The sequence below is a fragment of the Athene noctua genome, chromosome 1 (genome assembly GCF_965140245.1).
Source record: "Athene noctua chromosome 1, bAthNoc1.hap1.1, whole genome shotgun sequence".
Taxonomy (NCBI): Eukaryota; Metazoa; Chordata; class Aves; order Strigiformes; family Strigidae; genus Athene; species Athene noctua.
In genome coordinates this window covers 135,096,552-135,239,461 of record NC_134037.1, presented here as the reverse complement: position 1 = coordinate 135,239,461, position 142,910 = coordinate 135,096,552, and the positions used below count along the sequence as shown (strand labels likewise).

Below are 142,910 nucleotides of genomic sequence, written 5' to 3'. Positions count from 1 at the left end.
ACAAAGTTTGTAGGGAATGAAATTAATTTTTATTAGCTCAGCTAAGAGATGAAAAAAAACCCAGACAATCTTGTAGGCATGCAAAGCCTTCAAGATTAAAAAAATAAATCTCTGTATCTGAATACTGAGGATCCAAGGAGGAGAGAATTCTTCCAATAAACATTTTAAGCTCACTAAATTATTCCAGTGGGTTTTTTTTCACTAGCAATTGGCACGCGATGGGCCAAAAAGTTATCAGGGCTCCTTCAGGATGAGCCACACAAACAAGCTCTGTACTTCAGGACACATGAAAACAACTCCATCCCCAACTCTTTAAAAAAGACAAAAACTTATCTGGCACACAACTTGCTCCTATCCACACACCACACAACAGTAAAAACTTTCCCTCTCCAGCTGACAGCAGGCACCTGCCGATCACTCTTAGCTGAGAGAATAATTGATTATACCCAAAGAAAACCTTTGCTTCTGGAGTTTAGTTATTTTGTTTGGTTGCTTGAGGGTTTTTTTCCTAGCCATTCATTAAAAAAAAGAAAAAAGAAAAAAAAAAAAAAAAAAAGGAAATGCAACAAGTGATGACATGAAGGGGAGTATTATGAGTATTATGTAGTGAAGAAGTTAGAAAAGAAGCTAAAGTAGCAGAATGTCACAGCTTCAAGGGAGCAAGCCGGGACTGCCAGCCCTAACATCTACAGCAATTGCAAAGTACATAACATACACAATTTAATGTTTTTCCAAATGAGAGAGCAAAAGGGGTTGCCTCTTGGGGTCAGTAATGGCAGGAAGTTGTAACATTTTTAACAGATTTCTGTAACACTTGTTCCAGAAATAATATGCATTTAGGAGGAAAAGACATGAGGAGTCAACAAGATCACATATTAAGTGCACCCAGAGGAACATGCACCAAAAATTTTTTGGCCTCCCAAATGTAAGATATCCTCTAACCTTGTGCCCCTTGGGACCTATAGGCCTCTGACAGCACAGAGAGGGGAGGAAAATCTCTCATTCAAGATCACCTCTGAGCTGAATTAAACTCTGAGACCCGCTGGAGACAGCCAAAGGAAGTGGCAAAAATTCACCTCCCTCCATGCTCTAGACACCACAAAACATCTTCAGGCTGGCTGGGAAAAGCACCGTCCCAGCTTGGGGCTCAGACAGGTCTTGCAACAGGCTCGTTTAAACTGGTCACCAGTGAATGCCAAATAGGTACAGTGAAATAAGGCAGAGCAGAGTCCCCACCAGCTAATCCAGAGAGAAAGCACTTACCTATCCTTCCCAGAGCAGATGGTGTAGTGAAGTTTATCTGGGATGGAACAACATCAAAACCCCACCCCCAGAGGCAAGCCAAACCTTTTTTTTGCTGCTATTTAAGCAGGCCCACTGACAACAGGGGATGACCTGACCCAACCCAACCTCACAGCTCGCCCTGTTTATATAACAACGACCACCAGCAAGACTGCAGAGAAAGTCTTTGAGGCTCTGTTGCCTGCCTCTATTAACAGAATTTCCCTATTTAGCTCTTACAAGTTTCCTAGCAACACCCTTGCATGCACATTAACACATATATTAGATCTTGCACAAGCACCTGTAGAACAGTCAGGACTGAAAAACTTTGCTTTCATATTGACTCTGAGGGGAAATCAATTTGCTTCAAGAAGCAAAATCCTTCAAGGGAGCAAAGGCTACCAGCATGTTCATGACACGTTCATGAAACCACGGAGCTCTTAGTGCAGGGAGAACGTGCTGCATCTGATTTCATTATTGGCGTTTTCCATGTAAGAAGGCAGTGGGTTATCCTATCCCTGCAGCTTTCAAAGAAGGCAAATGTCATTACAGAGAATAATGCTCTGAATAACACATAAAGAAGTCAGAGTAGCCAGACAGGCAGACACTGGACAAAAGGTCAAAAGGAGCAATAATTAACTTCTACACAACCTGTGTCAAACCCTCTATGTTGCTAATATCTGCCTGTTCAGGCAACTGGATGCTGCCCTTATTTCTCACTGTCCAAGATAGTGGCTTTCTCACCCAAACCAGGTAATGGATGGGTTCACCTTCCCCAGCACCGCCTCAGTGAATCCATCATGGAGGAGGGACTTGTCCCAGTCTGCCAGGTGGGTTCAGAGTTTACGCTTCATGCACCGAGAGTGTCTGCTGCGCAGGGAGATGAGGACTCACCAAGTGCCCAGATCAAAATCTCAGTAACTAGCAGGAATGAGAAACTTCTCTTTGTTAAATCCCATTTGCAGCAGTGACATAGGGATATATAACACCCCGGGGCAGGGGCAGGGCAGAAATCACGCCAATTTCCTCATACCATTGATGTATACCAGCACCTCCCAGGAGTAGCAGATCAGCAGCATTTACCTACCACATTTGCTGTGTGACTAATACAGAGCTGCATAACTGGCTTGGATTGAAATCACTTGGAGGCTCTTAGACAAACAAGGAGCATTTGGGACACCCCTCAAGGTGATCAAGACAGTCTTGAGGGCTTGAAGGTCACACTTCTAGTCCTCCTCATCCTGAGCTCCATTACTCCAGGAGTAATTTGATCTGCAATTTTTCACTTGTTTGGAACGTGGTTGAGAGCCTGCTTTGAAGCCCAAGCTTACCCTGCATCTTGCCCTGCTGAAACTTCATGCAGTAGAGACATGTATGGTGCAAGAAAATTGCCTTAAGCTGAAATGCATGCTTTAGGGAGAGTGCTTTGCTTTTGAGGCAAAGACAGCATTGTCTTGCCTGTTGCCTAAAAACTGGGTCATGAGAAACATCCCGATTTGCTACTGCCTTCCAAATGGGGTTTCCAGCCCTGGGAAAAATTAATGCTGGTGTGTAGAGCTCCTCCAGACTTGGGGGGAAGCTGGTGCCTCACAGGGCCATGCCCAGCAGTAGGGAACTGGAATGAAGCCACCACCGGGGAAGTGTGCATCTCTGATTAATGCTCTCAGGCTGCCTGTTGACAAAAGCAGCAAGAGGATTTGCAATGCCTAAGCTTATCATCATCACGCTTTGAGAAAATCCCTCGTCAAGAAACAGTGTAAATAAGTAAAGTTTTACAAGTTAGCAGACTCTCCTAATTGAGTAACCCTTGTAAATTAATAACATTGAAGCAAATGTGCAAAGACTCTTCTGACTTTCTGGAAGATGTCTAATAAGGTCCAGGTTTACTAAAGAGCCCAGAGGAGTTGATCCCAAAACCTTATCATAATTTGTTGAGACACTAATGATATCTAACTTCTAGTGGTTTATTCGAGAGCATTGGTATAAGGACAGGACAACCACCAGTAGGTCTTCCCTTCCAACCCAGCCAGGTGCTAGTCCTTCCATTCCTACTACCTTGCAGTCCCACAGTGAAGGTTGGGGGACTCTCTCCTTCCTTCAAGGGGCTTCAGTGAAAAACCATCCTTGGAGCACCCTTCAGAGCCAATGTGGAAAGTCTCAGGGGTATCTCTGTATGTCCCTGCCTGAGGGCTCCATGTCTCACAGAGACCACATCCTCCCACCCTGAGCAAACGCGTTTAATAGTTTAGCCCCAATAGGTGAAACATGAAAAAAATGCTTAGTTTCTATTGCCATTTCTGTTGCACTTTTTGCCTTGCCTTCCACTGTTCCAGCCATTAACAGCCTGATCTCCCTGAGGAGAAGCTGTGGTTGGGTGAATAATGCTGAATGAATATACTTTTTTTTAATTTGAAAGAACTTTGTCTTTCTTTGCTCATGGACACTGACAGCAGTTCCTGCTACTGCATTCACTGTTTGAATCTATTAGGCCATCCCCACTGTATTTATTTTTACTTTAACGGCTGTGAATATTCACATGCCTTGAGTCACGTTGCTCAGAGCTTGTCTATCCATAAAATTGTGCTGGTGTTACTCGCATTTAGTTGAAGGCCCACTGCCTTTGCTCACACTCTATACGACTGGAAACAGCTTATGATGATCCAGGTTAAGTCTGTAAGGAAATTATGAATTAATAAGCAGATGTAAGCTACTTTTATACTGACACAAGAGCTTAGGAAGGAGATTGTACTCCTTTAACTACCCCAGGGCAAGGCCATGGGTGAGAACGGCCTCAAGGCAACAGAGAGGTGCCTTCTCTCATGTTCTGCAATGCCAGTGGAAGAGCAGATGTACCTCAACTTGCTCTGGTTGCCCCTTTGAGGATGGAGGGCCTTGCGGTACTGCTGGGAGACCAGTTCACAGGAACCTTCCCAAATCCAAGCCACGCAAAAAACAAACAGATTAGTTGAAGCCATCAAAATGGTTGACGTGAGCTAAGCTTGAGGATTTTGTATAACTCGGATGAGGGAATGAACCGTGCACAGCTTCTCCGCAGATTGTGCAGGACTGGCAACTTCCAACAGGGCAGCAGTGCCAGTGAGCTGGGGCAGCCAGCTTTGCCATCAGTACAGCAACCTCCACTCACCTATGGAGGTGTGGAGTAAAGGTAACTGGCATCACCCCCTCTGACCAAAACCTGTTTGGATGCCAATGCAGTCCACACCACTGTGCCCAACCCAATAGCAGTGAAAGGAAGGGGGAGGTCTTCCATCAGATGCAGCGCTCAGCTCTTGAGTCAAGTAGGCTAGACCAAGGGATGCAAAATATAGGACAATGAACCCACTGCCTGCTTCACCTCAGACAAATCATTGAGCCAGGCTGGCTACTGCTGTGCTCAAGCAGACAGAGGACTTGTAAACATGGACTTGTAGACATGCAGGACACAAGAAAAGGAACACTTCCAACAGTCCATCAGTGGCAGCTCCTCCCCAAAGTCCTGGCCTAGTCTCACTCCTTCCGACCCGAAGCAGTCAGTTTTACTGACGTAGCTGAGAAGCCCTGAGATACCTCTGAGCGCACAGAAAGGCTCCTGAACTCCCAGGATTTCTGCATCTCTCCTGCTCAGATGGAAAATACTCTGATACGCAAGACAGATCCCAGTTTGAGAGCACCAAGGGGGGGCCTGTGTGCATTTGTGTTAAAATGCCTTACACTGGCAGCTCTAGTCTAGCACCTTCTAAGTCATGGGCAGTTTTGGTCAGTGATTGCACCTGATTTGTGCAAAAAATTAGCACAGCAGCTGTGCTGCTTGGTGGTTCTGGTGTGTGCACCTCTCCCAGGCAGAGCAGCAGAAGGCAGCTCCAGCTCAGGCAGTGGCCTGATGTGTACAGAGAGACACAGGCAGAGGTGCATTCCCACCTCACTCAGCATGATCAGCACCACACAAACCCCTTCACACAGTACTGTGAGGCTGCTCCCCACGCTCACAGCTCCTGAAGCAATCCCAGCAAGGAAATGGATGTTAGGATCCAGGGAGCAGTGATGCCTACCAGGTTCAGGTCTCCTTCTATAAATTCTTTGGAAACTCATCACCCAGAGGACAGTCTGACCTGCTGTGACCACAGAGGTGTGTTTTGTGCAGCCTGATGACATTCAACCTAGCAGAGCAGCACCTCTGGTAGAGAGTAGAGTGAAGGGGGAAATGAATGGATGTGGGATCAGGGACTGGTATCTGAGCCATGTTTCTCATAGCCCCCATATACCATTCCCTTTGCCCTCTTACACGTTGGATGTGTGCAATAAGGTTCAGATCAAGCCCCAAGTGAGAGAGAAGGGCTTGTCCCCACAAACGGGGTCTTCTACAGCACAACAGAGCACCTCTCTTTGCCCTGACTACAACAGAGGGAGAATAAAGGATGGTGTGATCTTTTGAGGAACATGGAGTGGGATGGGGATGAGGGAGACAATGCACAAGATGACAGGACTGCTCTCACAGGGGTGAGCTGAGCTTTAGCTGACACGCAGAAACCAGGACACACTGACTGCTGTGGATTAAATGGACTGTCACTGGCCAGCAATAGCCCAACTTTCTTCTGAACACACAGGTACGGTGGGTAAGAGGCCGTGACTGCCTTGCTGCCTCCTATAACCTCCTGGCCTGGGTAACCCTTGCCTAGATCGACCCCTGACCAGCCCCAGGGCCTGGAGCTCACTGGTGCAGTATAAAGGGGCCTGAGAGTGCAGGGCAGCCACCGCCATCACGGCTGCCAAAGCCAGTGCCTCTGCTGCAGACAGGCCCTTGACCCTGTGGAGTGGCGTGGCCCTCACAAAACCATCCTTCTTTTTTCTCCTCTCCATGCTCCTCTCTGAGTCCCTGGTCTCTTCTCTGCTTCTTGGTGCAACACAGTTCATGGTCCCTGCCCTTGAGGAGCCTCAGAGGAGCACTCCTGCACTGAGCCCAGCGCAGACATCAGGAGCAAGACCTCCAATACCTGCAACAGGACGTACAGTCTGTGTGTTCAAAACAGGAGAAATATATTCCTTCCACACTACTAGAAGCCAAACTTACTTCTGAGCTTGGCAAGCCAGAGATACCATGCCATGGCAAGGTCTTGCTCTTAATATTTAAATATGAGAAACATCCCTTTGGCAAGTAAGTGCCTGTCTGTGGTAGAACAAAGAGACTTTTCTGCCAATGCATCAAGCAGAAGCAAACTTTTACTTGTTTGCATCACCAAGGCAAACAGCACAAAATATGCTCCTGAACTTTTGGTAATATTTAAGTGTCAGTCAGTTCTCTGTAAGTGCAATCCTATTCCAGACTTGTGACATCTGCAGATTTACAAGCTAGATGTCCCACAGGAGAGCACAGAAGAGAAAATGTTCGTATAGGGGGAAATATGTGTTTGCAATGCATCTGCATTGTGCAGCTGCACTGTGTATTATTACACTAGCTTCTCATTTTATTAAATCAGATCACTGCAGAAAGGAAAGAGCTCGGATGTGATGGCCTAATGGAACATCAAAATATGAAGGTTGCTTTCTTTAAGAAAAAAAAAAAAAGCATGAAAGCTGATGATAAATGCTATTTATGAAATCATTCAAGTCTATAAAGGTGAAGGAAGCAGTGAGAAACAGCAGCTGAAGATGCTCATAGATGGAATAAAAGAATATAAAGAAGCAACGCAGCAGTGAGGAGTTCAGCTAAGCCCCAGAGCTCTTTGTAGCTTTACGCTTCAGGGAACCAGGACCCTAAGCCCCGCTGAATCCCAGGGCTGTCCTAGCTCTCACGAAAGCCCAGCCATGCCAGTTGCTTCTGGCTAGATATCCTGCTGGGCCTGTTTGGGGAATGGTTCCTCGCTGTCCCCTCAGTGGATCTTGGTGCAGGGGGACTGGGCCAAGAGCAGGTGACACAGGCCAGTCCCTTCTGCTCACAGCGGTCCAGTCCCTCACCACCCCTGCCAGGAAAGCAAATCAAACTTCTCCAGGAAAGTGAGGCACCGCACAATCCTGGCTTCATGCTACCAGTTGGTCTAATTTCTCTTGACATTTCTTCCGTAACAGCAACTGCAACGTGTCAGGATTAATTAAGCCAAACAGTGGGCGAGTCTCAAAGGAGAACACACATCTGCTGTGATGTGCCCCCACCTAAAAGCCAAGGAGCCTTTCCTGGCGTGGAGAGGGGAAAAGGGAGAAGGAAGCAGGAAGGATGAGGCATCTTCCAGCAGAAGATGTAAGCAGCCTTGAACTGGCAGGGGTCAGATGAATACCAGCATGGATGGCTATGGCATTCCAGCCTGAAAGCAAGCGCCTTGCGCCTTGTGATTTAGCCCTTCAGACAGGCTCCAGCAGTTTTTGCAATGCATGCATTAGAGGTCTGGCAGGCAATTAAGGCCACTTCTCCCCCAGTCTGAAGATGGGACAGAGTTTGTTGGAAGATTCCCAGTGAGAGGGTCAGAGATCAATGCATGTCTGTGTTCTGGAGACACGCACACAGTCCAAGCGGTGGCCTAGCGCTGAGAAGCAGAGTTATGCTTCCCAGTCTCAGGCTGAGAAGGGAAGTGCATCCCCAATATAACAGAATATGTTAAGTGCATAGCAGCTGCTTTTTGTGAAACCAGCTCTCCCTTCCTGACGTGGCCAGGAGAGGGGTTTGCACAGGAGTGCGTGCAGTGGTAAAAGAAGCTCATACTGCCTGATAGCTGGAATAGCCAAGTGGTGGCACAGTATCCAGCCATTACCCTTGGGCCCTTTTCCCAGCTAGAAGGTGAGACACGGATCAGCCCCTCAGCTTAGTGGGTCTCAGTGGCACTCAATTTTGTCACTAACACAAGATGACCATTATAAATGTCTGTAATGTTCTCACTTGCCCTTCTTTTTAGTTGCTTCTCTCAATTCCAGCCCTGCTGCCAAACCTTTCGTCCTTTCAGCAGTCAGATGAGGAGCTGTAGGTAGTCTCCTCTGTGCTTCCAGTTCAGCATTAATTCACATAAATTGAGCCCTGTTGCTTTCACCAGGGTGGCAGGTGGCTCAGTAATAAGAGAAATTCCCACAATTGTCATCATGTTTTAAGGAAGGAAAGGTATATTTTAGCAATGAAAAGAAGATGTCTCGTAACTGGCACTACATGTAGGATAGACAAGTCATAACATCCTGTACAGACATAATTACCTAAATACTAGTGTTGGGTGATTATCAAAAATCCTGATACATGAATCAGCCTTCTGCCTGATTGACTCTGAGTGACGTCCTTGTGTGTCAGTATCTGGATAACCACAGAAATGCTGGGCTGAATGTCTTCTAATTTTAGCAAAGATTTACATTTGTCCAAAAGACTTCACCAACAGTATATTTATTAACATGCTCTTAAAATTAATCCTCTCATCAGAGATTACAGAGAGAGATCACTGCATAACCAAGGAGAATGACAAAAGAATTCACTGCAAAACCTGTAACTTATTAGTCAAAACTGTTTATGAATAACTTTTGAGAAAATCCACTGGGAGAAAAACAGGATTGAGACACAATTCATGTGCAGTAGAAAGAGCATTACATAAGCACTGAGCAATTGAGCCCATTTTACTAGGTAGTAATACTAGAACAACAATCTCTAAGCTGTGTTGTACAGATGTTACTACAATACAGGATGTTAAAGGGTTTGACCTTATTTGTCATACTCTGCATTCTTCAAGATACCCAGCCATATTTCTGCTCTCTTTCTATCAAAATAAGTGTAGCTATTTGGCAGAAGGTACACCAGTCAAGCCAGGCTGGGTGTAGAAAAGGATGGAGAACACTTACAGGTCCATGGTTTTTTTCTATACATGATGTTCTTGAAAACCCAGAGCTATGGGTTCTCTCCCTGGCACAATCTTGATGTATATCGGTCTACGTGTTATGCATACAGATATTATAATGGTGCATACAACCAATTCCAGTAAATCTCTTGTGCTCAGACATTTCTAGATATCCCTGGATCACAAAATTCAAGACTGACTCAAAATCCAAGTCCTTCCTTACCCCACCACTGATGAAGAGCTCCATCTCTGTCAGGGCCCGTAATGAAGAGGCACTATGTCTCCAGACACATGGCACACAATTCTCAAGGTCACTGTATGTCCTTAAGCATACTCCATCTGCATCCACACCCCACAGCTTACTGCACTTTAAGCCTGTCCACATGGTTAGTGGTTTTCTAATACCAGCCATAATTTTGCACCCAGTTGGCATGTCGAAGGCTATATTAAGCCCAGACGATTAATGCTGTCTTTGCTGAGAAGCAAGAAAATAGTCTCTGTGCTATTATACTCTGTCAGCTTTCCCAAACACTTCAGGCAACTAATTCTGAGGACTTTTTGACTGAATTGACACAAAATGCATACTTCCCCTCTTGTTGCTTTTTAAATGCTTTAGGTTATTTTTATACTGCAGTCTCAGAGGTCATTGGCAAGAGCATGTTCTGCCTCCCATCAGGCACTCGAGGAAATTTATGAAGACAGTCAGGTCCCATTTGTTCTGGTCATCCTCAGTGGGTTTACATGTCAGCATAACGTGAATAAGAAACAAGTTGTTGTCATCAGAAGCCCCCTGGGTCTGTCCATGGGGAGGGTGTTTTGGAACAGATATGATGGTTACTGCTTTCAGTAGATATAAGAAGAAAATCGGTAGATGTGAAACTGGAGAGGGGCCACCTGGAAAGAATTAAGAAAGGTCTAGGAAATCCATCAGGGCAAAACCAGAAGTCATTTATAAGATAGGCAAAGTGGGTGAAAAGCTTGAGAGAAATACATATATATTCTTCTGGAATTGAACATTTTGTGAACACGCCATTCAGAAGACATTCCTGCTCAGGACTCAGTTTCCAGATACTTTCTATCCTCATGGCATGAAATGAAGTGGAAGGATCGGTCTTAAATACTTAAGATGGTATTCACAGGGAATTGGAGATTATGCTTTGGTAACCACTTTCTACACGAGCTTGTTATTGTTGACTGACAAGGCGCACACTAAGGTGAGGCTTGCAGCTCAGGAGTGAGTTAAACTGTGTGTGCTTACAGCCAGGGTGAGATGTAGGCATCTGGACTGTATGTACCTACATGTGAACCAGGGGTCAAACGCCTGCTTACAGCCAACACAAAACGAGTCAACAAAGAGGCTGCAGAGCCATTCAGCCAAACAACTGTGTCTACTTACCTGCACCACCTGTATTGACTGGATCTCTGCTGACTGCCATGTTGCAGCTTTCCATATTTAAGCAATGGCGTTGGAGCTAAATCCTGCTGTCAGGAAGAACTTTTGGCCTCTGTCAGTGAGTGAATTTCCAAAGTGAAACACACTTCAGTCCCTGCATGTTCAACTGGCCTTGCCTTATCATTGTGTCCTGTTTTGCTTGTAGGTTGCTCTGACTAACATTAGGTATCTGCCTTCAAAGTGTCAATTGCAAACACAACATGTCCTGATATCAAATACATAGGTTGTTCTTTTGCAGACTCAGGGTGCTTTATAACATCATAATCAGCGAGACTTAAATTTCTCTGACTCATGTCATCCAGGTAATGGGGCTTCTGCAATTCTGAACAAAAATCAGTCTGAGGCAATCAATCAGACCATTGATTTGTATGCACAAAATGAGATGTTGCTCAACAGCAACATTTTGACATCCACTAAAGAGGAGATAGGATGGTATGGAAGTGAGAACTGGATGTTTTAACTCCCCACTGTAGATAAATTGTCTCAGCAACAATTCTCCTGTCCACAGAGTTGCCATCTCTTAACCAGTAAGCACTTTCCGTATGGATGTAGCATTTTGCTGGCTGTCTTCCCGTGAGCTTTGTGAATAGGCAGTTCCAGCGGTGCAAGCTCCTCACTTGGAACAGAGAGGGTGTTGATGAAAGCTGCTTTCAAGTCGGTTCAATCCCTCTTGGATCAAATTATGTTTGGGAGACAGAAGACCTTCTGTTGCAGTAGTTAGAACAAAGTTATTTGTTTTACTATGTTTTACAATGTCAGCACAGTCACGTGCAGAACACAGCCAACAAAAGGGCCTGTGCCCCTGCTATTGTGCACCACCATTTCAGCAGGAATCCTAGAATCTGGGTTAGTTCCTCAGCGCCTGACCTTCAAAAAGGCCAACACTTAGGGTGTTTAGATCTGGTATCTCTGCATCTGCTCCTAAGATTTCTTTTCTTACAGAGAGCGCTAGCAGCATACTTTATACAGCATCCAAGTGGCTAAATTTTCCAGTTCTGGGCAATGTAATTTCTTGTAATTTCAGTGTAATTTTAGGGTGCCCATACAGAAAACAAGAAAAGAGCAGTAAAGATATTATTCTCTTGCCATCCAAGATGTTCTAACATCAGAAGTAATCATGTGCTCAGTCTCTCATTCCTGACAAATTCTTAATTGGCAAAGTACAGGGCCCGGTCCTCCACACTTGCTGGATTACATGGCCACCTTCTCAACTCAAGAGCTTACTGGCAGAAGTTCCCGGGAGATCAGGTATTTTATGTCTGAAGACTATTGCCTTTACCATTCTCACAAATAACACAATAGAAGCTTTAATATGATAGACTGCATTTTTTTTTCAGGCAGAAGTTCACACCTAGTTTCATGATTTATACAAATGCAGAGTAGCCCTTTGCCTTGTAAGGCAGATGAACATTATGGAGATCTTTTCTCGCATGTTGTTGGAAAGCTGAGAGGCAGTCTATTACAAAATCGATACTAAGGCTTTGGCAGAGAAGGAGGAAATAATCTGTCCTCCATATCCTGGCTGGATAGGATAATATATTGACAAGGAGGATAGTGACAATGAAACACTCAAATAGTTGCTCAGTTTGGGGGGTGCTAGAGCCTCTGCCACTCAGGTGCTTTGGGAACAGGTTATATAACTGGCAAGAAGGACACTGGCGAAGCTGCTCCTACCTTTTGGATTTGGATTGATTAGGCTAATCTGGACAGGCGGGAGCGATGGGCTGAGCCCAACTGGGGGAGTTTCACTAAGGACAAATGCAGGTGCTGTACTTGGGCCACAACAACCCCCAGCAGCGCTACAGGCTTGGGGAGGAGTGGCTGGAGAGCTGCCAGTCAGAGAGGGACCTGGGGGTATTGATTGACAGCCGGCTGAACAGGAGCCATCAGTGTGCCCAGGTGGCCAAGAAGGCCAATAGCATCCTGGCTTGTGTCAGCAATAGCATGGCCAGCCAGGACAGGGAAGGGATCTGACCCCTGTACTCAGCACTGGTGAGGCCACCTGTTTTGCCAATTATTAGGCCTAGCATAAAGATGAAACAATAACCAAGTTGTATTTGATACAAAAGGATCAGTACATGGGTGAGTGCTGGGGGTACAAACAAGTCAGATTGTACATGATTGACATCAATCCATGGACCCCAACAACAACACTGCACAACCAGCAATGGGTGGAATAAATGGTGAAATGCAGTTTCCTATAGAAGGGACAGGAGACAACTGAGTCAACAAGCCAAACACATAAGACCAAGGAAGCCACATACTGGATCTCTACACAGCCCATGTTTACAAAAACCAGACCTGACTGGAGCCCAGTTCCAAGGAGGCAGGAGGTCCTTCCCCAGCAGGAATCTCTGCAAAGTGCATCCACCTCACAGACAGACACTGCCCCTTCCTGCAAGTGGTCCCAGCTTTTATCCCTAAGTGGGACACCTGACCTTGGGTTACTTAATGTGGGACACCTGGGGCTCATTTACCCAATGGCTCTCCCTGCCAGGCCGGCCGCACCCTGGAGGGAAGCTTAAAGGTAAACTCACCCCCCCTTTGTGAAGGGCTGTGGGAATCACCCATATATAAATCTTAATTTGGGGCTTGGGGTTGAAACCCCAGCATTTCACCACCCCTCAATGAGTGGGTTCAGTTTTGGGCCCCTCACCCCAAAAAAGCCATTGAATGACTTGAGCATGTCCAGAGAAGGGCAACAGAGCTGGTGCAGGGTCTGGAGCACAGGTCTGATGGGGAGCGGCTGAGGGAACTGGGGGGGTTTAGTCTGGAGGAGGCTGAGGGGAGCCCTACTGGCCCTCTACAGCTACCTGAAAGGAGGGTGCAGAGAGATGGGGGTGAGTCTCTTTAACCTAATATTAAGTGACAGGACAAGAGGGAATGGTCTCAAGTTGCACTAGGGAAAGTTTAGACTGGCTCTTAGGAAGCATTTCTTTCCAGAAGGCATTGGAATGGGCTGCCCAGGGAGGTGGTGGAGTCCCCATCCCTGGAGGGGTTTAAGAGTAGGGTTGACTTAGCGCATAAGGATCTGTTGTATTTGGGAACTGTCAGTGCTGGGTTAACAGTTGGACTAGATGATCTTCAAGGTCCTTTCAACCTAGTTGATCTGTGATTCTGTGAACTTCTCAAAGTCTGTTAAGGCTTACAGTTCAGCAAAAAGTACAGGATATGGTCAGGATCAAAGCCCCACAAGCAAGCATTGGTAAGTCAGGCCAGACAGGATCATGGATGCATTAGCATTAGACCCATGGCCCACGCTGCGCTGGCTTCTGCATTCCAAAACATCTGCTGGAGACAGCAGGAGTTTGGATGTGCAGGAAAGCGGAACTGGTCCTTGATATTCAAACAGTGAGAAGGTCCTAGGATTTGGGCTGAAAAGAGTTCTCTGCCTCATGCAAAGACATTGCAAGCCCCTTCACTTGAGTTATTTGATGCAAAATATCTCTGCTCATTGTTGCTGGAGCTGCTAAATTAAGTCTGTTACTTTCTATAAATCTTTCCTGTTGTCAGTGGGTTGCCTCTTACTTATGGCCATTGTCCCTTTTGTTGCTACCAAGGAAAGAAACATAGTAGAGGGGTTTTGTTTAATGAGCCATCACATTTAAACATCATTTGTCTCAGTTGTTTTCCTTTTCTCATCTACCTTTGCTCATTAAACTCCACCCTGCTTGGCTGTTAACAGCACAATCATGGGGAGCAATAGCATCACGAGATTCCTTGTACCAGCATGATGTTGCTAACCCTGCTGCTTTACCCCCATTCACCAGCTCTGATGGGTCTGTGCTTGCCTAGCATTAAAGCTGGGGTCGCAGCAGCTTCAGAGCCAGCTTAGTCCAAAGGCTGAACAGCTGGAACTGTGCTTCCCCATATGGAGCAGGGTTTCAGAAGGATTTTCTTGGTGCTGCCTGTGATGATCACCTTGTCCTTTTGCACGACTGTCGCAGCCAGTTGTCAGCCCCTTGCCTCCACAGAGGGTGTGGGGCAAGGGAAAGAGTTGATGGGCTGTTCTGTACAGATGGCACATCAGCCGCAGCAACACTCAACGGGGACAGGGGACAAAAACAGAAGTGAGGCAGATGAGTGGTGCTTGTGCCCCTCTGCAGAGGTGCAGCAGGAGATCCCCCCAGCATAAGGGTTCTCCTGTGCTCCCTTCCCTGGCCAGGAACTGCAGCAGTCCTAAGCGAGGCAACTGGAGGAAGCACCAGCCTCACTAACAGGGCAAGGCTTTGGGATAAGAGTTGCTGGCTCCAGTCACTCTAAGGCTGAAGATCCTAACCAGAGCTAGAGACATCAGAAGCATCTCCACAGTTCTCACCTTCATGTGCATGCTCAAATCAGAGTCAAAAAAATGCCCTTACATTCCTAAAACTCTTGCTGTGTCAGTTTTGGGGAGGAAGGGTACTCCCATTGACTCTTACCATTTTTAGCATGAAGGGCTATAATGAAAACTCAGAGTCAGTGTCTGTTATCTACCTCCATGGCTTTGGTGGTGCATCTCTTCTCAGCTGTCCAGGACATTCAGATCCTGGTGGATCCGAATCAGGACCAAATCAGGTGGGATCTCATCAAGAGAATAAATTGAAGACCCTCAGTACAACAAAACAGGGAAGACTGGCCCCAAGGAGGGCATTTATGAGAACATATTGTAGCCTCAAATCCCTGCACGAGCTGGTCACATTTGAGGCTTCTTCTCAGACCATTAGGAATACTCAGCAGACACCCTGAGTGGGGAGGTTAACATCAACCTCAGATAAAGTCCATCTGCCTTTTCTCCAGTCATTCAACCCTTTTGTAAGCTGAAGGCAGCCAGGACAGAAGATGCACATTTTTGGCATATGCATATACCCACTCTTTGATAATCCACTGTACAGCTACTCTGCCTTGGCCCTTGGGTAACCCTGAGCATCTTTTCTTGGGCTTAATTGGCCATCATAACCATAAGGCTCACAAGAAAAGTATTCCTCTGGTGGAGTGAGGACCCAAGAAATAGCACTTTTCTAACATGTGGCAGGTGTGCTGCTTTGTCACCACCCAAACCACCGCCCCACATGTGTGCACACACACACACAGTGCTGAGCCCATCTTTCACAAGGTAGACAGGCTGTGGCTACTTTCTGCTGATACTCAGCCTCAGAAAGTCAGAGCTGAACATCTACTTCTCCAAGGCTTAACCCCGTGAGCTCCATGAGTGGGGCTCAACCTCTTCCATACTGCAACCCTACTCCTGTCTTATAGAGGGTCAGAGGACTTGCAGCTCCCCAACACTCACTGGAGGTTCCTGATTTTCCTCTCCCCTTTTTCCACCCACCTAGGCTGCAAACACTCTTCTAGACTTGTTAATTATTCTGTGTACCTTTCCTTCGCAGGGAAAGAAGGCATTTTCATAACATCATGTCCAACACTGGCAGAGCAGAGCTGATTCCTCTTTTATGAAGGATTTGATCCAGAGCCAGAGAAGTCTCTCTTTCGCCTGATTCTTATTTTCCAGATTCAATTTATTCTTTTAAAGCTACACTCTTTATTCAGCAATATCTTCTAGATTTTGTCAGTGTGGGGAGATTTTATCAGCCTAAACTGGATTATGAGATTGAAAACTTTACTTTCACTTTACCGGTGAATATATGGATAGAAATTCCTTCCCTCCCTTGTTTTAGTTATGTTTTGGAAGAAGCTTAAATTAATCCAAAAAATCATTTATTCTAAAAGAATGTCTGCAGGGGACATAAACCAATAGTACCTTAATGATGCCTGTATGCTCATTTTGATTGCTTTAATGTTTCTAACTACAGTGGTAACACTTCTCCCATTTGACAAGTCAGGAAGACAGTTTGGCTCAACCAAGGAAGCTGGAGCATGGGTTATGGGAGATGTACATCACCTTCCAAAATGGCTTGCTCCTGCCAGCTTGGAAAAGAAAGGATGCTCTCATTGGCATTCTGTTATTTCAGCCTGTTCTTCCTTTGGGGCACTGATGGGGTAGCATTTTCAATGACTTTGCAGTGGCAATGAAAATGCTGCTACTGCCAGTTTTGGCAAGGAAACTTTGCGGGCATATGCATAATCACAGAACATAAAGTTGAAAGAAACCACAAAGAATGATCTCTGCTTTCCTTTTGGGAGAAGACAAGATCACTTCAGTGTGTTCATCCAAACTTCTCTTCAGGCAGAAGGCATTTATTCCTGTGCTTTATTACTGTACCACTAGTAAAGGCTTCTTAATGTCTAACCAGATCTTCCTTCTGTTTAAGCCAATTACATGTTGTCCTATGCTCCAGGAGACACAGCACTGATTATTTCTTCAAAGTGTGTCAAGGCCAATACAAATTTAACAGTAAACACTGGACTGTGAGTGAGGTATCTAAAGACTGACACTTATGTACAACTGGATGGAATCCACAGCCTGGACAATTTTTAAGGGGTCTCCATAGACAACATAAAGTGCTAAAATCTTCACTGTGGAAAATTTTAATCCAATTTGCTTAGATGGAAGAGAAAGATGTGAGCTTTTTCCTAATGCCTGCAAAAATGTGTTTCTCTTACATCCAGAAGAATGTTAATTCAGATCCCCGAATAACATAGTCTGAACTATAATTTAACTGGTAAGCAATAGATATTTATATCTTAGTAAATTTAATCCTAAGTATCAGACTCCATTTGAATGCTAGAAAGCTTTGAATTCAGTGCTACTTATTATCCACTAGAGATATCCTGAGTAGCAAAATGACCTCTGCTGGTGTTCTTTTCCAGCACATCCTATGAAATGGTACCTCCAGTCTCCAAGGAACAGGTCAGTGGGAAGAGGTTACACCCAGAGCTAACAGCACACCAAGCTAAAATCTACTCCTAATTCAAGAGCTGGGCTGGGGCTAACAAACTAGAGCGTAGTACTCCATGCCATTCATGGTGAAGCAGATGAGATCTTCCAGTGACTCGCTTCCAAAAGTCACTTCTGAAAAGCCAGCATCTCCTCCAACTGACAGTCCTATTTCTCCCTCTATCCCTCTGTGCCACAGATGCTCCTGTGTATTAAATCTGTGTATTTCATCTGTCCCCATACACATTCCTCTCCATTACATTAATTCTGCAGTGAGGACTGTAGAATTGTTCATGCCTTTCAGGAACATGTATTTGGTGAAGAGTAGAGTATGGCTGTACTTCCCTCCTATAACCCCCCCAGCCTCCACCAAACAGTGAGAAACAGCTTGAACCAGAGCTAGCATCTTCAATTTAAAAAGACCTCAGCAGATTGTCTTCCAGGAACTGGATGTGGGAAGTTTCTAGTCTCTCAGCTCCAAGACAGCAATTCCCAAGAGTTAGGCACATTCTTATAGCCAGACAAGTGTTTTGTCACCATGCTATTGACTGCTGAACTAAGACAGCCCATCTAAAACAGCAACAAGGGCAAGGGAAGGGAAAAACCCACAGAAGTCAACAGAGTAATGCTTCAGGTAAGTGTATCTTTGTAATCAGTTCAACTCCATTTTTAGTCTTAGACCCAGACTCTGTATGTGCTCAGGCCCAAACATAGAAAGCTCTTTATTTCCTTCTGGAAAACTCAGAACCTCTGTCTTTAAAAGTTAGTGGGCAAGGTCCTCTGGAGTCAGTGCTCTCTCCTCCTGGTTCATTCTCTAATGCCCTCTTTGATCACATCTCAATAAACTTGCCAGTGTCCTTCCTCTTCCCTTCCACCCACCATCTTAGAAGATCACCCCTTCCTAGCCACTGGCTCCCTCTGCTCCCAGGAAAGCACATCAGGTCTGATTTCTGTAGGCACCAGACTGAACACCTACTGTTTTCTGCAGAACCAGGAGCAGAGACAGGCGGAGCACGCACTTGTCCAAGCCCTGGAGGTTAGGACATTCATGAAAGTTAAGGTAAATTAACCAAAGATGTGAAATGAATGCACATGAATTAAAGCATGTCAAGACTTGCGTGGACATTCAGGAATAAAGTGACCTTGCTTTGCTTTTGTTTAATTGTCACCATAGTGAAATGAGGCCATTTTCCTTCTGTATCAGAGCACCCACAAAGAGGTTTAATACACTTCGACTTCTGTGCATTAACTCACACCTCACACTAATTTGTCTTAACTCCCCATGTAAACAAGCCCTCAGAGGAGTGGTTATTCCTCTCTCATGTGACAGTTCACTCTATCACAAAGTGAAATATGTTGAAGAAAACTATTTGCAGTGAATTTTCCCTCAGTTCTGCCTGCAGTGACATCTTTGTTGTGAATTGCTGCAGAACTTCTCCCTCTGCCTAAGCTTGTCTGCTTTTTTCATCGTTAAAACACCTATATTTGGACAGCTTATAATTAGTAAAGCAGCATCCCTCTACCAGGCAGATAGGGAACTGCTGGTCTGGTCTACAGGTGGGGTATGGAGGTGATGTAGGGAGATTAACTGTTGGGCTCAGGGTCACACAGGGTATCTTCAGCTCAGCATAGAAATTGTCTAAACCCAGGCCTATTTTGCCCCTGGAAATGTCTTTTCTTCTCCCTTCAGTGAATCCTCATTAGAAATAGTTGATGAGCTTCTTCAAACCTCAGGATCACACCAGTTGTGTGGGAAAGAAAAAAATTACTGCCACTGCCAACAACTCCCATGCAGGGACAAATCTTTTCCTCTCCCCCCTTCTCCTCCATCCCCCCTTTTTACTTAGGAGCAGTAGGAGACCTTCACATTAAGACACTGAACCCATCACAGTTGGATGAGACAAAGCTGGAGTGAGAAGGGAGGTGATGGAGGCTGAGACAATGTATTTTTAGTCATTTCAATGAATTATGGAGATGTGAAGTTGATAATTTATTGAAGGAGGGAAACGGGGGACTCTATGTAAATGTTTTCAGATGAATAATTAATGTGGCTTTCTAGCATCAGGGGGTCTTTAATTAAAGCCTCTGTTAAACAAGGCAAGGCAGACGGGCCCATCTCCTTGCAGCAGCTAATTGCACCTTTCCCATGTACAGATACGATTCAGAGAGGAAGCATCATTTGCATCAATAAAGAAGGACAGATCCTACATATCACGAGTGGCAAGAGGCTGCGGAGACCAGCTCAGTGACCCCAGGGCTGAGGTAGTTTGCATCACATTTTAAATTAGCTTGGCATACAGGACAAACGAGGGGGTCTGGGGAAGAAAGGATGGAAGGGGCACTCCGGCCACAAGGCTTTGAGGAATGCAGAAACCCGAGGTTCAGACTGGACATTAGGAAAAAATATTTCACAGAAAGAGTGGTCAGAGAGTGGAATAGGCTGCCCAGGGAGGGGGTGGAGTCCCCATCCCTGGGTGTGTTTAAGAGTCGTTTAGATGAGATGTTGGGGGATGTGGTGTAGGGGAGAACTTTGTAGAGTAGGGCTGATGGCTGGACTCGATGATCCCAATGGTCTTTTCCAACCTGAATGGTTCTGTGATTCTATGATTCTGTGAAGAGAGACCTACTGACGGGGTTATCCAGGCTCTTGCTGTCACTGCGTGATCCATTTGCTTTCCAAAAGCCTGTCCCTTCCCATGCTCTCCTCCCCGTCCCGTGGTGAAAGATGGGTTGACAGCAAAGGGGAGTGCAGCAATAAGGCAGCGTTCTCAGGGTGGAGTGACGAGGCAAACCTGTGCCTTCCCACTACCCCGCTGCTATCCTTAGCCCCAGCATCCTCCAGAGGCACTGTTCCCTCGGGTGAACATCGCACCTGGGCTCTCCCTTCCCGCAGGGATTTCACAGCTGATGGGGAGGGGATGAAGGTTCTCTGTGGGCTTCAGTCAGAACAGAGCATCCCCTCCCTCTGGTGCCGCATGACGGTGAGACAAAATGAAGCCTTCTCCCTCACAAGGGTTTGGCTTCCCAGGAGGTCTATGATTATCCCAAGGGAAAGTATAGAACCATGACAGCTTTAGGAATCAGAATGAGACAATTAAAGAATGACAGAAACTGCCCCAGTTAATATCACTGAGGACCTTCTAGGATAATCCCAAATTTGGCTTCTTTAAACCCCTGAGGAAGAGCAAGTAAGTTTCTGAATGGGGGACAAAGTCGCATTTTCTTGGAGAAGGTTCTCTAAATTAGACACAGATTGAACAGTTTTAACACCTTGGCAAAGAAGCAGCAGCCCACATTTTTTTATTCATTTTTATAACCAGTAACAGTCATAATAACATTATAAAGTGAGGAGGGAACAAAGAGACAGCTGAAAGTCTTTTTAATAGAAAGGGTTAAATCTAAAGTAGGCTAAGCAGGTTCCCAAAGCAAATATTTCCAAATACGGAAGATAATAACATTTTTCTTTCCTGCACTGCCAAAGATGGGGCTGAAGGAGACCTAAACGGGTTACCCAGTCCATGCCAGTCATCTGTGAGAGAGGTTTGCTTAACCTGTTGCAGTTATCTCCCCACTTTCTGAAGCCATACTTGAGGCACTCCCTTTTGGCACTGAGCACAGACAACCTGGAGAGCATCCCCCTCAAGAAAGGTCTCTCTGTTCTCCACAAACACCTCAGTTTTCAGGAAAACACCAAATCTTAAGGATTTGGGAGCACGCGTTTTCTGTTGGCCCACACCAACGCTCTTGACAGGTCTGACGAGCGCCTGCGAGCTCAGCGAAGGTTTCCTGCTGGTTTGTGGAGGCAAAAACCGCAAAAAAAGTCTTGGAGGTTGCACTCGGAAGCCCCTGCGAGCAGCTACGAGGCTCTGCTGCTCTCTGCTGGGAAATGCGGGTAGAGCCCTAGCAAGAGGCTGTACTGGGTGAAGAGCTGGATGGTCTGGCTTGGTCTCTGCACACAAATTCTCAGGGCTGACTGTAGGAAAACAGACACCTTGGTTCAGTGTCCTCCTCAACGTCACTGGAAGCGGGCCCACGTCAAGGCTGCTGGTGTAGGAGCAGTCTGGGCACAGTTCAGGAGCCCCAGCCCTCCCTACCTCATGCAGGAGCCAGCCTTCTCCACATTGCCCTGTTGCACTTACACTTGCTCTCCTCCCAGCCTGTAATGCATTTACTTTCTCAACAACCCTCTGGAGAGAGGGCAGAGCAGTTCCCCCACAACACAGGTAAGGAACCAACATGCAGGGCAACTGTGTGACTCTGCCAGAGACACAGAATCACAGAACCATCTCGGTTGGAAATGACCTTGAAGATCATCCTGTCTAACCATGAACCTCACCCTGACCATTCCCAACTCCATCAGATCCCCCAGTGCTGGGTCAACCCGACCCTTCAACCCCTCCAGGGATGGGGACTCCCCCCCTGCCCTGGGCAGCCCATTCCAAGATTTCTCTTCAAAGGCCTCTGCCGCTTCCTCACAGCCTGATTTTTTGATCATTGCTCCGTGCCACAAAGCTGCTCTTTGCTCTCCAGAGCTCAGGAAGGCTTTAACTACGTCTGGCTGCAACTGTGCAGAACCACAGGTCAGAGATTCTTGGAGCCAGAGTGTGCAGCGAAGTGCGAGGCCACGGCCTCCAGTATGGGCTGCGCTGCAGCAGCCTCATGGATCATGCAGCAGGTGAGCTTGCCGCTCCAGCCAGCAACCTCAGCCCAGGAGAAAGCCTGAACCCTGACAGCAGTTCCAGCACGAAGGAGGGGGAAAAATTCCCCAGCCTGGTGCTGACCGGGGCCCTCTGCCCCCTTAAGCAGTGACATTTAATTTTCTGATGTGTTTCATCTCATGCATCTCATTACGATTTTCAAGTATCAGATGAGGTGACAGGATTTTAAGACAGGCTTTTTCAGGATTTGACTATTTTATATATATATTCACAGCTCAATAAAATAAGAAAAAATATTCAAAGTGAACAGACTGTGGAAAGTGATTTGTTCCAACTCTTCACTGCAGACTTGCAAGAAACCAATCAAAGAGGCTCAGGAGTGGTTTGAGCGTAATTTATTAACCCAAAAGGGGCCGCATTGTTAACCAACATTATTTATAGTGAACAGCTCAACCATCTCTACTGAACAACTGTGTGATACTGCAGGGACAAATGCAATGAGTTACTACACAGATAGGACAAAACCAGCAGCAGATCTTTGTTACAGCTGTTAGAAAAAGTGTCCCCAGGAGACAGACACTGAATCTCTAATAGCTATCTTATTTCTCTGACAATTTATTTAAGTTTTAACTTAACAGCAGGAATGATAGCCACAGTTACACAGTGACTCCCAATAAAGGAGCGTATTGCTGATCTGCAGCTGGTGTTTTCTTATTTATTTCAAAGTCTTTAAGTTCCAGACTTAGCATATGGTGCCATATAAATAATGATATAATAATACGTTTTTGCTTTTCATGTGCCTGGATAGAAAAAAGCTATGTGATTTATGTTACATGAGCATTGTATTTAAGGCATTATTTGGCTCAGAATTTTTAATGCATTTAAAAATGCATCTTCTGCTTTTTGTAATCTGTTCTTTTGAAAGAATAAACAGAGCAGTGATGTTTATTTAATGGAGTAATTCATCTTACTTCCTCGAACAAAATCCTAGCTTTCCAGCCCCAGCAGCCAGTTCCCTGCAGTAGGCAGTGGGGTTGGAAATGGAGAGATCTGCTGTTTACCAATGAGGCACAGATGAAAGGAAGACACGGGGTTCAAGATTTACCCACAGCAGGATGTTATTTGAAGCCAGCAGGCAGCTGAGAACTGCTTAGTCCCGTTCAGCAAAGGATGGGGAGGAGAAACCCATGGGAGAAGTTCTGCAGGGAGTTGTGCTATGGAGAAAACAGCACTGGGATGGCTCGGCACAAAACTACCCATACGCACACAACTGAAAGCAGGTGCCTGCTTCAGCTGTAACTGTAACCGCAGTTATTAGAGCACACACTGCCTCCCTGAAGTATGACAGGGGTGTATGTAACAGTTTACAGCTTTCCTTTCAGACCCTTGATAAACTAGCTCTGTGAGCATTACAGCTGTGCATGGCAGGGAGGATCTAACTCACGCCTCAACTGTTTCTTGACATTGCTGTCTTAGTTTCCAGACTGACTGGCAGCAAGACCTCATCAAGCAGAAACTTCTTCACAGCTACAAGGGTTGAAAATGTGAGTTTAAACATGCACAGATCGCTGCAGAACAAACAGATTTTTTCTAACAGGTGTACGAGGCAAACCAGTGAATATTCTGTCTACAAACTTAGGCCTGCTCCATTGGTCCACAGCTCCTGGAGGAAGTATGTCAGGGTCCACAAATCAAAGACTGACAGTCCCAACCACCAGGCAGTATACTGTACCCTCTCCCATCTGTGGAGGCTGAAGAATTCAGATCATCAAATCTCCCTGAGAGTCTACCCCACCTAAGACCCTTGAACAAGTTTATAGATTTTACCCAGCATCTTTCAAGATCTTTCCAAGTGAACACAGACCAAAAAAACCTCCACGCTCAAAAAGCCAGCAGCCCCATGCTGTCTGGGATCATCACAATCACATGGGAAAGTGAGAGAGGCAAGATGGGCTCAAAGGAGTTGAGTAATGGCCTGACATCACATGAACGCAGACAGCAGCAGTGCGAGACGATCTGAGTGGTCAGCGTGGCTGAGGATACAGACAATGCCTGTCACTGGGCTAGTACTGCAGCAATGAGGAAGCCTCTTTAAGAAGTCAACAGCATAACCTGAAAAACACACACACAGAGCTGCTTTGAATGGAAGTTACATCTGTTAGTTTAGCACAGGTTTTGAAGTCCTGTATCTTCCTCTATCTCACTCCCCCATCAAGCCCCATAGCAGTTTCAGCCACTCAAGTTTCAATCCCAGCTCTTGTCACAGTGGAGCATGAACCAGAGTATTTCAGAAGTTGGTTACTGTGGTAACCCAGCACAGCTTTCATCTTTATTCTTTTCATCTCCTCTTTGGAGGAAACTGTCAATCTGTTTATTTGCTTTTTCTGATGAGTTCATCATGCAGCACACCATCAGGATCTATGTTAAGCTGAGGAGAAAGTAACTCTCACATGAATGTACATGTAAGTATTTCTCTCAGCACTCTACTACCCTACCTCTTGCTTCCCTGCTTCTCTTTACAAGCTGACATGTGCTTTTCCATCTGAGCCTCTGTGTACAACCTGTCTCTGCCTTTCTCCTTCAGGCCTCCCACAGTATTTACTAACAGGACAAGAGCAAATGGCTACACTTGGGCTTGTCTGCATCCTTTAGAGGAGCACGGTCAGGCTGAAAACATGCTGGAATTCACGGTGAAGTGACTCGGATCCCTACAAAGCGAAAAGTCGGTGGCAGGCTGGGCTATGGGCAACCCTCACACCCTTCCCTCTACCAAGCAACCCCTCAATTCTACCAGGCCACAAGCGGCCGGAGGCCCCTCCCAGAGAACTCGCTGGCTGCTGACACGCACCAAGAGCCCTCTGTGACTACTGCGGGGGTAGGATGGAGCCGGCGAGGGGGTGGCCACCAGTCCCAGCCTCAGGCCCCGGCCCCGGCCCAGGCCACCGCGCCCCCTCCCCACAAGGCACTTCCGCCCTAACCCAAGATGGCAGCGCGGCACTCGCTGCCCACGTGACCACGGCGGCACCGCCTACCGGCACCAGGAGGGGCGGTTGCCCTGGCAACCTCCCCGGCATCTTCCGCCTACGGCCAGCGACGAGCAGCAGAAGAGGCCAGCGCCGGTGGGAGGCGAAGCGCAGCCTTGCCCTGCCCTGCGCTGCCGACTCCGAGGGCTGGTGAGGGAGAGCGGCCCCGGCAACCTCTTCCCCCCGCGCACAGCCAGCCCCGGGGCTTCCCCCACGCCTTTTGAGACTGCGCTGTGTCCCCCCCCCCCCCCCCCCCCTCCCGAGAGCCCCGTCTCGGCCTCCTCTGCCCTCAGGCCTCCGCGGCCTACTGCCTCCTCCCGCCTCCCAAATGAAGCGTCCTGAGCTCCCTGCCCACAACCCAACTACAGGGATGGGTGCTGGTCCTGCCCCACCTCTGGCCTCCCCCCAGCACTCTGCTTCAGGCAACACAGCTACAACGAGGAACCTTCAATCAGCCATCCTGCCTCCTCGGTCCCAGGCAGTTTGGGGATGAGGGGGAGAAATGGGGCAGGACCCTGCTTGAACTCAGTCACAGGACTAGGAATGGGAGCGTGGGGCATGGATACAGCATAGTCCGCAGCTCAGGGGTGAGATGAGTGAAGCTTATCCAGATTTCAGCTGCTTGCTGTCAGGGAGCAAGACCAGAGCTGTGCCAAGCAGGAAAACAAGCCAGGAGCTAAAGGCACCTGCAGCACAGGCAGGACAGTGCCCTTAACTAACAAGCACTTGGGCAGGGTGCTTAAGAGGTCTCACTAACAGTCCCAGACAGGGCAAAAGCAGTGAGTCAGGTCTGGGTCCATCCAAGGGAGTCCAGAGACAAAACTACCTACAATATACACTTAGAGTCCCCCTGGGAAAACCAGTCCGTAAGTGAAGATCTTAGACAAGTGGAGACAGGTATACCTTCTGCATAGCTCAGACCAGGTCTGAAGGCTTGGGCCTGAGCTTAAATGGAGTTCCTGGCTCATGGGCAGAAGGTGTGGGTGAGACCAGTCACAGAAATTTCAGCCTGTTAGTGCATGCTCTTAAGAGGGGCTGCAACATATGCACAGAAGGACGCAGTAATGTGAGTTATCTGGTCTGCAGGGCTACATGTTTAAAATATTATTTGTTCTTTATTTGTTACACATTTTAGCAAGAGCCCAACGATCATTCAGAATCTGAAGTGAAGGAATCTAGCATACCACCAGCTGTTGAACCACCTGAGGACAAGACACCTCTAGTTGAATCCCTGTCATCACTGGATGACTTACCTTGGGTGAAAACACCAGCATCTGCAGACCAGCCATCTGTAGTGGAACTGCCAGTGTCTGCAGACCAGCTGGTTATTGAGAAACCACCAGGTTCTGAGGACCAGTTACCTGTCATTGAATTTCCCTCATCCAGAGGGAACTCACACAAGATCAGATCACCTGCCAAGTTTCAAAGTCGAGATGTACATGTCTGACTCTGCACAGACTGGCAGCGAAACACCTGAGGCTGGGTCATCGGCAACTGTAGTCAAGCCAGCAGAGACTACATGCGAAATATTGGAGCAGCCAATGGTATATGAAGACCCCTTTGAAGTCTCCATTAAGTACATGGAGAAACATAATATTCTGCAGATATTTCAGGTGAAATATCCTTTTTATTCTTCTCCCTCCAGAGGCTTCCTTGAGAAGCTGGGCCTAAACTTAGCTTGGACCAAATTATTCCTCCCCCAGATCCCTCTTTGTCCTGTGCTTTTTTAAGCATAAACTTAAGCAAAGCAGTAGAAAAGGATCCTTGATCATCTTTGGGGTTTGAAAGAGATGCTTGCTTTTTAAGATGCAGCTAGTGTTGAAGCAGAAAGTGCAGCCACCCATCTACCCAAGGATCAATACTTCTTTCCTTCTGTCTCTCTCTGTTTCAGGAGATCACAGAAAAACTGGTGTACCACAAGCCTGATGACCCCTTGCAGTTCATGCTGCTGCAGGTATGGTGTCTTCTTGGGGCTCAGTGGGGAATGTCTGTTGGGGCCGCAGCAGAAATCGAGCTATGCTGAGCACACCAGAAACATGGTCAACTCGTGACTATTTATCTTACTGTGTCTGCTCACTTGGGAGGAGGAAAAGCACAGAGCAAGAGCAAAGTGCCCAGGGTGCAAGGAACCACATGTGCTCTAAAAGGAGAGGGAAGAGAGGTGTGGGAGGGCGGGTGTGTGGAAAAGCTGGGTGTGAGGGACAGAATGGGGTGGATGTGCTCCAGAGGACTGTTATTTGAGAGGTGAAGGAAGCTTAGGGACAGAGGTAGGGCCCCTCTCTCTTCCTGTGACCCTTCTCAAGCTCCCTCTGTCCCACACACCCCTGTTCAGGAGAGCTGTCTCTGCTGATCCTGCAGGGTTTTAACACACAGGTGATAGTTTGGGAGTGAGTTAGAAGAAGTGTGGGGAGCTCCTTGGGGAAAGGAGGAGGTTAGAAGAAAGAGCAGACAGAGAAAGAGAGTCTTTTCCTTCAGTGCCCTCTAGTCAGTCAGGGGAAGCACCATCTTGGCAATTTGCTGCGAGGTTCGTGCTGTACTGAATGCAGAACCAGCAGAGGAATGGCAAGGTCAGTTCTGGGCACCAGTGGTAATAGACTCCCAGATGATCCTTTTCCTTTTGCCCAGGTGCAGTCTATGATGAATGCCAGGCAGGCAAAAATGGAGGGAATATTGGAAGAGAATGAAGGTACCGACGTGTTTCTGGAAGAGGTCCCGTGCACTCCTTTTGACTCCTACTGACCTTGCTATTGTGGTATCGCATGGGGCCTTCACAGCAACATGCTTTTGTAATCGTTGGCAGTAACTTGGAACAGGTCTGCTTGTATCTCTGTTTCCTGATTTTTTCTGTTCCGTGGGCTTGTGCTTCCCCTTGGGTTTAAATCCTGCAACCAAGTATTGGTTTGGACACACAAACTCAAATCTCAAAGTGTGTGTGGACCTGCATGCACATACAGCACATCTTGAAGAGGCAGGGTTACTGAACTCTGCAGTCTCTGCATACAAATGCATAAATCCCACATTTAGGCCACCTGTAGATTCTGCTTTTCTGTGCAGGGAAACTTCATGTCTCAAACAATGCAAGCACAAAAGCAAATAGAATTAAAAAGCAGCCCTGGATGACCCACAGTCCTCTCTTTTTTCATGATGCATTGGTGGCTTACTGTCTCCAGCTATGCAGCAGCACCAGTGCCCATCTCATACTTTGAGAGGCTGGGTCTGTGGCTTTCCTACTGCCCCCAGGGCTCCTCTGATGCAAGAAGCTGTCTCTCTGCCTCTTCCACACACTGGACGCAGCTGCTTCACCCTTAATTATCCCTGCTGGGTTCCAACCACTCTGCTTTTTGGGGTTGCCCTGCTTATATCATTGCAAGTACAGTGTGTATTTTGATAAACTGAAGCAACAGTTGCATGCACCCTCTGGGGCTTCAGAAGGCATTGTCACTCAGGAATGTGGGAGGTGAATAAAACCAAACCAACAAACAAAAAAAGCACTGGTAGCCCAGGAAATTCAGAGTCAAGGTACACTTTGCAAAGACGTCATTCAAACTGCTTTTGATTCTCAAAACACTCACAATCCTCATTTTTGTACTATCCAAGTGTCTGTTTCTTTCCCTGTAAAGAAAGATGGTCTTTATTTTTCTTGTCTCTTGCCTGAAGATTATTGAAAATGTGCAACAGAGCATACTGTTATTTTGGCTTCATTTCATCTGTATGTGCAGTAGATGCCAGAAAGTTTTTTGTCGCTACAGACTTTTCTCTTTTTTAGGCAAGTGCTCTAATTTTCTGATGGATGGTAGTGTATTCCCAAATGACTGTCCCTATGTCTATGAAGAGAGCACCATAGAAACTTATCTTCCATCTATCTAATTTCAGCTAGAAGTCTGATGATTAGGTTGTGTGATACGCCACAGCAGAGCCTGAGCCCAGAGAGTCTGTGAATAACAGAGGCAAATATTTGGCACACAAATTCTGTGTCTGAAAAAAGTTGCCTTTCTACCTAAGGTTCTCAAAAAAGATGAGTTAACTCATGTGTTTCCAGGTTAAAGGCAGATAATCACCCCTGTCATTCACAGGACAGGAAGGTTTTCAAGGTTATTGTGAGCCTAAAGATGGCTCAAGATTCAGACAAAATCTTCATGGGTTTTATAAGAAGTTTGATGTAGACTTAGGCACCTAGGTCCTGCAGTGAGATGCTTTGGAAAGCCTTACTTTCTTCAGCAACTGGAAGAATTGGACACTTAATGATAACAGACTGTTTTTGATCCTGATATATTTTTGATCAAGAATTTATAAGCATCCCTGTGTACACATGCCCTGTGAATGTGAAAGAAGTGCTAATGCACCTCTGTGAAACAGGGAATGCATGGAAGATTAAGATAGTGGCCGAAGTCTTTTCACTTCTATGGTGACTTGTTTTCCAAAGAGATGGAGAAGTTGGCATGTCTTTGAATTTTCTTGTAGAACAGGATTAGGGTGCTTTTGGGTACAGCCTTAGCTGTGAATTTCCTGCTTCTATCATTTGTTTATTATATTTTGTTGTTCTCTTTTACTTATGAAAAAACTTTGGGCTTGTAATATGTTCTCGGACTATAGGTCTGTGCCCTCGACTTCATGTCAGCATTAAGGGAGTTATGCAAGGAAATATCCTTAATTTCTCTTTCAGATGAGTTGAAGTGAGATGGAAAGTAGCCTTCTTACAGATGACAGAAGTTTTGCAAGAGAGGCCCTACCCAGTGTTCCTCAGCAATCTTGGGGCCAAAATTTTCCTTTCGTGGCCTGGCCACCCTATCTCATGCTAATAAATTTGCTCCATGGTAGCAAGAAGTCTTCCACAGTGCATGTAAGAGAACTGATCAGATCTGAGCAAGGGCTTTGACCTTGGGGAACTCATCATGAGCTGAGGAGAAATGTCACCTCCTTCTCCTCAAGCATCTCAAATGTTTGGATTGTGTTTTGAACTGCATTTTTTCAAGGGAAAAAGTCCCAGAACTTAGTTTAATGAAAACAAAAAAGCATCCTCCAGAAGGTGTGCAGGTTATTGTGTTTAACCTAGCGCCACACAGCTGTCCTTTTGATTTGCTTCAAAAAAATACAGCATGGCTTTAGAAAAATCCTACCTCACGTTAAGGCACTAATGCACCACTGCTGTTTGTGTGTATGAAGGCTTTTCTGTGGTGAAGAAAAGGAGAAAAGTTATGTTTAAAATGACAACATTTATTGTAGTCTTAATTCCAGAATGACTGTCCCTTTTCCATAATTTCTTTCCCAAACCATTGGATCTGTGTTTCTTCTTCATAAGTGGACATTTATCAACATGACATTAAACTGTCATTAAATTTCTTGCCTTGGGTGCTCTGAAGGAATTAACAGTTGAGTATGTGTAACCGAAACTATTCCATATAAGTCCTTATAGCACACTAGTCACAGTATATTTGAATGTCCTCCAGTAGTGTGCTAAGCAACGTGCTAACATCTGTTGTTTGTTCTTTCTCCTCTCCACAAGGGACATATGTCTGTGCACTGAAGTGCATTCTTTTCAAAAGGGTGGTTTGTTTTTTTACCCACACCTGTGTACTGCTGCGTGCTTGTAATGGATAGGGATAGGTCATGGAGTGGAAGGTGAGGAGGTTGGAGGCAGTTTGTAGTTCCCAAGGGTGATTCCTCTGTAGTTTGAGCTGGGCACTGAGAAAGTGCAGTATTTTCCCAGGCGAGATTTTTTGTTGACCCATGGACTGGCACAGAAGCGTGACATCCAGTTCAGCTGCCAAATAGCTTGATCTTGTGGTGTGCAGACCGTTTCTGTTATGAACCTTGTCCTCCCCCAGAAGCAGGATGTGGAGGGGCCAAACAGAAGGAAAGTGTACTCAAGGTGTCTTTTGGATCAAAATGTCAGTTTCTTTTACTTCCATCTCTGTACGGAACTTAAAATGACTCAGATGGCCCAAGCAATACTAAAGTTGCCTGTGTACTGCGACCAACTGATGAAAAAAAAAAGGTTGTAACTGTTGATTAAAGATCCTTTGAAAAGTTCAGAGACTGCTCTGCTTCTTAGATAGGCAGAGGGCAGAACAGGATAGCTCTTCAATGGCCAACTACTTACAGCATGAGACATTTCACTGTGACTCACTGGATATGAATCATTGCTACATAACACCAACGTTTAATGCCACTGATTTCAAAGTTTCACAATCACGTGAAACTCAAAGTAGGCAGCAGCAACTATTCAGAGCTTGCATGTCTGAAATGGAAGAAACTAACCTCTGGGTAGAGCCTGACAAAGAGCTTCACGCAAGACAGACCTCAAGCTGAAGAATATGGGAGAATGTGGGAGTGCTTAGAAAGGGAATATACTGGGGCAAATTGATCAAACCCTGTCTGACATGCCTTCAGGTTGTATTCAAGGAAAAGCTTCTCTTGACCATTCTTTCCACCAGATGAAATGCAGAAGAAAAAGAAGAAACATTCCCTTAAGGTCAGGCATCAATATCCATGGCTGCATTCCTTTTATGGGACCTCCTTCATAGACAACATTGATGTAGCAGCATCACCAAAAGTTTGTGGCCATGTCTCAACATGCACAAATGAAAAGGGGAACCTTGAGTTGTTGAAGTGGCATGGGTTGGATCAAGTCGAGTCACTTGCCGTCTTCTCCTGGGGAAAGATGGTGGGCTGGAATGTCACTGCAGAACAGCTGATGTTAGGCAAAGCAATCCCAAGAGATTTCTATACGCATAATTCAAGAGTGGAAACGGACTGCAGACACTGCAGGAGTTGGTCTGTATTACAAATGCCTGGTCGGAATGAATGGAGCAGCTCTTCCTTTCTCCCTCAAGGAGACCATCTCAGACCAACAACTCAACTCCTTACAGGAGGGAAGACCTCGCTCACCCTCCTTTGTCCAGACCATCAGGCACTAGGAAGGTCATTTCTATGGCATATTCATCCAGGAGTCTGGGGTAAACTTTCTATCTTCCAGTGCAGAAAATAGAAGAAACTGCCAGTGTCATTTCATAAACTGCAGTGAAATAATACCAAGGAAGAAACAAACTATGAGATGGACTCACTGGCATTTTTTTGCTGTTACTTACTTAGAGAGCAAAATTCGCCTCTTGTTCATGTCACTCATTAAAGTTTCAAGAGATAGATGAACACGGGGCTACACAGAGCTGGACTAATGAAGGTGCACCAGCTCTCTAGCACATTTCATAAAGTAAAAAGGTAGTCAGTGTAGCTGTGGGAGTGCAACACACAGTTTACACTGGCCATGAAAACTTCACTATAGACTTACAAGCTTTTAAGGCAAATGTTTTATTTGGAATCACCTGGTCCAACACTTAAAAATTCTTCTTATGAACTAGGAGCCAGGATCCACATTATGGTTAGGGAATTTGTAAGAACAAGAGGTGACCTCTGTCCTTCCTCCTTCCTATCCCTCAGTTTATCTTCTAGTATAAAACAGGAAACAGAGGTGAATGAAGACGTGGAATAGCACAGCTGTTTATTAATGGGAAAAATGCATGTCATACCAGCCCTTGAAGAAAAACAGTTCCCACCTTGAGGAGCTTTTGGTGTTTGGACAGATAAGTAGATATTAGGGAGAAGGCTATATTAAATGCAGTCAAGTGCTCAGAGAGCCAAAGATTTTTAACAGTCACTCAAAGTTGCATAAACACTGTGATCACCACAGGAGTCCCTTTGAAGAGCAGTGATGACTGCTCTATCCCGCTATTGTTTAAGCATCCCCTTGGGTCTAGCATAATATCCTTTCTCTTTGCAAGCAGATTCAGGGGAGGACAGTGTTGCCAGTTTGCTGAAACCCCACAGTATTGAAAGCAAGTACTGCCTAGTGGAGAACTCAGCTTTTGGCACTGTTGTTTAAATCCTTGGTAGCGTAACAGCTGTCTTGAGAGTCTCCTTGACCACGGAATGATGCCGTGATGCTGACACATGTTTGACATGGCAGACAGGAGTGCATATGGGAGAAGCTCAGCCTGTTGCTGGGAGTAACAGCTCCCTACTTTTTGCCCTTTTAGATGTCTAAATGTTTCCAAATGAAGAGCAAAGCACTTTAGGAAGGTGAGAACTGGTCAGAGTCCAGAACAACTACAGGTAGAATTACTTTTCGTTGTTACCTTTCATAGATCTCTTAGAAGTTGTTCATAAACCTTCCTGGCTTTTCAGAAATCATGTGTTGAAAAACATTGCTTGAGTAGTAGGTTAAAAAGCATCTGGAAGAAAAAGGGTGAAACAACTTTTCCTGTGTGTGCCCATGAGAGGGCAGCACAGACCGGCTGAGCCTTCGCTAAAGACGATTAATTGGTAGGGAGACTAACTCGAAAGTTTATGTCCAGCCGTGGAGTAGCTACAAGTAGAGAAGAGGTCCGTGTGAAAGGGTTGGATGGTCCAAAGCACAGCTCCATCCATCGCCCAGCTGAAACTAAAACGCAGGTATAGCTGGGTGCAGGATTGACTGGGTCAAATCCCAGGTGCATGACAGGGTTGAATCTCACAGACTTCTCGGGGAAGTTTCCAATTAGTTACTGAAACCTTAGAAGAGAGTTTCAGAGGAGGAATATTGGACAGTGCCTACAATTCTGTCAAAGCAGTGAGTCGGTGTGAGACATCAACCACACCCTTGCCAAGGCAGAGCCTGTCACCCGGGAGTGCTATAAACTCGCCTAAGGCATGCATGCTATTTATTTCCATCCCAGTGCTCTTAAACACTGCACCAGCCAACACCCCTCTGCTATTCCCCTTTCCTCCTCCTACCGAGACTTTTTCGATGCAGCTTTAACTGTCCTCCCTCTTTCTCTTGGGTGCTGCAGCCCTCTGGCAAGGTGGATGGTTCAGATGTTGAGATAAATGAGACATGCTTGCCACACTTGGCTTACAGCAAGGGTGTTGGAAACTATATAGTGACAGGCAACCGTATGTAGATGGCAGTGCTCCACTGCCAGCACGTTACAGCCTCCCAGATGAGAGAGAAGCAGCTAATGCAGCGGAGGAATGCAGGATGGATTTTGGAGGAATGAGGTATCCCCAAACACCCTTCAATAATGAGCTGGAACAATTAATGTGAACAAATTTCTTTGGTGCCTTGCAAACAAGCAGTAAAGGTCCCCAAATAGGACCTCTTCTTTCTACCATGTTGTGGCTCATGACTGACACACAGGATTTTGGAGGAGAGGTTTTTAACCATTAGCAAGAGCAATGCAGTCACTGAGTCCAGGCAGAACAGCTTGTTCCCAGTCTGTTAGATGAAATTCAGCTGAACCACTAGCACCAAAGGACCATCACAGTGCCAAGGCCATTCAGGAGCCAGGATCACATCCTAACAGATATCTCAACACTGACATATGCAGTATTTCAGAAGCCCTAAAGCCATCAAACTCACAACCAAGAGCAATACGGAGACACTTTCTAGCAGACTTTCCCTGGACGTCATCAGCCTTTTAAAGAAGCACAAGCAGAGAATTTCTGCCTTCTCAAAAGTATTTTCTCCTGCTACGTATTTTGCAAAATCCCAGGCAATCCTTTGCCCAGGCACAGATTTCTAGCCTTCTGTGAGCCTTCCCTGTGGTCAGAGCGAGATGGCCTGCCCTCATCCAAAGATGAAATTCAAGAGGAAACTGCATTGCATTTGCTGACCCTTTTATGCCACCGAGAGTGTTGGCTGGGCAGCACCATTCTTGCAGGGCTTGTCTCCCCTTTCCTGACAGAAATTCCTGCTGATGGGAGGGGAGATGGGGCAGGGCTTGACCTCAGGGGTCCCCCAGGCTCCTCCGTGTTCCTTTTATCTTCTAGTCTCTCAGTGTACAAAAATGTGACCTGTACGTTGCTGAAAGACATAGGTGAGTTCAGCAGCTCTATGATGCAGGTATTTTGGGTTTTCCTTTGCAGAAATTAGCCTCGGGCCTGTGATGAGGGTCTCCTATGAATTTCCTTCGTAGTCATCAGAGTAAGAGAAGCATCCTTAGGGAGAGATTTGGAGACCAAATCCCTCTCAATATGTACACGAAAGCACCCTGAGGGCCTTATTTATTAATGGTAGTAGCAGCCAGTAGAGATTAGCCTTTATAAACATCCACTATTTCTCTAAACTTTTGGGTTGAGACCACTGAGGAGGGAGCCACAACAGCTGGCCTCATTGTTAACAATAGGGTACTGAGATTTAATTTGGTACTGCCTTTACCCACATGTGCAAACTTCACTATGAGCACTAGCCCAAAACTCCCTGGGGAAGCAGTTCTCTGCCTGAACCCAGTTCTTTACCAGACAGAGCAGCTTCCTCCAAGTTGTTTGTCCTTTCTGCTTCCTCGCTTGTCAAAAGGAGAAGAAACAGTCTCTTCCGAAAGGCTGAAAGTACAGATTTTTATGCAATTGCACCATTCCAGTTACTTGGGCTTTATGCAAACACACAAAATTGCAAGTGTTAACAACACCAAAGTACAGCCGTGGTTATAAACTCATGAATAAAACTATGCTATAAAACTGGAAAAATAAGGTGTATCCCTCTCCTTCCCCAAAATATTAAGAAACCCCAATCCTTGAGAGCATGCTTTATAACATTCTTCTTAGGAATGAAGAGTGCAATGCCATATTAATGGGTGGATTATGCATTGCCAAATGCAAAATACCAGGATTACCAGCGTCACAAAGATGCCTGTATCTGGGTTTTCTGTAACGCTCTTCACCAAGGTATCTGAGGTTTTAGAAAGAAGTTACTTACTGCATTCCACATTATACTAAATATATACATACAGTTCTGCTTTTCAGTCTATATGTTTGCAGACTTAGCTGGAGTGGCTAGCCCAGTGACCCGCTGGTTTATCCCAACCCACTATAATTAGCCCATGGTTGTTGCTAACGGTATGCCATTTGTCTCCCCACACTCAGCACTGTTTGGTAAACAATTTCAGGGCCAGAGTTGTTCTCCCCTGATCTCCCTAGGTGGTGTTCACTTATTTATTCTCTGCACCCCACAGTTATTCCTCTCTCTTGAGGCTGAGAGATATAGAAGTGGCCAAAAAAAAGGGCGAAAATGTTGCAGAAAGTGGGAGGCAGCTTTAACAAAAGCCACGACCTGGCTGGGGAGGCAGGAGGCAAGGCTGGCACAAGGCCAGGCCAGCTGCAAACCCAAGGGGTGCAGCAGACATCTGTCCCTCATAGCCCACATCCTCGCCCCCCATGCAGATACACCAAGATGGGAGAGGAGGTGGCCGCGAGAAATTCCCTTCTCCTCCGGGCAGGAGCTGGCTCCCGGCCACGGCACGTGGAGGGCTTGGGAGGCTGGTGCGAGCCTCAAACCCAAATCTGGCCGAGGGAAGGAAGGTCAAACTATGGACAGGGAAGCAGCTGTTTACAGCCCTCCCGGGAATGCAGGAGCAAAGCCAGGTGGCAGGAATTGGGGCTGGGGGTGCTGGCAGCAGTGCCCTCAGGGGGAGGTCACTGACCCAACCGGTGAGGTGGGGACTCTGCCGGGAAACCGCCACTCATGGGCAGCACCTTTGCAGCAGCTGCGGCAGCGATGCTCTGTGCCGTGCACTGTTGCTGCATGCTGGAGGGACGATCATCGAAAAAGTCCCTCTCCTTGGGACAAACAGATGGTGTGTGTCAAGCTGAAGCTGTGCGTGGGTGCACAGGCTTGGCCAACACTGCAGCCACACTGCTAGGGATGTGGGATTTCCTGAGCCCTCTCCCTTAACTGTGAGACCCGATCTTCCTGTGCAACATTGCAAATGTAGTTTTGGAGCCTCCTGCTCATGGATAGGAGTGGTTCCTTCATGACGCTGGCATGAGGTGATCACAGAAACAACTCCCGGGACCCTGCTGCTTTGGCCATAACCTCCTTTTCCTCCCTGTGTGCTCTCGCCCTCCCTAATTCCTCTCTCTCACATTCTCTCATTCTTTAATCAGTATTTCCATGCCATGGAGAAAAGAAATTCAAAGGATGCAGGAAGGTGAAAAAGTACTCTTAGAGATTAGGAGCAGGGGCAGCCCATTGGAATTTCTCACAGCATCCAATCAGCCCTTTCAGAATCTTTGTTCTCGCTTTGGGCATCCCTCAGCATCCCTCCAATGCCAATTGTGAAAAACCACATACTTCATGACAGGCGTGTTCTGACATTGTCCTGTCACCCGTAGAGCACATTGATATAGTCAAGTGATAGATCTTCTGAGAAACTTCCATTTTCCACCTCCATCTGAAAATGGGCCAGGCTGTGGCCTCAGCATCTGACTGTCCCTCCAAATGAAACCGCAAACTGCAATGTGTCTTCACACCCAAGCCAGCACTTTGCCTTTAACCCACATGCAACAGAGGTGAGCACGTATGTGGACTATGTCTGGATACACCTGAGGAAAGTGCATGCATGTATGGATTTGTAAGTGTGCACATCCATGTGTGTGTACGTATGGCTGTGAGGGGATGTGTGCACTCATGAGTTTGTAGCTTTTGCAAGTGCAAGAGTTTGCACAAATGTATGGCTCTGGCGATATGGAGGTGTTGGCACATTCTCCTCCAAGGTATGCCAGCGCAGATGCAGACCTACAGGGGAGGCTAAAGCAGCTGCAGGCACCCCACTAGAAGTGCTCATGGTGGCACCTGGGCTGCCCACCCCGTGGTTTATCAGCCCCACTGCACTCCCTTGCTCAGGCCTCTCTGTCTGACCCCCTGCTCTGCACACACACTCAGGCAGACTCAGAGTCTGACCTTACTAACACACACCAAAAAAAGCACAAACAAACAAATCCGCCATCCCAACTCTCTCCATCCCAATACCAAATTTCTCTCCAGATATCACCAAAAATATCCTTACCCACTAAACCAGATTAACAACAAGCTGTGAGCATTCAAATGGTGATGGCAGCTCAGGACTGACCACCACCCTCCCCAGCCTTACCCACTCTTCCAGCCCAAACAAGGATTTGTGTGAACAGCCTTTTGCAGCTTCCCAGACAGGGCTACAGAGCAGCAAGAGCTCAGCCACACCAGGGCTCTCACCCAACTGCTGCTCTCAGTACTGGCAAAACTATGAACTTCACTACCAGCTTTCCTTTCTCTCTCTCCACTTTCCTCATCTTCTTTTCCCAAAAGAGCATTTCCACACAGCTGAGATGTGATGGGGTGTCTTACCATGGCCCCGTGACCAGCCAGGCTGTGATGCTCAGGGGATGCGCTGCTTATCCCGCCACCAGCTGCTCTCAACATCCAGCAGTGATGATGGTGTCAAATGCTTTTCTCCCCAGCACTGCTGAAAGATGGGGTAGCAAGTGCACCAAATAGACTTCACATGTTGTAGGGGGCACAAATAATGGGCAAGCAGGTCTGAGTTATTTAGGTGTAGACAAATCTTCATCCTTACTCTTGAGCACCCAAGTGACAAATTTCTTGTCCCTCTCTACTAGATCAGGATGGCTGCATCGACTGGGTCTTCTTTTGCTTATTGATGTGATATCTTGTGGAGCTGGAAATGCCAAAAGCACTGTCCTTTCCTCAGGGTGAAATCTCATGGGGATCTCATGGGAGAGCTGGATCTCTCTTCAGTTGTCTCTAAGTACCAAGGGGTTCCATAAAACGTTAGAGCTATTGCAGTTGTCACTTCTTTCTCACAAGATACTTGCAAGGATGGCTACCAAGGAGATATATATATATATATATATATAGTCTTTTGATGTCTGCTTCTGACTTGTGAAGGGCTGTAAAAACACAGAGATCCCATCACCCTTCCCAAGTCCATTATTCATTTGGCTGGTTTTTGCACCAGCAGATGAAGAACACTAAGCACAAGCACCTGCACCTTTGCCAGAGACTTACTCAAGGCTCCAGTAACGGGAATCATGACTTTTGGCAGACGTGTACTGCAATGGCTGAGGGACAGGAAGGTGAGAGATATTCCTTTTCTGCTGTGCTCTTTAGCCTTAGCCCCTCTCAGTTCATCACAGGCCAATTAATATATATATATATATATATATGTGCTTGACTTAACTCAGTCTTAATAAAACTGAATGCGTAAAAATCCAGCCCAAGAAAATGCAATATTCTCCCCACTTTTCATGTTATCCAGTGTCTTGCAGAGTAGCCAACGCCTACATTTCTCTTTCCAAATGAAATCCCAAGCCAAATAAAAAGAAAACATATCCAACCGAAACCACTGGATTTTCCCCACGCAATGTAATTAAATGAAAACATTAAAATTAATTTCCTCTCTTTTTCTGGTCAGTACATTCTTCTTATGCCCATGTTCAAACAGCAGTCCAGCGATCCTTATATTTATATCCTTCCAACTTGCCTGTGCTCTTTAAAGTTCAAGTATTTTGTACCAGTGAGTCATTCATCCACCCTTTTGAGAGTATAATAATAGAAATTCTTTAAAGCTGCGTGTTTTCGGCACAACGGCATTCCGATGCGATCTAAGAATCACAGAGGGGAACAGGTTTGGCTAGAAAAAAAGTTTTCCTCATGTGATGGGCACCCTACCAATCACACAGCGCTTTCCTCAAGCAACCAGGGCTCTTTAAAGCCCAGTAGAGGTAGGAGAAAGGGACTTTTTCGTCTTTGAAGGTGGGTCGGGATTTCTGTTGGGAAGCATCACAAGAAGGGAAGGGTGAGTGCCTTGCTTTGGTCATTGTCTTCCTCTTAATGAGGCATATAAGCAATAAGTGTCTGTTAGGAGAAAAGGAAGCTTTTATGTTTAATGTTTTCATTTTAGTCCCTGGGCTGTGTTTAGTATGTGAGAGTCTGGTACCTGGATAAGGTTAACTGCAGAAGATTATTAAGTATTTCATTTTTCTTACCTCAAGCTGTGTCTTCTCTATAGCTGTTTTAATTTGTTTCATTTTTTTTTCTCCTAAAGACTGGGGAGGAGGGAATGGGAAAATTAGATCTGTTGCAAATATATCTCAGTGTAAAAAAAAAAAAAATTTCACAGAGAAAGATGAATCTTGTCATTCCCCCTCACTTGTGAAAATAGGAAAGGCAAAAAATCCCCCTCTTGTTTTGGCTGTGCTGAACTAATGAGGGAGAGAGGAAAAACCTACCTCCCAGTTCTATTTCCAAGGTAATTATGCTTGATGATGATTTACCAGCCACTCCACGGTTCACACAGGCTTCATTTCATAGCAATCTCTCTTGAAAGGAAACTTAATTAGTCTCTGACCCCTGCTTGATGCTGAGCTTTGTTTTTGCTTTATTCTCTGGTAGCACAAAAGGACTGTCTGGATCTTCCTTTTCTGAGTATGCTTGATTCCTGGCGCACAAACTGTTCTCTATCAGAGGTGGCTGCATTCTGTGGCCAGTGGAGCGATGAGGAAAGTCTGGCAGGGCAGGAGGAATATGTGGGGTTGTGTGTGCTGGAGGTGTTTGCTTTAAAATAAGTAAACGAATGATGAATTGACACTTGGCTTCTTACAGCAAAGTCTGAGTGAGTCTTCAATCACATATTTAATTGTATCCTCTTAAAAACTGTCTAACTCTGAAGATATCTCAAGCACTTGGATACTACCCTCTTTTTAAGCCCCTTAGGGGATAAATTTTCCACTAAAACCAATCGGAAAAAAAAAAAAAAAGTAGGTTTATGGCCATCTGGCCCCTCAAGTCTTGATGCATCGGAGCCTACGGCAGGTCAGGGTGTGGGCAGATCTGTGTCTCACGGAGGCTTCCCGTGGCACTGGCACTGGCACAGCACCTCCGGCAGCAGTTCCGCCCTGCTGGCTTCCCTCTGGCAGCGCCCCAGCCCAGGCATCTCACTCCTGCCTGTAGAGACATGCTCTCCAGCCAGGGTTGGGTGAGCATGGGGGCAGGAGGTGTGATGCCCCAGATTCTGCGCCAGGGGCGGGTATGGGCAAGGAGAGGGTTTCTGCCGTTGAATGGCTGGGTTTGTTTAATTGTGCTTGAGTGGTGTGGAGCCCTTCAGCCAAGGCGTCTGAAGGCTGCAGAGCCCATGAACAATAAAACAAATGCGTCTCTTGTCTCTGCCTCCTTACACCAGGGGATGAGAATGCAACACCCTGTACAAGGATGCTGAAGCAAGGTGGGTAGCAAAGGGTGAGGTGAAGCCCCTGTAACTCCAGCTGCCACACTGAAAGGCCTCCAAAAGTAGGGTGTAGAAACAAATGATGTTCATGGGGGTGGTTTTGGACATTCCTTGGTCACAGTGCTGTGACTCCACCATGACAACTGGCACAAAACACAAGGCAATCAAAATGGGACCCCCTTCTGCATGGGACAATGCCAAACCCATTGGCTTCTTTGACAAGAGATGGGGTAGGACTAGGCTAGGCAGGGGACATTCATCTGTAAGGCTACTGAAATCGTGTCCCAGTCTATAGAAAGAGGGTGTGGAGGCTTCAAAAGATCAACAAGCACAATGTGTGTGAGGGATGCACAACAGGGACTGAATCCTTCTTGAATCCAGGGATTGCTGCGAGCAGCGGTTCATTTGAAAGCTTGCATGCAGTTGTCACCTAAAATACAAGGACAGAAGCCAGCCTCTGCAGAAAGGAGCTAGCTTTTTGGCTCCCACAGTTGTGCTGCAGGTCTCACAGAGCCACTGTGAGTAGAGGAAGGGAGGAGAGGTCAAGAAAGATCCAAGGGCATGGAAATAATAGAACTGTCTGTGACTTATGGAGGAACAGGGGGAGGCAGGGCTACCAATGCTCCCAGGCTTTGACAGGCTCAGCTGGACCCCAATAAATGTCAGGAGTGTTTTGGGGGTGTGAGGTGAGGGGAGAGGAGAGAAGAGAAGTTGCAGTCTCAGTTGTGACCAGGGTATAAGGAAGAGGAAGAAGAACATGCTTCAGAGAGGATGTAGGCTTTTGTGGTACGACGGGAGCAACAGACACGTTTCCAAAGCTGCTTGGAGCATGGAGCAAAGTCTGTGGTAGTGATAATTGAATACTGGGGATATAGATGGGTCATGACTAAATTGTCAGGTGACTGGAAGGTGCTGAGGAACCCCAGGTCCATGCAAGCTCAAGGCCCAGGCTGCCTTCTCATGTGGAGATTTTGGATAATGGTTGCAGCTGAAGCCCTGGTTTCCTCAGGGATTTCCCTGAAGCCCCAGGAAACTGTATTTGGGTCATAAAATTAAACCAGCCTGCAAGGAAGGCTCTTCTCCCTCCAAACTGATTCGTGTCCATGGGCAGGTGCCTGCTCTTTCTGGGGGCTGGGAGGAGGACTTTCCACCTGTGTCACACCCGAGGGCGGTTGTGAGTCACACCTGCATGCAGCTTGCCTTGGTTGGGCAAGCCGGCCAAGGTTTGCCTCATGCCTCTGTAGCTTGCACCAGCACCAAGTGCCGCAAGCTGCTCTTGCTCAAGGGCAGCTTTACTCCCAGGTGGGAGGAGCAGGCAGCAGGTGGAAAGCCCTGGATCTCCTGTGGCTTCTCCTCTGGGCCATGTTGGGGGGTCAGCTCCCCAGCTGCTCAGCTGTTGTTACATCCTTGGAGCACCTCCTCAGTCTCTCATGCCCAGTCTCTCATGCATGATGCTGACACTAGACCCTGGACAACAGAGAAGAGACCAGGCAAGGGGTTGCCACACATGTCACAGGGGAATGAAGTGGATGCTGATAAACAGACTCTGGTGCCAATCTCTTGGAGGCAGAGGGAGAAATCATACTAATATGGCAACATCATTACAGTGTTTAGTTTTAGGTCTACAGTAAAGGCTCTTTCTTCCTTTTCCTCTTCCTAGTCTCTCTGTTTCCCCCTGCTCTGCAATCCCATTGGATTTAGGTAAGGTAGAAGCTTGACACTGTCCAATTGATATCTGCCTGGTGGTCACTGTGGCTAGCTTTCCTCACAGCTATGGTAGCCTAGGAGGTGGTCTTGCCCCAGGAGAAGAGGTTTTCTTTCTCAGACTGGTGTGACTGTAGCAATACCTGCCCCAGGAGAGGCAAGAGTGAGACAGGTCCTGCCTGCCAGGGAGGAGAAGAAAGGCAGCTGGTGGGGCGAAAAGTGCATGGTCTGGGTAGGCAGCCCACGTACAAGGTGTGAGTGCGGGGTCTGCAGGAAGGAAAGGGAGGGAGAAAGAGGTTTCTGGAATGTTAAGGAAAGGGTTGTGACTTTGTTAATCACACTTGGTGTGACCCGTTGTGCTAGCCACATGGCACACTCAACCCTGCGATCTACATGGCAGCTGGAGCAGACCTGCTTTTCCATGTAGTAGTCAGAGTTCATGTGCTTGCATTTGAGCAGGGAAGATTTCCTTGCTTTTTGGACTGCCCCCTGACTTGTGATGTCTCTTAGATGGCAGTAACTAAAGGCTTTTCAAAAATCTCTGGAGTTTGCAGCACAAAAATCCACGAGCCAGGCAGTGGTCTCTCCAGCTTTCAGATGAGTAGAGGACCAGTGTCTGCCTCAGGTTTGGCAGACTCTGCAATGTTGTATTGTAGACAACATATGGCCAAACATTGTCCAGACCCAGATTTGACCTGCAAGGCAGTTTTATGTGGTCCCCTGGGCATGATGGCTGGTCAACAAGTTTGGCAGGGACAGTTTCAGATTGACCTCTTGAGCCTGCCATACAGGCAGAGAGCCATACAGTTTCAGGTGTAATGGCCTAGCTCCAAACACTTCTCCAGGAATAAAAATGGCTTCTCACCTTGTAAACAATGGCCATCCCCACTCAGGCTATCATGGGAAAATATTTATATGCTCTGCTGCTGTTATGATGGTGAGAGTGCTGGAGATGCTCAAATCAATGCAGAAAGGCTGGTAGGAAATTCTGGTTTTCCCTCTGTCACTGTTGGAAGTCCTGCCTACCCCAAAATGGCAGCTGCTGAGGAGGCTGAAGGTGGCATTGTTAGAGAGGTCCCACAGTGCTCTGTTCCTTTCATTGACAGCTGTGTCTGGTCTTATTTTCCAACAGCCTCTCTGAAGAATCCCAGTGTCAGTAACTCCAGCAAGAGAAGGCACTAGTGCAGGTACTCTAGCAGAAGAAGGGTGTTCAAGTTGCTTTTCCTGTTGTCTGCTCAAGTTGAGGCCACTTCAGCCTCTCTTTCACAGCTTATATTTTCTTAACCACCCAGCAATCGCAGCTGTCTCAAGGCTGAGGATTTTTTCCCTCCCCCTCTCTAAGCACACACGTGCTGTCCCTTTGAAAGAAGGACTTGGTTGGTGCTGGCATCTGGGCTTGTTTCTCCAAGAAGTCTCACACCTCTGACTAGTGCCTTTATGCTGCTCTCTCTGGAAGGGGATGAATTTGACACGGGGTGCCAGGCCCCAGCCTGCAGGATATAACGCTCTCAGGAATTTGGTGGGAATGCTACTTGGCCTAGTTCCCACAAGCCAGCTGCAGACTGAGCTGTTCCCTGCTTCCCTCACACCTGACCGGGAATGGGGGGCCCGGCTCCACTTCCCAGCATAGGTGGGAGATGGGGCTATCCTTAGCAAGGTGCTGCCAAGACGTGTGCTGTAGCCATGTGTGTGGGATACAGCTAAAGCACTATGGTTATCAGTTTGGTTGCGTGGAAGTGCTGGCTAAAATGAAACAACCACCAGGGTGGATAGCATACACTGGGGTAAAACTGGCTCCTTTGGAAGAGGAGCAAGGTGAGGGCATTGAACTCATCCCCTGCTGACCTGGGGGATGAGTGTTTCTAGCTAGGTGGAAATGCAACACCATGAGCTGAGGCTTGCATGGGTACTGTTTTCATGATGAAAACCCTACCCAAAAGGGAGCCAAAGACACTGGCTGCCCCCAGAGTGGTCCCAATCTTCTGTAGCTCAACTATCAGGGAGAGTTTGAGTTACTAGGTTCACACCTGAATAAGTTTCTCCTCTGAAACTACTATGAAGAAAAGGGTGGGAGGTATACAGGCAGGCTGGCAAGTTCTGTCTATCCTTCTCCTCAGGGTTAATTCTGTTTCTGAGTGAATCCTATTGTACTGATCTAACTCAAGTCTGTCTTTGTTTTTTCCCAGATTGCATGAAGAATTAAAGATGGCAAAAAGTGATGATGGCATACGCATCTTGCAGGGTCTATTAGTTTTTGGAAATGTGGTCATTGGGGTAAGTGAAGTGGGACAAGTATTGGTGAATTCCAGTATGACACTTCCTAAAACAGCAGTTTCCATCTGTGAAATCCCTCTTCACATGTGTAAAAGTCCACACATAAATAAGCCAGTAAAGCATGAGAGGAGGGGTAAGGAAAAGCTGCGCTAGCTGATCAGTTGTGTGAGGAGGGGACAGCGAGTGACAGCAGGGACGGATCCACAAGACCAACATGAGTTCTAGGGGAAGAGCTCTTTCTGCTGACCAGCATCTTTCCAGTCACCTCCCTCCATACAGTGATGGGAGAGGTTCTGTTAATTCTTTCTTAACATCCTCAAGTCCTAGGCCTGACCTCTCAGGTCTAGGCTGGATGAGTTTCATCTGCTTTTCTTCTGTGAAGGCACAAAACAAGAGATTGTAGACTTGGGCAGAAGAGGAGTTGAGTAGCTCCTGTTTGGCAGGAAGTTGAATGAAAGGCAAGAGGTCCCTGTCTTTTTCTGTCTCTGCTGTTTCTTTGGGGAAGCTTGATCTAATGGATTTCCTGAACTTGTGCTTCTCAGATGTGCGGCATTGCCCTGACAGCAGAGTGCATCTTCTTTGTGTCCGATCCCCACGGTCTCTACCCTCTGCTGGAAGCTACAGAAAATGATGACATCTATGCTGCTGCCTGGATTGGCATCTTTGTTGGCTTTGCACTCTTTGCTCTGTCTATACTTGGTATCGTTGGAGTCATTAAGTCCAACAGGACCTTGCTGCTGGTGGTAAGTGTAGCAAAGTTTGCCTGATGATTAGTGATAAGGAGCCAAAGGTTCTTCTTGATCATATCTGTGGTGTCCCACAAGGTGAATCCTGTAAGTACACATGCATGAGAAGCTCCCAAACCAGGGTGAATGAATTAATGGTGAGGGCCACAATGGAGGTTTAAGCTGACTGGCTTGACCCTGACCTTGCCCTAAAGCAATGCAGAAGCACTTGTGCAATCAGATGTAGCTGGGATGTGGTTTACATCCTTGTTCTTCCCCACCCCTTACTGCCTTTCAGCTGTCATATTCTATTCAGTTTAGGAGCTGATAAGTAATGACTTCTGTACAAGGCATTAGTATGTGTTAGTATACCAAATATGGGTGCAATTGAGATCATTAGACATCAGCAGGCAGGCAGAAATTACAGGGGTGGGGGCAGAGAGCTTTGGATAAGCCAAGAACAATGTTAACATGTGAACAAATGTCTGTACAATTTCTTACTTAGTCTTTTAGATTGGCAGTGATGAAACTTAATTGGTGCTTGTATTATGAAGGGTAGAGCCGAAAACTCTAGAATCAGCTCTCTCTTGGATTAATGTGGGATGGCAGGGTGTCTGTTCTAAACAAGAGACACTTAGAGAAGTGAACTCTTGTGCCAGGGAATGTGCCATCAAACAGCTGACAGAAGAGAATTCCCTTAACTCTGAATTTTGGTGTCTTGGCTGAAACCCAAGGCTGTAGTATAGGAGATAAGAGAGAGTACAAGTGACAGAAGCTGAGGTAAGAAGCAAACAAACACCTTGAATCTGAGAAGAACATTATAAAATGTGGGAGGAGAAATAGAGACATGATAACTCCAAAGGGAATATGGGAAAGGTTAAAAGGATTGTGCTGAGAAGGGAAGAGAACCGGTCAAATAGACCATGAGAGGTGATCCTCAGGATCCATTTTTGTGAAGGATCTTTGCTCACAAAGTAGAAGTGCTGAGGAAATCTGATGATACAAAATCAGGAGGATCTGAACGACACCCTAAATTGCACCTTCTGTTTCCCCAAAGCACAAGCTCTCCTGCTAGGAGTGAACAACTTCTTGCTTAAAAGCTTATAGATGGCAAGTGGAGGTGGAAGGAAGAGATGTGTCTCAAGCATAAGTTGCCAATGAGATGCAACAAAGAAAAAGGCAAATGTTATTCTCGGACATATCAGGCAAAGTGTTTTCCATAGAGGCAGTGTGGTATTAATGCCATGAGGTTCTGACGAAATCTTGTCTGTGAGATGGAGAACAATTTCCGACATACATCTGCAAGAAAACAGATTGCAAACCAAAACAAGCATAGGGAAGGGCTACATGAATGTTCATGGGCATGGAGAGGACTGAGGAGACTAGGATAGCCCAGACTCCTTTGCCTTGAGTAGGGTTTCAGGCTTAATGTTGAAAAAAACTGCTTAACTGTTTCTCCAAGAACTAACTCTGCTGTCTGTCTCCCACAGTATATTATTTTGATGCTGATCACTTATGCATTTGAAATGGCTTCTTGCATCACGGCAGCAACTCACCGAGACTTTGTGAGTATTTCTTTCCTCAAGTATTCTTGAAACTGCACTGGGAAACATTGCACAAGGTGGTCCTGTTCGGTGTAGTAAATGGCCTGTGTGGTGGTACAGTGTAAACTCAAAGGACTACTGCTGAGCTAGAATAAAAGCCCACAAGGAAAGTCTCCCATGTAATTATTCTGAACAAGGAAATAACTTTGTCCTTTTAACATAGTTTTGTTATTTTTAACATTTTAAAATGTTTACAACCTTATAGTTAAGGATATAAGTATGAGTTAACTGAATCGTCAATACAGTGTTTAGTCTTTCAGCTACAGAGTGATTAATCTATCATAAATGCATAAACACATGAATTTTCAGCATTGCCCCAGGCAGCGTTACTAGTGAGGGAAAGATTACATGGGTCATTGGAGATATCAGTAGGGAGGGAAATGACTTGTGCTGCTATAGTTCCAACCAGCATATCAAATGTAACCCATAGCTTCTGCACATTTCCTGTGATCTGACATCTGGCAGAGCCTCCTTAAGAGTTGTGCTCCAGATCTACATCATTGTTTCTCCCGCTCTTCAAATCCTGCTCTTTATTATCCTGTGTGTAAAACTGGGGGAGAAGCAGCATTCCTGTTCTCCATCAGGACACTGAAACAAGCAAATAAACCTGTCCCACATAATGCTATATTTGCTTTACCTGGCTACTTATTTACATATTTCCTGCATTCTTCTCTGGTTTTCTCCTGTAGCTCACTCCGAATCTCTTCCTGAAGCAAATGCTGGAGAGGTATCAGAAGCCAGAGCCAGACAATAACAATGACAAATGGATGACTGAAGGGGTTACAAAGACTTGGGATAAACTCATGCTTCGGGTAATAACTCTGAAAACTCTCACTAATAACTAAATGGTCTGCAGCCCTGGAATTTCAAGTCCTGCTTGGGGCAGCTCAGTAATAAAGAGGATGGCATCTGCCTTGAACCTTAGAGAAAGTCCTGCCACACTCCTCATTTTGCTCATTTATCAGATAGCAGACTGTCAAAGGCAGGCACTTCAAAAATCTCTCCCATAAATCTGTGGTTAATGCCTAACCAGCCATGTGCAGGGTCCAGCCATGTGCAGGGCCCAGCCATGTGCAGGGCTGTGACCTGGGCCCATAAAGATCATCCCCTTCTCTCGCCCCACAGAACCAGTGCTGCGGGGTACGGGGCCCCTCCGACTGGCAGGAGTACACATCCGCCTTCCGCATCACACACAACGATGCTGACTTCCCTTGGCCACGCAATTGCTGTGTCATGGATGCCCAAGGATCTCCCGTCAACCTCGACGGCTGCAAGCTTGGAGTCCCTGGCTACTATAACAGCAATGTAAGATGCTCTCCAACATTTCCAGTTAACGTATGTTGGTCAAAAGAACCTTGCTGGAAGGAAAGGAAACAGTAAATAGCCCTTCTCCTCCACTGTAAGCTACAGGTGTTCAAAAGTTTTCTGGAGGAGAAGCAATGCCTGCAGAGTCCTGGACATGAGCTGAACACAGGATAGGTTGTAATAAGGTTTTCCTGATGGAGACAGAACTATTAAGAAAACTCTCCTAATGCCACCAGTAAGAAGTGACATCTCGAACATGTAGATGAACAGTAGCTAAATCAAACTTAGCCCAAAGATGGGTACATACAATATAAGTGAGCGTGTCAGCAGTTCTCCTCAAAGTCAAACTTTTCAGTAGACCAGCTTGTCCTATTCAAACAGGTTGATGGGTCATGAACATCAACTTCTGCACTATCAAGCATTTCTAGAAGGCATTCAAGCTTCAAAATTTGCCCGCAACTTCTTGATTCTGGAGGTCAATTCTGTGTTGGCTGTGTCTGGTTATATATGTATACTTGGCCAGCATGGGAAGTTGTCCTTGAAGTGTCTGAGATGGGTCTACTTTGTATTTGGAGCTAGAAGCAGGTAGGCTATCTGCAAGTTGTCAATAATAAGCACAGCTCTGGCTTCTCAAGACCCTGTGAGCTACCCAAATTGCAATAGGAGAGGAGCATGCCACCTCAGTCTCTCTCAGAGGTGGATAAGCTTGTTGCCTTGAGGTACAAGCTCAAGGCTGGCATCGATTCATTTATGGTTGTCTTACAGGGTTGTTATGACTCTATTTCTGGACCAATGAACACACATGCCTGGGGTGTTGCCTGGTTTGGTTTTGCCATCCTCTGCTGGACGGTAAGTACTTAATATTTGCCTTTATTTCCTCTTCTCTTTTCTTGCTATTCCGCACCCAGTTGGGTGGAGGCAGGTGACAGGACTGATGCATTTAAAATGTCTGTAGATTATAGTTATTTATTTGTCACCAATCAGCCTGTAGCCTGTCCCACCAACAGGACTACATTTGCAAGTCCCCCTCCATTCTAGTTTCCACAGATGAGGAACTAGATGGCCTTCCAGCTTGCTGTGGCCAGCTGCCACCTCAGCAATACAACACAGCTTGCAGATACTTGTTTTTGAAGGGTATTGAATCATCTAAATTGCAATCATGACAGATAATTCAGTATCTAGTTCAAAGACTGTGTATGAGTGTTTTAAGTACTCAGGGTTCAGCAGCTTCATGACAGATAATCCCCAGTGAGCTGAGTGATCCAGTCAAATAGTCATGGCTGCATGTATCTTTTTTCTTCACTGTGAAGCTTCTGTGCAGATAAAAAGCTTTAAGCTTCCCCTGCCTCAACAGACTTTGCTTATCAGGAACTTCTGTTGCTCTCTCCTAGCAGTAGGACTAAATGGGGTTGAGGAAGAGGTGGGGAGAAGGAAAAGGGGAGCAGAGTAATGTAGTAGTCTTGTCATTTCAGTTCTGCGTCCTCCTTGGTACCATGTTCTACTGGAGCAGAATTGAATACTGAAGGCCCGGTGTCCTCAGCACTGTCCTGAAGCACCATGTGAAACTGCATTCGTTTGTATCCTGCTCAATTCTCTTCATGCCATGGAGGATTTGAAGTTTTCCCACTACCTCTCCCATATATACTTTTGCCTCTCCAAAAACTTGACACACCAAGCTGATGACTCAAGGAAAGAATCTTCTTGTCCTTACTTTGCCCCTTGTTCTGCAGCCTTAATTGCCTCCTAGCTGAGGCACATCCTTCTTTTGCGGTGCAAGAAATCCTTGGAGCATAAGTTAAAAAGTGATCTGATTTGTTCTGTGATGACATCAGAAAATGTCCATATACTCTTGCTCCAGAAAAATCTCTCTCTAAAACTAGTCTGAATGTAAATCATAATACTAAAGGCTCCAACAAGGGCTATGTGGGCAAAACTGTAACCTCCTGTGACCAATAAAGATGGATGCTGCAAGGGAGAAGACTGCAGACTTCTCTAATATATTTTATTGTTCAACTTCTGTTCCTGGTCTCTGTCACCCCTTGCCTTAGAACAAGGCAGATTTTCTAAGAGTTTAAGTGTGTCGGCAACCAAGACATGTCACAGATAAAAAGTCTGTTGCTAGTCAAACCCAATAAAAGGCTAGCTCACTCCTCAGCAATATGCTGCCTATATTCAAGCCTACCTCCTGTCACTGATGAAACTACTGCATGTGCTCCTACCTTCAGAAGTGCCAGTCCAGGAAAAGCTCCACTTACTAACAAGCAACTCCTTCAAAAAGCTGTTATGTACTTCACGCAAGATTTCACACATCTACGGGCTAGATTTTGTGCAGAGTACGAGGGGTCCTGTGCAGTAGTTGGCTTTGTGAAGGTGGCTGTCCCACGCCCCTAGATTACTATGCTTCTTTCTTCAGCTACCTGCATGTATATTGTCACGTCCACTCTGTCCTTCTCCTTCCCCATCCCTGCATCATGTAGGATCAAAGGCAAATAATGGCAACAAGTAGGTCTTGTGAAAAATGCAAGCAAGGAGCTAACTGAACCAAATCCAGTCCTTGCATCAGCAGTTACAGCTCTCACTCAGTTCAATAGAGGCTGTTTACTTTGGCCCAGGCTGATCCAGTGTCTTTCCTAGTGAACACTTCAGTTACATGTGTCATGTGAAATATGTTCCTGTATAGAGCATTTTAAGGTGAAGCCTCTTCCTAAGGTGTACTGATTCAGGTCCTGACACTTGCCAGCTGCCTTGATTCTTTGATTTTGTATATTCACCAAAATACTAAATAAAAAGAATTAGAAGTGATTTTTTTTGTTTGTTTTTTTTCAAGATTGTGTGTTTGGGAAGGGGAAAACATAAATGTTGATGCACAGTGCTACAGAAACTCTGTAGCTCAGTAGTCCCCTTGCTGGGAGAGTGAAGCAGGCAGCTATGAGGGCAAATAGCTTGAGGAAGAAACGGGTCCCTGCAACATAGAAGGGCTTTTCTGTATGAGCGTGCCTTCAGAAAGGAAGATCCCCATGGATCAGACACTCTACTTATTCAGTGGGGTGGTGACTGTCTTGGAGACCCCAGACTCTCAGCAATTTCCGTAAGAAAGTTAGTCTTCAGCACATTTTGTGAGACTTCAGGCATGGATAGACCACGTGGACCGTGTATGTCAGTGGTCTGGGTTTGGTTTTGAAATGGGGTGGAGTTTGGTGGTAGGGGGGGGTTGTTTGTGTCTATGTTGCTGAAAGCAAGCTAAAGAACTCTAAAGAGAATGAGTGTCTGCCTAAGTTAGGCAGCAACAGCAAAGGCTGGGTTCTCTGCTACTTGCCATGAATGACAAATCCCTGCCAACTGTAACAGTAGAGAGGAGAGAAATGGGGGAGGAAGGACAATGCAGGCACAGAGCCTCTGTCCTTGTTTGGCCAAACCCCTCCAGTAACCCCTCAGTCACAGCAGCCTTTGCAGATAGCTGCACTTCTGTGTAAAGGTCTCTTGCTCGAGTTATTTCTGAAACTCAAGTAGCTCTGCAAATGTGTGAAACACCTGGTTGTGGGACTTTCCAGTGACTAGCAAGGCCTTCTGCATATGGATGTGGCTGGAGATACGGCCTGGAGAAAACTTCAGGACCACAGAAGCAGATAATGTCAAATATTATTCTCCTCCTCTGGTCTTTTGCTTCAGACCCAGAGGTCTCTTCCTTCCTGCTTCATCTAAGTGTGGTGTGATTATATAGGGAAAATGCTGCAGGATTTTGCAGAAGAAGAACTGAGACTACTCTGAATAGACTAGTGCAGTATTAACTACTCCAACCGGTTGCAAATGATACCATTGACCTATTACATAAATGGCAGCTTAAGCCAATTAAGTTTGGGTTCTTCAATTTGCTTTCTGTTTCTTAAGCCTTTCCCTCACGCTGCACTTTATGATTTATGTTTAAAAAAAATAAAAGCTGTGATGAACGAATGATCCAGGCAATGGTGGATTTATGCAGAAGCACCAAGCATGCCACAATACAGCCAGAAAAACCCAGCTTTGTCCACCTGAAATAAGGAGAAAGAAGACTGGACTGATGGCAGAATGATATTGAGCAGGCTTGTAAAAAATCCTGCACAGCTTTTTCTGGTTTTTCAGCTTCTGGAGGTTGATTCCAATCTCTGTAAGTTCCCTACCTGGGATGCCGGGGATGGGTGAGGAAGGGATGGAGTCTGTGACAGGAATGGTGGTGAACTGGTTTATGTGTTGGCTGAAGCTCTAAAGAAATCCTGGTCATTTTCAGCTGTTCGGATTGCTGCCTGAAGGTATAGATGTATGTGGTCTTCAGAGCACGCAATATGCATATGTGCATGAAAACTGCTGGACTACAACAGTATGAAGAAAAAAATTCTCCAGATGGAAGCTGTGTGGTTTGTTTGCAGATTTGCTCTGTGTATTTCTTCTCTGCAGGTGTGAATATTCACAGTTCTCTCCTGGCCAAAAAAAAAAAAAAAAGCATGCTTCATTTCTCCCATGGAGAAATACCAACTATATTTTTAGAATATTAATTTATCGTCAAATTCCCAGCTCTAAGAAATTAGAGTCTTGCTGAGAAACATCCTCTGTTCATGCCTGACAGAGCAGCATGGCCTCCAAGCCAACAAGAATCCCAAATGCTCAGCTGCTCCCCTCCCGTACACACAGAGAGAGCACACAATCATTCAGGTTGGAAAAGCCCCTTGGGATCATCTAGTCCAACCATCAGACCAACTCTACAAAGTTCTCCCAAACAAACGTTCTCCCACAAACGTAATCTGATGTCTTTCACACTGTTGAATGCTTGTGGCTGGCAGTACTGAAGGTCTCTGTTCCTTCAGGCAACGGGGCAGTGTGGGGCTGCCTCTTGTATTTTGTACCTTGCCCTCATTTTCTCTACAAGCTTTCCCTACCCCTTTCCCATCACTTCTTCTGCATGAGATCTCTTTGCACAGATTCTCTCAGGTACTATTTCTCCTTACCTTGCTGGTTCATATACAACATACAATGCCCTATGTGCCGTGTTTGCATCTGGCTACCCTGCAAAAACCAGCAACCAAGTTATCGGTGGTGTTCAGTGTCCTCTGACTCAGATAATTTATTCCCCATCCTGCTCGCTGCCCTGGCATCTTAGTTCTTCACATTCCTTACAACAGGGACTCGTGCCAAGCAAATGTTTGTTGGGACCAAGTATGACCTAAAACTAGCTCATAAATGAAGCCTCCTTCTCCCATCTCTTGGCAGCCCTGCCCCCTTTGGCAACTGGGGAAAGCCTCTGCAACGTGTGGTATGCTGGGAACCTCCTGCAAGAACCCTCCCTGTAATCTCAGTCATCTATCTTTAGGAGATCTTGCTGCTTGCAGAGTTAAGGATGATTGCTGAGGATTTATCCTCAACAGGAAAAAAGGTGAGGGTGTTTCTGACTGTGTTAGCTTGCACGCGAGGTGAAATTCCAGCACAGACAAGGTCATCTGCAGTTCTTGCACACTCACTAGTTGAGATAAACTCTGCAAGAGTGCTAAGTGATGAGCAGTGAGCTGCTCTGGCTACTCAGGGCTGTTACTGACTGTGAGTGAACACAGGATCGAAAACCTTCCCTCTGTCTATTTTTTCTGAGGCAACACTCACCTTTAGCAGGATACTGTGGCTGGCACAGAGGCTGGATAAGGTAAAGCCAAACCACTTCAGATAATCCCTGAAAATAACGAGCCTACTCTTTCTACATCGCTCTTCTGCCGCCATTGTCTGTCCATTGATGTTTAAAGCAAATTATCTCACAATACAAAAAAAAAGTGAGCACCTATTTTTTCTGCTCTAAATTTCTTCCTGACTCTTATGAAGGAGGAGGGAAAGAAGGAGGGACTTAAATGATAGAGAGCTGTCTGCTCCCTGTAGCAGATGTGCTGTGGGAGAAAACAGGTCCAGTTTTAAGATGTATCTGGATCCAAATAGCATCACATAATTCCTATGAATTTTCTAGGTTTGCAAAATGTACTTCATCTCGCACTGCCATTTGCAAATAAAACATGAGAAAATAGGTTACCCTTTTTTATTATGGAATGAACCAAATGTTCTTAATACTCATGCTCTAGCTAACTTTTGGGGGCATCAGGACTTGGCCAGGTCTGAGCTTCACAGTTCCTGTTCATTTCTAATCCTGAACTCTGAAACTGTTCATCCTTTACCCTTGTGGTGAGACATTTTCTTGGAGAAGTTTATCCTGCTCAGATGGAAGATTAGCTCAGAGATCTCACTACCTTCCTCCACCTTGGCCATTATGAACCTCTTCTTTTTACTGTTGTTGATGTCTTGTGCCAGCTTGGCCTAAGTCTCCCCCACTGGGCTAAAGTTCCTTCCATGCACTACCTGCCTTCCCTTTGCTGCCAGTTGACTTTTAGCTCCATCCACTGGGATACCAGCTAGACATGTTCTGTGTCCAACAGCTGCTGGACTCCTGTGTTGCAAGGAAGATGCATGAGACACTGGTATCAAGTGCTCTTTGGTGCTGAGCTAGATTGTTTTCTGGTTAACAGCCAGTTTGGGAATTTGCTTAATCCTGCTTTTGGCTTAGCTGAAAGTATCCAAGAGGTAGCTGGTGCTTCCAATACAACCTACACAGATGTTTGTCCTGAGTCAGACTTGCAAACTTGTGGTGATGAGAAAGGAGCAAAAGGAATTGGTTGGAATTGTGTACAAGTGCTTCCACATGTTTAAGCACCCTGATTTAGGTCACAGTGCTAAGTGGAGCATGACTAGGTGTGCAGTGTGCCTTTTGCTTGATTTTTATAACCATGGGAATGCTGGGGGGCAGTTTGAGATTCTCCTCTTGTCCTATGGCCAAGTCATTACTAGAGTCTGTGGCACAAAGAATGCAAAAATACTGTTTCTCAAACAGCACTAATAACTGGCTATGGCTAACAAAAATTACAGAGGTCAACAGACATGGTTTTCTCTCCCATGTTGTGTGCCAGTTGCCATGGTAAGCAGGAAGAACAGCCCAGACATTTTCCTAAAGGGAAACTGAAGTCATGAAGAAGGTAGGAAAGGGAGTCAAGCCCTGAATTCAGCTGCTGAGTAGAAAAAAAAGTATTTCATTTAACCTAATGATTCATCTGGTTTTTAGGGAGAACAAAGAGCAGGCTGAACTGCAGGTGTGCCCACTGGGGCTACAACCACAAGAACCACTCTCGGGTTTTTTTCCCCCAGGGGTAGAATAACAGATAGATACTAATAATATTCACTTCCACACTACAGCTCAGAGATTGGATCAATGAGGGCACTGCAGGAATCCAGAGAACAAGGAAACTTAATTCATAATTTTTTTAAGATCTTGCTGGTCCTTTACAAATCAACAGAAGTGCATGCACAATGCACCAGAGGCTTTGTAATAACTTCTGGTGTTCCAGCTTGCCTTCCCCTCTACAAGCATTGGGATCCCAAAGTATTTCTGTACTTTGCTCTGCATTGCTCTACATTATCACAGGCAAGGCAGAATTCTGAAGAAGATGGGATAAATGGGAGGATGTGGTTGTGCATTGCTGAAACTTCAGCCTGCAAGTACTAAAAATGGTAAGAAAAAAGATGAATTTTACCCTTGGAAATTTTAAAGCGTTTCAGATAATGGTAATTCTACAGAAGTCTCCAAGTTCTCACTTTGTTTTCAGAGCTGCAGAGCAGTTGCAGCCTTCATAACCTCCCATCAGAAAAGTGTTTGAAAGGCCCTAACCTTCATCCCCATAGTCTAAAACCAAACACAGCTTAGTGCGCTGACCACTCACACAACAAAAGAAGGGCTCAAACTCCATGTCAGAGGAAGACAAATGCATTTGCACTTCATTCATAAACCAAATCCAGGAAAGAGAAAATATTTCAAAACATCACTAGGGCACAGGTCCATTTTTATAAAAACTCCAGTTTAATCTCATGGCTGAGACCTGGCAAAACATCTTTTTTTTTTTTTTTTTTTTTTTTTTTGTGGCTGTTAGGTTTTTTTTCTTTTTTTAAAGCAATAAGGCACAAAGACAGGCAAGTCCACATGGAGAACAAAGCTTAACAAAAATACAATCCATCAGAGCTAGCAGGAGAAATAATCACAAACCAGGGCCAATGGGATGGGGACAGTCCTTTTCATAGTGTCTGACTTCCAGCCTTTCCCTTGACCTGGCAGCAAATAGTATTTCAAAGGGGACCAGTCCCTGCAAGAACAAGATCTAAGGTCTGGGCTGCTGCATGGAGCCCTCAGGAAGCACTCGCCTCCTGCTATCCTTCCTTTCCAGGGCTGTTAAAGTCCATCTCCAGTTGAACTCAGGGGCAAGCTTTCCATTCCTTACTTAAAGCAGAATTAGTTATCACCAAGCCTTTACATTGATTAGGAGCAAGCAAAAGCTAAACCAAATTGGGATCAGTTACAGCTTCTTCCCCACCTCTAGAGATTTACTTTTTTTATAGAGATGGAGAGAAGAAAAAGGGACAACTGCAAAACCTGGGCATGCCTGAAAGGTACTACATGCTCCAGTAGATTGTTTGCATTTTCAAGGACTGAGGAGAAGCTTGTGGTGGAAAGCTAAATCAGTCCTTGCACTCTGGTCTCCCCTGATCTCATCCCTCCTCTGCCAGGACATGATCTGGCTCAGGAAAGCATATTCAGACCTTCTGCCCACCACAGATTATCCAGAACTCATTAGCTTCTCCTCCGTGGGCAAAAAGCCGGTTGATCTCACACCCTCAGTGCTACATAAATTGCAGCAGAAAACAGTTCCATGCATCAGCCCAAGTTTCACAGATGTGCAGGATTCTATTTAGGCAATTCCTTCATTTTAATTACATTTCCTTTTTAATATATTTATATAGAATGTTCTTTTATATATATATATATATAAATTTAACACAATATTCACCACTACAGGCATTTCAGAATTCATAAAGAAAGGAAAAAGTTTGATTGCACCATTTGGACTCTGGATGAGGGAAAATGTTGCAGGGCTTTATGGATGCTCTCCAATACAGACCTAAACTCCTCTGAAGCTCTATTGGTGAAAAAAAGAAGTGCTTCAGTCTTTCTGAAGTGATAGCATTTGATGGACAGCCCAGAGGAATGTGGTTTATAAGGTGAAATATATTCCTCGTTCCTGTTAACTCTGCCGCCAATAAGGCAGCTCCCACATGAGCTAACATTATCCATGTCCCTCCTTTCCATCAGAGGATTCCCATCTTTGCCAGCCCAACCCTTTCACTCTGAGCTACACTTGACAGAAGCTGCACAAAACCCCTGACTACATGGGAATAATAAATGAAATTTAGTCACTTGTCTCCCATTGGTAAAAGTCCACAAGCAACACATGCTGGCGATACCATATCAAGACTGAGACTAGGGCCATCAGCAAATTTGGGAAAGGCCTTTACACTCTTCACAGTCTCAGGAGAATCAACATGTACGGCAGGGTCCCTAAAACGATCCTTGCAGAGCTGCAAATGATGTGTGACAGTCTATTTAGGAAGGTCCTTTCCATAATGCCAAGAATGACTGACTCAGCTCTCCTGTACACAAAATTTCAAATTCTGGGCCAGACCCATGTCTCATAAATCTGGTTTATCCCTCTCCATTATGCTTCACAGAAAAAAAAAAAATGAACAAAGCCAAAAACCAAGAAAAAATAACCCAAATCCCTTTTTAAAGTCTCTAGGGTTTCAGGGTTGGGCTGGAGGGCAGGAGTTTGGTACCCTTTGTGTACCACTGCAACACCCTGAACTTCTGAAGTGCTTCCAGTCTCAGACTCAATCTGCTACTGCAGGGTGGCAGAGGACAACCTAAGGTCTCTGAACGACATCAGGACATCAGCTAGCCTCAGGAAGGGATTAGTAAAGTTGGATCCCAGGAAGATCCAACCACACAGCACTGTTCAATGAGAGATGGCTTCTGTCTTCTGGCTCTGCCCAACTATCAAGCTCTGGTCCTTGAAGCTGACTGCAACTATCAGTATCAATGTGGATCTATCATCAAGCATTACAAACTCTGCAGGACTCTGAGTCTGGAGCCGGGAATGGTGACACCTATGCAGTAGTGATCTTTGCAACTAAGCAAGTACTCTTAGCTCTGCAGGATCTGGGTCTTAATCTCAGCTCTCTGGGTACAAGCCCACTTGGGACCATAGAGCAATAGTGATGCGTGTGCATTAAGCTCACTTGGCTAGGCTCTTTCAAGTTTGATACATCAGCTGACGGCTGGAGATTAAACTGTAAGTAGAGATGGGATCGAGCTGCAAAATAGAGATGTCATTACAGAATCTCTGCTTAATTAAAATCCAGGACCTGGATGTGAGTTCAAATTCTGAAACACCCTTAAAAAGCACAGTCTGGATACAGATTTTAGCTGAGGCTGATCTTTAATATTAAAGTAAAGATTTCTAATAATTTTCTCTTTCAGGAGTTTCACCACTTATGCCAAAAGCGCTATTACTTACTGGAACGCTGTTAAGAGTTGAGACAGTGTATTATATACAAATTGCCAGACCTCATTTCTTGCTCATAGATCATCTTATATGAGAATAAGGAGGGGAAAAAAATAAAAGGAACAGTTTTAAGGTGCCAAGGTTTCATCACATTTTCTTTTTCTTTTGATACATTACTTCGTGAGCTTCTCTGGCTCCATTCCAGATGCCTTGGCAGTCAAAACTTCGAGGAACTGAGAGAATATAAATCCCTGTCCAAAGTAAACTGTTTTGTTGATGCCAAAAAAACCTAGGCAACATTTCCACAACTTTTACTTTCTCTAAAGCCTTACCACAATACCTTGTATCACACCTTCCCAAGTCATTTGCCATTAACCCAGCCATGGTGGTTAAAAGCTTTCATTATGAGGCAGTAAAAAAGGCATTTGGGTGCCATATAAATGCAGTGCAGAGATGTGCTAACTATGAGGAGCAAAGAGGACTGGCAATCCCCTAGTTTTATTCGGAGGCCCAACAGGCATCTTGTGGTCTGGGAGGAGGATAATACAGTTGTCATGAAGTTGCATATTCTGGACCTGCCATCCATGGGTTGCATGGGAAAAGCATAGGCTGACATCTGTGAGAGAACATGGACCCAAACAAGAACTCCAGGGTCTTGTCTGGTTTAATATTCTCCCTCAACAAAACTGACAGTACAGACTTAGTTCTCTGCTCTGTTCACTCTTATAGGGCATTACGCACTAGTGAGGAGTACAGTACAGTGGGGAGGATCAAAGGCTGCAACTGCTGACAGGGAAAGGCCCTCTTGATTTTTCATGCTCCCTTTGGATACGGCAGGAGAAAATTCTGCTGAAAATACATTCCTTGCCTTTGTGGGCCCAGAGCTTCTCAAAAGTACTCTGGCATCTCTCCCCTTTAGCAATTAAAGAGTGAAGAGAAAGCACCATACAGGCTCTGGGCCCTCCAGCCACGATGACACTAATGAAGTGACACATTCAGTACAGACCAGGAGCTCATGGATTGAGTTTGCTAACAATTTGAAAATGCCAGTACTTCAGGAAAAAAAAGCCCTAAACATACATCCATTGGGAAATTCAGACTGACACTCATTGCAGCTGCTGTAGCACTTCCTACCAGATGCTTAGCTACTGCTTAAACTATGGCCCATAATAACCATCCAAGGGCCTACAGACTCAGACATCTCCATGAATGATGGCTCCTGCAAGCACCATTACAGGGACAATCTCCATGCTGGCAGCAACACCTGTGTGTTCCCGTCTCCTCCATAGTCACTAGTGACACTTAAATTGCAGAGAGAGCACAGGCTGTACCTGACTTGGCAATCGCCCACAGTCACATACCAGGCAATAGATGAGCCTGCGGTGAATGTAGAGTTAGAGGCTTTATAAAGGAAGCTTTACTTCTATTCCCGTGGCAGCTGTTGCTTATATGAACGTGTATTTGCCTGTAACAATAACGGCCCTTCAGGAGAGAGTTTAATTCACTTCAAATCCACCTCTCAGGATATTGTTCATGATCTGCAGTCCCACAAATCATCCTCTTCACCACACTCTTAATCAATCTGAAAGCACTGAGGGCCAGGGAGGTGACAACCAGCCATGCTCTCAAAGAAACAGTGTAAAATCAGAAGGAGAGGAAGTTTAAAGGAAGAAGAAGCACCTGGGGACATGCCACACAGTGGCAATGAAAGACCAAGGGTCAAAGATATGTCAGTCAGGGTGCAAGAGGACAATAGCCCAAGGACACGCAGAGCAGATCCTCTTGTTTTTCTCTGCTGTTGGCAGTGTGGAGCACAGCAGGAGATAGTTGCAGAGGTGTCATCTGGCTTTAAGCACTGATGAAAATAGTTGATATCGGCCTCTACTATGACCTTATCTTTGCTTTCATTGATACCAGCCTAAGAAGTCTCTACCACTGGACAGCCAGCTGCACACTCATTTGCCAGCCACACAGATCTTGTCTGCCCAAAGAAGGTGTGGCTGAGCACAATAAAACTCACAAGCAGGAATTGGAAGATTAAAAGAAAAACTAGGTGTTTCCTGTCCAGCTACTTTCATTCCAACTCTTGCACATGCTGGAAAGAGCACATCTTTGATGCAAGGACAGAGCGGGAGGCAGCGCCTTCAGGTTGTATGTTTGCCACTGGAACATCCTTGGATGTCTCACAGCCCACGTGACTTGCTCATGCCAGCTTCGCCTTCCTCGTCAGCTATCCCCAGCCTTCTGCACTGTTTATTTATACTATCTAAATCAGACTCCTCATGGTCCTTCACTGGTGTCTGGAAAACAGAGAAAGGATGTCCCAAATATCTGGACTTACCTCCTCATCAGATACTGTGCCCCTGCACCCTGGGCTGCAGTGCTTTGGAACAGTGTTTCCTCCCAGCCCTATTTTCTAATTTTACCAAGATTTATTTTTCCTTTTTTCCATATGGAGGATGAGACTTTCACAAGGCTTCTTAGACAATACGTATGAGGAAATGCAAGTTCCTTGGTACTGGCTTACAAAAAAAAAAAAAAAAAAAGCAGACAGTGAGGGACTGGGTAGGGGTGAGAAAGGGAAGGAAAAGCAAGACAAAAAGACTATGACCCTCCGTAGAAAAATGCTTTTCAGGAAACCATAAAGAATTCAGGTCCATCTTGCACAAAATAGTTATAACAACAGAGGCAGTATAACAACAATGGCAACAGAGTTGGTCTCGGACACTCCCATCCCATCCACCATGGAAAAGGAGTTAAGAGAAGCAGTTGCTATTCAATCTGCCTCCCACTTCGTCCATCCAGAATCACAGAGCGCCTCTGGGGCTGGTAAAAGCAGCTGGTAGAAGTCTCCAGTCTTTGGCCATTCTTGGGGATGGTCATTTTGTTCCGTAGCATCACCCCCTCAGGTGTTGTCCGCGAAGTCTCAGACAGATCGCCACAAATGGGGCTCGAAGAGGTGGTCTGAGTGGGGCTCCTTATGGGTGATAACAACACCCTGGAGTCTGCTGAAGAGGAGGGGTGGTCCATAATGGGGAAAGGAGGGCTGAAGAGAATCAGACTCTGGGGCCTCCCAGGCCTAGATCTGTAGGAAGGCTTGGAGAACCCTGATGGCCTCTCCATCTTTGAGGACTGTGGGTTATCTCCAGCTGTCTCTCCCTCAGAGGTGCGCTTGCGGCGCAGAACAGGGGCATCCAGAGCGGGGTAATGACTGCACTGAGATGATTCCAGCGGAGAGCTAAGGCTGCTGTGCCAAGGACAGGTTAAGTCCTTTTGAGCTGGGTCACTGTTTTCTTTCTCTGCTTTGGCTTTCTTCTCTGTCAGTGGGCTCTTGGGGGCTTCCAGGTGGCTCCATGCCACCCGTTGAGTCTGCCTGATGACCTGCTTGGCTTCTGCTTCCTTCTTCTCTGCCGATGGAGTGGCGTTCTGAGCCTGCAGGGGCTGGGGGATCTGGGTGTACTGAATCTTGGGTGGTATCACGGGTACCGCTCTAGCCTGGCACATCTTAATCATGAAGGAGGTCCTGACCGCTGACACGCTGACAGGAGCAGAGTTACGGCGGCCAGTGGTGGCATGGGCCACTGCCAGGTAATCCAAGTCCAGATCCACGTGGGCACTGAAGTGAGACCCCCAGGAAACGCCTTTACCTGCAGCAGGGCAGGCAGTCAGCAGGGATGGGACAGAATCACTGCTTTTTACTTCCTTCTGCCCACACAGGAGGTTCCCAGGAGCAGAGGGCATGGACAGGCTCTCGAATGTGAACAAATCTGAGGCTGGAAGGAGTGAATCCAAGTTGAGGGATGATGGTCTAGTCTTTACTTTGCGAGATGTTTCTTCACCTTTATTACTCAGCTGTGACTCAGAGGCAGAGCACAATGCTCTGGTGACAGTATTGCCTCCCAGGGCAGTGTCCTGAGACATGGATAACTCCTCCTTTGTGTTCTTCACCTGTGAAGAACTGCCTGGGCTATTTTGGTGTGGTAAAGACAGCTCAAGCTTTGAGCTCCAAGGGTTTTCTTTGCTCACATTCACTTTCTTTTCCTCTGGCTCTGAAAGAGGGATTCTGGAGGGTCCTTCCTTCTCAGCTGGTGCTTCCTCCCTGCTGAGGGGGTACCTCATCTCCTCAGGTTTTGAAGGTTCTTCTGGAGAACTTGTGCCATTCTCATCTTGCTTAGCTTTGCTCAAACTAGAGGGTGAGATGGATTGCATTTTGGGCAGCTCACAAGTCACTGGCAGAATGTCACTGTATGGTTGTCGCTGGTCAGTGGCATCTATGAAAGAGAATGGGATAGTCCACAGACTCATCACTGTGTCTTTGCTGTCCAGGGAGAGGCTACGACTGAATCGTGGTCTAAGAGAATGTCCTGTCTCTGCTCTTTGCCTCTGTGGCTGAAACTCCTGTATCATCTTCTCCTGAATGTCCTTAAAGGTGGGGGAATGGAGTGGGCTTGTAACCCACTGGTGATCCTCCCATGGCTCCACAAGCTCTAAGCTCTGCACATTATCTGTCCAGGTATCCTCATCGTCCTGGTCACCAGCATCATGGGTTCTGCTAATAGCATTGCCCTCCTTCAGCTCCTGGATTCCAGCTCCACTCAGTGCCTTGGAGGTGAATGTGTCCCTTTCCTCAGTGGTCAGTATCTTGGGCTTCTCCCTCTGAGTCTGGGCTCTGCTAAGATCATTCTTTTCTCTCTGCAGCTGGCAAGTGCTATCTTTTTCTCTCTCTGACTCTGGACATGCTCCCTTGGAACAAGAAAATTCATCACTTGGGGCAACCTCATTAAATTCTGATTGACTACAAAGCTTCCAGTCCAGGGGAGGAGTGAGGCATTCACTCCTGCTGTCCCCCACTGGGTGGTGGTTCTTTGGAGCTGCTGTGCCAGTCGAGAGAGTACTCACTTTGGGTAGGGCTGAAGCACAGCTCTGCTGCGCAGCCACATCAGACTGGCAGTTGTGGAGGCTGTCTTGTTCCATGCCAGCGGCACCAAATAAAGGCACCTGAGTTATCTGTGGTGTTCTGCTTGTAGATTTCTGCTGAGACAGTGTTGGACTCAGCCCTGGGCCAGAGGAATAGATATCTGTTTGTACTGAAGAAGAGGATTCAGAAATCAGGCCCATTGCAGGGACAGCTGCTGGCAAGAGCAAGAGATCCTCTTCAGGTTCAATAATTTTCAGTTCCTGCTGTATCTCTGGCCACAGTGGTTCTAGGGGGGCATTCGCAGGGTCCTCTTCTGTCTGAAAAACAGAAGAAATGCCATGACCTGGCAGCTCACAACTTACCGGTAAATACCCCTTCATTTTTCTCAAACAGCCCTCTTAGAATAGACAGGCTCCTGGATGAGCACACTCTTGGGTACAGAAACACAGGCATGCATACTACTACCAGTTCAAGAAAGGAAATACATCTATAAACAAGTGGATTATGGAGGAGAAGATCTGATGTGCAGCCAAAATTAGGCCTGGACAGATGTACTGAAAGAGTGAGGTGAATGAGTAGCTGGAATGTCTCAGCCTGTTTCTCAGCTCTTCCCATTCAGGCTCACTTGGCCTTGCCAGAGGATCTGCATTCCCAAATAGCACACAAACTGGAATGAATAATCTATTCAAGGAGCTATGCCAACAGATCTTTAAATAGCTGTCCAAAGATGAGTATCGCTGTAAGAAACTTGGTGAAAAAGCTCTGCTAGAGATACAGAGGAAGCAAAAAGAATAATAATTAAACAAAACAAAAAAAAAAAAGAAAAAAAAAAAAAAAGAAAAAAAGATGTAGAGAATGGAAGAAAAAAGGACTGTTCAGGCTGTCCAGGACAAATGGGACAGCAAAAATAGAAGGGGAATTCAGAGACCGTGGGTCAAAATGCTCAGACATCCAGACAGTCTTACATCTGGAAAGTCTCAGAGAAGACAGATTGTACTGACTGCAATCAGATAGTTATGGGAAAAGAAGACCAAAAGGGGACAGTATGTAGTTGTGTAAAGGTAAATCACCACATGGTATTTGTAGGTAGTTGTGTAAAGGTACATCAGTACATGGTCAGTTCTTGACCCTACTTAGCCTAGGTCATAGACTGAGTTTTCATGACTACAAACACACACGAAACTTTAAACAACCTCCCAGTCACCACCATGACATTGTCCCCCATCTTTTTTCTCATGCCTTCTTCTTACCACATCTCTTAAGTACAATCCTTCTCCTGTCTTAGCTGTCTTGATCTCCTGGTGGTCACAGCTGCCTTCTGAAGAGACATCCTTCATCTTGAGCTGTCCTTGCTCTGCCTCGTCTTCAGGGAGTGGCCCTGTATGAACCTCTGAGGCTGGTGGTTGTTCCAAGGTGGGACTCTGCTCTGAGGACTGCTGGGGGCTGCTGGTGCTGCTTGTGCAGCTGCTTTGTTCACATAACGTCTCCTGATTTTCTGCTGCTGCCTGTGGAGTTTCTAAGGACTCGGGTTTCCTGGCTGCTACCAGCTCCTCAGTGTGAGAGCCTGGATCAGAAACACAAATGAAAGATGTAACTATTTGTGACTGAAACATGTGCCCTGACACAAAGCTGTGCTGTTCCAACCCAATGCCAACTAACAAAGCTAAAGAGCAGCCTCCGGGCACAACAGGATGTTACTGGGAGGCCACCCACCTCCCCAGTCTCATTATGGCAACAAGTACCAACCTGACCTGCTACCATCAACACCCACCCTGCTACAGCTTGGTCTCTTTCCTGCCACAAGAGCAGGCTGGAGCAACCAAGCTGCAGGGCACATTCTGTAGCCCAACAGAGGTTCCACATCCCCCTCCTTAACACACTTTTACCTCTGGATGCTGCCGCTGGCAGCATGGGCTGTTTCTCCTTCCGCTCTGGTGCCTGCTCTGTCCTCGTGTGGGTCCCCACTTCCAGGGCAGAGGGACTCGTGCTCTCAGCCACGAGGGAAGACAGTTCCTCTAGGCTGGAGAGGGAAAGCTTCTCCTTGGCAGGCACACGGCATGGGGTGCTGTTGGTGCTGATAACTGCGGATACCCGCAGGGGGACAGAGACGGCGAAAGGCTCGGAGATGTTCAGGGCTTTCCTCTGGTGACGAGGGGAGGCCTCCAGGGGAAAGAGGCTGCTTGGGAAGCCTGACTTGGTGGCTGTTTCAGAGGTGTAGAACATGCGGCCGCCTTTGGGGGAAGTCTGCTCATTTTCAGCATCCTCTGCCCGGAAGACCTTCAGCTGCTCAGGGGGTGACTTTGCCTGTGGTGTCCGGGGAGGACCTTTCTCCCCACTCAGGTCTGAGCTTTCTTTGGCCCCCGTGGCAGATCGTTCCCGCTCCCACTCACTCTCCTTACTGAGGTCATATGAGCTGCCCGTGCCTCCTGTCCGTATCTTCATCACTGGAACAAAAAACCCTCCAGTAGTCACTGTCCTCTTGAATCTGCTCTTTTCATCCTCCCCTAGAGATGGGACGATAGGAGGAGGTCAGTGGGAAGCAAAGCACTAGCAAATAACCTTTCTCTGTGAGAAGCCCTCCTCAGTTCCTCCAGGGATGAGTCCTGCCCTGGTGAACACCCACATTTCCCCAGAGAGATGGGCACAGCAGGCACTGGAGACCTTCTGGGCTCCAGCCCAGCAGCCTCCTTCAAACTGGGCAGGCAGGGCTGGATAGGATGCCCTCCAGTGGAAATCACCTAAGACTTTTATTAGAGGCCCTTCTCAATCAGATGCAGCCAAGTCTAGGGCTAGTGTGCATTGCCCACAAAGATCACAGCTCCAGGCTTTATTGGATTATTGCAAGCCCTTTTCACTTATGAATGGGAATTTTGTGCCCAGAATAACCAAGAATGAAATCGAAGCGACCCCACTGCTAATAAAGATGCAGCTAAGGACAGTGGTAACTCACAGGTGCATTCACCAACATAAAAGACACGGAAAAGGGTTAAAAATGCATGCACACAGAGGTGGGGGCACATGTCAGCAGCCATGGCACAAGCACATAAAGATACACTCAAGGTGAGATAAGTAAAGAAACAGACGCCTGCAGCCATACAAGCACAGGGGAAGGCTGAGAATGCAGACATGGAATCCTTCACCCTTACAGTATAGCCTGTTGGCGTCTCACCTTCAACTGGCAGGGAACACAGCGAATCCATGCTCTTCGCAGGACGAATAGTTGCTTTTTCTGTGGAAAATGAGTTTTAGAAGCATGCTTCAGTTCCTGTGGCTTTGCAGGTTTCAACGCATAAAGATCAAAGGCTACATATAGACGGACACACCAGGCAGACATCAAAGTTATTTTCCATTTCTAAGCATTCCCCTGCTCTGTATCCACACCACACGGCATCTTACCCACAACACTTGTCCACACAGCTGGGGATCTGCTAGCACTAACAACAGCTTTGCACCTGCTGGACATGTGGAGAGCTATACTTAACCCAGCCAGTCAACACCATCTCCACTGTGAAGCAGTTGAACATCCCCAAAGCTGTTATGCACTATTAGGCTATTGGTTGCGGGGACTTTTTAACTAAACTGACACAAATCCCTTCTCACCTCTCATTCCTGATAGCAAATGTTAGGTTATTTTTATGTTGCACTCCCAGGGTCTTCTGCTGGCATGAGCATATCCTGCCTCCAGCAAGCACTGCGGGAAATTTATGAGGGCAGTAAGCATCCTACTGTCCCGGTCATCCTCCCTGGACTTGCTTGTCCAGAAACAAGCTGCCATTTGTCACCAGACACTCTACAGGTCTGTTCCTGAGAGGTTTTGGAAGCATGTAGCTGTTACCACCTTGAAAAGGGGAGATGGGAGGAATGTAGCTGGCAAGGAAGACAAGTAGTCTCTGGCAGCCCAGAAAGGATCCATGGAGCTCTGGAAAATGTCTGGGAGCAAAGTTTGCTGTTTACAGTGTTGCACAAAGTAGGTAAGGCAGAAAGTGAGCAGGCTTGTTGGACTTCATTTGTTTATATAATTGAGGCTTCTGGGACTGACTTTCACGTGAGCATAGGAGAAACTCCAGCTACTTTTTGCATTTATATGAAGTCCTGGCTACCTTTTACATTCATATGGCATGATGCCTTGAGCACTGGCTCCGCTTTCCCAGAGGAACAGAATTCAAGCTGTGGAGCTTACATTTTCTGTGACTTGCAGACTTGGGTGCATGGACACAAACTGTTTTATAGCATGTGCTGAGTTTCAACAGCAAGTTCATCTGTTTCCTCACATTAGGCTGTAAGCAGAGAGCACACAAAAATACAACATGGCAGAGCTGAAGCACTGCTTCTCAAAAGCACTACTTCAGTGCCTAAATCTCTGCACACATTCATGTATTTGTGTGTCCTGCTGGTAAAAACGTGCAGCCTCCTGTGACTCGGTGCTATGCTTGGAACAGGGCTCAGCCCCCACCATCACCGGGCTCCAGTCATTCCTCAGCATCCTTGGGTTAGCACTATTTTGGGACAGTCTTCCTTATCAAAGCGAGGAGGTGATCCCATTATCAAAATAGGATGGAGAGCTATTTTGAGGTATGCCCTGGGCACCCTATGCAAGGCCATCTGTACCTGCAAAACATGGGGGAAGGCAGGGGTCCAAAAAGAGCTGGATCCAGCATTTGGCTTCACACTCACTTCTGATCCAAATACAGACTCTCTTATATGTGGTAGTAGGCAATGTTGCCAACATTAATTATTTTAAGTCTTGTGATGTTTGGTAGGGCTCCTCCAAACACCAGCTGCTGGAGTCATGAGACTATCTAAAAAATCTTCTAACTTCATCTTCTTTCTAAAAAGTAAATTGACTTAGAGATGATACTAAAAAAATCTAGGACATATAAACCTGAAACACTTCTTTAGAACTCAGGTAAAAAAGGGTATGCTTTCTTTTAAAAACTGTGATTATTCTTAAGTCAACGTCATGTTTTTAGAACTTGAGTCATCGTTTCTGAACACTGGGAATTGGCACTGCCACGTGATTTTCTAGGAAGCAGAGTGTTTAAGAGATTGCTGCTCAGGAGGGGCTAGAACTTGGGATTACAGCCAGGAGAAAAGAACTACTTTTTTCTTGTAAATTCTGCAGAAGTAATAGCTTCCCTCAACTTGCTGAGAGCAAGGAGCCATAGGAACTCCTGGTGCCTTGTTTTTCACAAAGGCACTGAACACAATTGGTTCTTTAATGCCCTTTAGTGGAATGAGAGCCTGCAAGGACAGTCATTCACCCAGTGCCATGTAAGGAACATTAGGAGCCGGAATCTGGCTGGGCTGGAAGAGTGGACTAATCCAAACCTACATAGCATTTCCTAGTTGCCCAGCTTGACAGCTGGGAAACAGGAACCTGTGTATCACATACCAAAATGGAATATTTACTGTAGCTGTCTGGCATATACTCCTGAAAGGGTGATTCTAGCCATCACAGAATCATTCAGGTTGGAAAAGCTCCTCGGGATCATTGAGTCCAACCCTCAGCCCTATTCTACAAAGTTCTCCCCTACACCACATCCCCCAACATCTCATCTAAACGACCCTTCAACACACCCAGGGATGGGGACTGCACCCCCTCCCTGGGCAGCCTATTCCACTCTCTGACCACTCTTTCTGTGAATTTTTTTTCCTAATGTCCAGTCTAAACCTCCCCTGTTGCAGTTTAAAGCCGTTCCCCCTTGTTCTGTCACTAATCCCCTGTGAGAAGAGACCAGCACCAGCCTCTCTACAATGTCCTTCCAGGGAGCTGTAGAGAGAGATGAGGTCTCCTCTCAGCCTTCTCCTCCTCACACTGAACAGTCCCAGTTCCTTCAACTGCTCCTTGTAAGATTTATGCTCTAATGTGCATGAAACCAGGCAACAAACATGACCCCATTAGACTATGTCAAGTCTAATGGTGTAAGTATCACGTGGATACATGTGGCCCATGCTATCAATATTGCAGGAAAAAGCTGCAGAGAGAAATATTTAACTGAAAAAAGTGTTCTTACCAGAGAGCTTCTGTGCCCTTACGAAGACACTCCCATTTCGACTCAGTTTAGACTTTGATTCTGAGCCCGAACGGCCCAAGTTAAATATCGACTTCCATTTCTTGGACTTGGTAGATAATTTTCTCCTGGAAGGAAAAAGGGCTCAGAAGGTTACCAAACCCTAGAGACTATCCCACAAAAGCCTCTGAGCTCCCTCCCCTCAACACTGTCCCTCTTTTCTTCTCACACCTCTTTTAATTCTAAGGCATGCAAGGCGGAGCTGCACAACCAACTCTTGCTTTTCTGTAAGTGATGTATCTGTATTGCTGATTTAAGCATGTCATGGATGGAAAGACATATAAGCCAACTCTTCAGGGAATTCGCTCTGGCATCGTGCTACAGCAACTGTGATTGAGCAATCAACTATGCTCATCTCCAGAGAGGAGAGGTTTCTGAGGCTAGAATGATCTTGCAATACAGTAAAGAAAAATTGCCTTTTTAACAGGTTTTAATGACAGAATGAAAGATAAATTCCAGACAACTGGTGGTACTACTGCTTAGTGCACAAAGCTAGCATTTAAAGTCCATGTGTCTTATAGTTTCTACAAATTTGCAAAAATAAAAGCATCCCTTAATACAAACTAGCTATTAATCCTTCTCAGGCCACCATTAATTTAATCATAGGTATTATATGATCATATGCAAGTATAATGTACTAGACAAAAAAGAGGAGGCTTAAGGGAATTAAATCATTTCTTGTAACTGTCAGAGGAAGTGGAACACCAGTTCCCTGTGTCTCTTTGGAAATCCCAGCTTTTAAAAGAAAGAAGCTGGTACTCGGGAAGCCAGTTTTCTTCTATGCATATTGCTGCATGAAGCTCTGTTTCAGTTCCTTCACATACCCATTCTGACGACTCCTTCAATCTCCCTTTTTCCAGAGCAAGAAGAACCCTCTTATCTCGCTGTCTTGCTCTCCATAATGGGTTTTCTACCCCCATAGTTCTGCTTTACTTTCAGATCAGTACTCAGAAGAGCACAAATCGGTCCTACAAAGAGGATTAGTATATTGGGGATAGAACTGTTCCTTTCAAGTGAAAAAGAAAAAAGTACTCTAGAGGGGCAATACACCCTTTTGTCTTAAGCTGATTATCCTCTTGCCAGTATTCTATTAGATGGCTCCTTTTTGCTTTAATATATCAACTGCAAATAAATATCTTTGCTCCAATGCTTTATAGGTCAGGATATTAATGAACCTCCCGCTGCAGAGGCTATAATCTCTCAGAACCAGGCAGTAGAGTGGCCATATATTAACAGATAGATAGATAATAGATAAATACTTATGCTGGGCAGCAGTGCCAACAACCGCAGCAACCTCAGCTGAAATCGGACTCTTCTCCTGGAATAGGCATAGGTGGCATAGGTGCCACTATGTAAATATCTCTCCATCCTAGGAGTGAAAATTCACCTTACTGCTCAGCTAGGAGTCCAGAGGAACCTGGAGAATGATGAAGCTGAGCACGTCAATGTCACCAGGTGTGCTGTGGACCATCTGCCAGCAGGTGGACCTCCTAGGAGAGCTGTGTCTAGACCTGCTCCACCACTTCAGCCCAAATTTAGCCAATTCACAGAATCACAGAATCAACTAGGTTGGAAAGGACCTTGAAGATCATCTAGTCTAACCATTAACCTAGCACTGACCTTTCCAACTACACCATGTCCTTCAGTGCTAAGTCAACTCTACTCTTAAACCCCTCCAGGGAGGGGGACTCCACCACCTCCCTGGGCAGCCCATTCCAATGCCCAACAACCCCTTCTGCAAAGAAATACTTCCTGACATCTAGTCTAAACCTTCCCTGACGCAGCTTGAGGCCATTCCCTCTTGTCCTGTTGCTTACTACTAGGTTCAAGAGACTCATCCCCCCTCTCTGCACCCTCCTTTCAGGGAGCTGTAGAGGGCCAGGAGGTCTCCCCTCAGCCTCCTCTTCTCCAGACTAAACCCCCCCAGTTCCCTCAGCCGCTCCCCATCAGACCTGTGCTCCAGACCCTGCACCAGCTCCGTTGCCCTTCTCTGGACACGCTCGAGTCATTCAATGGCCTTTTTGGGGTGAGGGGCCCAAAACTGAACCCACTCATCGAGGAGAGGCCTCACCAGTGCCGAGTCCAGGGGTCAGATCCCTTCCCTGTCCCTGCTGGCCACGCTATTGCTGATACAAGCCAGGATGCCATTGGCCTTCTTGGCCACCTGGGCACACTGCTGGCTCCTGTTCAGGCGGCTGTCAATCACCCCCCCAGGTTCTTCTGTGACTGGCAGTTCTCCAGCCACTCCTCCCCAAGCCTGTAGCGCTGCTGGGGGTTGTTGTGGCCCAAGTGCAGCCCCCAGCATTTGCCCTTAGTGAAACTCCTACAGTTGGCCTTAACCCATCGCTCCAGCCTGTCCAGGTCTCTCTGCAGGGCAATTCCTGAGCGGGCACAAGGATGCAAAGACAATTAATTCCTCCTGCAGGAGGTCTGTGAGGTTCTGCCCTGATGGAGGCATGAGGACTAGTGGAGCTATGATCCCAACAACTACAATGCTTCTCAGGAGCAGCTGTGCCTCTTCAGAGAAGGGGACACAATTTCCTCTTGATGGTGGCTGTAGATTCATGTGTGCAGGTGTGGGGGTATCACACTAACAAAAGTCTCATTCCCGATCATGCTGAAGAACCTGCATTATTTTGTTTGCACTTTACAGTCCTCTTGGCACTTACTTGCTGTCAGGGAGGTCAACAACTGTGTGGAAGAGAGACCCAGTTACAGGGACAATTTCAGGCAAGCTGTTCTCTCGTCTCTCCTTCCGAGCAGGGTGGGAGGCAGAAAGACTCCGTGCCTGCGCTTCTTCCAGGCTCACCAGTTTCATTGGCAGGGAGGCTGAGGGGAGGGTCAGACTTTTCACAACCGATGCACTTTCTGGAAAGCAAGAAAATACATTGCAGCCTGGGGTGAGGAGGGATGAGAGCAAGAGCTTTATGTCTTTATTTGACAGGAACATCTCCTGCAGAGCCAGAAAAGGAGCAGCACGTGCAGGGGGAGAGGCTTTGTGTCAGATAAGTCTTCCATCTCCCCAGCAACCTTATCCATCTGAGTGCATTCTCAGCAGGGGCCACACTCACTAGCCAAAGGTTGCGTTGCACAGACTTGTTGCCTCTGCTGTAGACACTTTGGTGTGAAAGAGTTGTCTCTGAAAACCACTAGGATTCATATATTCCCCTTTCTCCTCTCCTTTGCTCCCCGGATTTTGGAGCAGTTCAGTCCCCGATCCAAACCTGGTGCCTAATTCTTTGTCTCACTTCCACATCTTTCTCCTCATCTTGTTCCAGGAAGGGGGACTGTTCTAAAAACCAGCATTACTTTACCTTTGTAATGAGTTTCAGGGCTACGGAAAGCAGTGTGACAATAGCCCTGGGAACTGAAGGTCTCTGTTTACATGGGCAGTGGCAAATCCAACTTTCCATATGCCACACCAACAGGTCTGTCCTAAATAGACCACCTCAAGGTTCATGAAGAAAGTGCAGGCTCTGGAGTCCAATCAGTACTTAGCTCTGCTGCTGAAGCAGGGTGCAAGCTACTGCCTGTGCAGAGGGGCTGGGTGAAGGGACACTTTCCCACTAAGAAATCAACTGGGACCATCAGCATGTTCCTCTCTTGACTCCATACAACTGTTAAAAGCCAGCGGTGTTCAGCTGTCCTGGTTTTGGCTGGGATAGAGTTAATTTTCTTCCTAGTAGCTGGTACAGTGCTGTGGCTTGGATTTAGTGTGAGAATAATGTTGGTAACACACTGTTGTTTTAGTTGTTGCTAAGTAGCACTTACCATAACATAAGGATTTTTCAGTTTTCCATGCTCTGCCAGCAAGCAAGTGCACAAGTAGCTGGGAGGGAGCATGGCCAGCACCATGTCATGATCAGTGTATAAAGTGGGGGGAGTTGGCTGGGGGGATCACTGCTTGGGCATCGGTTGGTGGGTGGTGAGCAATTGCATTGTGCATCACGTTTTTTTCCTGTTTTTTCCTCTATTTCTTATTATATTCATTTTCATTACTATTATTATTATTATTATAATAATTTTTTTAGTGACTAAACCCACGAGTTTTACTTTTTTTTTCTTTTTGATTCTCATGCCCATCCCACTGGCAGGGGGTATGAGTGAGTGAGTGTCTCTGTGGTGCTTAGTTGACAGTTGAAGTTAAACCACAATATCAGCACTTACCAAACTTGGGCCAGCTTTTGGCCAGTGACCTGCAGCACAACCAGAAGCCATGGAATTTACTAGCCAGTGTTTCACTACAATGCTTAAGTCACTGGGAGAAGTTCCTCACTCCATGCCTACTGCCAGGGCATAATTAAGAGCATAGGAATGGCACCCACACCACCAGAGCAGAGGTGTTACAGGTCGAGCAGGGCACAGCACTTGAAATGCAGGCTCCAGGGACAGACTAACAGATAATGCCACATGTTAACAGAAGGGTAGGTTGGATGAGCTGACACATGACTGGAAAGCAGAAAGGTGGCTACTCCCTCACTTCTGAAGGCATTGTGAGTCTTTCCAGTGTGTAAAACAGAAAGCTGCTTATTTCTGAATTTATGTGAGGTCAATGTGGATCCAAGCCCTTGCACTTGCCAGGCTTAAAAGAATCTTGACAACAAAGCCATCACTAAATAACAAAAATCAGCATCTCTGAAAACTGTTAATGTCCCAGGGAAAAAAAAAAAATCTCTTTTATAAAACGTTCCTAAGTACAAGACATAAGTTTTTAGAACAAGCTTAAGTTTTTATCCAGGGAGTGTGGCCTCTGACTTAGGTGGATATGGTGGCTGCAGGGCAGGTATCATCGGTATGAGGAATTACAAGTGGGGGAGCCTGAGAGAAGAATTGAAACTGTGGCTGATGGGCTTAGTGAGAAATCTTAGACCAGGACTGAGAAATAATCAGGTAGTCTTCCTTTTGTGGAAAGGATTAAGCCAGGTGAGATCATGCAAAAGATGAGCCATAGGGCAATCTGGGAGCATGATGAAGGAGGCTAATATTTGAAAAGAAAATGTTTGAGACGGGGATGAAGAGGCAAGAGGTAATCAGGGACTGGGCTCAAGGTGTCTTTGCTTGTTGGCTCATGTGCTTGAAATACTAGTTGAAGGGGATACAGTTAGGTCTGGAGTATATGGCAAGTGACGCGTGGAGTGGTTTGGGGAGGTTGTTACCAATGTTCTCTGCAGAGCTGGCTTTTCTGTTGTTGTTGAAGATCTGATCCACGTGATTCAGGATGAACTCAATCACCAACTGCTGCACCCGCACCTCCAGGAAAGCTGCATCCCCATTGCAGCCAACTGCCTCAATCTCTTTTGACCTGCATGAGGAAAGAGTGATACTAGTAGCCAGCATTGGCACACACAGCCCCTGGGGAGGAAAGAGCAGCTTTCTCCTGCAAGACTTGGAACAGGGATGTTTTCCTCATTCTTGCTGCACCTCTTGCTCTCCTCTCACAGGCCCTCATCCTCTCTCTGCCTTTTCATTCTTTTAAAAATTATTTTCCCTGTTTTCTCTGCCACTTCTGTTATTTTCTTTCCTGTCTGTGTTATTTTCCCTACTTAGCTTTTACATTCTTCAGCAGAAGATAAAACTGACTCTCAAACTCCGTTCTCTCTCTTTGCTCCTCTTTTACATATTTCAGAGTTGGGCCTGACAGACAACACAGAGGCCTTCAAACACTGCTTCCAGACCACTACTCAATGCTTCAGTCATCTCTCAGTGAGATTCCATAGAACCTTGCTCAGGTCTTCCCCTCACCACTATTTTCAGTGCTTTGCCGTGTGCCCCAGTAGTGTCCTCTCTGCCCCCCTGCACTGCCACATTCTCACTCTTGCTTTCAGCGAAGTAACATTCCTTATCTTGACGTGCCAAAGTGTTGCTGAAGAAATTATCTCTGGGCAATGGATCCTTTGTAAAGTTAATGACTGGTGTGTTAGATAATAGCTTGGGGCATTGCCAAGAGGATAACCCTGTAAGGAGATTGCAGTTGCATTGCTTGCTCCTTTCTTTTCCTCCCTGGAACTTGCATTTAGGAAAGATTGCAAAAGGAAACAGACTTTGGGTTTTTTGACAAGGGCAGATGCTAGAATGAAAATGTCTCAGTAGTAAAGGTCCACTTTGTGATATTCAATAGAGTCAACATTTGATTTATTTTCAGAACATGGTCTGCTTGTTTTGTGATTTAACAGAGTGAGATAATTATTTAGAGAATGCTTTCCAGGCCTGTTCCTCTCTAGCCAATGTCCCTCCCTCCTGTCCTCTGCCAGCCCAGGGCTCCCCCCACCAGCTTTCCCATTGCCCCTCTCCTGCTCAGGTGCTGTCCAGGACTTTTCCTGCATAGTTCATTCCTCTCAGTACATGTGTATGAGGTTGATGGGGAAGGGAATTTCAACAAGATACAAAATATTTCTTTTTTTTTTTTTTCCAGATACTATTTTTTCTTGTTCTGCTTAGCTCTACAAGCCATCAGCCAAACCTCTGCCTGCATCTTAGCTGGGCCTCTTGCCAGCAGAGTGCCAGGCATAGCAAACATGACAAACTAACTGGTGGTCTTGAGATTTGACAGGGGGTGCCATCTTAAGCCCACTAAATTGATCTCACTTTTGCTCAAGCAGATCTGGGCACAGGCCTGTAGTATTATTGCACTGTTGCTCTCCCTTCCAAGCCTTGCTGTCTCTCACCACTCCACTGCAGAAGCACTGGCACTGTCAGAAATGTCATTTCCGTTCCACAGTGATGAGCTAATTCCTCATTTTTAAATCGGTGTGCTGAAATTGCAAATAACAGCTTTTTTTATATATATAAGAAACACACAAAACCACAAGCTTCCTCAGATGCTGGTAGTAAAACCTCAGATTATTAAACCTGGAAGCATTTTTTTCTCCCTTTAAAAGCAGTTTGCTCTGCTCTACTGTTTCCTTTAGTTGTTCTGCTTTTCCCTGTCTTTTCATTTCCTTCAGGGGAAGGGTCTCCAGGTTCAGGTGCTGGTGCTCCCCTTGGAGCTTGGCATGGTGCTCTGGATGAGAAGATTTTCTACTGTACCTGAGGAGGTTGGGAGCCCACACTAAGGCCAGGTTTCTGGTGTGCATGTTGGTCATGTTGCTGAAGGAGGCCAGGTGAGTCAGGTGCTTGATCAGGTATTCCAGTGTTCTGCATTGGTTTCACATGAAGAAAGAAAAATACGTCAAGTGACTGATGGCTGCTCACCAGGACAGCAAGGCTTAAACCTAGACCTGGCCTCAGAGTTGTCCCCTCCTCAGCGAAGGCAGGTATGCAATGGCCCAACAGGCCCCAGAGGACAGAGGCTTTACAGCACTAGCATTTACACAGGATGGCAGCGAACACCTGAATAACTGTGCTCTGGGGTGGCCAAGGATGGGGCGTGAACCAAATAATCCTTAGCATGATGGGTATGAAGAAGATGTCAGACAGATGGGAGAGGGAATGTGATGCTGCAAAGGTTTAGCTCTTGCTCAAGACCTCCAGCAGATCATCTTCTTCTCACTACACCCAGGGCACTGGCCAAGGGTGCCACAGGGGGTCATACCTGGGGAAGGAGGATGATAGACTGCAGCAGGGAGAGCCTGTTCGATCTCTAACAACAATTGGTTCAATGATATTGAAAGGCCAGATAAATTGTTGTCAGATTTGGAAATGGTGAGTAAGCTTTTGGGAACTGACTTCTGGAAATTAACTCCAGAGCTGTTTCAGGTGATACTCCTTGATGGTGAGAGTCACCACACTGTTCCTCAGCACCTCAGTGGACACTTTCTCACCTGTAATGTGATGGTGGGAGCTCCTGGATGACATTTTGAATTCGTGCCAACTGCTCGTCTTCAGGGAAGCGAGATACTGCTTCCTGCAGAGATACAAGGAAAGAGTCTGCCCTTGCAATGGACTCAGGGGAAAAGGAATAGGGATAAGGAGAGTCACATGAGACAGCCTGTCTTAGATGGAATGCTCTCTTGTTACCTTACAGAACTCTTAGTAGAAGAAGTTGCTTTGTGTCCCCAGCACAGCACAGATTAGCTGCGCTGTTATTTCATGTCTCGGTACATCCTTCCCACAGGTTGGGACATGGTGGTCGATGTTTTGGGGAGAGAAGCATTTAAAGACTGAGACTTTCAATTATGAGTTATGTTTCTTTTCTTTTTTTTTATCTTTGCCCCTTTTTTAACTTGGGCATTTATGGGTAGAATAGAAAGAGCAGGAAGGAGAGAATTTTAAATAATGGAAAAAAATAAGAATAGTGACATCTCCTCCCTGAAACTGTGTTAAAAATAAAGCAGGTCTTTCAAGCCCTGTGTTATGAAAACAGCCTGGATATACGTGTTCCATATTCTTCAAAATAAGCAATATTTTGGCTGTCATATGAAGATAGCCATAAGGATTGTTTGTGTGAGTTTGCATCATTTATGATGGGAGAAGCATTAGGAAAATCACTGTCCAGGTAGTTTAATAAATTCTTACACTCAGTGTTACAGTAGGTTAGACAGAATCAAGGCTATACATCTTGGTCTTGAGCAAGTCTCTTCAGACCAAGAGCTTAGAGAGCCATGATAAGCTTTTGTCTTCATTCCTAGGAGTTTACTGCACTGGTATTCATCTGTTCAGCTATTCCTTTTCAATATTTGTGCTGGGAGGGGACAAACCACCAGCAAGTTCAAACAATGCATGACTGTCTGGGAACCTACTGCCACCAGAGTTTGGAGCAAGTTCAAAGAAAGATGCTGGGACCCATGCTGCCAGCAGAAGCTTTGCCTACAGACAGACGTCAGCACTGCTAGGAAAGGAAAGGAAGGAAATAACCCTTCCCAAACCACCCATCGCTTAAACATTATGAACCTGAAATTACCAGCCACAACTAGAGAAGCATCTTCTTGTAGTAGTCACTACATCATCCACACTGATGATGCTGCCATCTCTGTTCTGGTCACTGTCCTTTTCCCAGCAGACCACTTCCCATGTATAACCACCAGCAAAACAAACATTGCCATTTTCAAGGTCAGAGATGAATATGAATCATGTTTTATTCCCTAACCCTGGGAATTGAGAACTATGCCCTGTAGATTGAACTTCTCACTGGTGCGATGGCAAAGAAAGACAAGTGAGCTTACTAGTTTGATGCACTTGTTTTGCCCAAATTAAAGTTACATTAACTCCTTCTAGTACTTTTTACCCATACCTATAGCTCTGGGTTGTTTGGTTGTTGGTTTTGGGTTGTTTTGTTTTGTTTTGTTTTTTTAAAAAAACCCACAACTATTACCATCAGCCCAGAAATCCTAAATATAAGAACTCTTGTGATCTTCATACAAGGTTTCCAGTTGAATGGCCTTGTTCAAAGATGTAGATAGATATAAACTTTAACTGGTGCATATAAAACATTAGATTTCAAGTAGATTGTATACCATATTTTCTCCCCCTGTGCTGATTTTCATTCCTATACTTAACTACCATGTCACAAAGACCTAATGCTTAGACAGCAAGTGAATACCAGCCTCTCTGAGATCATGACTTATTCAAACCTCTGAGCCACATTTCTGACCCATACATGTTGTGCCTTTGATATCTGAGGCCCTCTCCAAAACTCAGGATTACAGCAGCAGAATACAGAATTCAAGGAAAAAACAGTATCTCCATTTATTACATGTCTGTTAATGTATGAATTAATGTAATTTAAATTTTCATCTTACAAGTGGGAAGAGAACACTCGGAGGGTAGCAGAAGGTATGTAAAACAATTTAAAATCTTGGATTTTTTTACTCTGTTGGTGATTCTGGGAGTGCACAATTCACAAGTCCCAGTTAACAAGTGGAATAGAGTCTCAAGAGAGAAGGTAGGCTTGGCCTTCTACAGCTTATTTGCTCTGAGGGAATACTCAGTCCCTCTAAACCCAGGTTAGAACAAGGCAAGCAGATTCAAGTTATCTATCCCATAAAACAAGCATCCCTCATCAGAATACAAAATGGCAAAGTGGAGAGCATGAGAGGGCATCATTTTGCAAAAGTTAATAGCCAGTGAGGTCATGACAGGGATGTTACATCTGAGAATTTGACACAGTAATGATCAAAAGGCCAACACCTCCTAGTCATTAAGAATTTTACTTTCCTTAGCCACACATGTCTGAATCACTCTGGTGACTCAAAGTGGAGCCTATCCCATCTCAGAGACAGTTCCGACTGAGTCAGGCTGGGATTAGCATGCATCCTTTACTCCTTCCAGCAGTCTTCTGCTGAGGCACAGCTGCCACCACTCCTTGTTCAGACACCCCATGCATACACAAGCTCCTAGCAGGTTTTCTGCTCCTTGGAGAATTGGTCTTTTTTCTTTCTTTCCTCCTGGTATCTGACTGTGCTTCCTGTCAGCTGGGTTACCCATTATAAATCCATACTGAGTAGACTTAGGTGAATAATGGATTTTGTGGCTGAGCGGACAAACTAAAAAGCCAGAGATTAAAAAAAAATCCCTTTTAGGTCAATCCAAAGTGATAATGTTTTAGGGAACTGGCACAAGATTTTAGAAAGTAATTGTCTGAGGTTCACCTAAGCATCACACTCAACCATAAATGAAAGAAATTATCATTTAAATTTGGGGCTGTTTAACCCTTTTCTGAAAGATGTTTTATTTATGAGTTAGATGTGTTGATTTAATGTTGAAACATTTCCTTTAGAAAGTATTTATAAAAGAAACATTTAGACAGTTAAAGAAATGTTTTCCCTTTTGTTTTTGAATAAAACTATTTACCAAATGTATCTACCAAAAATCTGCAAGTCATCATCACAAAACTGCACTTTTCAGCAAACATTCTTTCCAAAAAAAGTTTCCATCTAAATCTTCATGTTTACTTTAGAGCATTTTTCTGTCATAAATCAGTAGCGATAGCCAGGAAGACATCAGCCAAACAGCTTCAACAAGAATGAGACTCATCAGTTACTGCGGTTGAATAATACCCTGCATTCTCAAGATCCTATTCATCCTGACTGTCTCTAGCTTAGAGATCCTAACCTATATCCTCAGGATCCCTATATCCTGAGGATACAGGTCAATTTTTCAGATCTGCTCCGAATTTTTGACTGAAGTTTTGACTATACAGCTCCTTGAAACAGACAAATATGACACCGAAACAGCAAGACACCTAACACTATTGCCTATCTGTCAAGCCCCACTGCGAGCCAATTCCCACCCCATGTTCCCCAGCTCATCTGTTGTCCCTAGCAGCTCCCTGACTTCCTATAGCAGGTTGCTGCTTGGCTGGTCCTATCTGGCTTTGTCCTACAGCAACTCCCTTGCACAGATGTGCCTGGCTCTTCCCATAACAGGCAACAGAGAGTCTTTGAAGAATGTCCTCTTCTTGTGTGGAGCCCGCGGATGTCTCTCAGTGCCTTCTGTGCCATAGCAGGACCACTTGGAAGTGACTGATTCAGGATAGAGGCAATGAAGACAGTAATACCTGAAACTAAAGTTGCTTGCCAATTCCCATTTCATTCAGACATGATTTTGCAAAACTTCTCTGCAACAATTGACATTTTTGGTGATGTCTGTCCCCTCCACCTCCCACCAAATGGGAAAGAGTAGAATGACAGAAATTCTTAACAAAAGGATGGATGTTTCTAACACTGGGAAAACAATCTTTCCCATCCCCTCACTCCACCTGTTTTAAGCAGTTGGTGAATTCTTCTAGCTGAAAATTCACACCTCTGCCACTTAACATTTCAGTCTGAATGACTGGGTTTAAATTTGTTGGTGTTAAAAACAACTGAAAGCAGATTTAGAACGGTAAGAAGCAGACAATCTTTAACAACAAGCATAGCTTGCTGTGCCACCTTTTAATAAAATATTATCTGTCATCAAAATTAGCCAACTCTCTTAAAAATTCAGTCTTTGCGGCCTTATTTTTCTGCTCCCCTGCAGTCTGCTCCTAGGCTCCAACTGTATCCATGTATAATCTGTCGTTTTGCAGAATCCAGTAACTATCTGACTGATAATCTCTTTAAAGAAAGTTAGAGATTTCTGCTTGGCCAGCTGCCACTTTCCTCCACTATTTATATTTATGGCATGATCATGATGGGCCTGTTATGCCATAGCTGGCATAACCTGTGTCATCATTTGCACTCCAGCAAACCATGTGAAAAATGCTGCAGATGCAGAAAAGCTGGTGCTTTAAATGGGCTGAGCAATCAGTTTGTGCCAGTGTCAGGGACTGTCGGAGGGGCAGGGAGGAGGAAACCACACCCTTGAGATTATGATCACAAGCCCCAGGTGATCCAGAAGACTCTCAGTGATGGACAGTAATGAGGAAAAGAAAGAGAATTAGTAATTCTGGGAGGAGATGTGCAGTGGGAGAGAAAGAATAACAACAGGGAAGCAATGTGGTGAAAAAATAAGCAAGATGAAGGGGATGAAAAAGCAGAGAAAACTAGAGAAATAAACATTAAATGGGGGGGAAGAAACAAGGATGGGGAAAGAAACAAGGACAGGGAAAGAGCGTCAGGGCAAGATGAGAAGGGAAGAGCACTAAGTGCATACACAGATATATGCACCAAAAGCCAGGACACTGGAGTGAATCTCAAACAGCTGTCAGGGGGGAATATGCAGCACAACCACACTGCTGGAGAGGAACAAGAACAGCAAAGCGTCTCACCGTGAATTTCTTGTAGAGCTCATAAGTGAGGAGAGGGTTGGGCAGTTCCCTGAAATACAGCTTGCAGAGAGACCCCACGCAGTGGATGTCCTGGAGGTAAACTTCCCTTGTCAGATCCGGGCATTGGTCAGAAACAAACTCTTGTCTGAAACAATATGGAAACATAACAACGTAGGCGAATAAGAGCTATAGCATCTCAGTACTCCACCCTAAGTATTCTTTTACAGCTAGAAGGAAAAACAAACTGGAAAGCAGGTATGTCTCTGCAGCCTGGCCCAGATTCTGTCCCAGGATCAGGCCCCAAGGTTTCAACTAGTCTCTGGTTTCCCTAACACAGTCCCATGAGTGGACCTTAAACTGATGTAAAGAGATTGCTTTGTCTTGAAGTGAACGAGAACAACTCAGCATTTGTGCTGAGACCCTCCATGCCTTTCCCTTTAATAGATGCAGAGGGAGATTTTTCTCTTTTTTTGGTCACAGACTAATCCCTGAAATTTTGTATTTCACTGTTACCAGCTTCAGAGACAGTTTATTTTCTGCATCAGTATATAGGTCTGTTGGGCCCAGTCTATGCCTGAGGGTCTAACAGCAAAAGTGTACCAAGCTGTGTGACCGAATCCCTCTGGCACTCAGGTTGCCTTTACCTCAGCTTTTGTATGTTGGAGGTCACTCCTGAGAGGCGGTAGATCCCATCCACAATGCCATGAGTCTCAATGAACTCCGCGCAGCTCTTCAGCACGTAGGGGACTAGGAGAGGAAAGCAAGGCAAGATCCCCAATGAATACACACTGACAACTTCCAAAAGTCACCACAGAGGAGAAAGTTTCATGAAACACCAAAGGCTCTCTGCAGATGCAGGCAGGGGTACAGCAAGGGGAAAAATACAGGACAAAAATAAACCCCACAAAGTGGCCATAGACAATTTGCAAAATAAGGATATGCTATGGTTGTGCCATGCCACACTCATTGACACATGACAGTAACTGACCCTGAAGTCACGGAAACATGTGGGAAGAAAGGTAGGGTTTCTCTCTCCCTTTTTCTTTTCTTTCCAGAAAAAGAAGCAATTTCATTCTAATTGAAAGCATGAGGTAAAACATGAGGTCCTGGGAACCTCCCCCTTCCTCAAGATAGAGCTCCAGCCTCGCTGAATTGTGCCAGAAGGCCTGATTAGCTTGGATAAAAATCAGAGAAGCATTCGCACTTCCATATAAGCCTACATACCCACAGTTTAGTGCTCATAAACTCCCACAGAGGGGGTATAAAGTTCAAATATTGACTAGATCTGCACACTAACAAAATCTGACGTTGGCTTCAAAAGAACTCCATCAACATAACCCGCCAAAGACTTAAGCAGACCTAAAGCTGAGAGGAGCCTGAGGCACAACATTTACATCCAGACCTGAACCTAAAGCATATGTTTATTTTTTCCCCGTTATATAGGTATAGGAAACCCTCATCCTCTTGGTCCGACCAAACCTCCCTGTCCCCAGTACTATAACAACCCTAGCTATAACAATAACAGTAAGAGAGCCCTTCCTTATTAGGTGCTAGAAACTACTGTATATTTAATGCAATGCTTCACACAGCCATAAGCACAAAAGTCAGTAAATGTAGAAGTTGAAGTTCCCTGCTGTAATGCTGACTGCTGCGCTGCACATTTGTAAAGCTGTATGACAGAAGACAGGCTAAGCCATCCATTTTGACTGAAAAGCCGGGCATAGAAATTACTGCATCTTTGAGACACCACAGAGATAATGCCTCTGGCCAGACCTTCCCTGAGTTCTTCTGCTCAAAGTTCAGGACCACGATGACATATTAACATGTGCTTCATCAGGCGGCATCCACAGACAGTACTCCAAGGACAGCCTGAACAAAAGCCATCTGGTACATTATCGTATTTCTCATGGGTGCCTCTGAGGCCAGAGCCAGCTCATGGATGGACTTGTGCTGACCAAGCAGGCCAGGGCACAGGCTCTGGTGAGGAGGGCTCACAGGCTGGTGCCTACCTCAGTGACACACTATTACTGAGCCCAGGCAGTCATGGAAGTTCTACCCTTCTTCCTCCCAACTCTTACAAGAAGGAGGTAAAGAGGTCACAGAATCACCAAATCACCTAGGTTGGAAAAGGCCTTGAAGATCATCTGGTTCAACCATTAACCTCACCCTGACTGTTCCCAACTCCACCAGATCCCTCAGCACTGGGTCAACCCGACTCTTCAACCCCTCCAGGGATGGGGACTCCACCACAGGTCCTTTTTGTGTGTCTCTTCTCTTCTGGCCAACCCAAAGGCAGGAATAAACTATACACATATGCCAGAAGCCTAAATGATCCAAACAGACTAATTCTTCTCAGTTAAACGAGCCTCTCCAAAAAAACGGGGAAAATTTAGCTTTATGGTTTTTTGATCAGGGATGCCTAACGCAGGTACATTAGTCATGCTGTGTCACACTCAAAGCCCTTGGGCTGATTTTTAAGACCCTCAAGTTGTTGGGCCAAGACTAACAGTGGAACTTGTGGCAGGGGCCCTAGTCTACTACAACAATGTTCATAAGAAACCATGAAATCCCCAAGAAAACAGATGTAGTCTACAGTGTCAAAGCTTCATCCACAGAAGTCACAGAGCTATAGGATTCTCTCCTCAAGGACTCCTGAGGAGAACCTACATCAGTGCCTTCCAGAAGGAACATGGAACACATTCCTTTCAGTGCCTCTAGCACCTGCTTCCTAAGAGGACTAGATAATGTGGGAGGAGACAGAGCAAAAGAAAAGTATAAAATTTCCTTAAAATCCTACCAAGAAAAGCCAAAGTGACATACCAAGATAGAGGAACTTACTATCCTTGAGTAAGACCTGATTATCTGTAACTGCAGTAGGGAACTAAGATCATATGATGATGAGCATGCTAGAAATTAAAAAAAAAAAAAAAAAAAGGAAGGGAAGACAATGACTTCAGGCCTCTTCATTTCTGATTTCATATCAACGATGATATGGCTGGTAAGGCTGTATCATCTCTGGGACAGGAGCTATGTATACATGGCATATTAAGATTTCCTTTTTGGTAGGGGTCTCTGGGAACAAGATCCATGTTCAGTTCGGATCTATTTGGGTGGGAGAATGGGTGAACCACTCCATGCTAACTAGAAAAAGAAGAATTAACTGAACAGAAAACATATTTGATCAGGACAACCACATGACAAGGTTTGCTTAAAAATTAAAAAGTCTTTCATATAGACAAACTTCATATGATGGTGCTTAGCTGCCAAAAAATGAGGTCCCACAGACCCCTTTATTGGGTATTTTTTAAAACCTTGGTGTTAAGATCAAGCACAACAACTAAAAATGTATATACTAATGTTCATTGTGACTAATTTGACCTCTTGAAAATAAGACCTATAAAATCACACTATTTTTTTGCTGAGTTTTAAGTTTCCTTGGGATAAATTAGGTCAAGAGGCCTCAGGCAGGTAAGCAAACCTCTTATACACATCCAGAGAAGTCTAGATCCATCTGTTGAAGACTGGTAAGAAAAAAAAAAAAAAAAAAAAAGGGGGGGGGGGGGCTGAGGAGAATAGTCTTTAACAAATGTATAAAATTCAACCCATTTTTTAAAAGTAGGTGAAGACTTTATAGTAGACATAACCTATAGGCTGCAGATAGACTATATGCACTGAGCTCTGCCAGTATCTCTTACTCCAGCCCTGAAGTCTTCCTTGCTTTTCCAGCCCTGAGCTTCTCACCTATCAGTGTCCTTCCCTCATGTATGTGATTTCCTGCCACATCAGGTCTTTGGCTCTTATGAAGAGAAACAGCCAGTTACACCAAAATGTGTGGCAGTTTCGTGATGTCAAAAAAAAAAAAAAAAAATCCCACGTAGGACACATTTCACTTGTAACCAAAAATTATGGACATTGACCTCAGATCTCTGGAGGTGAAGAGACTTCATCAGCTTCCTGCAAAGCAAGTCCCTAAATGCAGGGCTTGTATGAAACTGGAGCACAATAAATGTTTTCTTTGAGCAGAGCTCTGAAATTCCTGAGCAGCTCTGACCTCCTACAAAGCTGAGTCTTTTGGGCACTTGGGGGAGGTGAGGTTAGAGGGGCAGCGAGCAGCTCCCTCCCACTTCCAGGCATTTCTGAGGTGGTTTGATTATTTCAGACATGGCTCCTGATGAACCAAAACAAAGGCTGTGGTCAACCCTGAATGCATGGAGGTACAGACTCTAGCATGTGCTTTACAGCGGGACTCTATCGGCATTACAGGGCACATGGAAATCCAAGAGCTGGGTCTCTCCCAAAGGAAGATGGGACATAGATGAGGATTTGTAGCAGGGACTGTGAGTGTGCGTGCAGGCACAGAAAGGGGTGGAGGGTGGGGGTATCTAATCTCGACACTTCTATAATTAAAACTGTGCTGGAGGCTTAGAAGTTGGAAGAGGCAGCTGGTGTCACACAGACTCCGCTTGTTCTGCCAGACAGCCAAACTGTCCTCATTTAAAACTACAATAGAAACCAGATGGAGGAGGAGAAGAGAGCGTGGAGCAAGGCATCAGTCAGAAAGGAAATTGAGTTATAAACATACTGCACACAAAAGACAATACTTCTCTTCCCCCAGACAAAAATAAACCAGAAGGGCAGTCACAGTAACTCGTTGCACTCTCACTGGGTATCACCTCTAAGCTCAGTGTACATTCACCTTCATCAGGGTCTTTTCCATGACCACAGCTCGTGCCACCTACTTTACATGTATGCTACTCCTGCTAGGTCAGCTATTGTGCCTCCCTCCCTCTCTGATCCCTCTGGCTTCCAGTGCCAGCGATGGGCGCTGAGCATCCCATCTCCCAGCACTGCTGGGATGGAGGAGGGCTCTCCCTTCTCCTGCCCCTTCCCAGACAGGGTGCTACCACCCACCAGACCTTCCCAGCAGCGAGCAAGGTGCTCCCTCTGCCTGCCCCACAAAGGCTTCATCTGGCAAAAGACTGAGCATTTTGGATCAAAGCTGGGGAGACCTATCAGCATGTACATAACTAAATCACCAAGCAGCCCAAGCAGGAGGGGACGGTAGGAAGAGAGGGAGTCACCCCATCTAACAACTGGTGGCCTCCTGGTCTCCCACCAAGGCCAGCAAAGAGCAAGAAAGGCCCTCATCCAGTCAGAGTTGCAAGCAATGCCCTGTGGCCTTCAGTGCTGCCTTCTAGAAGAAACTCTGAGTCTCCATGGGCTACAGAAGGACTGTAGGGAGGAGGTTGCCAAGTCCACCACCCTAACCAGTCAGTGTGAATAATGTCCAGTAAGACTGTGCTTAAAGTTAGCTAACCTGGACTCAGACATGTGTTCAGGGTACACTGGACTGAACTGGACTGAACAGCAGCAGGCTTCATTTTTGTCTTTATCCTTCTGATGTTCTCTCAGAGGGCTCCTTGCAAGAATAAAAAATTAGTGACAGAGCTACTCGGGTCCTCCTTAGTGGTCGGTTTATGTCACATGGAGAAGGTTTCATGTCCTCTCTAATTTTATTTTAATTTTAGTTCAAGTAACGGGAGAGTAAATGCAGATCTTTCATTTTTACCTGAAACACCAACTTTTTGATGTTTGACTTGCAGGAAATACAGGAAATAGTTTGCCTTTTTTTTTTTTTTTTTCTTAAATTTCTCCCTAAAATGAATCCTGCACCATAAAAAAAAATGTGGCCATTTTTATTTCACCATTTTGGTTTTGTTATATATTCGTATTTTTTTAAATTGCCTTCCATTGTCCACAATAGCTATGTCAATAACATGACAATAAAGGTCAAAATAGTTTCTTGTTTTAATTTACATGACTAAATTAAAAAATACTTCCTCCTAAAAAATAAGTGTTTCAGTCTGTACTAAGCAAGAGTTGTTGTTTTGTACAAAAATAACAAAACAGTGCACATTTTAGAACATACTAATATATCAACTTGGCTTCCTAATCACAGGAAAGGAACAGCATTGTATAAATGGCAGCATACTTGCAAGTCGATATCTCTGATGTGACATTTTTCTGCATTTCCTGATGCTTCCTACTTTAAATCACGAGCTTTAATGCTGATTCACTAGGGTTTTTTTGTTTGTTTTTTTTTTTTGCTGATCTTGCCTGATTTTTACTAGGCGTAAGGTTGGCTGGGAAACAGATTCCAGAGAAGATCAAACTGTGCTCTCCTCCCTGCAGCAAACCCAAGCCCTGGTCCAGCATGGCAGTCACGATTCCAGTTTGTCTCCCAGTGCATAGCCCTAACCCATAGTAGCTAAGGATAAATCCTGCCTTGTCCCCAGGTATCATCTCCTTTGCCTTCCACTCTCTCTTTTTCAGCGGTGACCGGAGATGGAAGGGGCCACAGCATCCACAACCGCTGCAGAGGATCCCTCCTTCTCAGAGATGAAGCTGGCAGTGCTAGAGAAGAGGAGGGTTTGCCCTGCTTGGATGTAACTGCTACAAGGACAAACAGAGGGATCTAGTCTCCACGATGTCTATATATACCTTTTATCAGCACTAAATTCATTTTACAGAAGAACAAAAAACAATCTCACCATCAAATTCCAGTGTTTAGTTTGGCTGAGCTACCACAACCCCCCATGCACACACCCCCCCCCCCTGTGTTTGAACAGTGTGAGACAGTTAAACAACACCAAACAGGCTTAAAAACAAATCAACTTGTTAGAGTCCTCCTCGCCTCTTCCCCCTTAGCTGCCATAAACACAGTTAAAAAAAGACGAATAGCTGGCGCCGAGGTGATCCTGTCTGCATGAACAGCACGACTGAATCACCATATAAGTCACATGCTTCATATATTTTTTTCCCCTCTACTTCTGTGGGAAATGTCTCTGCAATGTCATGAAGGTTAGCACAACAGCGCTGTTCCCTGCGATGAAAGCACCATCCTGAATGCAGTTGTGATTCTGGTGGGCAAAGACATAGGAAAAACGGATCTCGAATCTGTCAGATGCTGTGAGCCATCACCCTCCGTGTCCTGAGCGGGAAGTGGAAATGCTGAGCACAGCTCAGGATGTGGCATGATGATTTCAAGCAAATGCATTATAACACAGCCTGCAGGCCCAGTGTGAGTTTGAATGAATTCGATGGCATCGCTATCAAGGGTTTTTATTCCCATTGATATTACACCCAGCTTACACCACACTAATCTAAACAAGACGTGTAGGAACACCTGATTTTCCAGAGCAGATCTGACAACTGTGATGTTCCAGGCAGAAATTAAAGAGCCCGTGGCAGACCTGGCCAGCTCATCAACACCACTCAGCAAAGAAAGCCTGAGAGAAAGCACTGCACAAGCAGACATTGAATGCTGACTCTCAACCCCAGGGGTCACCATGCCCCTCGGAAACGTGATTAGTACCTTGACATAGCTGGCAAATTCTGTCATGCAGGCACTTTTGAAAAGAGGTTGTACTAAACACTAGAATAGTTTTGTTAGGAAAACATCCTGCTGTGGGTTTCCTGCAAAAAAAGACCAGATAACTGAACAGGATATCTCCACTCCTAACTTTTATGACTCTGTGGTACAGCCACCTCGGAAAAGAGTGGCTTATGTTCTGCAGAGCAGATCAATGAGCTGTGCACATCCTCAGCTAGCCCTCTGAATCCTAACAACTCTGATCTACGGCAGATTAGGGTGGATATTGTACAGTGTTTTGTTCACCGCAGCACAGGCAATTGGGATAATTAATTCTGGAGGTAGGAGTAACAGAACAATTTATGCCGTGTCAGAAAAGGAACTCGGCTATAAGTATAGAAAAGATGAGAATAGTTTTGAAACTGCATATAATCAGTTGATCTTTGTCTTGGTAAATGCCTAGAGACTATGAGGATAAGCAGGCTGTGAGACAGGAATTCTGCCATTAACCTCGTTTCTGATGACACATACTAAAACCACTACCAAATCCAAAGGCTGCGTCAGCACAGATGGAGCTGCAGCTCAAGGGAGTTGGGAGAAGCCTGCAAGGGAAGAGTGCAGGTAAGTGTTGAGTGCTGGGATGGATGGCAGTGAGGTAAGCTCCATTTGAAGTCTCTTGAGTGCCCGCTGTCTTTCATCCAGATCAATAAACAAGCTTATGGACTGCAGGTGTCACACTGTATTATGTTTTCTTTCCCAGCTCCGCTTTTTTCTTAAGCGTGGACACCAATGTAACCATGCTAACCTACTTAATTGCTGTCAATAAAACAAGGAAAATAGATAGACTTCCTAAGTTTTTCCCTCCTCTCAACGGATTTTGACCTATGTGTTTTCATTTACAAGGGCTTCAGAAGCAAGTTAGAAAACAAACAGTGCACAGTCTCCATCTTCTACCTGGGCCTGCTAGCTGATGCAGTCTTGCTCAGTTTCCTACAGTCCCAAAATTACTCTAGAGGTGACTTATGAGTTATTATACCCATTATTTGACTGTAAAAGGAGTGTAGAAACCAACATCTCCCTTGACACATGGGAATTCTTACATGGGATTCTTAGGATCCCAAAATCTGGAGAAAGGCAATTCAGCAGGATCAATGCACACTCCCTGTGTGGCTGTCAGTGTTAGTTTGTTCCTTATTCCTCTTTGGCTCAGGCTTTAGTGTGCCAGGCAATAGGGATTCCAGGTTTCTCTTTATAAGGAAGCCTTTTGGAACTGTTAGAAAGAAATTCTGGGTGCTTAGATCTTGACACGCACCCGAAAAATACCAGCTACTAGTCAAACAGTTTTGAAGTGCCTTGTACTGTGCCTTTTGCAAACACCACCTCCACACACTGAAATCTATAGCAATCTCTATAGGATATAGAGTTTGACTAGAATTTGACTGTAGTTTCTGTGCTGTTCTCTCATGCTATCTCACTGTTAGACATATCCTTGGTTCAATTTCGTAGTGACGGCATGCTGGTGACAAAGCAACTAATTCCCAAATAAATGCTCTTGGGAAGCTTCAGGAAAAATTATGTTGCTGTTACCCTGCTGGTGAAGAGACAGGGTGAAGTGAGGAGCTGGACAGTTGTGTCATGAACTCTGGTGCTGTAGCAAAGTGGTCTGCTCTGCAGTTCTCTCTGCTGTTCTTTCCCGGGAAATTTCTGTTGTCCCTCTGAACGTGTAAGGATAGTCTGGAGGTCTGTCAGCACTTGTGGTTCTCCTTCCACTCTCTCTGCACAGCAAGTAATTTACAGGCGTATATGACAGCCATTATCAAGCTTTAAAGTGCACAACCAGCGGTGCCAGCTACTGCAGATCAGCAGTGCCAATGCACTCAGGTGCGTGAAAGGGAGAGCAGGGACCAATCATTTCACTGAGAGCCCAGGTTAATGTTTGGGAGCAAGGTACGAAGTAACTGAGAAGTTGGTCTTGGACCAAGCTCTCATATGGATGAAAAAATTGCATGGCTGAATCTCGCAGCACATATTTATATATTTTCTTTTTATTTTGCCCTCTGTCACACTGATAGATTGATGCAGACTGACACTAGATTATGCAGCAATGTTCTTTCACTCGGGCTTCTCACTGATCTTACCTCTAGGGTTCTCCTCATGAAGAGTGGATACAGCAATTTCCAGAGGTTATTCCAAATGGGGTCTTTTATGGATAGTCAACAACTTGGGGCAAAGAGCATGGAAAATTGCTGAGGATCATTATATATCACAGACAGACAGATGAAGAGCCTAAATACAAACCCGTAACGGCTGCAAATGAGAAGTGAAAGGGAAATGAAAGCAGACTTTTGAGAAAAAGTAAATAAGGCTTTATGATGTCAATCTGATTGAAAACAAACATGCAAAAGCACTTGCAATAATCAGTCATTATAGTTCGAAGCCAAGCAGCACAAAATCCATTCCATCTTTGCTCAGTTGCTGAGCATATATTTAGACAGAGTGTTTTCATTGCAAGGCTGCCTGGGCCTGACCCAAAGAACCACACTCATACAAAAAATCCCATTGAATTCAGCAGTATTTTCCACAAGGAGAGAAAAATATAAAATCTGTTTGTTCTACTCTCTCTTACTCCTTACTGTGGCATGCAAATACTAGCAAACGAGGTGTAGGAATGACAGAAGCATTTTCACTAGCTTTACAGGAGCATAAAATGATGGTGTGAGGTTCAACACAGAGTGGAGAATTAAGACTCTTGCTGGCAGTGGAAGGTCACCTGGAAATGCTTCTCCCAGCCCTGTTCAGAGGAAGCTGAAGACAGGTCAGTCTTTATTTGAAGAGGATTCATTTGCGGGTGAGTCAGATTGGTAATGTTTCTCTGGTGAAACAAGGTGCTGTTCTACCCATCCTAAGTAATGTCCAGGGCACACAATCACCACAGCCTGTGATCTGGGTTGCTGTGTCCAAGCAGCATGGAGAAAATTCTGCCAGAAACAGCACCTAGTCAGACACACATATGTCTATATATGAATAAATACATATCTACGTGTATATTAGCATATATGTGTGTGTGCATACATACACATATATGCATGTATTTTTACGTATACAGCTATATTCATATATGTATGTATATACGTGTGTGTGAGAGGTTTCATGTGCATTATCAGGAAGTTCTTAGAGAAATAGCTTTATTTTAATAAGGTGTCAATCAAAGCCTAATATCTAAAGGTGCTATTTACAGAGTCAAAAGCTGCAAAAGTCTTGCTAGGCTGATGTCATAAATCTGAGGGATACAGCACTATATGCTGATGCTTTTGCTTGCTGAAGCTTGCTCAGCCAGCCAGAGAATGAGCCATTGCCGCAGACATTTTCCATGCTTTCCTGTCCCAGGCAAAGTGCATTTAGCTTGTGCATTGCCCTGCCTGTTGCTACTGCACTGAAAGCCTTTCTGGGTGAAATACTCAGCCAAGGAAAGCTGTTGGTTTGGGGTGGATTCCTCAAGGATGCATAGATTTCTACATCAGCAAGTCCAGAACCAGTCTCAGTGGATTGGTTTCACTTGGTAGCTTAGTTAAGAAGGGTAACCCATGGGATATGGGTCATTTTGGCTCCACCTTTTCATCTCCAGAGGATGCAGTCCTCTAAAGTGTACCTTACAGCCTTGATCTCAGGGATCATGTTTTCCTTTCCATACACCAGGAAGGGTAAAGAGCGCTAAAAGAAGCTGCTGAGCAGCCTAGCCCCAACATCTGGATGTGGTGCTGCACCCTTCAGGGCTTCCTTCAGAAACAACAGGGAGTACAGCACCGGTCCATCTGCCAGCCTTGTGGCAGATCAACACTTAACACATGTTGCAAGGGGGCAGCTCAATCGCTCTCCAAAGCCTGCGAGAATCATCAAGGACAGCAGAGGAGGCAGAACAGCATTTGCAGATGGTGTCACACAGCCTCCCAGCCTTCTAGAGGCTGATGCTGGGCTGGGATTGTTTAGAAGAAAATATTTCCTGCCATGTTGTTTGTGTCTACCTCCACCCCAGGATGTTGGCACATAACTACAGAGATGCATCCAGAACGCAGGGTACGGTTTCTCCAAGGCTGACCTGCAGGGACTGTAACTCTGCAACTGCTCGACAGAGGGATAAAGGTATTGGAAGCAGAAACTGGTTCTCTCAGAAGGTCAGTGATGAAAGGAGGCATGATATGGCTTTTACAAGCCCTAATGAAATGGGAAAAGAAACAAAGCTGAATAAAATAACACAGCATGATAGTATCTTCTTATTCCCCAAAGAGGCATCTATCCTCTCACCTTGTAGGGACAAGTCAGGAGAGTTATCTATCTGTGACTCTTCTTTTGTATTCCCAAGGCTCTTTTGCCCCAGATGGGAACCATTGTCCCCATGACTTTTCTTTCCCTCAGAATATCCCCACAGTTCAACATCAGATATGAGCCTCTCCCTCCCTTCATCTCTCAATAAATTTGAATGCCAGGGGTTATCAACCTGAGGGTCATTCTCAGTGCTAACAATGGGAGAAAAAGCAGTATCCAGCTGTTACTGAAGTCGTAAATCTAGCCACTTTGCATTTGCGCTCCTCAGTTTCCAAGCCCCCCAATGGATTCCTGATATATTCCATATTTTGCTCTCTATTTTTTTTTCCATTTGGCAAAGGACAGACTCCAAACCAGTGTGAAGAAAAACAACCTTACTCACCCCCACCACCCGCCTTTTTTTTTTTTTCTTATTTTCACGGCACTATCTCTGTTCCAAGTCAGGCCAGGTAGTGCTTATCATTTCCTCTGCACTGCAAACACCAGCGTGCATGCGTTTCCTGACGGCTAGTCCTAACCCGCAAGCTGACATTGTTTTCAAGGCCCCTCTCTCTTGGAGGCAGGAGCAGCTCTGCCGCACAGCGCTTCCTGTTGATGTCAGGCCTCTCTTCCTCCCAAAGCAAATGGGCTTCCTGCCGGCATCTGTGTCCTTTTCCATAAGGACTAGCAGGAGCCATTTTCCTACATAGTGGCTGGGAGAAAAAAAAAAAAAAAAAGGTAGCGGAGACAGGGATATAATTGGGAGGAGCAGGGGTGGATGTTTTTTTTTTCCTAGCGGTGTTGAAGAACATCTGGGGCCCCTCTCAGTGAGGAGGAGAGAGAAGAGATAAGAGGTCAAAACAACAGAACTGTGTCTCAGGGATGCCGGCATTTGCAAGTACCAGAGAAATCATTTATTAGCAGAGAACATCGGAGACTAATTACAGCTGCTGATTTCCCACTGCTAAGGAATGTAAGCTCACAAAAGAAAAACTACAGCCATGGCCCCCGTGCTCCAGTGGCGCTGTCATAAGCTGTGGGAGATGCCAAGACCTTTACACCAGACCATTGCCTTCATTTTTATTCTTTCAAATGGAGGAATCTCTACCACTGCCAGCACTGTTTCATCAACAGTGGAGAAACTGGACGACGTTTGCAAAACATGGCTTACGCCAAGGTGAAGCACTTCAGTTCTGCAGACTGCCATTGCGTGAGCCACTGCCCCAGCAGAGAAGGGAAAACCTAACCAGACACCATTTTCAGACCTCTCTCAGCCCATGGCATTCAAGGTTTGCATTTGTGCCATTAGAGAAGCTGATGGGCTTGCCTGAGCTCCCACCAGGAAGTTATCAGTTGGCTGCACAGTGTAAGAAACAGCCCAGGAATGTGTGATTACAGGCTCCATCATGGTGGGGACACACAACGGCGCAGAATGCGAAGGGCACTATCAGCCATGGCAGCTCCGTTGTCTCCCCTCCACAGTGCTTCAGCCACACAGGTCCCACAGCCTCCCATGCAGGGCAAGGAGTTGGCTTGTGTTAGGACACGTTCCCCTGCAAGCAGAGGTTTCCCATGACTGGGGAAATAGAGTCCCCCAGCATTTTCTATACCACACCTAAAACTGGCCAAACAGGTAGGGTGGGGAAGGGCTTTACTAAGGGGTCCCTAGCAATAAGCAGAACAGGACTTGTCCCTTAGAGTCTCAACTACTGCTCCTAACGGCCCTCTGGGATGAGTTTCATGTATATTTCAGTAAAATATATTGTTATAAGGTGATTTTCTCCTTTTCCTATCTGTTGCCTGGTCACCTTCCTCTGTCACTGTAGGAACTAAGCAAAGGGTTACATTTCCAATCTCTGGTCATAAATTGCCACAGAGGCTGACAAAATTACTCCAGCTTTATGCAACTGTAGCCAGCAGCAGATGTGGCCCCAAGTCTGGCAGAGACGGCAGAGTTGCAAGAGAGTGAACTGGGGTTTAGTTTTCCTCACAAGAAGAAATTCTTACCAAGGTGCAGTTGCAAAATCTCAACGGCTGGTGTGGGCGTAAGATGCAAAGGAAAAAAGCCCACCTACGTTCTCACAGCAGAAGTTGGCTGGTGCTGCTGAAATTTGTAGCGCTGACATTTAGGTAAGTATTCCCAGCCGCAGAAGATGCACCCTGCATGGCTAAACCCAGCCGGAGCTGTGCTGCTGCTTGCACACAGGGATGGGGGACCAGGAGAGGAGACCTCCTTGTGCTTTTTAGCAAGCTCCAGCCTACACAGTGCCAGTGGTTTTTCTGGAAAGCGCCTACCAGCTGGTAGCACCAGCTAAAACCTGTGAACACTTTGCAGGATGGGCCCCCATTTCCAAAGCTGCTCTGGGAGCAAAACCGCACTTTGACGAAGGAGTGCGCAAGAGAGACAGACTCCACCAAGCTCACATTTTCCTGTTGTGCTCTCTCTCTCCTTTAATATGGCTTGCTATTCGTGAATGAATTACCTCAATCCCTCTTAAGCAATGCGCTGACCAGGAAAAGGGCGTGGGGATTATTAATGGAAAAATCCTTGAATCTTTTAGCCCTGTAGCATGGCTACAGTTACAAGGAAAACAGGATACCATGCTGCATATGGGTAGGAGGAAGAGAAAAGGAGCAGAAACTCTAATGATCTACAGGGACTGACTTGCAAGGAAGAACAAAGTGGCAGTGGTAAATAGGCACAGCTGGCCCAAATTACCAGGAGAGAAACAAACACGCACAATACTGGGTGCAAATACCACAGCGGGAAAGGGTTTGTTCTGGATGATCAAGGGGTTGTAACTAGGAGTGACAAACTTAGTGATAAAATTATGAGGGGAAATTTAGGTTGAATGGTAGGAAAATCCTTCTAAGTGTCAGACATAGTATCATGTAGAATTGCCTTCTCAAGGGAGCGGGTGGGAGCCATGCTGCCTGGATATTTAAAATTAAGCAGGAGATCGCTCCGTAGGGAACAGTCCTGCACCGGTTGCTGTGACAAAGACAAAACAATTTTGCCGGCCTTCCCATGTCGTTATCAAGCGATGCCTTTTAAGCCATGGTAAGATCCCCTGGAAGAGCTTGCTGTGTTAATTATAAAGGAAAGCATATAGTGCCAGCACTCACTACAACAAGGGACAACCACAACCAGCAGCTGGAGTTTAAATTGGGTACTAAAGCATGCAGGAAGAAAGGCTACTTGAAAATCTTCCAGCAGAACGATTTTCCAGTGGGAAAGTGTGCATTTCACAGAATCAAAATGTTTCACCAGAAAGCAGGGATTCAGTTTTCATTTTTCAACCAAAGAAACACTTAAATATATTGTTTCTAGGAGGTGAAATATGTTCATTTCCATACCATTATTTTCAACGTAATATAACCTGTTGGCAAACTTTTATTCAGGGGAAGTTCCTACTTTTTTATTCCAATTCCGGATGAAAGGAAGTCTTGCAGTAGGGGAAGATGGAGAGCAGTGCAAAACAGGAACCGTCTCTAATGGCTATCAAGTGATATCATCAATGACTGGCTAGTGTTTGCTCCTCTGTACACTTCTGAGGATGGCAGCACCATTCCTTGCAAGCTGAAGCCCAGAATATTGTGTGTGTTTCTTGTCAGTGTATGAGAGAAAAAGGAGGAGAGTGTCCTAGGGTTTGCTTTTCAACCCTCGGGATACAAAAACCCTCATTTGAAATCTTGCTTGTATCTCACGTCCCCCATTGTGAGGATAAAACCCCAGCACAGTCTCAAAAAATATGCTTGCTTCTGTCAGCAAAAATCTAACCCCTTGGCAAAGAGTCATGAATTAACAGAGGATAAGTATCATTGTCATCCCATAGGTGCAAAAAATGAGAAACAGAAATGAGTTGGCAGCCTGAGGTCATGCAATGAGTTAGTGGAAGAGCTAAGGTTAGAGCCCATGGCTTTGATCCCCGCTCTGTAACTAAACCACGTGGCCAGTTTTCTTGTATCTGAACTGCTGGTAAATAGAAACTTACCTTCAAAAGTTCAGGAGTTGGTAAAGCATGCAGAGATTGCAACTGGCTTATCAAAAAGTCGAGTTGAAAATCTCACACAGATGTGTTTTTCTGGGAGAGGCTTAATTCTTCCCAAGCTTCTACCAAATCAGAAACTACCCAAACTTCTAGCCAAAATCTGGACGCATGGACTAAAACCTCAGAAGGAGATTTGAGTCAGAGATTGCTGATCACATTCTTGGAGCAAAATTTGGGGTTGGTTGTCCTAAAAGTTATCCTTGCGCCAAAAGACCAAACTTCAGTACCCCCGTGCCTGGGAATGTTTCAAGCTGGATCCACGTTTTGTGGCTTGGTCTCACTTCTAATTTTTCTTTTTTTTTTTTCCTTTTGAATGGTTCTCTCATAACTTAATACCACAACAATGGCAAGAAGCAACCCAGAGGCCATCTGGGGAGAAACTGCATTATTACTGATCATTTCAGGGAAGGGAGGTTGGGGGGGGTGGGAGGGGAGGCCTGAATTCACTGGAAAAGATGTCCTGTCTGCTCACAGATCAGTTATACCACACTTCTTGTATTCCCTGTGTTTTGACTTCTTCCACCTCCCCAACTATCCATTGGTTTCATTTCTTTACCTTTCATTTTCAATTCACAGGGCACTCAGTTTTCAGCATAATTTTCTCCCCATGGAGACCAAACTCAAGCCCCACCTTTGAGACCTGGACTGAGGTTTAAAATCCCTTTCCAGAAAAAAGACACTTGGAGCTGGCATTTACGATTCAAGCCCGTATCTTCCAACTGCAGCTCTAAATTGGATCAAAGACTTTTGTTCCTAGCTTTTATTCCCAGCTTTTGTTCCCTTCTCTGTTCCCTTCAAATGTCAGCAAACATGATGGCTTTGTTGATGCCGTCAGGGTGGTCTGACTGCTTCCCACGCTGGGCATGCAGATTGGGTAGCCGTGGAGCAGTCAGCAATTCACTGGGTGTCTCCTCTAGGATGTTGTTGTTCCTCAGACCAAGGCAGTGGCCTGAAGCAGCAACACTGCCATGAAATCAACAGAAAACAAATCCACCTCCAGCTGCCCTGGCTCGCACAGGGACATGCAGACTGTTTGTTGCAAACCAACAGCTGCCAATGTTGCCCAGAAGGACAGGAAACCATGCTGGGAAGTCAGGGCTGCCCTCAGATATTGGGATGGATATCCACCCCTTCAGACATTCCCTGCTTTGTCTGGAGGAAGGCCTAAAATATATGCGTTACTGCTGCCTCCTGAGCCAACACGCTGCAGGGCTGTCAGAGCTCACAGCCCTCACGGCTGTTCTAGCTCTCTGTTGGCTTCCACATGTAAATGGTTTCTCTCAAGTCCAAGTCGAGGGACACGGGCATGTCCTACCCCAGACACCTCCTGCCACCTCCCCAGATGTCCTGGGACCTCCCTGGATACTGCTTGTTCCTTGGTCAGCACTGGCTGCACTGCTGGGTAGGGGCAGAGAGCACTGCCGGCCGGCCACCCTGACCCGTGTCGTTCCCTGCAAGCCCAGCAGGCTCTGCCTCAGCCGTGAGAAGTACCCGCAAAGTGTGCCTGCCTGCTGTCACAGCATCACAGGGCAGTTCACTGAAAGGATGGGGGAAATGCCAACCACAGGCCCCATCACAGGAATCACTTTTAATGGGCACTGCCCAGTAGGAGATGCCTTAGCATCACTTCTCTTGCCCACCAAGGGGGATCCTCAGAGCCTCCAAGACATTTGTCCTGCTCTCTCTGCTTTGCCTGCCAATATGCTGCAAATATCAGTTGTGGCCCCTCAGCTGTTATGAAATAACATGTTTGGCTTCAGCCTGAAGAGCTTGAGTAGTGCTGCTCTACTGCACGTCCCTGTTAGCCATCATGTTAAGGATGTGATTTTACTTAGGAATGAGCTGAGCCTCTTCTTGCTGTCTGCTCTGCACCTCTCAGGTTGAGTCGATCTTTTCCTACCATAATGCTTTTTCCCACTGTTTATTATTAATTCATTTTCTTCAATTACAGCAGAAAAGAGCCCTGGCCAAAGAGGAATTTTGCAGCATGTCTCAAGAATATTTGTCTGCAGCTTGGTTTCATTTAAGGAAGGTCATTCTATGGTCAAGCACTCAAAACAGACAGTGCCTTGTCTCCAGGTCTCCAGAACCTCCCATCCAGGCACTGTCATTGAACCTTTCGACTTGAGCGCTCCTCTGATACATATCCAACCTCACCAATACTTTCTCAGCAGTCTGTCCTTCAAGAGATTTAAGGCAACACAATCTACTTCTCTTGAAGTTGATGCTACCACCATCTTCAGTGCCAACTGCAGTAAATTACAACAACGCTACCTGCTTTTGACAAATCCTCCTTAAATTTGGTTCTTCTTTTCACTCTTGATACCATGTGTGTTCTGGTGCATTCCTAGGACTTCTCTGGAGCTAATTCTTGGTTCACTCTCGTGGTAACAGGGAAAGTATGGATGTTGCAGAAGCGTTTTGTCACAGGGGAGATTCGCAAGTACCTACGTCACATAGACATTGTTTTTGTTCTGCTGTTTCACCAATCTAAATCATAAGCTTCTTTACAGCTGGGAACACTTGCTGTATATGCCGATTTGAAGTACTTCCACACCAGTTGGCTGCAGCATCCCAGATTTATACTAGTGTCACTGAGGTCAGAAGCTGGCCCGATGCCATGCAGCCTGTGCCTCTGGAGGAGCTCAATGGTAAAAGGCAGTATGCTGAAATGGAGGCAAGGTGTCAGAGCTCTGTGAGGTGCTGGAAAAACATTTCAGAGCCACAGTAACAAAACAAAAGCACCCTTTCTCTGCCGGCATGTAAATCCCTTATACTTCTTGTGTCCCAGTGTGAGAGATCCTCTGTGTGGGAGCACTTGAAAGGACACATGGATCACCAAGAGCTGTGTGCTAGGGAAGGCCTGTGGTGCAACATGCAGCCAAGGAGTATGTTCCTAACCAGATCCTTTGGCTTGTACAGCCTGGCTCCATCCAACTTTGCCACACAGCCCGGCACATTCCCTTCTACTCCATAGCTTCATACACCAGAGGACAGCTGGACAGGGGACATTCAGCCTCTGGCCCACCTGAGCGGAGTAGGAAAGGGGCTACAGGGAGACACACTGATATGAATGCACGAAGTGTAGACACAGCTGCCATGGAGTACAGACCAGTGCCCTGGTCCTCTGGTTAGAGCCTGGTTTCACATGCAGTGTCCAGGCCATCCCAGGTTTTAAGATGGCTCTAGGTAGAGACGGGAGTCAGCTGTATGAATCCCACACATAATGCACTACCCTTGATGTGAAATGGTTTAGCAGCATAGCCTCGTTCATAACCCCTTTGGTTTTGCAGTATGCAAGCAGACATTTGGGTGGATGATGTCTTGTTGGACCCAGGCTGGAAGGGGAGATGGCAAAGCGGGAAGCGGGTGGAAGTCACAGTCATGTGTACATCAGCAAGTTTGTCCTGCTCAGAAGAAACAAAGGAAATATTGCAAAAGATAGTGGCGTTCCCAGGGAATCCACTTCTGAATCTGGCTTGCCTGGCCGCGACCTGAGACTCATTTATAAATTGCATCAGGAAGGCAGCATTGGCCAACAGAACACAACAGCTAATCATAAAATCCAAAGAATATCCATTATGTGCTCAGCTAGTGACATTTTAAAGCCTATAATTTTTTGCATCTGTAGTCTCCTGGACTATAGTATTTACTCTCCCTTCCCTCAGACCCAAACTAGAGACAGACTTAGATAAAAACCCTGCAGCTGAACACCCCAGATTTTAGGGAAATTGAACTCAGGCATCTGTACTTCAAATTCAGCCCTGATCACAGCAATCTGAGAAGAACCAGCTCAAAATGAGCTGGGCTCTGACAACCATCTTCAGCTCCCACTTTGGGCAGGAGACAGCAAAGGACAGTGCCAGACCCCCAGAGTGTAATCCAAGCAAGCTCCAGAGAGAGACATGCAAAACTGAGGTGCAACTCAGATCAGCTTTGTAGACCTCTAGACCTTTGTAGACAACAGACACAAGGTCTTTTTCTTCTGATTTCAGGTTTTGTTAAGGAAATTTCTTAACTCTGATTTGGTAGCACTTTGGTAATCTTGGTCCTCTTTTGCACAACAGCCTGGGCACTCCTGACAGGAAAGTTTATAGAAGGTTTGAGAAAGAGAATTGGAAAAATATGAATTCAGGAATGTTACAACCTTGTTAGTACAAAGTCAAAAGCCATTGCGCACACACAAATTTAGAAGCAGCAACAGCAAAATCCTTTGAAGGAAAGCAGCAGTGATTTTTATTATTGCCTTATATGAGTTCAAAATGTTGCAAAGTTAAACAAAACAATTATAAAGCTGGGTATTTAAAAATACTTAATGTTTCACAGCCTCCTTTGAGATGAATCAGGTATCCAAACATCCGGGGACTGCAAAATCCATCAGGAAACACAGACAGATGAGACACATCAAGACAGGAAGGTTCATGGCTGCCACTGGAGAGACAAGGAACAGCAGGAGATTCCCGCAACTTCTTTTGCCTAAGAAATGTTAGTACTACATGGATGTGTACACTAAACAAAAAGAGGAAGAAAAAGAGAGGGCTAAAAAAGGTTTTTGCAAGTCTCCTGCTGTTCTGTGTCTTTCTCACTTTGCTCTGATCTCTCTGTACATGTCACTGGCTGGCAGGATGACTGCTTCCTGATTCATGATTTCATATTTAATTCTTTCTATATAAAAGGAATTTAAAGGAAATTATTACAAATGGTTTGGCCACACTGCATCAAGTCATTGGAAACTATTTCATTACCTCTGACGTTTTCTTTTCTTTTTTTTTTTTCCTCTTTTAAAAGAAAAGTTAGATGCTTTCCTAAACACTTTCCAGACTTGAGCTATTCACAGATTGCATGTGGAAGGCAAACACAGCCCAGGCCTGGAAGAAAGAGGCTCTCATACTGGACACCCCAGTAGCTTGGGGCGTTGCAGGCGGTGTCCTCAGCAGCGTTTCCTTTCAGAGAGCTGTTGCTGCATGAAAATGCTTTGGGTGTAGCAATCCTGTGCTCATCCCACAGGCGCTTCATGAAAGAGGCAACTGTTCCATGTTGGGAATTCAGAGAAACCTCTGGCCAGCAGCGGCTGCTGGAGGCGCCCTGATTAAAGCCCCATTGTTTTGCCCACTCCTGCAGTCCTGCTAAACCGCTCCCTGATGAAGCTCCTGTCTGCCCAGTGATTTGGGAAGAGGCAAATAAGTAAATACGGTCGTTGCTGGGAGTAACAAATGTTGGGGGAAGCAAGGAAAGAGGAAGCAACAAAAAAAATCCTTTAATGCACTGTGTTTCGTCAAAGGAAAATACCAAGGAGTTGGATTTCTGGGCTGTTTCTTTTGTCTTTCTGACTCCTGGATCTTGCTGTACTAAGGGCTTTGAGACACTAACAAACACATTGCAAACACCAGAAGGGGTGTTTCAGGAAAAGGGCGTTGAGATCATACTTAATCAAACTTCCTTACATTTTGATAGCTACAGTACTGCCATATAAGTCAATCATCTCTTTGCTTTTGCTCTCTGCAGCCACAACACAACTGAACCACACACTTCAGGCCAAGTCCTGCATCCTGATTTTAGTACATGGCTGATGGGTTTCAGAGGGAAAAAGAAAGCCAGGCAGAGTTTATCTTCTGGCACAGGTCTATCTCAAAGGGGGATGAATTGCATGATCTAAAAGGAGGAACATACTGGACACTAAAATCAGAGAAGTTTTGATTCATAGCACAGGCTTCCAAAGCAAAGGAAGCTGTGGCACTGCATGCCCTCAGCAGGCAATGAAGCTGGGCACATTTAAACGTTAAGTATTGAAAGCTTATCCAAGCAAGACAAAGCTGCTCTTGCTCACACCCATACACTCTGGAACTGATCAGAGACTGGAGCTCTTTTTAACTTCAGTTAGGGACCAAAGAGGGAATGAAAAAATGTAGTTAGCTGAAGAAAAGATGCATCACTCACAGTGCAGTAACTCAGTGGCATCTCCTTGCATTTTCCAAAACCAAGCTTGTTTCAAGGGCTGAAAGGAGCCAGAAATAATTCCCTCACCTCTCGCCCTGGATCAGTTTAGGGTAAGAATCTGGAAAAGTTTTGGATAACAAGAGTTGTTGGCACTGTGAGCATCTTCCATTGCTCTCCACTGTTTCTGATGAACACTATTCCTGTCTATCCTCTGGCCATCTGTACCCAGAAAACCATGTCTTCATCTGCTCTACCCCTACTATCAAAGCTTCCAGGATTTTGCCTTTTTCTCTCACTTACAGCTCTCTCTGTGCTACTATTCATTGGCAGCCTCTAGCTGTTCCAGTAAGGTCAGTTTTGCTCTCAGACTAGCTTTTCCAACCTTCCCCTCCTCTATTTCAAGCATATTGGAATTTCCTCACATGCTGTCTCCACTCCACCTTTGCCCTTATTCCCTTTCCCCATTTGTTCCCTCCAGCCTCCTTTTTCATTTCTCTGCCACACTTCTCCCTTCCTAGCTGTTTCTTTGGATGCATTATCATTAGCTTCTATCAATAACCTTAGGTTGGGCCTTGTCCCAAAACCAGAATCAATTGAAATTGCTGCTGCTGACTAGTAAGGGGCAGTCCTTTCCATGAGCCAGTAATGAACCATGTCCTGTGGTGTACAAAGAAAATGCCGTGTTATTGCATATTCTCCCTTTTAAATCAGAGACTATAAAATGAAGATTGCAGTCTTGCACAAAGTCTTTGTAGCACTTTTTTTTTTTTTTTTTTCCCCCCTTGGGTTTTTTTTGCAAGATTAGCAGAACTGAAGACAGCATCCTGGCCAAATTCCAGTTTAGGGTAATCTCTCCTGCTATTTCAGATAGATGCTGCATTGTTTTTCCATTTCCTAGACCCAGGGGTTAGGTGGTAAATGGTTGTCATGTTCTCTTCAAAGCTAAAACATCACGTATTGGGGCAGAGGCCTCACCTAACTCAGAAGGAAGCACTAGCAACCTTCCTCTCTAGGTATGTAATGCCACCCTGATGTTCCTCACAAATCCCTCTGAGGCTTTTGGTATGGGGCCTGCCTGAAACAAGCAAGATGGGCAAGCAACATCCTTTTCTGCCCTCACTGTCATCCAAGGCAACACTTCCCACAGCTTCGAGTCCACTTTTCAGTACTGGGAGAAGAAAACAGCTGGGAGTCTCCACATTTAATAATAATAATAAAACTATAATAATACCGAGAACTTTGTACCAAAAAGAAGACGATACTAGCATCATTTAATCACTGAAGGGAGTAAGATGTGGAAAAAAGGAGTGGTCTAAGGTCTCTCACTGAATCAAGCAGTGGCAGCATGCCACCAGTGTGACTCCTGCCACCTCCTTTGTTCTACGCAATTCAAACTCCAATCCGAGCAACTCAGCCTTCCTTTGTGTACAAACACTGGAATGTAAAGAGAAAAGAAAAAGGTGTGTTTTTAAGCTGCTTACGTCTCCGCCAGGTCACCAAACCGGATGCAGGATGAAGGAAGCCAAGCTGAGGGTGCAAAATCTCATTTCACCCATGAAGGTCCATGCTCCCTTTTAGTCTCATCACGGGGCGTGGAGTGGACAGCACTGCCCAGGGTGCGTGTGGAACTTTTCCCAATATTTCAGACAACTGTGCTGCTGGTAGCTCGCAAAAGCATTCAGCCAGAACTGCTGACACATGTCAAATCCCCCAAGCAGCGTTCCTGGCCCAGCCAAGTGAGTTTGAGGAGCCATCTGGCCAGGGACACAGAGCCCATGTGCCGGGGGCCAGCCTCTTGCTTCCCGGGCCGGGATAATTGGACATTGTTCGGCTGCTGAATCACCGCTCTGTTGGGCTGTGGGCTTGTCTTGTAGGGACAAGCTAATTAACATGCAAACTGCCAAGGAAAGAAGAGGGTCAGAGATGGCTCTCACCCCTTCCTCTCCCCCATAATAAACAGGAGGCTTATGTGAAACTACAACGCCCCGACACAGGGAGGGGAGAATGGGTGGGGAAGAGGTAGGGAAGGGAGAAGTCCCTTGAACACTTCCCATTCAAACCCTAATATGGGAGCCCTCGTCAAACACTGGAGAGGACACTGAATGTCCCAGCCTCCAGACCAGCGTAACCATGAGGTAAAGTAACACTATTGCTACCAGCCTCTTTTCAAGGAGCCAGAAGTGTGGGGAAAGGGAGAGAAATAAGGCACCTTACAAGCTAAAATATCTTTCCTTGAGCACAAGAATTGATGACAGGTGCACCTGCACTGTCCCCTGAATCACAGCTATACAAAATGTTTTCACATCCTGCAAACATTCTGTCAAGAGGCAGAACACATTTTCCTGATATTCCCATTCTCCCAAAGAAAACACACATCTCTTTCTCCTTTGTCTACCAATGCCCACTTAAATTTGCCTCATAGGTATATAATGTTGCAAAGAAAAGTCTTGCTGTCACCGTTTGTCCATCTGCTAAATTCTTCCACCATCCTGCAGTGACTTCAAATCTGCAGTAACTGATGCATGAAAAATCCAAAGTAGGGAACCATTATTAGGGCAGGGATAAGCCTCCAAAGCCCTTAGGATCCATAGCTGCAGTTCACGTCTGTCTTTAATGCCCAAGAGCTAACATCAATAATTTAACAAGCGCCTTACATCCTGAAATATTTCACAAACTGCAGAAAACAAGACTCACTCCACCCATCTCTAGGCTGGGAGGTGGCAGCTGTTGAGCTGGGCAGAGCAACGCTATGTGACAGTTTAGGATGCTGAGTGAAAAAAAGAACAAATCATGGCTCCAGCTGAAATAGCTTCTGGAAAGGGAAAGATGCAGCACAGCATGTACATGTGTTAAAAAGTCCCCATCACCTAGAAACAAAAGATAAACCAGAGCTCTTTTCAAAGGATTGGGGCCTTTGTTTTACCCTGTGCCCAAATGGCAACATTTCCCTAAATGATGCCAAGGCAGCACTGAACTGATGATACTACACTTGGCATCCTCTGAATCACCCCATTTCTGCAGCAGATTTTTTTTCGGCAACTCCCATGCAAGCACTAACCAGACATAAACCTGCTTAGGGTGTAATTGCTGCGAGCACAGCTTAAGGCTGAGCAGCAGCACACTGACTGAGCTGCCATGGTTAGGAGCCTAAGTAGTATCCAGTTAATCTTCTCAAATCTCATTATTGCAGCAGAGTGACAGATGGGTATTTTAACAGGCTAGAAATGAGGACTAATTAGAACTCCTAGCCCTTCTTTGTATTTATTGCATTAGTTCCTTCCCCGCCTCTGAAGCACGTTTGTGAGCAGTGCTGAGAGGCTGCCTCCATGGTTGCTCTCTGCCTGCCACCCTGAGGACAGCGGGTACAGGGTCACCTGGGCTGATCGAGTGATGGGGCTGCAGGAGGATGTCGCTCCTCATCCAGGTTCTGGCAAGTCTAAAGGGGGACCTCAAATTGAAGCTATTGGGATCCAAAACTGGATTTTCTGACTCAGACCCCGTTTGTGGCTTTACATGGCAAACCTTGGGCAACACTATGTGACTGGTGCTCACTACCGAGCCAGGAAATAAGAATAATGGACTCAACAGTTCAAAAACAGCTCTTCCCATTCACTGCTCCTAAGCCTGCCTTAGGCACAGATGCTTGATGTATTGACTTTGGCAACATGTGCATACTGCCATCCTGGCAATAAAGTTATTGAAATGGAGGGGGGGGAAAAGCCAACAAAAAAACCCCAAGTACGTAAGTGGAACTGAAAACACTTGAGGGAAGGGAGCATCCCCCACACCCCATCTGTAACCCTGAGCTGTCGCCTCAGGCCAAACCCCATGCTCCTTTTAGAGGTTCCAGGACATTTGTTTTAACTTTTTTTTTTTTTTTTCTGCATTCCTCTACCTTGTTGTACTTTTGGTTTCCAGCTGGGACTGGAAGGGAGAGAACAGGATTATAGAAGGAAGTCTGTTGCTCTATTTTTCTGGCTTGATTAGAAGCAGAACATGCAATAAATCTCACAAGAGAGTTTGTTCTCATTTAGCCTCCCATCTATCTGAAACTACCTGACCAGAGCAAGGGTAAGGAAAATGTAATACGAAATGGAGCACACGAGGAAGATAAAAAAAGAAAGCAAAATGGTGAAGCTGTTCCCCTCTCTGATTCTGCATAAGGAAAGAAAGCAATTCAGTCCTGCTGACAGCTTATTTATTTCACACAAATTGCAGCACAGACGCAAGGGATCCAGAAGGAGGCTCACCCTGCCTGATCACACCTCCAAACCTCTTGAGGTGTGACTGCCATCACTACCAGCAGCACCGTAATGAGAGATGAATAGAAAAACAAGCACTAGTTGCACGTGGAGCAAAGGGTTTTCCACAGGCTGGTTGGCCCTGTTGTGCTGCCAAGCTGCCTGTCTGCAACAGGACTGACAGTCACATTCACTGCTGAGATGGCAAACATAGAATACTAACGGCATCAAAAATATCCCAGCTGAAATATTCAGATCCAGATAAACAACCCCCCACCTTTTTTTCCCTGTGTTCTTGGTTTGTTAAATCAGCATTCTTTTGATGAGCCAGTGAATATATGCGGTGAGATCAGGCACAGATCTAACCTGGATTCTCAGCCCCGCATCCCACGTGTAGATAAAGTTTGCAAGCATGTCGACACCTTTCAGAAAAGAAAGGCTGTACCAATGCTTAGTGTTTGGTGAAAGCCAGCAGTTGTATCCTTTAAATGAAGTTTGTACTAGAGAATCGGTCTCCTGTCTAACACTCTTTAGGAAACAAGTTACACAACTAATGTCTCAGCAGGAATGTCTCCTGGCCCTTTGTATGTTCAATCCCTACTTTAGAGATGCAGGTGTATCTCCTCTAACAATTTCACCATGTGACAGTATTTAATGACATTACAAAACCAAATGCACACAGGTTCCCAGATGGAAGAAAGGACATGACATATAAAGAGAGCTTTGCGTTTGTTTTGGGGTTTAGTTTTTGTTCTCTGTTTAACTGTTCTGTGCTTTACAGAACTAAACAAAGCCTCCTGTTCCAGACAATAAATCTTCAAGCTGCTCCTGGCCCCAGAGAGCACAGGAGATAATAGCATTTCCAAAGGCATTTAGTTAGCTGAGTCTTGACTGTAGAAGAGGGCAGAGAGAGGAGCTGGAGATAAATGGCTATGAATCCAGCTCAGCTGCTGAGGGCATATTTCTGAGAGCAGCAGCCACAGCTGAGAATCTTGCACGGGGATGCAGGTTTCCCCTCCCCTTGCCTGGTCACTGTGCTGGAGAAGGACATGTAACACAGCCACCCCAAAAGAAAGAAGTCCGGCCACAAGCCTCCAGTTTGGTGCACAGTGCCTTTGGGGGGGCTGCACAACCACCACCTGAGAACAGTGTGCTGCTTCATAGCATTACTTGCAGGCTTTCTATTAAGCCAAGGCTCTGCACAGCTTTCATAAAATGCAGCATATCAGCATATTATATAAAGCATACATTAATTCATTTGAGCTGGCCAGCAGCAAAACTGCAGAAACCATTAAAAACCAGGGGCCATCTGTGAAAAGTCAATTCATTTTCAGCATTAACTTGGGCAGAAAGGATCCTTTACACTGTCCTAATTGCATGTTACTTATTGACTGAAATTGCCAGCCTAGGCTGGAAGACCAAGGCCAATTTCTGACCGAAACTGTCTAAATTACTAGAAATATCAGAAGAATTAGGAAGAGCATTGCCAGCAGGTGGAGGGAGGTGACCCTTCCCCTCTGCTTGCACTGGTGAGCCCACACCTGGAGTCCTGTGTGCAGCTCTGGACTCCCCAGACAGACTTAGCGGAGCAAGCCCAGCTCAAGGCCACAAAGATGATTAAGGGACTGGAGGACCTCTCATGTGACAAGAGGCTGGGATTGTTCAGCCTGGATAAGAGAAGGATCAGGAGGGATCTTATTGTTGTGAACAAATACTTGATGGGAGGGAACGCAGAAAAGAGGGCCAGGCAGGTGGTGTGGTGGTGGTGCCTACTGACAGAAAAAAGAGGCACAAATTAAAAAACATGAGATTCCATCTGAACACAATACTTTTTTAATGTGACGGTAGTCAAAGGCTGGATCAGGTTGCTCACAGAGGCTGTGGAGTCTCCATCTGTGGAGATATTCAAAATTCAGCTGGACACAGTCCTTGGCAACTGGCTCAAGCCGAACCTGCTCAAGAAGAGGGTTTGGTCTAGATAATCTCAAGAAGTCCCTGCTCATCTCTGTGATTCTGTAACATGTTCTACTGCTGTTAAGGTAACTCTTCCTATACGGACATTAAATCATCTAAGTCAAACCAGCCATCCTGCCAACCCAGAATTTCTTGGAACACAGCATCAGCTGCTGGCACCAGGGTGGAGGTAGGCTGGCTTGAACCTAGTCCAGGCTGCTGCTCTACAAGGGAGGACAACTGAGGTAGAGGAACGGAAGGCAAGTGCAAAAAGCATGGGTTTTGCTCTATCCCTTTTGGTCCACTGTTAAGATCAAAAGTTCCTCCACCGGGCTGAAAATGGAGAATCTAACCCAGCTGCAGGGTCGTGTTCAAGGCAGGAGGGTGAGACAGAAGAGAACTGGGAATTTCCCTGTCCGTTTACGTGGTGTGTGCCAAAGGACCTGTAGCGTTAGGGACTGAACTCCTTGCTCTCACACACAATGATAGCATTGATCTGGCACTTGAGTGAGGGTGAAGTTTAGTATTGGCATCTGTAACTTCATTATATGCAAGGGCCTAAACATCCAACAACAAGCTAGGTCTTAAGCCCATGGTAAGTACTTTCATATCTGCAATCACAGTGGTGCAGAAGACCAGAAAGCCTGTTTGTGGTTTCAGATAAATATAGAAAACAGAGGGTTACATTATTGAATTAAGTATGAAAGTTAATAATACAGTCAGCACAGTTGCCCCACATTATTTAATTTAACACTAAATTCAATTTAAGTTACACTGTTCTCTGTCTGTGTCCACTGTAAACATGCTGCAGGTTTTTTCTTTTTTGTTGTTGACAATGCAAAACACATTCACTGAAGTTATCAGCAGAAAAGCTGAAGGCTCTGGCACACGAACAAAGGACAGCTGGGGCTTGAGGCTCTGGGAATGTATGGAAAGTAGACACTAGTCGGCAACTAGCAACGCTAGTTGCCCTTAAAACAACCAGCAGTGGAGCCAATTAGCAGCCTTTGTATTGTAATGAGGTTATGTGTAGGTTTCCATGTCAAAGCTCTAAGTGCGTCTGGCACCCTTGTTGGTGGTTCAGGACTGGGGGCAGATGCTGGTAGCTCTCCATTCTTTAATCACCCTCCATTTATATTTCACGCTTAGGAAAACCACATCCAGTGCAGATGAGAGATTCAGTCCAAGCAGTGATGGGGGCAGTCCATCTGACAGCCACACCACCCCAGGCCCGTCAGAGCTGGGCTGGGCATGCCATTACTGACAGGCTGTTTTCATTTCCCCTGTTACCGTTAAAGGAGGAACACTGGAACATAAATCTGTGGCATAACACTGACTGCCAGCTGCTGTAGAACTGCGTCATATATGCAAAGCCCAAGTTACAGATGCAAGCTTTTGAGCATTTTGTTTGTGTCACGAGCTCTCCAAACTAGAACCAGGCCTACAGCAAAATTTTGGATCCAAGCACTTCAGACAACTATGGATCTCCCAGATTACGTGTTCACCATGTCTACATCAGCCCATGCTGTACATCCACCGTGTGCAGAGCCAGCATTTCATCCACTGCAGTTATTTCCTTGAACCTTCGAGAGCTGTGATACCACAAGCAGTGAAGTCCCTGCTCCTTGGTTTCCCAAGCTCAGATGAAATCAGCTGTTACCAACAAGGAGAAAACATTTGCTAAATCAAAATACGTTTTCTAATCTAGAATCTGCAGGCAAGCCATGTGATTCATGCTGTTTTCAGGGGGTGGGGGAGAAGGCAGGATCAAAGTGGGGCTTAGTGCATGCAAACAACACGTGTGCCTCCTGCAGTTCTCGGTTAAGGGAAATGTAAACCAGGAGGCAGCATGGAAGAGCTCTCTGCTAATCATACAGTGCTAGCAATGGAAAGTCAATACAGAACAAGGAGCTGAGCTCGCAACACAAATGTTTAACTGCAGTAACACTGTGCCACAGAGATGCAAAAATCCAGCTCCCAGGAACCAGAAACAGATTGAGGAAGTAGCATAAACATCATCCAAAACAAGGAGGAACAGCACAGTAACATAAGCAAACAGATGGTTTCTGCTCCCATTGTTCCCAGTGTCTTTTTGCTCTCTCTTTGTTGCCATAGAGGCTGATATCTGGGACTCATAATGTGATGCTCCGCTTGTGAGAGTGGGTGGAGAAAAAGCAACCTTTATGTTATTAATAATTTCCCACACACTATCCATTTTGGCAGCAGAGTTTCTCATTCCTCTGTCCGCTGGACATGCCTTGGCAGACTCTGAAAGGAGCTGCTTTCCCCCAAAACCTGGCCCAGATTCTCCACCTGACAATTCTTGCCCTCTCAGGGCTCCTCTGCCACAGCTTTCCTCCACTGTACAATACCACAGTCCCTCATTTTGCCCCAAAACTTTACATCCCAGCTGTGCCTTTTGCTCCCATCACAGAAGTTGAGGGGATGCAGCCTTATGTATCCACACAGGTTGCCTGACTACAGCCAGGGATAAACCCCACAGAGCACAGGTCATGGGGCTTCTTAGTGTATCAGCAGTAGGAAAATGTAGAGCAGACTGCAGCAGCATGTCAGACAAAAAAAAAAAAAAAAAAAAAAAAAGAGGACTAAGAGGACTAATGCATTTCAAGACAGCCCAAGGGGCTGTTCTTGTCCCATTCTCCTCCTAGCTCCTGCCGCTTCCTTCCTTGCCTTCCTTGCAGGGAGACAAGTGTTTGCATAGCCTCAGAGGGAGGTAGGTCAGGGAAGAGATCTGGATTGAAAGCAATTTAGCTACAGGAAGAAGAAAAGGTTTCTTTTCAGCTCGATCAGTTCTTGAGACAGAAATCCCCAGTGCCAGTTTCTAATTTTGAGAGCGGGATGAATGCAGCTCTTCAATCTTCTGCAGCAGATTAAACGAGCGTGTGGCATTTTCATTTTTCCAAAGGGACTTTAAAAAAAAAAAAAAAAAAAAAAGCCTTGTCTTTTCCCTACACATTGCCATTAATGATCCTTCAGCAATTTTCCCAGGACTTTCTGCATGCATCGCTAACCAAAAACACCTACCCAAAAGCATGGGCATACATTCACTTTGAAACATCAACGCAGGAAAAGCACTTTAAAAAAAAATACACTAAGTGGGCACATCTAATATACTAAGTGGCATCTTTGTGTAGTGCACACTTATATGTGCTATGGACTTCCATGCACTCTCACGCACATCCCTTCATGCTCTTATCCCACACGCACGTGCAGCTGCACCTACAAGTGTGAAGAAAGAAAGCCACACGACCCACAAAAGTTGCTCCACATCTGGGTAGCAGGTTCAACGATTGGCTCCGAAGGGAGTCTGTTCTCAAAGCAAACTACTTTCTTCCTGAGTGACAGGTGTCCTCATCCCTCTGAGTACGGGCAAGGCAGCTTCACAACAAAACACGCAGCATCAAAATCAGACAGCAGATAGCGTGCTAAGGGGCTGTACCAAAACAGCCAAAGAGTATCCAAGGCCACTTTTCCTTAGTACAAAGCATATTACTGCTGAATTATTGTTACTCTTTTCCCTCAGAAGTACCTGCCTACCTTAGATCTACTGCAGCTCTCAAAAGTGGTTAAGATTGTGCTTGGGGAGCCAGTGCAAGGCAGAATTACCATGTTTTTATGAGACCGCCAACACTAAATGGAAACTTTCCTTACTTTCATTCAAATGCAGCTGTGACAAGGCAGAAGCAATTATTGCACAGCTACACAGCACAGAAAAATGTCATATTGGCTACCCATGTTTTCTCCTTCCCCATATTACAATCTTCGTCACCCGTCTCCCCGTGTTACATTTGCAGACAGTATCTCGCTTTCCCTCCCCAGCCTCAGGGAGGGCTGCTGGCCAGCCCTGCTCTCTGCCATGGCAAGAAGGAGCCTCAAGTGGAGAGCACGAGGCAGTTGGTGGCTTCAGAGCTCCTCAAATGAAGCAGCCCTATTTCTACAGCAAATAACAAACAAAGCCAATAAGCAGCATTAGACAAAGAGGTAGAAAGTGCTTTGGGTGCTACAGGCTCAGGATGAGAGTCATTGAGGGAGCTGTGGGGAGTGTGGGAGTGGGTTAAGGGGAAAAACTGAGCTCATTGCATCCCAACCAGACAACATCAGGCAGGAAACAGATGTGCAAGAAACCACAGAGGGGTACAGCAGCAGCAGAATTAACTCTCCAGCAAATAGGGGAAGCTTGGACACACAGAGCTGACCTGCACCCTAAGAACAAGGCGTCTAATCTGAGATTGGGTTTTTTGCAGTCCTGGCAGCACCTCCTATCCCAACATCTAGACACCATCATACTAGAAATGAAGGAAACGATTCAGCCTTTCTCCAAGTCCTACCTGGCTCTAAGCGAATGAAGCCAAGGTGAGTCTAAATCAGTAGTGGTTCCTATGCAAAAAGACTGGATTATGTTCTACCAGTACAATCCATTTTTTGTAGATGCTGTGTGTATTTCCATTTTTAAAAGTGGGATTTGTACCTGGTTGTGCACCTGAAATCCCAGCTGGAATGTCCCATATTTAGAAGTATTTGGAATATTAAACTCCATTTTGACTTAGTCTCTCTCACTTTAAGAATTTTGACTGTTTCAGCGCCCTCTTACAACACTTCTGTGATATAACCAAAAGCAAGACTACCCTTTTCTTAAGCAGTTCAGACCATCCTGCCCCAACTAAGGTTTGTACACAACCTTGCAACTTGTCTTCTCCACTGGTCCATCCGTCACTTGAAAATTATACTGTTGTCATTACAGGAACTGGGGGCCTGATGTGCAGCTGCCATTGACTTCATTAGAGACACTACATGCTTTTCTCCTCTGGAAACCCGGCTGGTTATCAAAAGACCAAAATATGGCTCTAATGTTAATCTTCCAAGGCTAATATCTGTTAGCTCCATTGCACCTGTGCAACACTTTAATAAATTTTGACACAGGAAAATGTTTTAGTAGAGGGCATTAGCACTAAATTCCTCCTGCATGGGTGCCTATCCATGCCCAAGGCCTGACACTGTTTTCTAGTGAAGCTCCAACGCTCCAGAAGATCACTTGCCTCCGTATGTGGATTCAGTGCTGGCAGGGACTATATGAAATCAGACAACTTTTACACATCGGTATTGCCAGCCACCATTCTTTTATGTCTTCTGTGAGCTTTTCCTCAAATCCACCACTATTAAAGTCATTGTTTGAGAATCTTAGTGGGGAGGAAGAAAGGCTAATTTTTCCCCAAGTTTCTAGCCCTCTTGCCAGGAGAAGGACTTGAAAACCCAACTCAGAAGCACACAGACGTTTCAGAAAACAGAAAGAAGAAAAAGAACCTAGCTCTGATTTTATTTTATCTCATGATTTTTGTGGCCTGAGTCATGATTTTAAATGCTTGAGAGGACTGATAGCAGTCTGCCCCCATAAGGAGCACAACCAGTCTCTGTGTAGAGATTGCCAGCAGGAAAAGGCCAAGTAGGGTCAAATGCGGTAGTGACAGGAACTGACTCGAAATACAGTAAATTCAACACATCTGAGCTTCAAACCAGCTACCAGACAGCAACATCTGTCCATCACCACTGACCTCGGTCAGATCTGAAGAATCAACTTACAGCTGAAGGCTTTGTATCACATTTTTAGTCTCCTGAGCTACTCCTCTGTATCTGCTAAAGTGTTTCCATCTACACCACTCTTAAATACTTTGTAGTTCGGCCACAGCTTTTATTGTATTATCATAAAGCTCTTTATAACAGAGCCTTAGGTACATCTGTCTGGTAAAAGATACAGCAGGATCTTTTCACCCTTCACTGAAACACAGCCATCTCTGAAGCAGACCATAGCAAGTTATTAAACAGTTAAACGAGAGGAGAGGAAATGCTGATACCTTAAGCAGAATATAATTCTCTCCACTGGAATTTGGCAACAACACAAGGACTAAGGTCCTTGAAGAAAGCACAAGCTGCTCTTCAACAACCACAAGCATGTAGGGACTCTAGTTTTGCATCTCCTTCACAAAGCCTCACACAAGTAGTGCAGCACCCCCTAACTGTAACTGCCATGTACTCGTCCGGAAGGAAAAAAGCCAAACTGAACCATCTACACTAGCCTTGGCCATCCCCTGTGCTCCCTTTGCCATCCTCAGCACCAGCAAAGCAGATCTCCGCTTCTCTTTGCCTGTGCAAGTGCGCAGGACCAGTCACACAAAGCAGCACTGCAGGATGGAGTAAAGCAGGCCTGAGTATGAAAGCACAACCGATCTGACTTGTGTCCTGACTCTCCTACAGCCTCTTCTTCTTTTCCAGTTAACCCTCCGGGTGCATTTTAAAACCTTCTTTCACAAAGGTCTGCAACAAAATGTTTTCTGGACAGCAGCCAAAGTGCTCTCCCCTTCCTCCTCACTCCTAGATACTGTGAACAGTCTTACATCTTCATTGCTTCCAAGTAGGGAACACCCAGAACATGCATCAGCAGTTAAACACAGAGTACTATCTAAAGCAGAGAGAAAGTTACTGCTTTACATCTCTACCAAAGCCCCTGCTTGCCGGACCACTGGCTTGTCACTGGAAATAATTCTTAGCAGGACAATTCAACTATCCTCAAATCAATCACCTCTCATACCTTAAATGCTCTTCTGATTTTGTTTCGTAGTTACAGGTTGCAAGTCTGTGATGTCGTGGTGACATCTGAACCTCCATTTCTTCCCAAGATGTCACTTTGTCATAGTTGGTCACATTCCTATTGATCCTGAGAGCCCTACTGGCAACAAAATTAATATCTCTAATACTCTCGTTTCTTCTCCCCCTGTCCTGACAAATGGAATTGTACCAATCTAACTTACACCCTTCCCAATAAACCTCAAACAATTGAGTCTTTCATTTCTGGATCCCATGGCACTGGGCAACGAGATGTGCTATTCAGCAAATAGCAGTACAGCATAAAGGGAAAGGAACTTCATATTCTCCACCACTTCTCCTCAGCATGGAGAGATAAGTAGGTTGGAACCGTGAACCATCCCACAAACGAAACTTGAGACAATGTCCTTCTTTCTTGTGCCCAAAAAACTATTTAAAAAAAAAAAGATATTTCGGGTAATAAATTTTGTTATTCTGGCCTAATTTCAGCTGCAGTAACTGTGTTTCTCCCTTTAAAATCCCCCTCGCTGCTTCAACAGAATATACTGCCTGTGCCTGCCTTCCTGGCGTTGTTTTTCAGTGTTCCTGTAAACAGCTGTAAATTTTTCCTCCAAGCACGGCAGCTCATGTTAGCACTGGATGGAATTTATCTATCTGTACCTTGCACTGGCAAAGTGGTACCAGTTCATTAAGTCTGTTATTTTTGCTATTTCAATTCAACTGCCTTTAAGGGCTCTACAAGTTAAAAGATACAGTAATTGTTACGGACAACTCACAATGAAATTGAATGACTGTTTTTCCCTGTATCTAAGTAAATGCACATATATAACATTTTATCTTAGTGATATATGTACTGCCCTCTTCACTGTGCGATGGAAAGGACTACTGCTATGCAGTCCATCCCTCAGCCAGTGGAGTTCCACACTGCACTCCATCAGCCATACTCATCAGCAAATGAAAGACCTGATTGTACAGCCCTCCCCGTACAAAGCTGGCATTGCTGCTAGAAGCCTTTTTTTTTTTTTTCCTCTCAGAGTAGTCTGACATTGGTAAAAGGTAGTTAATTCAAATTGGAACATAATGCTAACATCAGGGTTATATTTCTTTTTCCTCTTGCTAAACTGCAGGTCTTTCTGTGTGCCAAACTCACAACTGCTTCTCTTGTCATCCAGCCCCCTTTGAGAAAAATCGTTCCGCTCCTTCCCTTATCAGGGACTGACCCTTTCAAGCTCAGGACCCTCTGATCTTACTGGAGTTAGCTCTTGTCTGAGCTACCATGTTTTCATCTGATAACTGGGGGCATGGAGGTCAGGGAGAGGAGGACAGGAGAGAAAGATAACAGTCAGGGTAGTAAAAATATTAGCTCAGCTGCCCCCTACATCTACACCCATCCCTTACTCCACACACACCCACCCCCCCAGCCTCCCAGTCTCTGTTCTGTCTCCATCCTGCAGTGAAAGGACAATATGGGAACTGCACTGGCATCCAGGAGGGGCAGATGGGACATTCCCAGTTCTTCCCTAGAGCCCTGCAACGCTCTAGTGTCCTGGACTTCAGGAGGATTTTGAATCCCGGGAGGAGGCAACGCTAAGCACACTTTTGACTTCTGAATCTAGCTCCCTAAAAGCCTGCTATTCCCTTCCACGACCGGGAGGATGGAAGAAGGCATCGCAACGTACATCTGTCCATGCTTAGCACTACTCATGCAAGGGTCATGCAAACGCGTCACCAAAGCAATCTTCCGATCATTCATTCATCGTGAGTAACTGGGCAGTGACTCCACTTCCCAGGGAAAAACGAGCTCCAGGTTGTCTACCCTCAGCCTTGGGAAAGGTCCGTTTTGCAGTCATACCAGTAAAAAAAAGGGGACGCGCGCTCTGCTCCTCCGCAACCAGAGTGAGAATAAAGAGGCATTTACCATCCTGCCCAGAGCTCTCCAGATACTCCGTCAGGTCGCAGCCGAAAGCGCTCGCGGCTCCCTTCCTCTTGAGTTTCTGTTTGGCTCCCTTGTTCTTCATGAGGTTAGTCCCAAAAGAGGTTGACCCCCCTCCTGCCTTGCCCCCCTCCCCCCGGCCTCACACTGGGTGACAAAAATCTCGCTCTTCTCCTCAGACCACCGCCCGTGTCCCGCTCCCAGGGAGCAACATCGGGGGTCCCGTACAGCGTCCAGCCAAAGAAGTAAACATTAATCCCCACCAGATGTTGGGCTTCTCCTGTGGCAGAGGAAGGTCAGGGCGAGAGGAGGCTCCCCAGTCGGCAGCAGCAGCGATCATAGCCCGAGCCCGGAAGGGTTCTCATCAGAGGGAAGTGGGTGGTGGACGGGTGCCCACATCGGAGCTGGCAAGTTGGGGGAAGATGATGGTGGGGGGGAAGTTTTTCCCTCAGCGTGGTCCCGGGACCCTCCACGGCCACCTTCTGGGTTTCGTCAGCTGTGTTGTTGCTTCCAGCTGAAAGCGTCCCAGTCTGGTTGTTGTCCTTCTCTTGGCTTTCAGAGGAGACTGGAAGTTCAAACGGACTAATGAAAAGGGACCGGGGAAGAGTCTGCACAAGGCTCCTCTTTGGCTCCCCCCCTTCCCCTCCTCCTGCCTTCGGACAGTTAGAGGAATGAGAAACTAGCTTCCTGTCCTGACTCCCGCTCGCTCACTCTCTCCTTTCCCCCGTTTTACAAATCCTAGGATTATCCAGCTCAAAAAAATGCTGAAAGGAAGTTCGCTGAGGAGGGGGGCGGAGGACAGTTTTTGGCAGTAAAGTGTGTGTGTGTGTGTGTGTGTACACGAGAGGCTGAGGGAAGGCGGGGAGAGGAGTTGGGGGGACGGAGATGGGGACGGAGAGGGGAGGAAGAGAGAAGCCTGTCCTGACAGTCGACAGATAACGGACTGCCTGAGAGGAAATCACTGAGAGCCGAGCTGCAGCCCACGGCGCAGTCAGACGCTTCCTGCACTACCAATGCTCAGCTCTGAAAAGGCCCAAGGAGGGGCCGGCAAGGAAGAGAGAGAGAGACCAGGAGCTGCTTCAGTAAATCTCTGCCTCTGTTCATCAAGTTCTTTGTCGCAAGGCACCTTCCTGCCCTCGAGCGCGATTCTGTCACTTCAGGATCTGCGTTACTCTACAGAGGTGCAGGCTGGAGCTCTCGAAGTGCAAGAAGGGGGCAGAATGTTGGGAAACTAAAGAGAGAGGGGAGGAGGGAAACCTTCGTCTCCCTCCTCCCCAGCAAGCAGAAACAGATGCTGTCCGGGCACCTAAGTTCATGTACTTGCAAGTCAGCTCCCAAAAAATGTTCCCCTTGACCGACAGAGGGATTTAGAGATAAGGAACATAAATCAGCGGCAAGAAGGGAGATGGGATGAATCTGCCCTCAGGCCCCAAGTCTTGCTCCCCCCTGCCCCAACACCTTTCTAGTCTAACTTTCAGAACATTCATACCACTGCTGGTAAGAGCAGTCACTTGCACTTACTCCACATTTTTTTTATCCCAGAAATTCAGACTTCTTCACAGGGCTGGGTATGCTGGCAGACTACATGCTTCACCTAGGGAGGCAAACTTAACTCTGCTAAGGCTTCACTGCCCCCTCTTGCTCTGTGCCAGATATAACTGTATGGGTCTGGGTGAAAAATAAACAAACAAATGAAAAACAGGAAATTGCAGCTTTTTGCCAAAAATCAGACCAAAGACAAGGAGAGTAGTTTTGGTTTGAAGGAAAATTGGCCAGGAAATGGAGCAAAAAACTCCCTTAACCCACCTCTGCCCTCAACCCTGGGCTCTGCACCCTCACACAGCAGAGAAACGCCATCTCCTTCCACAGACATCTGCAAATCCCATCTCACCCCTTTATTTTGACAGAGTCGTTTTTCAGAGAAATCAAGCCTGCGACGGTGACCCGACTGCTGCCAAAAGCAATTCGGGTTCTGTCTGTTGATATGATGACTTTTTATTCCTCAAAAGTGGTGGATGTTACCACTTCACGTACAAGAAAAAACTCCGAGCCCTAGTGAAGGACCTTGAGCAATTATAACTCCTATTGTGCGGTTTATAACTGCAATTATCATCATTATCCCCATTTTACAGCTTGCTGGCTGATGGGTTGAGGGGAAAATGATTTGCAGAAGTGTACCAGAGAGATGTCTGGCCTGTCAGCTCCCAGCCTTCTGCTCCTGTTTACAGGCTAAGAGGGAAAACTCAACTCTTGTGACCAGACCAAAGGCTGTTCTCAGGTACCCTAGGTGTTCATGAAACACTTAAAACTTCCTTGAATTTATTCTGGGCTTCTCACAGCACCTTCATGTCAAGCTGGTGCACAGGATCCCTCCCTGCGCCGGCATGCTGCCAAACCCATCGCGTGCCACAGCGCATCCTGCCTGCCTGCCAAGGGGCAGACTTCAAACGGCTTGGACAGACAGCAGGACGTTCAGACCTGGATGTCTCACCAGCCCACCCTCCCGCTGCCCGGTGGCTGGCTGCCTTCTGTATGAAGAGAAAGCCTTCTCCTTGCCCCCTCAGGGAGAAAACATGTCCTCCTGTGCATGCCAGCCCTCTCCCGCAGGGCTGAGCCCCAGCACTGGACACACAGTGGGGAACAGCTTCAGTGTGGCACATAACCACACCATCTTCTTCAAAGTCCTGAACTCCCCTCTGCAGACACCTCCCTCCCTCCATGAACCAAACAGGACATTTAAATTTCCCACGCTGGTCTCCTCCATCATCCTACATCAGACAGCCTCACTAACAGGGTCTGTGTCCACAGCCCTCGCCTATCCCGTCTGCCTGGTGACACTCCTGCCCTCTCCTCCATGCCCTCCTTCATCTTAGATATGCCTTCCTCACGCCTCCCTTGCAAGTCTAACCAAACAGGATGTCTTCAGAGGATGGCTTCATTTGAGGAAAAAATAAATTCAACAAGTAAAATCAACTCCTGCATGTATAGACTTTCCTCATGTCACCAGCAAGGGAGCTACAGCGCCAGGCGCAGGGGGTAGCATGGCTGCTATGCAACGTGGGCCCCTCCCTTCCCTTGGTTCCCCATGGGCCGAGCACAGGGACTCAGCAGCGCTGCTGGGTTAGCCTGTCACCCTTTCTTCTTGCTGTTTCTCACAGGCCAGCAGGCACTTTTAGCTGAAAGCACCATTTCTTGGAGCCGGCTCTGTGGCTGTTCCCTACAGCCACCGAGGGAGGTGCCATCTTTGGGACCCATGCTGTTGAGTCCCACTGGCCAACGTACGCTGCAGAAATTGAGCACGGCCATCTGATTTTGGTTACAGGGGGCTGTGCTGTGCTGTGCTGCCCTGACCCCAGCCAGGCAACAAGTGGATGACGCCTGTCCAAGGCCTGGCCACAGGACCACCATCAGCCATTGCCACTGGGGTGCTGCGGTAGGGGACAGGGAGAGACTGCCACCCCTATGCCAAGAAAAAACAGCATTTGAAGTACAAGTGCATAGAAGAGGACCTAGAAACAAACCAGGGTGGATTCTCACTTTATCCATAATGATCTTTCAGGCGTTGAAGTTTGCTGCCCTGCTTCCCCATGCCAGGTACCTCATGGAGAGAAGAGGGAGCCGGAGAAAGGAAATGTCAGAGCAGGCGGGGTGAAAGAGGCAAGTGCTGCAGCGAGTGAAAGAAGGCATGAGGAGATCCAGGAGAGCCCTTGCCAGGCAGGCTGGGCTACAGGGGTGACTTTCCCCATGCCAGGATGAGGTTCAGCAAGAGGACAGAGGGGAGGTCATTGCGGGATTGCCTGAAGAGCCCAGGGCCAGGAGGAGAAGGTCAGGCAAGGTGAGTGGGAACCAAACAAGGGAGGCTTTACAAACAAAGCACTTCGTATTGGAGCCTGAAATCAGTGCTGAGCCAGAGGATTTTTCCGAGGGAAAGGGGTGACGTTCTCCTCCACAGAGGAAAAAATAAAAAGTTTGGATTTGTGGAGCCTGGGAGGCAGGGCAGGTCTCTCTAATAGAGTGAACAAAACGGCTAAGGAGTAAGCCAGTGTTCCTCTTGGAAAAGCTTTCACAGATGAGAACAGGCAAAGCTGGAGAGGAAAAGAGGTTGAGCCAGAAGCATGGAAAGCAAAAGAGTTCAAAGCTGAAACCTCTGGAAAAGAAGGGGGAATTTCTCTCCTTCCGAAAAAAAAAAAAAAAAGAAGAAGAAAAAAGTCTGCAGAATAAGAGCAACACCAAGCCAAGCCAGAGCTCTCACAGAAGCAATCTCTCTGTAGAGATTATTTCCTTGTCCCCGCTGCCATACAAACAGCTTGATGGCCAGCTGCCCCACGGTACCACAGCCCCTATCAGGAAGTCATGGCCCCACTACACTTACTTTAAATCCTTCTTTTTGAACCTGTAAAAATAGGTCAGAATTTGAAGTTAGTCACAGAGGCCTGTCAGAGAGGGCCACAGGTTCGTGCAGGAAGGTGGGGCACCTTCCCACCCTGCTTCACTGCTGATCTGTGATGCCTCACCCTTGGGCTTGAGAGCGGATGTGGCAAACCAGCGTCTGTGTGTGAATGAACCAGGACGGATAATGACTTCACAGTTCTCTCCGTTCTCACAGACAAGGTATCAGTGACCCCAGAAGCAGTCAGAGAGCCTGGGGAACAGCTTTGGCCATTAGACCTGTCTTTCTTCCCCTTCTAAAAGCCGTGGGCTGTGGTGGAGGCGTCACACAAGCTATTTCTGGGCACCCATCTCTCCCCTCCCTGTTGCGTTTCCTTCATTTTGTTTGAGCTCTTTCCTATCTGTGGCTTTAAAATCTCCACCAATCTGCCAGGCGCCACTCAACACAAAAGAGCAGTGGAGGTGGGGAGTGGAAGACCCGGGGGGGGATCTGAACCCCTAAAAATAGCTCTGCCGAGTACGACTGTTTTCCTGACACAGACAGTTCATTGTTAGACCCTGACACGCCACTTCACCCTCCCTCCCCACCCCTCAACATACTCTCTTTCCTCTCCTGCCCCTCTCTGGCCCAGTTTCCTGTCTACTCCCATCTCCATGGCCAAAGCTGGAGCATATTGTGAAACATAAAGCCTGGCGTGGAGGTTTTTGTTCCTCTGAGTGCATGTCAGACCACAGACTATGGGGATACCCTTCAGCTTCCCTTGTCACAGGGCACCTGCCACTCTTGGTTCCTAATTTCACCCATTCCCAGCCACAAGCCCTGTCTCCCCCAGCTCTCACCTCCCTTTCTGCTTTCCAGAGGACCCTCTTGCCCACATTATGCCACATCTTCTGTGTGTGTGTGTGTGTGTGTGTGTGTCTGCCCCATGCAAGCTTTTAATTAGTTACTTTGCAGATCTCAGCACTTCAGCTACAAATGAAGGAGGCACCTCACTCTTGCATGCTACCAAGCCTCCTCACTGCTGGCTGTATACCCATGACACGACAGACCTATGCCCAGAAGGCTCTAGTTTTGAGGCTGTATGATGATGTGATGTCATCACATGAGAGAATAAATGGAACACCCCTTGTACCAGGGAAGTATTTTTCTCCCACTTTGCTGGTTAGGGCATAGGGCAAGGATCTATGGCCATAGGATCAGGTGTAGTCACTGACATAATAGGAGCAGACATATATACTCCTGCCCATCTCACCTCCTTGAGTATCGTCCCAGATGCAGTGAAATCTGGAGTACATAAGTAGCCTAATATATCATGGTACTCAGTTATTGACTATACACAGCAGAACGACAAAACATGCAACTACATTTTTTATCCAGTCATTTCCAAAGTGTCTTGCGTGCAGAAAAACAAATGAGGAACACATCTCCCTTCCCTTACACAAAACACAAACTTGTCTGAACAGTGACCGTTGGTTAATCCTGTGTTTGTACAGCATTTAGCACAGAGGAACTTGAATTCTTGACTGAGGACTCCAAATTGCTCTTTAGTTAAAAAACAGAAAGGCCATTATAGAAAGGCTCTATGTCTCCCAGTGTAAAATTCTACTGATAGCACAATAATATGAGATAGTATTATAAAACAAACATTCAGAGAAAAACTCTACCAGACAAGCCACACAGCTAGCAAAAGCTTCATCTCAGAGGCACGTTCTGAACCTTCTCCAAGCATCTTACCAACGAGATGACCCATTTGGTGAGGGAGGAAGTCCACAAACCTCATACCATGGAGCCATTCCAAGCTCACACAGGCCTTTTCAAGAGCATCCTGCCAGGAGCTTTTTGGATAACATGGAAGAGGCAGCTGGCAGCCCTGTGCTGAGTACAAGCAAGACAGCATGTTGCAGAGAGAGAGGTGATTTCCTCAACACATTGCCTCACTGCAAATAACAACAATAAGGATTCCCACCAAACCAAGAAATGGTTTTGCCTCCTTTTTTTCCCCCGATCAAGTAACCAAAGAGATGGACAGAAATTCAACAACTTGCTTAGAACTGTGTTGTGACTCCGTAGCAAAGCAAAAAGCAAAATCAACAGAACTATGAATTTAAGAAATGCCTTAACCATAAGCCCATTGCTTCTCATATCTTATCAGCCTGTGAACACAAGCAATAATCAGATTCTCAAGCACAGCCAGAATCCCTAGGAGCTGAGAAAACTTAATCAGAGAAGAAAATCCTGAGGAGATCTATCTATCACTTCAGACACCCGTTGCTTAGTCACTATGTCCAGCAGCTATACCACCACAGCCTAAAGGAGAGCAGAAGACTTGCAGTATCTGTTCCTCCACATTTACACCCCACTGTTTTTTGCAGGAGTTTCCTCCACCCTTTATCCTATAAACTCTGTTCTAGCAGAAATGAGAAATCTGTTGAGCCAGAGGCAAAAAGATAAACTATTTAGTCTTTCCTGCTCTCAATTCTGCCAAACAACAGCGTAGGCAGTGCACTATAAAGGACCCTACATACATAATTTCTGATTAGCCCATCTCACCATCACTCAGAGAACACTGACACCAACACCCACCTCAGTGCCTGTATTTCCACCTTCAGGTGTCCCTTCCTTATTATCCATTCTGCTAATCAAGTTGCCATGGGAGAAGGAAGTTGTGGGTTAACCTGACTGCATAATAACAGCAGTCCTTTGCTCTTGTGTTATTTTAACAGTGATGCAAGGCTAAGGACTGAGAAAGAATCTCTATTATAAGGACTAAGCTGGAAGGGAAGAAAGAAATGAGATTAGGGGTTAACTCAAGCAATAGTCTATTTGGATCACTTTCTGTAGAAGATAAGGGCTGTTTTGTAATAATCTTATTTGCTAAAAACCCCCCAACAAATAGCTCAGGGTTGATCACTATTTTAGGGATAAAAATAGCCTGTTACATGCTATTTTTAGAAGTCACTTAAAACCTGACTTCTTTTATTCTGGGGTCTTCTCGTGATCACTTGTGAAAATCATTTTTTTCTATGAGACAATTAAATCTTGTTTTAGCACAAGCTTTCAGCTAAGACTCCTTTTATTTTGTCTGAACATCTAGCACCACAAGGAAGATTTCCTACAAAGAATTGCCAGCTATGATGATGACCTCCAGCTAGGACAGACTGCTACTTCACCCCTTCTCTCTCTCTCTCTAGCAAGGCAATATATGATTTGGTGGCAGGAAGTGGGGAGAGAGCAAATACAAGTTTGCAAAAGGCACAGTCCCCTTGCAAACACCTCTTCAAGACGGTGTCAGCTGTGATGGGTAGAGTGCTAGCAGCTGTGTCAGGCAAGGCCAGGTGTTAGTGCAAGCGGCAGGCTCCAGCACATTTGTTGTTTCTTTTTTCTACTTGCTGAGCTAAGTCCCTGTAGGGAAAGCACTGGTGGGCCTGCACAAATGATCTTCTATTGTCTTCTCTGCAAAGCTGATCATATCCCCTCTCTCTTCTAGGCTTGCTCTTCCTGCCTTGCACCACGTCCCTCTTCACAATCAGGCATGTGCCTAGGTTAAGTGGAAAAACAACTTGCCTGTCTACTGTGCTCTCAAATGCTGAAGGTACCAAGCGGGGAAATCAGCTACATGGGCAGATTCCTTCTGCCTGAGATTTGAGTGTCCCCTCTCTCAGGCTGTATAACATTAAAGCTCTCTATACTCCCTCAGGGAAGGCCACATTTATTCTTTAACATTTCCGTACCTGCACCCTGGCTGTTCTAGCGGGAGGTGTTTTCTGTGGGGATGTGCCAGGTTGTGGAGGATTTTTTAAACTTCTTTGCCACACTTGCTTTCTCTTTTCATTTGATTTCAGAAATGTCACCAGCCCTGCAGTGCTGTCAGCAGTAGTATTTAGTTTGAATCCTACTAAGTCTCAACACCTCCAGGCAAAGGTGGCAGTTATCTTCTCTCCATCCCAGGCTGAAAGGCTTGGTTTGCCTTTACTCTGACACCTCATTGTCTAAATCTGTGGTTCAGATTATTTCCCCACTCATGCTGAAGTTATATTGGGTGTGAAGTACAGCAGAAAGTACTCAGAAGACTTCAGGCTGGAACCAATAATATTCTTTCTGTGCTTTGACATTACTTACACAGCTTAACAGCTGTTTTCAACTTTTATGGCTAGTGTAGCTGCGTTGTAGCTGGCCAGTATGATCGGGACATTTGGGGAGTCCTCCTGTGTAATTGAAGTGGCTGTAGCAGGACTGGTGTCTTTTCTGCAAACTAGCAGAGGGGTTTTGTCATCTTTAGCTTTGGCTAAGAAGCCTGGGTCCCTAATGCTGCCCTGCTATATTTAGACCCTCTTCTGGTGTGCCCACCCAGTGCTGTTCCCCTTGTTTTCTTCCTACCAAACAATGAGACCTGAAAGAATTGCTTGGAAAGGGGCCAGTGCTCATGCAAATGAAACTGTCAGGCAGCCAAGTTTTGCAACGGCCCTTTGTAACATACTGTACTGGGAAATGGGAAGCAATTGTCCCTCTTGCTTCAATCTCGAAGCATGGGGGTTTTTTTCCCCATGCTGAGCGCTCTGTGGTGTGGTCCTGCCCCGGGGAATGTCTTTGAGAAGGTGTCAAGAAGACATGGGGGGAATGCCAAGAGGCAACAAAATCAGGATGGCAAGGAGCAGTGTAAGATCTGTTTTCTGTTACCCTCACCCCTAATCCTGTATCCCTGCCAGAGCGTGTTTTAGCAGCAGGTTGTTCCTGGAAAGCCTTTGCTATCTGCCCTGATTGCAGCAGAAGCTGCTCATATACATATAGGGTTACAGGTGTGGCCAGATGCCCTTCTCACTCACCCCCTGGGTTTTCTTCTGTGCTCTTGTGGTATTTGGCTACTGTTTTCTACAACCTCAGCACTACAGGGGGAGAAAAAAAGCAGCTCCAGCCCTACCGGTGCACAGAGCAAGAATCAAGTTAAGATTACTTTTGCTTGTTTTAAACAAATGGAGCCAAAGGCAAAAACAAAGGAGAAGGAAAAAAAAGCCAGACAGAGAGAAGAGAGAGAAGAAAGATTTCTTTAAGACAGAAGGGTCTGCCTGTTCCACAGTAACCTAAATGATGAGAGCTTGAAAATTGCAGATTTTCATCCAAAACAGATTTTGTTCCATTACCTTAAGTTCCAACTTTGTTGCTTCTTTTGGCCTCCTAAGCCAAACCCTCTCTAGCCAGAAAAGGACATGTGTATCCCTGAGGGAGATTCCAGGAACATCCATCAGTTGGATCTCTTTTGGGTTTTCCTTTAAGCTCATAAGCATTAGAGAGGTCAGAGCATTAGAGAGGTCAAAAAAAAAAAAAAAAAAAGTCAATATTTCCATCAGGGAAAGAAAGATGCTGAGTATCATAGCAAAATTTAAGGCAAGAGAAAGATCAGCTAAAAAAGGTATCTGTCCAAACCACACAGGCATCTGCTGGTCCTGCCTGAGAAAAGGGGTGTAAATCTCATGTGGGGAATATGGGGAGCTCATGTGCCTCCAGTGCCAGTGTCATACTCTTGATTCACTTATCACCACATACCCACTGTTCTCTGTCAAATTTACATGATGCTGGTACGAATCCAATGGTTTGCATTATGTAGCATCTTTTTAGTTACAATACCAAGTATTTACAACTTGAAAATGGAACCAACTTTTAAGAACAGCTTAGGAAAATGCATGCTGGAAGGAAAAATGCAGCTGGGGGAGAAATAAGTAGATAATATTTTGACACCATGGGCACACAGCACTAAATGACAGGCATTGTAGGACAGCAGTCTTGGGCAGAAATTGTGTAGATGGGTGGAGAATACAGGGAGCAGCTGAGGGCAAATCAGGTAAAAAGGAGAAATTAATGCAGCAAGGAAATGCTGAATTTCAGACTGATCCCTAGCAGACAGTGACTATAAGGTACAGTAAGCGGCACCCTGCACTGTTGCACTTCAACATATCACAGAAGAGAACTTGAATAACTCAAATGTCACTAAAACACCTGAAATAGTCAATAGGGGATAGCCTTTGTTGTAGGAAATAAGGCAGTTTCAGAAGCATAGGGTTTTCTGGATTGTAATATTGTCATATGTAGCAACTGTCTTTAAATCCCAGCTCCTGGAGTCAGGATATTTCTTGTAAAAATCTCAGCTTTCAGTATAAACCAGTACAAAAACCCTCTACATCCTTCATTAGCATACAGGGAAATTTTAAAGATGCAGACCCTAAAAGCTCAGAAAATTTTGGATGGTGGCCTAAAAAACAAAGGCCTGTCTCTATAGCAGCTTCTGATTTGGTGCACACAGGCTGGCTGAGAAATCTGGGACCCTCTTGGTTCATGTTGCAATAATAAATGGGGTTATTTCGTACTTGCTGTTTATTGCAGAACACAGATCCACTGTGCTCAGTGACTAAAGATCATTTGTGGAGCCTTAACAGTCAACAGGAAATTATATTCTCATTTTGCCAAATCACTTTATCATGATGCCATTATGGAAAGACTGTTCAACTATTTCAGTGGTTGCTTAGGAGATGCGAGAGGGATTGGCCTGCAGCCACTTCCCTCTTCTGACTCTCCCCAAGATAGCGCTGCAGCCCCTTACCTACCCTCCCCAGCAGTTACTGGGCAACTGCTTGAATGGCCACAGAGATTTTACATTCAGGTTCCTTTTGTGACCTGTTGTGGCAGTACAGCCAGGTGGAGGAAGTCCTGACCTCCCGCTGAACGGGAAACAGAAAAGCTTAGCAACAGGGAGGATCAGGGGAAGAAGGTGGATTAATGACACTCTGAGAAATTCAGGGATGGTGAGGAAATGGCTGATGAGGTGGTGATAATTTTCGTGGCAAAAAAATTGTGTTTGGTTGTTGCATGGCAGACCCTGTTCTGGGAGGAACCTCTTGCAGAATCTTGGTGTGAAATGGATTAGGAGGACTGCTGGGGGAGGAAACATAGTTGTCTTTTTGTGTGTGTGTGGTTTTGGCCTTTGGAAGAAATGGATCTTCCTTTTGGAGAGTGAAGTTTTTGAAAAATGAATGTGAACTTTTGACACGGTGTATTGAAGGCTTAATCTCACACTCGCAAAGTGAGGCAAGTCACCAGCACAAAGTCTAAGAGAAGTCTGCTGAAGTCAGAAAGCTTTTTGCTCTACAATTTGCAGTCTTTTCTGGAAATTCTAGGAGGTTTTCTGAAATTTATTCTTTCTTGTTTTTTTTGTTTTTTTTTTTATTCAATAACTAATGTTCTGATCAGTACTAAGAAATTAATAGCAAGTTTGAAAACCAAGGAAGACTAGATTTTCTTTTTTTGGTCTCAACATAAATGAGATTTGAAAGGTTGAGATCTATTAGTTCTAAAACCTTGTAAGATATATTGACCAAAAAAACCCAATTCAATTCACTACCTACAGATAATATGTCCTTTCCTTGCTTAATCAGTTTTGATCAACTTGTCTTGTATATCCTGCACAGCTACTGTGTACCTTCATTATCTAATAAAAAGCAGAAATAAAATGCTGGCTTTCTGCATCTTAATTGAATTCCAATTCTCATCCAAAAATAGCTTGACACAAATCAAAGTAAAAAAATAATTATCATGTAAATAAGCAAAGCCATTCACTATTTTCTAACATAACTAAATGCAAATTATGGATCTGAATAAATGTGAGCGATTAGATTGTTCTATTTACATGTGCAGAGAGCCCAGGCTAGCAAGAAGTTACCAAATTTAGGGGAAAGGCTATATTTAGTTTCAAATCAGGATGCTCTAATTACCAGCTAACAGGAAGCAACCTTTTTAGTTTAGTTTAGTTTTGTTTTCTGGTAATTTCTGTGAGGTTTTGGAAATAACTACAAATGTGAAGCATAATTAAAATAGATTGCTCCAATCATCCTTTTTTGCTATCTGATATTTTTAAATCGCACCATCTTGAACAGACATTATCACACACCAGTCTTGTGGAAACTTTACAAACGCTTTTCTAAGATATCCCAGTTCATGCCAACTCCCATATCCCTATTTTGTCTCCCTTATAAATTATCTGGGCTATCCACAAATGAGTTTGAGCTGGATCATCTGCTCTCTTCAAGTTAACTTTTGCAAAACAGTAACACAGTTCCTCATGTGCTTGCTGGTTTCATTGGCTCTTTATGGCCAGAGCAAAAGTGGATAGCAGTGATGACTCCCAAACACTTTGTACTTAGCAGCCTCCAAACAAAAGAAAAAAAAGTAAGAAAACAACACTTTTTTTTTTTTTTCACTATAGTCTAACGCTAGATACTGCTTATTACAGGCATGTGAAACCACAGTCCCTCAATACCTGAGGGTTATAGAAATTTTTTTAACTTGCTGCCTAAACTCTGAAGTGCCACTGCATCTGAGTATAGCTCTTGAATCAGGGGTATTTAGGTGCCACATATCCAGAAGACCTTGGAGTCTCTGTCACCCCTATCAGTCCTCCTGTTCTGCACTTTCCTGGCACAATGCTTCCCATACTTCAGTTTTTCACGCCGTCCTTTGGTTCCCAGATCCTGTTTGTAGGCTGCAGAACAATAGCAATTGCTGAAAATATGAAATGGGAGAAAAGAAAACATCTTAGTAAAACACTCACACACTGGGAGTAGGATATAAAAATAAGAAGTGACAGCTCGGCTCTGGGGCCCCAGGATCTATGGGCTGTGGATAAAAACTACTCCTATTTTTCTTCTAGAGTCTTACCTCTTGTTCTGCTTCTGAAAAATGCCAATAAGGAGACAGATCTTCTTTGTCATCTCTCCTAGGAGGTACATTCCTCCTGTGCCAATACCATCATACCTTCTATTACCGAACATATTTTATATCCTTCCCCTTCCTTTTATTTGGCTCCTAGATCTCAGTGAATAATTTTGCAATGAATTGTTTATTCAGCAAATCTCACTTCTTTTCCCATTTTTGGAGTATCCCAGAGCAGATTGCAATTTCCTCAGGTTCTTTATTATCTTATGGTATCTGGCACATTTTCTTCAGTTTCTTCCTTGCATCCATGGATTGACTGTGAACTTTGAGGGAGGTATTTGGCCAGCTGTGGTTTCAGGCATATGGACCAGTTGCGATGAGTGAGACTGCATGGCTTGAGAAAAATCAAGAGCATAGCCACGTGCCAATGTTTGACTGCAGAAAGATCAGCATTATTACTTTAAGCTGCTATTAACATTTACACCTGCATCTTTCCCTTAAGGAAAGTGAAGATGAAAGAATGATGCTGAAGGGAGAATCTTTTAAATATAGGACTGCATGTCATTGAAGGGGAATAACTTTTCCATTATATTCAGAACAGGGTATAGCCTCAGATATAAAATTCAGAGAGAAATGATGACTGAAAAATGATACTGTCAAGCTGCCAACAGCCTCTTCATTTCATTGCTGTCCTGGGGCACCCTGTTGTTTCCCATGTCCCCATCCCAGCCCCTGACAATTTGCTGTTCGGTTGAAGGAGACAACTCTGAAAGCAAGCGGAGCAGGTAGTCACACAAGAAAAAACCAAAAACATTCTTCCTCTAAACACTGTGTGGGTGTGTGTTACCATAGTAAGGAAATCCCATGAAAGTCCCAGCGTTGGTATAGTATGAAGGAGGGCCCTTGAAGGGAAGTGCTTGTCTTGGCGGACCTCCTGGGTTGTGTTCTGGCCCCACCTTGCTGTAATGAGAGGGTTGGTGGAAAGCATAGGCTTGCTGCAGGCACCCGTCATCCCTGAATTCCTTAGTTTACCTTTCCAATGAGGGAAGGAGAGGCAGGGAGCAGAGAGGAATAGCAACGGTTTCTTTGAACAGGCACTGAACAAGAGCCAGACTACTTTGGGGAAAAAGGAGAAAACAAGGGAACTCCACCCTTTTACCACAGAAACGTCTCAACCACATCCCAAAACCCGGCTAGCTACAGAGTCCTTCCTCGTGTTGAGAAGCAGGCCGGAAAGGGAGCCAGGAGAAGTGGGATGTACAGGGACTCAGAGATATTTTTAAACATGCTGGAGGTCTGGTTGCATAGTTTTGGCCTGGTTTTGCTGGCACAAGGCCCTTTCTTCCCTGGTTTTGATAGATCACACTTGCTGAGGAGGCCCTCCTCGTGTGTCAAGATGAAATTTTCTGGCTGACGAGATAGCTCTGGGGACGAGTAACCAGACCCAACAGCTTTTCTAACTGTGCTTATTCTGCAGTCTGTTTGGTTGAGGAGACCCTCCTCTCAGACATGCTGCTCTCTACACAAAAGCAGGACTGTCAAGGAGGACCTGCTGTGAGCCTTCAGACAATGTCTCAGGTTTGACTGAAGGACTTCAGGCCAGGGAAGCCTTTGCTTCCCACACAGCTTTTCAGAGATCCAGAGCCTCCGTTCCCCATGCAGGAGGCAGACCACCACCATACTGTGTTTGACCAACCTTCTGTCCTTACAAGCTGTGCCTCAGGGCCTCTTACTGGCTTGCTGGTCATGGAAGAGAACCACGGGAGGTACTGGGGAACACCAATCCAATAAGGGACATGAGCCATGACTAAATGTTGTTTTCATACTCAGCTGATGTGGAGGATGGACAAGGAAAGGATTGTAGATCTATACAAGGAAGGGAGCTTGGGTGCCTTACACCTTTCAGGGGTGTAAGGCACCATTGCTAAAACAAGAAGGTGAAAAATAGGTGATGAAATCCTCCCAGTTAGGCTGTGGAAGGAGCATGTGCCTGTGCTGGCTCTGAACTTGGTGTAACTCGTCACCTTTGATCCACTGGGAGATGATGATGAGAAACTGCAGCCACCTCCCCACGCAAGAGAGGGCTGAGCTGGTCTCAGCCCATGTCATGCTGCGGTGATGTGTATGTTGTGGTGATTGGGACATCCTGTGACACAACTTGTGACAAAGCCAAGAAAGATTAAAAGTGCTAGAGGAGAGAAGCCTTGGCGTGTTTATTTTTGGTAGAAACAGGAAGGATGCTGGTGAGGCTAAAAAGAGCCAAGCGGTGTCCTTTCAGAAGCCTACACCTAAAAAATGATGTATTTTCCTACACATGGTAAAGGCAAGATCTCATCCTTTATGTAATATCTTTCGTGGAAGTGGCATTTAGTTAGATGGGAATTTCTTCACCTCCTGCTGAGAAGAAACCGCATCTGGGTGGGAACAGGACTGTCATTTAGCCATGAAGGTGATGAAAAGAAGCACATATCTGAGAAATCAAACATGTAGAACGTAGTGAGTTCAAACCTGGCCATAGTAACAGTGCCATGGACCTTTCCTGAGGAAGGAAACACAGGACTTCTAATAAACACCCTTCGTTAGGGACTTAAGCGTTCAGCTCTTCTGAAAGGGAGCACCTCCACCACTTCCAAACTAAGCCACTCAAATGAATCAGCTTCTCTTGCGGGTTTTGTTGCATGCTGGGGAATCGTTGATCCAAATGCCGATCACGACTTCGGTGCTTCGCATACAAGTGCTGCTAGAGCTGCAGTCCTAAGCTAAAGGCTCCTCAGCTTTTTCTCTAACTGATTTTGGTTTTAAAGCAACTCAAACTGGCCAAGAGGGAACAAAGAAATAACATAGCCTCTGTTGCTGATAAGTTTACTTTTTCTCTGTGGACCTATATTAATTGCTTCTTTCATTAATGGTGTGAGCAGGTAGATTTAATTTTTGAACAAAATCAGTTAGTAGCTGTTAGTAACACCTGAGCTTGCCTCTCTGGGCAAAGTACCCCTTTAGAAATCCTTGTGTCTGCAGTAGCTAAAGCCCTTTAAACATGTCAATCATTTTCCTCTGAGGAAAAATTAAAATCTGCCCTGACACTGTTGCTGAGATGGCTGCAGCGGGAACAGCAGGTAGCGGCCTCCACACTTGCCACTGGAGGCATTTGTGAGACTTGAGACACAGTTTGACATCTAGTGGTAGCGTGTGGTATAATCTGAGCTCACACTACAAAGTGTAAGGGGTCAGAGTCCCAGACCTGGCAAGCTGAGGGAGGATCCCTCCATCAGCCAAGTACACACTTGTATGCTGCATGTACAGCCACACACCTTGGTATTACGCATCTTCTTATCCTGTAGTGGCATTTGATTAAGGGAGAAAAATAGCTAAGATGTAGGCCCAGGTCATAATTCATCCAGAAAAGCAGTATCTTTTAAGATTTGTGTTCTGATCTCTTGGCTTATGATCTCTTACATCATTATGCATGCTTTTACCATGCTAATGAAGCAATAGCAGGAGGGTCTTAACCCAAGTAAAGCAACAGAACATGTCCAAATAGTCAATTCTGCAGTCTGCTAGGAGACTGAGTTTAACGAAATTCAGGATATTTCAGCTTCAGGTTTGATTGGTGGTATTTATGATTGCAACCAGGAGAGTCTTGTGGAGCTGATCTGCTTCTAGGAACAGAATAATGAATGTACAGAGAGAGTTGTCTTTGTTAAAAGAAAATGTAGGGAAGAGAAAAATTATTCAGGTGATGTGAGCAGCAGCCCAACCTAACACTTCTGGAGGGTTACAAAGAGAGTGGAATCTTCCTTATTTTTGTACTTCTCTACATTTCCTACACTCAGAATAAGAAAGTATCATTATCCCTTCAGAAACATGATTTTAGCCCAACCTACACTCAAAATCTCATAGGGAAATCGCATGGTCTCAAAAAGTTTTCCCAGTTTCTAGCTCTGAAAACTCAGCTTGGACTGCAAGGGTGAGCAGCTCCTCTGAACTTGCAAGATCTGCTTCTTACTACTAAAATCAGCCTGTGCAGATAGACAGTGGTCAGGCACATTCTCTGAAATCTGCCTGGAAACATATCTAGCTTGGCCAGCTACCTGAAAATTGCCTTTTCAGCCTTTTCCTGACAGAAGCAAACCCAGGATTTGTGAGTGTGCAATAGATACATGCGGGGATGTTCAACTGAAAAGGCCAAAAGCTTTGGCCAGCTTTATCAGCCTTCCTGCTTGGAAATATTCCTCTATTTAGTAAGTCAGGCAAAGGGCCTGGCGGGCTGACAGGGCAGAGTGGGTTGGTTTCCCCTGGCAGGTGGATGGGAACCAGGTTTCTCCCCTGAGTAGGTCTCCAGGTTGCAGAAGACTCCAGGTGCAAGAGGTGGAAAGGAGTAGGAAGCGTTAGTGAGCACTGGCTTGTGCTAAAGGAAATCTCTCATTTGCCCTGTTCTTGCTCTGTCCCAAGGCCCATTCACACACCATAAGCAGCCACAAGTTCTGAGTGTAAGAGTATCTCAATCAAGGCTTCAGAGCCTGTTCACAGCCCAGTTACGCACTTCGCCCCTCCTTGCTTCCTCAGACAGTCAGATGAGCTGGTATGGTTTCCCTAATGTTGAGGAGAGATACAGAGCATCCCCTCCCAGCGTGGAGCAATCTCCTAAAAGCCTTGTATTTCCCTCTCTGTCATCAGGGCAGGAATTATCTCTGTCTATCTGCCAGGAGGGTGCCACAAACAATGTAGTAATGTTGGCCCTAGAAACCAGGCACTACTACAGAAGGAGGAGAAAATCCAGCAGTAACAGGAGATCCAGGGCAAAGGAATCAGCATCCTGGTCAGTGGCAGCTCTAGTGTTTTCTAGCTGGTGGGGATCCTGAAAGAAAATTTTGTAGATATGCTCATGTATATATAATGTGATAAAGGTTTAAAGGAAGAATATCAGATAAGAACAGTGAAAGATTATTCATAATCAAGATATTACTATCAAGCTGAAAGAATATAGAGTCCCTTTGGGGGGTGGGGGTGAAAAACAGAAAAAAAAATGGCCATTACTTTGGAAAAGACCTTGTAGAATTCTCCTACATGTCCCATCTTTGCAATCAGCCTGTGTTGCTGCACGTCCATCTCCGAGCCTGGGGCCAGCCAGTGAAATCCCCACTGAGAACTACTGCACAGGAGCAGAAACGCAGAAGAACTCTAAAATGTTTCAGCATTGTTTAGAAAGTATTAGATTGATATCTATGGGAAATAATTAGGAATACTCTTAACAAGTTTCCATGGATATATTTTTTAAAATAACACTTTCTTTTGGAGAGTGGCAACTCAGATGAAGCCAAAAGAGCCTGTGTAGGAGAAAGTTGTAAAGGTTAGTCCTTTACAAGGTAATGGCCATGTCTTCTGTCTTCCAGCATATGACAACAAAATGTTTTTATCTTGTTAGTATTATCTCAATAATGATAACAAGTGCTGTTCTTGCTTTGTACAATATTGTTCCCTTAAACATCTGTTGCATTGTGCTGCGACTGTACCTTGCATTAAGACAAAATGACAAGGAAAGATTTTAGTGAAATTTATAAAATAATGGTGAGGCTGAATGCTCCTGTCCCCAATGTAAGAACCGTCCTAGTCTTCAAAACAGGAGGAAGAAATAGGATTTTCATTGCTGTTCATGGAAGTTCTCCCTCTCCTTTTCTCCTCCCATCATGTCTCCTCTAACATCCAGATCCAACAGTCCTCTCTAGCTGGGAAGACAGACTCCTGAATAATCACAGAATCATTCAGGTTGGAAAAACCCCTTGGGATCATCGAGTCCAACCACCAGCCCTACTCTACAAAGTTCCTCCCTACACCATATCCCCCATGCTGGCTTCTGCTGTCCAGAGAGGGGATCCTGGTCCTGGTGTTCTACACTGCAAGTCTCAGCCTGAAGGCCACGCTGTATTGCCTGCACAACATCAGCTCTCTAAGCTTTTGGTCTTCAGCTGGCCCTGCACATCTTAAAAAGCACAATAAGACAAACACCAATTTATTTGCTATGGAGAAATGGCTGAAAGAAGTCATGTGTTGCAGTGTATCAGCAGCTCTGATGCCTTTTGCAGGCACAACAGAACCGAGGCTTTTGCAACCCATTTCTGGATATTGTTCCTATTTATCAGTAACGCCCCTTCAGCTTAGAGCTGTGCTGACTTCTTTTTACTGCCTCAGCCCCCCACCCCGAGCCCGCACAGAGCTGGGATGGCAGGGTACACAGCAGCTGGTCACCACTACCCATTGTCCTTCCAGCATCCCCCACGTCGATACTGGCAAGAGTCCCAGCATCACCACAATTTAAACACAAACCAAACAGCCAGGTTAAATCTGCCCACGTGTTTCTGGGCAACAGTTCCCTTCATAACCCAGACCTCAGACACTCTCGGCAGCGGTGCAGCTCACGGGCAGAGCCCACGCTGAGGCACTGGAGGGCAGAGCTTCCCATGCCCTCTGGTAGGTGTGCTCCTTACGTGATGCCTTCGCAGAGGAAGGGCCATTACTGTGTGGGCTGGGACCTGTGCCCGACCATGTGCCCGGTGGTCCTTCCCCTGAGGTCCCATCTGGCCTCATCTTTAAAAGAACTAAATTGCAGCAGCTCCAGGGCTGGAGCTCAAAACGTTTTTCTGACAGTTTTTTAAAGGAGTTGTCAGGGGAGGCTTCTTCTCCCCCAGCTGTGCAATGCCTACGTCAGAGCTTGTCTTCTACAATATCTCTTTTTATGATCAGCTGAAAGGAACAGGCACTTGAAGGGCATGGTTCATTTCTTTTTGCTGACTATAAACGGAGTCCACGATGACAAGCCTAGCTGCAAAGGTCTGCATTCAATCAAGCTGAGGGAGATGAATTCCATCCCAATGCCCAAAATTTTTGGGGGCTCTAAACATTTAACCCCGTAGCTTAACATTCAGAAATTATTCCACGTTTTTTAGGTTGGAAGCATTTCTCTGTTCTTCTGGCAAGCTCAGCCTCTCCCTTCTTGCATGCTTTAAAAAAAAAAAACAAACAAAAACAACCACATCATCTTGGCATCATCTCAGACTAAAACAGTGGATGCTAGTTAATTGTCTCACAAAATTGATTGATTAATTTTTTATCTATCTATTTATAAAACTCTTTTAACACTATGAAGTGCTATCAAAATGCCATGTTTCTGTCAATAATTAATGAAGTAACATCTGGTTGGCGCAAAGATGGATCACTCTCCCACAAATTAAGGTACACTGTGTTAACTTGAACACTATTTTTAGGTGAGTGCAGCTCATTACAAGCCTTCACAGAACAGTTTTGCTGAAAGAACAGTCCTTGCCTCTGACAGTTTTATTGTTGTTCTTGCTGCGGCTGAAACAAAATAGTAGCCCAACACTTTGTTTTCATCAGGATTATTATAGATATTCTTTCCTCTCTCTCCATTCTGCTCAGTTTCTGGAGCCACCCCAGCAATTGGGATACCTGGTCTCCTGCCAATGCTCCACCAAGCATCTGTCCTGTGTGCCTCTTCCAGTACCCTCCCCAAGAGGTAACTTATGTGAGTGTGTGTGTGATGGTAATGAGAGGCATGTGGCTTCATTTGATAAGTCCAGAGAAATGTGTTGTGCATTTGGGTTCCAACCGATCCCTCCTTTTCAAGGCTGCAGGAAGTAAATCAGTCATGTTTTAAATGATCCCACGCTCCAGCTGCTGCAGATTTGGAAATTGTTAATGAATGCTGCTCACAGCATTATCTGCTTGTGGCCATATGGCTCTATAGGGAGAAACTTCCATCCTGAAGTATTCTGTGCACCTTTCTGCTGTAGCTGCAGCGCTGCTGGAAGGCAACCATCACCAGGCTGGGGGGTGACAAACAAATTGTGTTCAGTAGCAGATGAGTATGAGGGAGAATTCTTTTTTTTTTTTTTTTACATGGCCTGCTGGGGCAAATTTTGTTTTCTGTGCCAAGGCCTTGACTCCTAATGACGTGTGGACAGCATTCTGCTTGGCATACTAATGCATGAAATGAATACTTTCTGAGCGCATATTCTGACTTGGAAACTCTCTGATTCCCTTCTCAAGGCTCAGCAACCTTTGGAACAAATGTCCATTCCTTCTCCCCGTATTCCAGTGCCAAAATCCTACCCCCTGTCTGTGGCTAGAATGAGGCTTTATCATATTGATTGTAGACTAATTAAAAAACTATGAGCTAAAAGGGACCTCAAGCATTAATTTTATCCATCTCCTGATCAGAAGGGAATTACCTATATCTGAGCCATTCCTTGCAAATATTTATCTAAGTTTACCATGATGGAAACTCACCCATCCCAGACAATCTACTTCGGTGCATCTGTAACCTTACCTATAAAACTTTAATGTCCAGCTTGAATTCCTCTTGCCGCAGTTCATTACATGTCCTTTCCCCAGCACAGATATGAAAAAAGGATTATTCCCTCACTTTTTGAAGTGGCCTTTTATGTGTTGAAGATTGTGGACCACATCCTCCTCCTCAACCAGTGTCATCATCTCTAGATTAAGTGAGCCCAGTACTTTCTGTCTTTTCTCACAGATCTTGTTTTCTTGACCGTTGACCTCTGTTGACACCCTCCTCCTAGGCTCTGCCTAGCTGATCCACCAACACTTTGGAGCGTGATGCCATTTGTCAAGCTGAGTTCATACCAATGCTAGTGCTGAAGGATTTCTTCCCAAGTCTTAACAGGAATCTAGCCATACTTCTTAGTATGGTCTTACACGTTTTCACAACAGTGTGGCATTGATGATTCACAGTCTTATTTTGATCTGGTGGAAACCCTTCCCACCCACCCTTTTCTCAAGTCCCTCTATACAGGTCTGTTACATAGATGGCAATAAACAGTTGCTTTCTAGTATCTAAGGGACTTGCTTCTCTTTGAATGTTACTGACTCTCCCCCTGGGAGAGATGAAAAATCCCTTGTGGCTCCCAGATATACCTTAGAAGAGCCTTCTCTAATATCCTTAAAATGATTACAGCAGTTTGCATAGCTGTTTAAAAATAGGCTTCTCCATGCGAGGCCCTTTTAACACCTATATGAAGCTTTCACCCTCCTTTGATTGACACCAGCTAGGTCTTGGCCCTCCCTGGCAGCAGAACAGAGCTCCCTCCAGCAATGGGCAGGTCAGGAAGGACTTGGCTTGAGCTGCGGCATCCCGTGAGTATGAAAGAAAGTTTTGTTGCCTGTCCTGCTGGAAGGGAGGACTCGGCATAGTTTAGAGGAAGAACACTTATGAGAGCCCTTTGTTAGAAAACCAGTGGCACAGTTAGCATATTATCTTCTCTCACTGCTTCATCGTGCAATGGAAAGCTGCAACAGTCCCTTTAACATTTCACCGAAGCTTCAAGGAAAGGCCCTTTTGAGTGTCGTTCCAAGGGCATCAGAGGAGGCCAACAAAACCAGACAGGAATGATTAAACCACAGACCAGCAGAGGTGAGCTTGACATGACTGCTGATGTTTGTGTCAGCCAGCGCTTGTCTTCCATCCAGAGGACTTTCTCTTCGACAGAGAAGGGTCCTGCCTCCAGTCACACAGCTTGCTAGGCTGCAGCGGAGAAACAATGATCAGAGAGGAACTCCTCAGTGGCCCAGGGGAGGCAGATAACATCCAGTGGGGCTGCTCCACCATTTTCATGGCCATTAGTGTGAGTATGTGACAGGAGGTGGGCACTCAGGGGAAGGTCCACAGCATATGCTGACTTGATGGCTGTGTGAGGAGGACACAGCAATGCTCTGCGCAAAGCAATAGGTGGGTTACTCCTCATCTCCACACTATCATAACACCACTGAGAGCTTCCTACCTGCCTGTGGCCGCCTTCCCCTCCTCCTGTTGCTCAGCCAAGTTCTTTGTCCTCCACACTCCCTCTCAGCTGAGAAGAAAACAGCCCTGCAACAAGACCGAGGACAACGCAGGACTGTCAACCTCCACTGCTGGTGTCAGGGTCAGGCCAGCTGGCAGACAAGGTATCATTTGAGCTCAACTCTTTGGCAAGCTAAATGATTGGTGCTGGGATTGATCACGCACAGGCCTGTAGATATTAATTGTGGGCTAGATGCACTGTTCCCAGAGGATGGTTCTTCACATGAGGGGCATCCCTGTCTCAGCCTCTGTAGTTAAAGGCCTGGAGTTGGGGTGAAGACCTGAACCGTATGGAGAGGCTTCAGGAAAGTTAATGCCCTACTATGTTTCAAAAAACCCTTTTTTTTCTTGACAGAAAACCTCTAACTTCTTAAAAATGAAGCTAGTTACTGATCTAATTCCAAATGCTCTCTGCTTGACTTGAAAGTGATTTCAGCAATGCTTTGATCTACACTCAAAAGCCACTGGGAATAGCACCAACTGCTCAAACAGGCCAAAGCCAAGACAGGAAAGGATCCCTACAATAAAAAAAGAGCATCCTGGTTCCTAGGCCTCCACCAGATCTACCCTGCACCCAGGCAAATTCAAGGACTCTTGGGAATGCTTCTGTTCAAAAACAACAATGCCCTCTGAAAGGTCATGTGCTGTTGGGAATGCTTCTCTTCTCTTTCTAGATCACTCTATCCAGCCGTCTAATTACAGCTGGCTAGATTATTTTTACAAATAAATTATCCGACTAATTCAACCCTTTATCCAACTCATGAATCATTAGCAAACAGACTTTGCTTTTTGTTGCTCTTGGTAA

General features: G+C 45.7%; 3 protein-coding genes across 5 annotated transcripts; 2 read left to right on the top strand and 1 right to left on the bottom strand.

Annotated features, from left to right (window-relative positions):
- The first annotated feature begins 25,080 nt into the window (after positions 1–25,080).
- TEX55 (testis expressed 55) lies at positions 25,081–31,656 on the top strand. Its single transcript, XM_074927952.1, has 4 exons — positions 25,081–25,178; positions 26,164–26,641; positions 26,920–26,982; positions 27,654–31,656. Exons 2-4 carry the CDS (start codon positions 26,462–26,464, stop codon positions 27,765–27,767), a joined length of 357 nt encoding a protein of 118 aa, XP_074784053.1. The 5' UTR covers positions 25,081–25,178; positions 26,164–26,461; the 3' UTR covers positions 27,768–31,656.
- A 7,872-nt stretch (positions 31,657–39,528) lies between these two features.
- On the top strand, positions 39,529–51,435 carry UPK1B (uroplakin 1B). 3 transcript variants are annotated; one of them, XM_074927930.1, is made up of 10 exons: positions 39,598–39,634; positions 41,018–41,059; positions 43,899–43,953; positions 44,953–45,040; positions 45,583–45,783; positions 47,256–47,330; positions 48,059–48,181; positions 48,495–48,674; positions 49,440–49,523; positions 50,147–51,435. In XM_074927930.1, exons 4-10 carry the CDS (start codon positions 44,972–44,974, stop codon positions 50,195–50,197), a joined length of 783 nt encoding a protein of 260 aa, XP_074784031.1. In that variant the 5' UTR covers positions 39,598–39,634; positions 41,018–41,059; positions 43,899–43,953; positions 44,953–44,971; the 3' UTR covers positions 50,198–51,435. The 3 variants fall into 3 exon arrangements, with proteins under 3 accessions (XP_074784021.1, XP_074784040.1, XP_074784031.1); XM_074927939.1 differs by lacking the exon at positions 41,018–41,059 and having other exon boundaries at positions 39,596–39,634; XM_074927920.1 differs by lacking the exons at positions 41,018–41,059; positions 43,899–43,953 and having other exon boundaries at positions 39,529–39,634.
- Positions 51,436–56,477: 5,042 nt separating this feature from the next.
- Positions 56,478–119,226, bottom strand: ARHGAP31 (Rho GTPase activating protein 31). Its single transcript, XM_074897430.1, has 12 exons — positions 119,127–119,226; positions 83,378–83,480; positions 82,734–82,878; positions 77,869–77,951; positions 77,135–77,242; positions 75,265–75,410; positions 72,778–72,976; positions 70,052–70,176; positions 67,207–67,266; positions 65,924–66,541; positions 65,288–65,601; positions 56,478–64,354 (listed from the first exon to the last, which is right to left on the bottom strand). Exons 1-12 carry the CDS (start codon positions 119,224–119,226, stop codon positions 61,892–61,894), a joined length of 4,464 nt encoding a protein of 1,487 aa, XP_074753531.1. The 3' UTR covers positions 56,478–61,891.
- Positions 119,227–142,910: the final 23,684 nt, after the last annotated feature.

What these genes read in the sequence shown, in the direction of transcription:
- ARHGAP31 (XM_074897430.1), bottom strand. Translation starts at nt 119,226, where the DNA reads ATGAAGAACAAGGGAGCCAAACAGAAACTCAAGAGGAAGGGAGCCGCG. An exon ending in TGGGCTCCCAACCTCCTCAG is followed by an intron (nt 75,411 to 77,134) that starts GTACAGTAGAAA and finishes TTCCTCATGCAG; the next exon opens with GTCAAAAGAGATTGAGGCAG. An exon ending in GCCAGCGGCAGCATCCAGAG is followed by an intron (nt 65,602 to 65,923) that starts GTAAAAGTGTGT and finishes TTTCTGATCCAG; the next exon opens with GCTCTCACACTGAGGAGCTG.
- TEX55 (XM_074927952.1), top strand. Translation starts at nt 26,462, where the DNA reads ATGTACATGTCTGACTCTGCACAGACTGGCAGCGAAACACCTGAGGCT. An exon ending in ATATTCTGCAGATATTTCAG is followed by an intron (nt 26,642 to 26,919) that starts GTGAAATATCCT and finishes TCTCTGTTTCAG; the next exon opens with GAGATCACAGAAAAACTGGT. An exon ending in TGCAGTTCATGCTGCTGCAG is followed by an intron (nt 26,983 to 27,653) that starts GTATGGTGTCTT and finishes CCTTTTGCCCAG; the next exon opens with GTGCAGTCTATGATGAATGC.
- UPK1B (XM_074927920.1), top strand. Translation starts at nt 44,972, where the DNA reads ATGGCAAAAAGTGATGATGGCATACGCATCTTGCAGGGTCTATTAGTT. An exon ending in CAGCAACTCACCGAGACTTT is followed by an intron (nt 47,331 to 48,058) that starts GTGAGTATTTCT and finishes TTTCTCCTGTAG; the next exon opens with CTCACTCCGAATCTCTTCCT. An exon ending in GGGATAAACTCATGCTTCGG is followed by an intron (nt 48,182 to 48,494) that starts GTAATAACTCTG and finishes CTCGCCCCACAG; the next exon opens with AACCAGTGCTGCGGGGTACG.